This window comes from Doryrhamphus excisus, chromosome 4, assembly GCF_030265055.1.
Source record: "Doryrhamphus excisus isolate RoL2022-K1 chromosome 4, RoL_Dexc_1.0, whole genome shotgun sequence".
In the NCBI taxonomy this organism is placed as follows: domain Eukaryota; kingdom Metazoa; phylum Chordata; class Actinopteri; order Syngnathiformes; family Syngnathidae; genus Doryrhamphus; species Doryrhamphus excisus.
In genome coordinates this window covers 21,355,318-21,489,853 of record NC_080469.1, presented here as the reverse complement: position 1 = coordinate 21,489,853, position 134,536 = coordinate 21,355,318, and the positions used below count along the sequence as shown (strand labels likewise).

Sequence of the window (134,536 nt, the reverse complement as noted above, 5' to 3'; positions counted from 1 at the left end):
TGGAATTGACTATGGGATTATTTTGCTTGTCTTCAAAGCACTAAATAGATTCAGTCAATAATACATGTTGAGCGTGCTCAGAAGGTCCTCGCTGTCCCTGCGGCGCATTAAAATTCTGCAGCTCTTTTAGTTGTAATGCTCCTTGTCACTCTATTATCTGCCATTTCCTCCGCGGATTGAGATGTGCTTTAGCGGCAGTTTGAAAACTTCCATTTAGGAATAGACTCCAAAATATGGTGGTCTGTGGAATATTCTTTTTTTTATCCTTGTTGCTAGCATAAAAAAAAAAACACAAGTAAGCATTCGCATCACCATGACAACTCAAATATTTACATACGTTTGGGTTTGTTGGACTATGGAATGACAAAATGCGCTTGAGTATTGATGACGTTGACGATGATGACATCAGAGTGAGTGTTAATTGGTAGCATGCTCGTTTCCGAAATGTGAAACCTCATATGGAATAACTGATGACAAGTATACCGTATTTTCTGGAATATAAGTCACTCCGGAGTATAAGTCGCACAAGGCAAAAAATGAAAAAAACATACATAAGTCGCACTGGAGTATAAGTCGCATTTTTTGCGGGTAATTTATTTTCCAAACTACTTAACTAAAACAGACATCTTGGAAGGCAAGTTCTAACAATAAAATGAACTTATTGTGTGGAAATATGGGCTAATAACTATAAAAGCAATCTTCACTCGCTAAATGTACTGCAAAAAAAGGTCAGTAAGGGTAATTCATAATGCCGCCTACAGAGAACATACTAACTCCTTATTTCTAAAATCATAAATACTTAAACTTGCTGATTATAGTTCATCGTCAAACAGCTGAAATAATAAAAAAAATAAAATTTAAAAAATTAAATTTTAAATTTTAAATTTTAAATTTTAAATTTTAAATTTTAAATTTTAAATTTTAAATTTTAAATTTTAAATTTTAAATTTTAAATTTTAAATTATTTCAGCTGTTTGACGATGAACTATAATCAGCAAGTTTAAGTATTTATGATTTAATATTTAAAATTTTAAATTAATTTAAATTTAAAAATTTAAAATTTTAAATTTTAATTTTAAAATTTTAATTAATTTAAATTTTAATTAATTTAAATTTTTAATTAATTTAAAATTTAAAATTTAAAATTTAAAATTTAAAATTTAAAATTTAAAATTTAAAATTTAAAATTTAAAATTTAAAATTTAAAATTTAAAATTTAAAATTTAAAATTTAAAATTTAAAATTATACTATATTAGGAAAGCAGGAAGTGAACAAATATAACAGTTACTGATTGTAAAAGTACCAGATGGAGGGGTAGGATTTAATAAGCTTTGCTTCTTCCTACTCTTTTTGGACATGTGGAACTGTGAACTGATTATGTGATGCATTCAATTGTAATCTGATGCATGTTCAAATGAAATTAAACCATTACCATTACAAAAATGTCCCCCCCTGAAGCTGAAGTGCTGGCAATTTTGGTGTATTTTAATTAGGTATATGTCTTAGAATAGCTGACTATTTGATCAATCAATCATATGAAAATGTCATGTGATCAAGATTGCACCATTGTGACAATGAAATAAAACCATTACCATTACCATAAAAAATAGAGAACAGGCTGAATGCAAGATATGCTAACACAATTGTTATTCAGCAATATAAAAAATAAACATAACAGAAAAGGTGTCCAGTGTTTATGGAACATAAACAGTTTTTTCATTTATAAGTCGCTCTGGGGTTGCACGAACAGCCAACCTATGAAAAAAAGTACGACTTATAGTCCGGAAAATACGGTATATATTTTTAGCTTTTATAATGCTTTGTAGTGTTGGCCAAAATGGGGAACAGGCACAACACAGCAGCAACAGAACCAATGTTGTAATGGCTGTAAGGTGAAAACTGGTCAGCAAATAAGAGAGTTAATAGAGAGTACTGATGAGTTCACTGTAAACACTGCATTTTAAAGCGCATGTAGAGATAAAAAAAAAAAAAAAGGTTCCACGTTCCACTGAGGTCTCGCCCCAGCAGCATTGTTGTAGACTTCACACCCGCAATTACAGGACACTCAGCGGTTAATTGAATTAATTTGAACACAATTAATTTGAGCATTTACTGTAGGTTCACGAGGGTCTCGGGTGGTGCTGGAGCCTATCCCAGCTGTCTTCGGGCGAGAGGCGGGGTACACCCTGGACTGGTGGCCAGCCAATCACAGGGCACATATAGACAAACAACCATTCACACTCACATTCATACCTATGGACAATTTGGAGTCGCCAATTAACCTAGCATGTTTTTGGAATGTGGGAGGAAACTGGAGTACCCGGAGAAAACCCACGCATGCACGGGGAGAACATGCAAACTCCACACAGAGATGGCCGAGGGTGGAATTGAACCCTGGTCTCCTAGCTGTGAGGTCTGTGCACTAACCACTCAAACACTGTGCAGCCTATGTAGGTTTTTTGTTGTTTCAATTCAGCAATATGATTTATCAGACTGTATAAGGCAAACAGTTTGTATCTTTGCTGTATACTGCAGGGCCCCTACACAATACCCAGTTTTATCTGCAAATACAGCATCTCTTTATCCAGGCAACAATCGCATCTATGTCACTGAGCCTCTTCAGCATCCACATCGTGACTAAGGAAATCTTTTTGTTTATATGTCTTACAAGACTTTTCCACAGAGAATTTGTAAGAAGGAGCCTGCTCACACAAGATTGCGAGGCAAACCGAACCGATTCTGGCAAATTATGCGTGGCCTTGTCCGAGTCCTGAAACTTCCCCATGCATTCTTGCCAATCATTGTCACTTTTGCACATCAAATTTGTCCCTGAGCAACTGTCGCAGCTAGCGGTATCACCTCTTCCGTTGCCGTCTACAGCAGTAAGCTTCCTGGGAAATGTTGGATATAAAGTGACAGTTTTATGATACAGTACAGTATCGGTTTTTGGTGGATTTGGTTTTTGCTCAACAGTCTCGATTTTCCAAACAGCGCCTAAACAAACTAAGCATCCATACATTGAGTCAGTCTCTGAAGAATGCATAATCGGGACACTATAGACCAGGGGTCTCAAACTCAATTTACCTGGGGGCCACTGGAGCTAGGGTCTGGGCAAGGCTGGGCCGCATCAGATTTTTCCCCCCCAAAAATCGCATTTATTAAAAACAGAAAAATATACAAACTTTTTCAGTGCTTTGGTTCCGATTTTCTACAATAAAAGCTCTGATAAAACATTCCACTTTTCTCCAATATCTTAATTTTTATTTTTCTGCACAAAATAAGATGAAAAATAAATAAACAAATCAAGAATAAAGAAAATCAATCAGTAATAAATAAATATAATAATAATAATAAAACGGCAAATAATAAAAACGTAAGAAACCACATATAGTTGGTGGGTAGACAAATTATTTTTTTCAGATTAAAATGAACAAAGCATTATTAGAGCCCTGTAGACATGACAAAACACGACTATAGTCACATTTATACTCTTTTTATTTACAACATATTGCACAACTGCAATCTTGAGACACATGCTAACTCGCAAACTAGAGAGCTAGCGACCTAAACGGTAGCCTTCAAGTTATTTCCTTTGAACTTAAATAGCAAAAAAATTACCACTTCCACACGGATAGGGAGGATAACTATTAACAGTTATTTAACCTTTAACATGAACATTAATCAAACGTAATAATTTTTTCTGGGTACATGATACCATACAGCATCCATATCAAACTTGCGCGGGCCGCACTAACATTAAACTTTCAAATCAAGGCGGGGGCCTCAAACTAGTGTCCTGCGGGCCACATTTGGCACGCGGGCTGCGTGTTTGAGACCAAAACATCCAAAACTGTGTCATTTGACAATGGGTTCCGAGAATGTGCTTTAGTGTTTACTTGTCAGTCAGGTTCTGTCTTGCTGTTTGGTAATAAAACAAAATGAAACATCAACATTCCAAAGTGTACCCATTTGTATGCAAATGAAGCACATTTGGACAATATTTGTTGGAATATTTGTGCGTTTTGGGGTTGAGGTTGCAAAGAACCTTCAAACCTTGATAGCACATTCATAAAATCACAAGCTGATGCAATGTTACCGAAACAAACAAGCCTCAAACCTTTTGCACCTTTTCCTGTAACTTTTTGAAACAAGCTGCTGCAAAAATCAGGCATGTCGGACCACAAACACCCCCCCCCCCCCCCCCCCAAAAAAAAAATAAGCCTGTGAAATCCTACAGGGACTGGATATTCCACAAAAATCAATACACTAGCATGCAAAACTAGAAATATGCTTTGGGTTTAATTAGTGCATGCTATGAAAATGGTAATCCATATCCATAAAGATGAACGATGTGGTTAAATACAGTGTTTTGGAGCAGCATGTACAATATTTCATATTTGTATGAGTGTATAGCAGTAAAGACCGCCATTGCTAAAGTGCAAAATATGAGTTCACTTTTTGTAATCTTTTCAAAATACAAAACTGTGAAAAAAAACAAACTATATTGTCTCTGTATCATAATCACCATTTTACAGCAAGGCCAAATGATCAAACTTCCAGCTCCCACGTCTCGAGCTGACTGGCGGAAAGCTGGCAGAGCTCCAAGCTTTATTTAATGATGTGTAGCAAAGCCTGCTTTTGCACAAAGTGGTGGGTGTATGAATGACAGGTCTCGGAACCTGTTGCGATCTTTACAAGGACGTTCTATTTTATGTATATTTTGAAATTGTTAGACATGGGTGAAATGGAAGTTTTACGCTTGCAGGTGAGACATTATAGGTATAGTTATGATAAAATGAATCTTGGCTAAAGTTTGGTATTTTTATGGCCGGTGCACATTGGAGGAAATAGGGATACAAATATGTTTTTTATTGGAACTGTCATTGCATCCTATAAAATGATTTGAACCAGGGGTGTCACTCGGTTCTGAGGACACGGGGGGCTTAACCCCATGGAGATGCACAGGATATGAATTAATGTATTATACATTTTAAAAAATCCCAAAAAATAAAAAAAAATTTAAAAACAATCCAAAAAAATCCAAAAAAATCCAAAAAAATCCAAAAAAAAAAAAAAAAAATCCAAAAAACAAATAACAAAGAAGAACCGGGATATAACTTTCCCACTTTTGGACAGATTTAGTAGAGATACTCAATTGTATTATATATGTATTATATACTCTATTATATCGTTTTAGGCCACCATTACATTTACACAAGTACACACAATCTACACTACTAAACTAGTGGACAGTGATCAATTATATAATAATCATTATTATATTATTAATTAGCCTATTATTATCACTATCATCATTATTCTTCTTCTGATTATTACTACTACTACTACTAGTAGTAGTAGTACTACTACTACTAGTAGTAGTAGGCTAGTATTAGCCTGCTTATTGGCTTGCTTATTAGCCTGCTTTTGCCCTCTTATATGAAATTTGGCAGAGATAAAAAAAAGAAAATCAATTATTTTTTTTATTTAATAATATTTAATTGATTAATAATTTAATAATATTTATTAATTGATTAATAATTAATAATAAAAATTAATAATAATATAATAATATATTTATTTAAAAATATTAGTTAATAATTTTAGTTAATAATAATAATAATAATAATACATTTTATTTGTATAGCGCTTTTCAGAGTACTCAAAGACTTTACAGTGAAGAAAAAAATAGAATTGAGTAAAAAAAGATGCATTAAAATGCATTCAGAGCTAAAAAAAAAAAAAAAAAAAAAACAAGGCTAAAAGCGGGGCGGGGCATTTAGGGGCTTAAGAACATTTTGGGAGTTCTGAAGCCCCTCTAAAATAGGCCTAATGACGCCACTGATTTGAACGCCTTCTGTTTTGCTATAGGTATGGGGCCAAATGACTCCCTGTGAAGTTCATAATAATTCATTATTAGGAGTGTCAAGAATAACTAATTTATTTTTTAGCATAATTAACATATATGCATCATGTCAAGTCGAACCTCTCTGTTATGATGACGGACTAAGACACAACAGCGTCCCCACACGGAGGCACTCCATTGTTTTTGAGCAACCAAAGTGTGCGTTCAGGCGAAACGTGGAGGACGTATCAAACTCAGACCTAAAAGACACAAGAGACGGAACATCCGAATGTCCTGACGCCAGTTCACAAGCAGCTATCTACTCTGCTCCAAGACGCCGGCCACCTCGGGGCTGCTGCATGTCATCAATATTATTATAATATCGTACACTTTGCAATTCAAACCCTGCGTCAAAACAGCCACCAGGCGTGAGGAGGTGTCGCCATATGACCCCGAGCGAGAACAGAGACGCCGAGGCACATGTCAACTTTCCATTTCCACTTTAGACGCTTTACAAATTGCTCCCCGCCACCATCCGCCACCACCATTCTCCCGCCAGCATCCACTCGACAACAAGCACAGAGGGAATACTAATGCTAGTGCATCAAAGCAAAACAAATGAGAGAACGACGGGGAAAGAGAGGTAAGAGGCCAGAGAGGGAAACAAGCCGGAGAAATTGCAGAGACGAGGCGAAAGGGATACATTATCTCTCACTCAAACCATCATGGAATCATTCCCCCATAAGAAATAATGGAAAGGAAGCAGCGCTTTATAGGAGGAGGATTTGGAACGCAAAAATCTCAAATACACTCCTCAAAACTAGCAATAGTACAAATAAAATGAAAATATTATGATATACAAAAGTATATTTCTTAAAATTTACTACAATAATGTTATCAATTTCCAAACAAGAAAAAATGGGTGTTTGGTAGCTTATTTAATTATTTTAATAACGCTTCTCGTCATTACATGTTATCCTGTGGGACAACCCGGTCACACACTGCTGTGGTGCCACCCGGTCACTATCACACACTTCTGTGGGACAACCCGGTCACACACTGCTGTGAGACAACCTGGTCACACACTGCTGTGGGACAACCCAGTCACACACTGCTGTGGGACAACCTGGTCACACACTGCTGTGGGACAACCAACCTGGTCACACACTGCTGTGGGGCAACCCGGTCACACACTGCGGTGGGGCAACCCGGTCACACACTGCTGTGAGACAACCTGGTCACACACTGCTGTGGGACAACCCGGTCACACACTGCTGTGGGACAACCCGGTCACACACTGCTGTGGGACAACCTGGTCACACACTGCTGTGGGACAACCAACCTGGTCACACACTGCTGTGGGGCAACCCGGTCACACACTGCGGTGGGGCAACCCGGTCACACACTGCTGTGGGGCAACCCGGTCACACACTGCTGTGGGGCAACCCGGTCACACACTGCTGTGGGGCAACCCGGTCACACACTGCTGTGGGACAACCCGGTCACACACTGCTGTGGGGCAACTTGGTCACACACTGCTGTGGGAAAACCAACCTGGTCACACTCTGCTGTGGGAAAACCAACCTGGTCACACTCTGCTGTGGGGCAACCCGGTCACACACTGCTGTGGGGCAACCCTGTCACACACTGCTGTGGGACAACCTGGTCACACACTGCTGTGGGGCAACCTGGTCACACACTGCTGTGGGACAACCAACCTGGTCACACACTGCTGTGGGACAACCAACCTGGTCACACACTGCTGTGGGACAACCAACCTGGTCACACACTGCTGTGGGGCAACCCGGTCACACACTGCTGTGGGGCAACTTGGTCACACACTGCTGTGGGAAAACCAACCTGGTCACACTCTGCTGTGGGAAAACCAACCTGGTCACACTCTGCTGTGGGGCAACCCGGTCACACACTGCTGTGGGGCAACCCTGTCACACACTGCTGTGGGACAACCTGGTCACACACTGCTGTGGGGCAACCTGGTCACACACTGCTGTGGGACAACCAACCTGGTCACACACTGCTGTGGGACAACCAACCTGGTCACACACTGCTGTGGGACAACCAACCTGGTCACACACTGCTGTGGGGCAACCCGGTCACACACTGCTGTGGGACAACCCGGTCACACACTGCTGTGGGACAACCCGGTCAGACACTGCTGTGGGACAACCTGGTCACACACTGCTGCGGTATGATACTTCATATCACATCTTTTGAATGCCTTAAATTTTCATTTTGAAACGTGTCATATTACTTATGGGGAAAAATTGATTTGGTTAGCATCCGTTTTGGTTAGAGTCAGATCTCCTGGAACAAATGATGACACTAACCAAGGTTCCAATTGATTTCAATTACTATTCTGTTCAACATACATGTCACGATAAAATGAAAAAGGCATCATTTTTGGACAAAGTGTGTCCACAAATGTGCATGTATGAAGTGCATGTGCTGGCTTGATATGAATCCATGACAGACAACCCCCCCCCCCCCACACTCTTCCCAACAATGTTCTCCTATTGATTTTGGCAGAGCGGGACGATGCCCCCTTGGCCTTGCCAGCCATTCTTCCAATGTGAGCGTCTGCATATGACTGAGTTCGCTGATGCATATCTGTCAAGGGTGTATTTCCCTCGAGAGCCTTCAGTGAAAAAGACCTTTGGAGCAGAAGCAAGAAGGATGAATAATGCTGTCAAAAAGTAACATGTTTTAGCTTTGGCTGTTTTCTGACGGCGGAGGATGTTAATGAACGCCTCCCACAGCCTCACTTCTAATGAGACAAACAGGTACTTGCAAATAGGAATGCATTAGGGTAAAGTAATTAAAAGTGGGGAATGAAAACAGGCGTCTGCCTTATTTTTTCATGCTGAAAAAACATTGATTCAATTTGTCAATCCAGTATGATTAATCCTGCAAAATGTAAAACCTTCCAGACAGGCTACACAGCAAAAAATACATCAGTATACTGAACACTTTTAAATGACCCCAGGCTAAAAATATGCTGGATTTCAGGGTTAGCTCACTTGCTGCAAGCGTCCACCCGGGCCAGCATGTGTACTAGAGATGTCGGACGAGTTCCTGCTCAAATTCAGCCCCCCAGGCAGAAAAAAACATCACGTCAAAGAAATGTTGCCAATGCGGTCTATGACCGATGCCAATGAAAGTACTTTTTGTGACTTTTTACACTTTGACACAGTAACATTGTCCTTTATGCCCTGCATGTACTGTTAAAGGGGACCTATTATGCTCATTTTCCGGCCCTTTGTATTGTGTTGCTGACTCCTATAGAGCAGCTACACACAATAACTAGCATTGTTATCGTGTTTATCATAGTTTAACATACAGCCATATGTGTTGGATACCAAATCCAATCCGGAAAAAAGAGAGTGGTGGCAGTGTCATGGTCTGGCCACATGAGTGCTGCCAATACTGGGGGAGCTGTGGTTCATTTTGGGGGAACTTGAATTCCAACATATACGGTGACATTCTGAAGGGATGATTGTGTCAGGGGCCACATGAGGGATGTCGGCACTGTGGAGCTGCGGTTCATTGAGGAGAAACATGAACTCTAATCCCAACATTTTGAACAACCCCTTCCATGGTGGTGGTAGCATCATGCTCTGGGGCTGCACAAGTGCTGCCAATACTGGGGGAGCTGTGGTTCATTTTGGGAAACTTGAATTCCAACGTATACGGTGACATTATGAAGGTCCGCTCCCTTGCGGGATGATGGTGTAACGGTCAGGGGCCACATGAGGGCTGCCGGCACTGTGGAGCTGCGGTTCATTGAGGAGAAACATGAACTCCAATACCAACATTTTGAACATCCCCTTCCATGGTGGTGGTAGCATCATGGTCTGGGGCTGCACAAGTGTTGCCAATACTGGGGGAGCTGTGGTCCTTTTCGGGGGAACTTAACTTCCAACATATACGGTGACTTTCTGAAGGGCCGCTCCCTTGCAAGATAATGGCGTCATGGTCAGGGGCCACATGAGGGCTGCCGGCACTGTGGAGCTGTGGTTCATTGAGGAGAAACATGAACTCTAATACCAACATTTTGAACATCCCCTTCCATGGTGGTGGTAGCATCATGGTCTGGGGCTGCACAAGTGCTGCCAATACTGGGGGAGCTGTGGTTCATTTTGGGGGAACTTGAATTCCAACATATATGGTGACATTCTGAAGGGCCGCTCCCTTGCGCGATGAAGGCGTCACAGTCAGGGGCGACATGAGGGCTGCCAGCACTGTGGAGCTGCGGTTCATTGAGGAGAAACATGAATTTGCTTTCTATGGTGGTGGTAGCATCATGGTCTGGGGCCGCACAAGTGCTGCCAACACCGGGAAGCTGCAGTTAAATGACAAGAAACATTTGAAGATCCTCTTTCCTTTGTGGTGGTAGTGTCATGATCTGGGGCTGCATGAGTTCTGCCAACACCGGGGAGCTGCGGTTTATTGAGGGGAAACATGAATTCCCTTTCTATGGTGGTGGTGGCATCATGGTCTGGGGCCGCACAAGTGCTGCCAACACTGGGAAGCTGCAGTTAAATGACGAGAAACATTTGAAGATCCTCTTTCCTTTGTGGTGGTAGTGTCATGATCTGGGGCTGCATGAGTTCTGCCAAAACCGGGGAGCTGCGGTTTATTGACAGAAACGTGCATTTCAACATGTTCCGTGATACTTTAAAGATTCCTTCCTTGGTGATGGTAGTGTCATGGTTTGGGGCTGCATGAGTGCTGCAAACACGGGGAGATGCAGTTCATTAGGGGTAAGATTAATTTCCTGTAATGTAATGTACTGTAAAGCGGTGCATAGACATAACCAGTCATTTTAAATGGAATCATTCACATCTTGGAAGAAGCGAATCGCACACACACACACAGACAGAGACAAAGATATGTGAGCGTATAATGCATGTGCCGTATTTGAGTCGCCTGTGTTTTTGTGTTTCGGGGGTGATGCTTGGGTATGTACACAAAATTGTGAGTTTGTGTGCGCTTGCATGTGTGTGTTTGTGTGAGCAGATTGCAGAGGGCGGGAAGAGTGGGCTTGGGTGCACACTAACAGATGGCAAGAGAGAAGGCGGTGGTTTAACTCTGCTTTGCGCTCCTTCTTAAAGAGCAACCGGTCGAGAGATTGTTTGTGTGCGTGTGCGAATGCTCACTCTGTAATTCATTCCGCCAAACTTGAATATTGTTTGTGCAAGTACACATAAACACACATACACACACATACACACACGTACAAATGGTTGCTGCCTCAACCACAGGAGAAGGTAACGTTTCTATTTTTCTTTTTTATTCATTCATTTTCTACCTTATCCCCATGAGGGTTGCAGGGGGTGCTGGAGCCTATCCCAGAGGCGGGCCACCCTGGAATGGTGGCCAGCCAATCACAGGGCACATATAGACAAACAACCATTCACACTCACATTCATACCTATGGACAATTTGGAGTCGCTAAATAACCTAGCATGTTTTTGGAATGTGGGAGGAAACCGGAGTACCCGGAGAAAACCCACGCATGCACGGGGAGAACATGTAAACGCCACACAAGCCACGTATACATGGACCCAAATATTCCAATTCCATTCGGTTTATTTGCTCAAACGGAAAGAATGTAACCTTTGTATACACCTCATTCCGAACGAAAAGTGCCAATCCAAATGAATATACAATGGGATTCCCGGGGTGGAATATTCCTTTCCCCAATCCGATTGAGGTATCTTGTACCCGCTCAAACGGAAAGTTGTCAGACTGCGTTCTTCTTCGTGGTGTTTTTCTTCTTCTGTTGTTTATTGGCGGTTGGCAAGCAGCTTTCGTGTGCATTAGCGCCATCTGTGGAACAGAATCTAAACCCTTCTATACGCCATTCACAAGTCCAGTTTTATTAAAAAAGAAAATATATATCTATATAAAACATGTGCCTGATCTGTTCCTGGGTGCGTTCTTTCAGTGAATGCTGAGATATGACATATGTAACACGCGGCTCCAGACGTTCTTCGATTAAAAAAAAATGGAGGCGAGCAATCAGCACTGGACTGCTGCGGAAAGTTTGTTTTTGATTGGACTGGACGAAGGAAAAACTGTCAATACGGAGTTATTTTAACAAGTGGAAGAAAAACTTGGGGAAGTCGGTATCACGTGATGTTGATGTTTACGCTTTACTGCGAATGTCCCATTGACTATTCTGTTGGATTATAGCGGCGCATGTAGACAGGAGATTGGAATATTCCTTTCCATGTATACCAAGGAAAGGTCACTCGGAAAGAGAAAAACTCCTAAACATGGCTACAGAGATGGCCGAGGGTGGGATTGAACTTGGGTTTCTTAGCTGTGAGGTTTATTTTTCCAGTAATTCAGGGTGGTGAAGAGAAGGTGTCCAAATAAGATGGTGTGCTGAACAGAGACATTATCAAGTGTTAAAACAACGACAAAAGGGGGGTCCTTGGAGGCATCCGCACTAGATGCCCCAGTCTAGTCCTCCACAGAGGAACCTGATTTTGGCTGCTTGTATCCGCAATGTCGTTCATGACCATAAGTGAGAGTGGGAACTCAGATCGGTAAACCGGTAAACAGAGCTTTGCCGTTCAGATCAGCTCTCTATCCACCACGTCGGTCCAGTACAGTGACAGTACAGTGATCCGCCTGTCAATCTCATGCTGCAGCCTTCCTTCACTGGTGAACAAGAGATACTTGAACTCCTCCGCTCTAACCTGAAGGGTGCAACCGACCCCTCTCTGACTGAAAAATATGGCCTCTGATTTGGAGGTGCTGTGTCTCATCCCAGAAGAAGCACACTCAGCTGCAAAAACGTTGACAGTCCCAGCCTCTCCACAGTCGTCTGCAAATACCAGAGACCAGATCCGAAGGCTCCAAAACTGGACACCCTCAACGATTCTGTCAATAAAAGTTATGAACAGAATCAATGGCAGATGCCAAGATTTATTGGGAACAGGCTCGACTTATCGATGGATCCTGCTCCGGTTGGACAAGAACCGAATGGAACAAGGCCACCAACCCCCACAACAGGACACCCTGTCCAAGTCAAGTCCACAAAACCCATAGAGAACGTTTGGGCAAAACCACACTGCACCTCCAGTCAATGAGGTTCAACCAAAAGCTGCACTCTTCTAACCAACTAAACCTATTTAAGAAGAAAATGTAATAAAAAAAAAATTAAAATTATTTGCAAAAGAAATTGCAAATATTTAACAAAACATTAAATAAACATTTAGCTTTGCAAAATATTGCTTTAATTTTTCACTTTAAGGCCCACGGTGGAAAATATTTGGACAGCCCTGTACTAGACTATCAACAACACAAAGCGTCTTATTATATCTGTGTTAATGTCACATGGCTGCAAGGCTATTTCAATTAAAAAATTAAAAATTAAAAATTTCATCTCCTGGAGATTACTACCTCTAAGTCAAGATATAATATTAATAGAACCTGTAAACCTCACTGGAGATCATCCAGTATCACAATGCAGTGAAACAACAATAGAATATTCCATAAGCCTCATTGAACAGCACTACAAGGCCATGGAAGAGGGCGCAGTAAGGCTTTCTGCATAGTTTGTCCTCGGGGGGGGAGCGTTCACAACTGTCAGCGTGTGACCAGCTGCACAGTTTGACTGTCATTGCTCAAAGGCATGAACACACGCATACACAAACCCAGATTTAGTGACTTTTTTCGGCGAGAATTATGCACCGAGTAAGAAGGACTGGGAAGAACGGCGGCATGGTCAGTGAATGGTGACAGTCGCTGTCCTCGTGTCTCTCCAGAGAATGAAGCAGAGTTGACATACAGGACGCACTGGTGGCTCGCAGTCTGCCGGGGACAGAACACATGCTTTAAGACTTCTGGCAAATGTGCATTCTTGCATTTTGTATTCTTGTTTTGTGGTAGCAACCTAGCCTAATGCAGTATAAGTATGTAGTGAGTACCTTACATTGCAACTTCTAAAAACAATACTATGGAATGTCATTTGGACATACACAGACATACAGTCTTTCGTAGTATAGATGGACTGTCCACAAAAAAGGAGTCAAGTGAGTACACCTCACAGTAGTCACGTATACATGTATCCAAATATTCCAATTCCATTCAGGTTATTTGCTCAAACGGAAAAAAATCTAACCTTTGTATACACCTCATTCCGAAAGAAAAGTGCCAATCTGAATGAATATATAATGGGATTCCCAGGGGTGGAATATTCCTTTCCCCAATCCGATTGAGGTATCTTGTACCCGCTTAATCGGAAAGTTGTCAGGGTGCGATCTTTCAGCGCATGCTCAGCTGTGACGTAACACGCAGACGTCTCTCAGGTTTTGAAAATGGCGGCGAGCCATTAACCCTAACCCCCTAACACTAACCCCTACCCCCTAATCCTAACCCCTAACCCTAACCCCTAACTCCCTAAACCTAACGTTAACCCCTAAACCTAACCCTAACCCCAACCCCAACCCCAACCCCAACCCCCCTAACCCCTAACCCCCTAAACCTAACCCTAACCCCTAACCCCCCTAACCCTACCCCTAACCCCCTAACACTAACCCTAACCCCCTAACCCTAACCCCTCACCTCTAACCCTAACCCCCCTAACCCTAACCCTAACCCCCTAACCCTAACCCTTTCCAGCCAGAGATGAACTGAAAATCAATTGATAACTGTGCTGGTTAGTTCATTCATTCATTCATTCATTTTCTACTGCATTTCCTCACGAGGGTCGCGGGGGGTGCTGGAGCCTATCCCAGCTGTCTTTGGGCGAGTGGCTGGGTACACCCTGGTGGCCAACCAATCACAGGGCACATATAGACAAACAACCATTCACACTCACATTCATACCTATGGACAATTTAATTTAACCACTAAACCACCGTGCAGCTTAGAGGTCTCTAATCATGTTAAAAACTGTATTTAGAATCATGTAAACGTTTCTATGTTTTCAATGCTCTGAGTACAAAGTACAAAGTACTGAGTACAGTCGGGTCTGAAAGCAATTAACCATGATAAATGAGGGATGACTATATCTATATTTTTTCCAAATACCAAATTTGCCAGACTATAAGTCACACTTTTTTTCATAGGTTGGCTGTTCCTGCGACTTATACTCCAGAGCGACTTATAAATGAAAAACCTTTTCTGTTTATGTTTATTTTTGGTGTAGCTGAATAAGCATTGTGTTAGCATATATTACACCTATTCAGCCTGTTCTCTATTCTTTTATTGTTAGAACTTGCCTTCCAAGATGACGTAATGTCTGTTTTGGTCAAGTAGTTTGGAAAATAAATTACCCGCAAAAAATGCCACTTATACTCCAGTGCGACTTATGTATGTTTTTTTTTTCTACCTACCTTGTGCGACTTATACTCCGGAAAATACAGTAATTTAATTTTACAGTTTTGTTTCTTTTTTTTTTTTTTTTTTTTTTTTTACTAAGTAAGACATCTGACTTGCAAGTTATGTTGCCAGTTTGTATGTTAAAAGTTGAAATACTTACTTACAAAGCAACTGGCGGGCCGGATTCAAACACTTGGTGGGCTACATGTGGCCCCAGGGCCATAGTTTGCCCTGTCTTAAAACATCAAGTGATTGAATATCTAGCTCATCGCTTATTTCTCCACTGTTCCATGGGAAGAAATCTAGATGAGAACGCAAAAAGTGTATCTTGACATATTGCAGCCCGGGGCTTTGTTGGACTTCAGGAGGTTTGCCACCAGCTGCTTATAATGATCCGCCTTGTAGTTTCCAAGAAACTCTGATGCAAAAGTCAATTTCTGCTCCCGTTCATGACATTTCTCCTATTTTGACCCAATACCGGATCTTAGAAATGTCACTACTTTGGCTTTTCTCCCACAACCCCAGTTCCGAAATACTCAAAATTTTTGGAATATTTATTTTGTTTTGGTATTTTTTTCAAATGACTTTCTTTAATCCTTCTATTGTATTAAAATTACATAGTTTTTCCTCATGGTTTTCTCATTAGAATGACATTTTTTTCCTCTTAATATTTTGACTTTATTTAAAATACTATTATTGTTATTATAAAATAATAATAATAAAATAATAATATATATTATTATAAAATATTTAAAATTTCAGCTGCTTTTTTAAAATTTACCAACTATTTTAATTGATAATTATGACTTTATTTCAATAATATTTTAACTTTCCATTACCTCGTTTTCCAAAAATTACAACCTTTTGTTGTTTCTGAAATTGCGACTTACAAATGGCCCCCGGTCCGCACTTTAGACACCTTTGCATCACTCAGTCAATATTTTTGACTCGCCCAAAGACAGCTGGGATAGGCTCCAGCACCCCCCGCGACCCTCGTGAGGAAAAGCGGTAGAAAATGAATGAATGAATGTTGAGGTCAAGTCGCCGCATACTGCGGTTTTAAAGTACTACAGTCAGTATTTAATGCTGCCTACATTTTTTTCATCATTTGGAACACGTCCATGCATGTCATTGTTGGTCACGATGACTTGAGAGAAGCTGAGTACTTGCATTTCATTCAGGAATTAGTCATACTTGCAAATTTATCATCTTGTTAATACTCTGGCAGATTGTCAATAACCAAAGTGACTGCGTTCATATGCTCTGGCTAATGAGGTTTAATGACAGAATGCATATATGGAGCAGTAATTTAAATTAAAATCTTTTTTATTTAAATTATTATATTATTATTATATATTATTATTATATATTATTATTATTATATTATTTTATTATATATTATTATATTTTAATTAAATCTTTTTATTTTGAAGCGGCATAGCCTGTAGCCCACCGATTAGCCGTGCAAAATAAGCACCGGCTACGTGAGGTGGGCGTCGTGTTTGGGTGACATAATTGGGGTGACTACCCCGTGGGACAATACGGATGGCGTTGACTGACAGATTGCGACATGGCAAACGTAAGTTGGTTAATTATAATGGAAGGCTGATGAGCACGTGCCTGTCATTGACCAAGTCTTTAATTGGTTGATTTGACCGTGTTAGCATAAATCACTGTTATCTCACCGGCGCTATCATTCATCTGTGCATCATGGCTATTTTAGAGAAGCCTGCAACCAACGAGCATGAAAACAGCATCTTTTGCGGTTCTCCTCATTTGCACCTGGAAAACATCTTTTTTTTTTTTTAAACATAATGACGGAACGGGGGAAGAAAAGTTTGCTCACATAATGTGCCTTCATTACGCCGGCGAGGCTTTGCTGATGAGCTCAAATTCAGATGTCAGTAAACCCCTGAGCTGCAACAAGAGAACATCTTCATCACGCTGCTTGCTCTGGCTTTTACTTATTCACCAACTTGAAGGTCAGGCAGGGCCGACGCTAAACTTTTTAAATTATAGACGCACAGCAGGTGCTTTTCATAAAGGGCCCTGCCTGATGTTGTTAATGTTAATGTTCGTAACCAGTCGCTATCAGTAATTATATGCAAAACCATAAAAGCTATGAATTTAAAATGCATGAAACATTAATAAAAGTATGAGTCACAATTGGGGAAAAAAGTGAAAATCACTGTTTGTGTTCCACGGTCAATTAAAACGGCACAAATTGACAACCAAAACACTTTACTGTAAGCTGTTACATAAGTTATACAATAATCCCTTGTTTATCACATTGGAGCATAGAAAACCTATGTATGACCTTTTTTAAACATTATTAGAGTCCTCTAGACATGACATAACACCCCTATGGTCACCTTTGCACTTGTATGACCCGATACCGTACCGGAAATTCTGGTGTATAAGCCACACCCACTAAATTATGTGTCCACATCAAAAATGTATATAGTGTTGTGTTATAGCCACAAAGTACAACTGTATACAGTATCTCACCAAAGTAAGCATTTTTATTGTACAGTGGACCCTCTGTTAGCGTCTGCCCTGGTTAGCATGTTTTTGGTTAATGTTCAAAATTGATGTCCTGGTTACTGTACAGTTGGGAAAGATATTTTTGGCTTTTTTTGACTGGATTAATTGCATTTATATTATTTCTTCGAGGAAAATTGATTGGGTTCAGCATACGATTTGGTTAGAGACCGACCTTCTGTAATAAATTAATGTATTAATATAATACTAGTTATATTATACGCTTGAAAAAAACATACATAAGTCGCACTGGAGTATAAGTGGCATTTTTTGCGTGTAATTTATTTTCCAAACTACTTAACCAAAACAGACATTACGTCCTCTTGGAAGGCAAGTTCTAACAATAAAAGAATAGAGAACAGGCTGAATAGGTGTAAGATATGCTAACACAATGCTTATTCAGCTACACCAAAAATAAACATGAACAGAAAAGGTGTCCAGTGTTTATGGAACATAAACACTTTTTTCATTTATAAGTCGCTCTGGAGTATAAGTCGCAGGAACAGCCAACCTATGAAAAAAAAAGTGCGACTTATAGTCCGGAAAATACGGTAGTTAGATTACCCGTTACTGAAAAAAATTAATGTTGTGTATTTAACCGCCGTTATTCCCATCACTGGTCATGACCCTGAAGCATAACCGAACCTGAATGGTAGAGTTAGGCCATATTTTTTATATACCGCAATAGATTCTTTCAATGATAAGAAAATGACTTATAGTGGTATTGATAAGCGTAAAGAAGCTGAGTTGATGAATCAAATGCTGTCATTATGAAGGGAAGGGGCGTCCATGTAGGAAAGACAAAACATGAACAGAAAAGGTGTCCATTGTTTATCGAACATAAACAGTTTTTTTCATTTATAAGTCGCTCTGGAGTATAAGTCTCAGGAACAGCCAACCTATGAAAAAAAGTGTGACTTATAGTCCGGAAAATACGGTACATAGTTTGATGTGGTCTAATGTTTAAAGTGCTTCTGAAAAAAGGGACATGAGAACATACAGCTGATAGTATAACAACTTTACAGATGAAATTAGACAAATAATTCAAGGAAAATTATAAGCATAAAATAGTGTGTGTGTTAAATATATGTTCTTTTTGTTAACTCAATGCCGCCCACGGGCCAAAATATTTGCCCACCCCTGTTTTCGGGCAATGTAAACTTTTTAAAATTATAAATATTTAGTCTAATAATACAAAAAAAGATAAACAAATATGGTTTTGAAGTAAGTGGTTAGCGCGCAGACCTCACAGCTAGGAGACCAGGGTTCAATTCCACCCTGGACCATCTCTGTGTGGAGTTTGCATGTTCTCCCCGTGCATGCGTGGGTTTTCTCCGGGTACTCCGGTTTCCTCCCACATTCCAAAAACATGATAGGTTAATTGGCGACTCCAAATTGTCCATAGGTATGAATGTGAGTGTGAATGGTTGTTTGTCTATATGTGCCCTGTGATTGGCTGGCCACCAGTCCAGGGTGAACCCCGCCTCTCGCCCCGCGACCCCCTCGTTAGGAAAAGCGGTAGGTAGAGAGAGAGAGAGAGAGAGAGAGAAAGAGAGAAAGAAAGAGAGAAAGAGAGAAAGAGAGAGAGAGAAAGAGAGAAAGAGGAGAAAGAGAGAAAGAGAGAAAGAAAGAGAGAAAGAGAGAAAGAAAGAGAGAAAGAAAGTGAGAGAGAAAGAGAGAAACAGAGAGAGAGAAAGAGTGAGAGAAAGAAACAGAGAGAGAGAAAGAGAGAGAGAGAGAAAGAGAGAGAGAGAAAGAGAGAGAGAGAGAGAGAGAGAAAGAGAGAGAGAGAGAGAGAGAGAAAGAAAGAGAGAAAGAAAGAGAGAAAGAGAGAAAGAAAGAGAGAAAGAGAGAAAGAAAGAGAGAAAGAAAGAGAAAGAGAGAAAGAGATAAAGAAAGAAAGAGAGAGAAAGAGAGAAAGAGAGAGAGAGCGAGAGAAAGAGAGAAAGAGAGAAAGAAAGAAAGAAAAAGAAAGAAAGAAAAAGAAAGAAAGAAAGAAAGAAGGAAAGAAGGAAAGAAGGAAAGAAAGAAGGAAAGAAGGAAAGAAGGAAAGAAGGAAGGAAAGAAGGAAAGAAGGAAAGAAGGAAAGAAAGAAAGAAAGAAAGAAAGAAAGAAAGAAAGAAAGAAAGAAAGAAAGAAAGAAAGAAAGAAAGAAAGAAAGAAAGAAAGAAAGAAAGAAAGAAAGAAAGAAAGAAAGAAAGAAAGAAAGAAAGAAAGAAAGAAAGAAAGAAAGAAAGAAAGAAAGAATGAATGAATGACCGTTATCTATGGATTTTCAGTTCATCTCAGGCTAGATAAAGTTAGGACACCCAGAGAGTAAGTAGCGCCCATTTACGTATTCCTTCTGCAGCCAACACCATCACCTTGCTAAGCGTCGTATTCCTCTGATCCAATAAACAAACAATCTCTGATGTGTTGTTGCAGTTTGTACTCACAATCCTCACTTCCTTTGATTTGACTTATGCGTTATTAAGGCTAATTTACATGTGCAGGAGGGGCGCAGAAAACACACACACACACACACACACAGATGCACGATATTTAGCATGACATTGAGCATTCCCTTTGATCTCCCTGTTAGCGGGGAATCCGAGCTTGTTTACTCATCAGCGAGTGGGACAGGAAATACGATTATGCATGCGCAGTATCGCAGTTAGACATGCACAGATTAGCGAGCAGGTACAAAGGAATGTTAGTAGGCTACGCCGAAACAAACCGTGACGTGCTTTCACTGTCACTTCCACGGCAATCGTAACTCGGGTATAACCTGCGAGGTAACCCCCGTCGATGACAGTCATCAAAAGGACTTCAATTCCTGACATTCCTAACTATTTTCTGTGGAATTTTGTCTTAGATGTTGATTCCCATCTAGGCCACAAATATCTTGTCGGATGAAGCAGCGGTAAAATATCAACACCACCGACGAGGATGAATCCATCAAGCAGGGGTGGCGTCTCCTCAATCTCTGTTATCTACTTCCTTCCTACTTTTTTTTTTTTTTTTTTTTTTAAGATCACCCCCCCAAATAGACTTCTTGTGTTGCCCTGGAGACCATTCATCACCGTGACAACCACTGTGGTACACCATCTGCAGTTATTGCTCCAGTCTATTTTTATAAAGGAGAAAAAACATCACAAGTTACACTTGGGACATTATGGTGTTGGTTTGCTCACAAGCGCCCCCTTTGGTTGTGAAGTGTAATTCACTGTAGTAGATATACTGTATAGACAGGGATTTCACAGACAATTATACAATTATAACAACTCATTCCATCCTAGCACCAGTCCAGGGGGTACCCCGCCTCTCGCCCATAGACAACTAGGATAGGCTCCAGCATCCCCCGCGACCCTCGTGAGGAAAAAGCGGTAGAAAATGAATGAATGAATGAATTATACAATTATAACAACTCATTCCATCCTAGCACCAGTCCAGGGTGTACCCCGCCTCTCGCCCGAAGACAGCTGGGATAGGCTCCAGCACCCCCGCGACCGTCGTGAGGATAAGCGGTAGAAAATGAATGAATGAATGGACAACACATTCCATCCTAGCACCAGTCCAGGGGGTACCCTGCCTCTCGCCTGAAGACAGCTGGGATAGGCTCCAGCATCCCCCGCGACCCTCGTGAGGAAAAAGCGGTAGAAAATGAATGAATGAATGAATTATACAATTATAACAACTCATTCCATCCTAGCACCAGTCCAGGGTGTACCCCGCCTCTCGCCCGAAGACAGCTGGGATAGGCTCCAGCATGCCCCGCGACTCTTGTGAGGATAAGCAATAGAAAATGAATGAATGAATGAATTCCATCACAGCCATTTTTCTAAAGACAACCCCTTCAGCACCAGCCATCTTAGACAATGCACCAATTCTTCAAGGCACCCACAATATAATATTTATGGCTATATAAACATGGAAATTACCAAAAATATATATATATTAGAGTCTCGTCTTTCATCAGGAAAAAAGGTTTGTTTCTACCTTTTTTCCGTTTTTTAGTAATCAGCAATAGAAGGCGGGTAAGTTTCAGCAAAATATCAGTTGCCAACAAGAAAATGGAGAAAAACATATTTTCACATGAACGTTTTTTTTTTTTTGCGACAGCTCAAATTTCTAAACCACTATACCGACACAGGAAAAAAATAATTTATTCACAAATATTCTGGGATGAGGCTGCACGGTGGTCTAGTGGTTGGCGCGTAGACCTCACAGCTAGGACACTGAGGTTCAATTCCCCCCTCGGCCATCTCTGTGTGGAGTTTGCATGTTCTCCCCGTGCATGCGTGGGTTTTCTCCGGGTACTCCGGTTTCCTCCCACATTCCAAAAACATGCTAGGTTAATTGGCGACTCCAAATTGTCCATAGGTATGAATGTAAGCTGTTACATAAGTTATAGAATAATCCCTTTATATATAAAATAATCACATTGGAGCATAGAAAACCTATTTATGACCTTTTTTTAAACATTATTAGAGTCCTCTAGACATGAAATAACACCCCTATGGTCACCTTTGCACTTGTATGACCCGATACCGTACCGTAAATTCTGGTGTATAAGCCACACCCACTAAATTATGTGTCCACATCATAAAATAATATAGTGTAACACCATTGGAAATTGCAAGCAGTCATTACTCAATGAGTCCTGGGTTCGATGTTCTAACCACAAAGTACAACTGTATACAGTATCTCAACAAAGTAAGCATTTTTATTGTACAGTGGACCCTCTGTTAGCGTCTGCTCTGGTTAGCATGTTTTTGGTTAACGTTCAGAATTGACGTCCTGGTTACTGTACAGTTGGGAAAGATATTTTTGGCTTTTTTGACTGGATTAATTGCATTTATATTATTTATTCGAGGAAAATTGATTGGGTTTAGCATACGATTTGGTGAGTGTGAATGGTTGTTTGTCTGTATTCAAAAGAAAGAATGAATGAAACCACTCCAACTCTACAGTTACCACACCAGTCATCACAAGCTAACATGGATATAAAAAACATCAATGTTATGGTATTGTTTCAGTGAGAGAAAAAAGAAAAATATTCTTTAAAATACCTCAAATTAAATAATCACACTTGAGTCTTACTTCACTGATAAAGGATTGCTGTTTTGTGTTTGAATATGGTTTATTTTTATTTTTTTAAATTGTACCTATTCATGGCTTAAATTAAGAAAATTTTCAAGCAAATATAAAGCATTTTAAAAAAATGTGCTATGAAATGTGATACAATATTTGGTATTGTCGTTGTTAGCCGAGTGCTAGCAGCAGGTTATCAGTGTAGAGAGCAGCCGACAGCAGCTCCTGTGTGAATTTTCACTGCATGTGTGTTCTCTGCTGGTTAATTGAAACAATGTGAGTATCTCCTGAACCACAAACAGCGGCGATGGAGTAGTATTCTAATAATAATAATAATAATAATAATAAATTTTATTTATATTGCACTTTACATTACGGAAATCTCAAAGTGCTACAAGTTCTACACTGGTAGCAAATCGAACTTACCTCATTAATGTCTCAGCTTATTTGCTATTATTGTGTCTACTATATTGGGTAATACAAGTGTAAATGTGACTATAGGGGTGTTATTTCATGCCGCTTGGGCTCTATTAATGGTAAAATACTCTATGAAAATATTCCATTTATTGAATTTGCAAAAATTCACCCAGCCATGAACGATTCAGTTGTCTTATATTTATTCAAGGCCCCCGAATATAAAGTGGCATTGTTCAGTATGTCTTTGTATTGGCACAGTAAGCGGCCAGGGTCGAACCCTTGCATGCATGAAAACTGCTACTTATTACTGTCAGAGCATACAAGACTGCCCACCCATTATTTAGATGATTCATTTTAGGGAATCATTACGGGTTTGGTTACCATGGTAACAATAAGAACGACTCTCTCTCTCTCTCAAGTTGCATGTTTTAAATAAAACAGGAGCATCTCCAATGTGCAGACGGCACGCAGCTGAGATTGGCTGCTTCTGCTGCTGGCGGCGGCTTTTGTCCATGACGACACCTCCTCCGCAATCAGACACAGCGATGTAACCCCTAATCCCGACTGTAAACCACCGCGCGCTTTGCATTCGGTTTTTTACGGCGATGCCCTCATCGGCTTTGATCCGGGATTACCTGCTAATGAGTTTTCATCCACGAGTCACACTGAAGAAGACATGACAGTGTGTGTGTGTGTCTTTGCACACCTGCTACAGTTTTGTGCAATTGTGCACTTTTAAACGATATTTCAACCAATAATAAAAAAAAAAAAACTGTGAATGCTCGGCAAAAGGCAGCGGACGGTAATGACTGTGGCATTTTCAATTAGGGAGCTTCTTTTTCATCACAGTGTTTAATAAAGCAGTAAAGTAGACCAAAGTGATATAAAGTGCTCTCTGGAGCAACACAACTATTATGTTTCTGGGGAGTGTTCAACAAGCCTAAAAAAAAAAAAAAAAAAAACATTAACGAATGAATAATAATCCATTTCAATGCAATAAGTGGAACGGGTCCTTGAAATAAATAAATAAAAACAAACATAAAAAGGGAAGTGAAAGAAAGAAAATGTCACAATGGATGTCAGGGCCACCACAAGCCTGCAGATGAGCATGAATAAGTGGCTTTTATCACATCTATCGGAATGCAATGCAGGCGTAACAATGTTGTTACGTTATTATGAACTCACACAAAAGTCCTTCTGTGCGACTTCACCATAAACTCTCAGTTACATTGCAACAAAATGATTGGCATGGCCACAGACGAGCATGACGAATCAAAACACGGAGTCCTCGGAAAGAGCAAGATGAAAACACAAACGTCGAGTCAAGAACTAAGAAAAGCAGACAAAAAAAAACACAAGGTTGGTCTAAAAAGCCAATGGGCGAAAAACTTGTGGCGACAGCTGCCTCGCAATTTCTTTCATTTCAACTTTTCAGCAGTCTGAGACGCTCACAATCTGCCTCCTTCTCAAAAGCGCTTGTGAACGCAGCTCTATTAACGTTGGGAGCCCACAGGGATGAAGCGCAACTATATTTCTTTTCTATCTATCAAGCGTTTGCTCAATTTGTGACAAGATAGCCAAGACTGACCGACAGTGGGTGTTTGAGTTGCACCGGGTCAGTTCTAACAAGCAATGACGGACACCATTGCTCATGCACCAACATACAGTATGCAGCTAAAAATATCATTTCACAAGAAAACGGACAAAAACACACAAAAAAAGCTGTCATTTTACATTGTATTTAATGACCAGGACAGGATTATATATATTTGTATGTATTAACATCTCCTAATGGAGCTAAAAGATACCACACCAGTCCAAAAATCTACTTGTCTAACACCAATCTCCTTCAAGGCCGCACGGTGACCGAGTGGTAAGCATGTTGGCCACACAGTAAGGCGATCGCTGGTTTGGAATCTCCACTTGGGTGGTAATTGGCGACTCCAAATTGTCCATAGGTATACACATGGTGTTGTGCTATGGCATGTCCGAACATTGGCATAGTGGTATGGATACCACTAAAAGGTATCCTCCCATTCCGTGTGGAAGTGGTACATTAATTCATTCATTTTCTACCACTTATCCTCACGAGGGTGAGGTGGGTGCTGGAGGCTATCCCAGCTGTCTTCGGGCGAGAGGCGGGGTACACCCTGGACTGGTGGCCAGCCAATCACAGGGCACATATAGACAAACAACCATTCACACTCTCATTCATACCTATGGACAATTTGGAGTACATGGAGTAACCTAGCATGTTTTTGGAATGTGGGAGGAAACCGGAGTACCCGGAGAAAACCCACACATGCACGGGGAGACCATCAAACCGAGGGTGGGATTGAACTCAGGTCTCCTAGGTGTGAGGTCTGCGCGCTAACCACTCACCACCGTGTAGCCCCAGCAGTAGAACTATTTTTTTTTAACTAAAAAAAAAACTTTTTGTAAAAAAAAAATGTGTTAACAGCAGTAACTAATTAATTAATTACATTACATGACATTTTTTGACCTGAATACAAACAACAGTACATTTCCAACACCATATACGGTACGCATGTATCTCCAACTCACACCTCTCTAGTTCCTCTCTGTCCTTCTCATGTGTGTGAGTGTGGAAATAAATAAACAGGAAAATAAAGAAAAATATGAATTGGATGGGGCGGCACGGCGGTCTAGTGGTTAGCGTGCAGACCTCACAGCTAGGAGACCAGGGCTCAATTCCACCCTCGGCCATCTCTGTGTGGAGTTTGCATGTTCTCCCTGTGCATGCGTGGGTTTTCTCCGGGTACTTCGGTTTCCTCCCACATTCCAAAAACATGCTAGTTAATTGGCCACTCCAAATTGTCCATAGGTATGAATGTGAGTGTGAATGGTTGTTTGTCTAAATGTGCCCTGTGATTGGCTGGCGACCAGTCCAGGGTGTACCCCGCCTCTCGCCTGAAGACAGCTGGGATAGGCTCCAGCACCCCCCGCGACCCTTGTGAGGAAAAAGCGGTAGTAAATGAATGAATGAATTGGATGTTCTCGTCCACTGTGTTCTTTACTTTACACGGAAGCGCACAGCTGCAATTGGAGCGTCACCGTCTTCTGGGTCGCAGGAGTGAATATCCGAGAGCAGGGGTGTCAAACTCATTTTAGCTGAGGGGCCGCATGGAGGAAAATCTACTTCCAAGTGAGCTGAATTGGGAAAATCCCGATATATATTATATACCAGGATTTTAATAAAACCCTAATTATATAAAATAGGGTTGGGTGATATGGACCTTTGCCTATATCACCATATGACAATATGAAATGTATATTCATTTATATTACGCTACAAATCTTAAACCATATAATTAATTGCACTTGTATTTATTTGTAACAATCTGGCTAACTTTTCAAGGATTAAGGAAGATGTAGCCACCCATGCAATTCCAAAAAGCATAGTTGATATTGCTATTACATTTTTTCCCGATTGTGAAAATGTCATGTTACACGTATCGGTATCGGCTGATATCGGTTTTCATCAAAAAAAAAAGCCGATATCGGCCATCCCTAATAAAAATGTATTTGGTACTGAAAGAGTTAAACATGTTGTTAAGCTGCTACCAGCGTTCGATTCATCAACACAATTTAGCAGTCGCCGTACGTCTATTTTTAGACACAGCTACTACCACTCCCTAAATCCTGCCCCCAACTGTGTTTGACCTCAAAGTGCAAGAAGAGACGCAGGCGCTGCTCGTCAGGCGGCGGCCATGCCTGCGCTCTCACCAATAAGAATGGGGTGGAAAGGTGAGATACGGGTGCTGATTCCTGGAGGTCACATACACACCTGCACACACGTACGCCATCACCTTTATATGACGCCTATTGGTCGAAGTGTCAAGCCCGAGACACAACGGCGGAACGATGAACCGAATAGCTCTCCGACAGTGTCAATCAAACTGATAATTATGTATAGATTGCCCAAGCCTCTATTCTAAAAGTCCTTATGATGTCTTCCGTCTGCCCCCCCCCCCCCCCTTGCAAGCTTAAGTCGACTCATCGACTCATATCGACTTTAGGATTGTACCACTCTCGCTGATGAAACGTCTTTATCTGCGACGCCGATTGAATCGCCAACAGGCTGAGCACAAAGGCAACGCGAGTATGATGATAATGCCCTTCTAATCTTCCTAATAGGATGAGCCCCCCCCACACCCCCATCCTCTACCCTAAGCTTGTTGTCATTGTGACATACACTAAATCACTTTTCTGCTATCCAATCACATTTCACTGGAAAAAAAATATTCGGAAAAACAGGCGTGAGTTATTTTGATCATGCTATGGAGCCACGAGATTAGCGTTCTGGAATGTTTTGGTCAATAAGCGATGGGGGGGGGGGGGTCATTGTTTTTTAAGTCTCAAGTAGGTTGTAAGTTTTTAATCTCAAGTCAAGACAAGACAGGTCGAGTCAAGTCCAAATAATAGAATCTTTAAAGTGAGGAATTTATTCATTTCGGGTCGTTTCGTTACTCGAGGCTGAGGCATGGCAATATGGGGCCCACAGTGACAATATGGAGGAAATGGTGGCCTGCACTACAAACTACATCAACGTCTGTATTGATGTTGTTCTACCAGGAAGGACGACTCCATACGCTGCCTTGTTAACAATAAGCCCTGGATACCAAGTGGTATCCGTCTGACCCCGAAGAAGACCTTCAGAGACGGTGACACGGACAAGGAGATACATATCCACATATGATGAGGTCTTTATCCAAATACAGGCACTTGGAACCTTCTTTGGCTCCATTGTGGGTTATTTTGCATCCGGGATCAATACAAAAAGCAAAGAATTGTGGGTAAAGTGTGCTAGCTAGCCCAGGGCATTGTAATACCACAACAACATATCATATTGTGTGACAACCCAAATAGCACAATAGAACCCAGGCATAGATTGATGTAAACCGAAACATACACTAACCAAGGTTCCACTGTAATGTATGTATGATGTATTTTTGTAATTTGAATTCCAATGGAAGCATTTCTTTCCACTTATTCCTAATGTACAGACAATAGTACCTTGTTCCAAGATGTGTTTTTACCAAAATATTTAACACAAAATAAAAGACAAAACGGGCGGCACGGCGGTCGAGTGGTTAGCGCGCAGACCTCACAGCTAGGAGACCAGGGTTCAATTCCACCTTTGGCCATCTCTGTGTGCATGTTCTCCCCGTGCACTCCGGTTTCCTCCCCCATTCCAAAAACATGCTAGGTTAATTGGCGACTCCAAATTGTCCATAGGTATGAATGTGAGTGTGAATGGTTGTTTGTCTATATGTTCCCTGTGATTGGCTGGCGACCAGTCCACAGTGTACCCCGCCTCTCGCCCCAAGACAGCTGGGATAGGCTCCAGCACACCCTGCGACCTTCGTGAGGAAAAGCGGTAGAAAAATGAATTAATTTTAATTTTAATTTTAATTTATAGCACATCATGAAGTCCTGGAAGAAAAAACAAAAAGAAAAACAAAACCCCTCTCACCCCAAGACAGCTAGGATAGGCTCCACACCCCCACAACCCTCATGAGGAAAAAGCAGTAGAAAATGTTGAAAAATGTAGAAAATTATTTTTATTTTTATCTTTATCTTTATCTTTATCTTTATCTTTATCTTTATCTTTATTTTTATTTTTATTTTTATTTTTATTTTTATTTTTATTTTTATTTTTATTTTTATTTTTATTTTTATTTTTAGCACATCATGAAGTCCTGGAAGAATTGACAAAAATTAAAAACAAAACCCCGCCTCTCACTCCAAGACAGCTGGGATAGGCTCCAGCACCACCCACAACCCTTGTGAGGAAAAGCAGTAGAAAATGAATGAAAAATGAATGAATAAATGAATGAACCTGAAGTGCGTTGCTCACTAGCTAGCTTAAATTTTGCTGGATTTGTCCGAACAAAATTGTAAACGGTTGGTATTTAGACAAATAAATGGCACACTCAGGATCTAAACGGCCACTTTCTCGCCTGATTAAAAAAAAAAAACTCAATAAAATAATGTATTTAAAGAATTTAGAGCTAAAGTGAAATCAGCTTCAGCCTGGGTAGGAGCGCAATGCATTGTGGGTTATCATGTAGCACACTGTAGTGTAAATGCTTTGCATACTGTCTGATGGATTGGGTATGTAGTATGGAGTATGGATAGTATGGGCATGGAAGTACTATGTAGTAATTAGTAAGCGGTTTCCAACACATTATGGCATTGTGTTCAAGTCAATCAAAAGTAAACACGACGGTAAAAGTCACCTCAGTGCAACCTGACAATAAATCAAACATGAAGCTCTTTAAATAGGGAAATTAATTATTTACACGCTGAGCAAATTTCCTTGGATAAAAAAGAACGGACACACAAGATTCTGCTGAAAATGGCTGGCGTGGCAGTGAGGTTTTTTTTTTCCACTTGATGCTAATTTCCACTACACTCCATCATCACCAGCAGCAAGTGTTGCTAATACGCAACACTCTTCCTTCTCCCCAGCCTTACGTCCTCATGCTGAGAGTTTGAACAACATGAGCAACAAGGCATTGCCTAGCAACGACGACGATGGAGGGTGGTAGGAATACATTACCATTCTTGCCAGGCTGTGGAAAAAATGGCGTCACAACATGGCTGCACCTTTTGGACAGGAACACCTGCCATTTTCTAGTTCTTGCATTTCTGGTTATTGCTAACACAGACACAAAAACATAAGCGTAGCATCGTCAAAAACAAAGTCTGTCCAGCTGGACCTCACTAGGGTTGAAGGTGTGCTGGAGCCTATCCCAGCTGGCACACTGGGCTGGTCGAGAGCCAATCGCAGGGCACACGGACAATTTATAGTCTCCAATTAACCTTGCATGGATATTTTTGGAATGTGGGAGGAAGCCATGTATGCACGGGGAGAACATGCAAACTCCACGCAGACATGAACCCACCATCTCATGCTAACATGCTAATGATGTGTGGATTGCTACAACTCTGAACACTAACGAGGTTACCACGATGAAGTGTCCTGGTTGGTCCGCCTAAAGTAGGCTGATCCCAGAATGGACGTTACGCTAACCCAAAATGAGTACAGTAGACTAGTGAAATATCTAACGGTACAATAAATGTCATTGAGGTCAGGGCGGCATGGCGGTCAAGTGGTTAGCGCGCAGACCTCACGGCTAGGAGACCAGGGTTCAATTCCACCCTCGGCCATCTCTGTGTGGAGTTTGCATGTTCTCCCCGTGCATGCGTGGGTTTTCTCCGGGTACTCCGGTTTCCTCCCACATTCCAAAAACATGCTACGTTAATTGGTGACTCCAAATTGTCCATAGGTATGAATGTGAGTGTGAATGGTTGTTTGTCTATATGTGCCCTGTGATTGGCTGGCCACCAGTCCAGGGTGTACCCCGCCTCTCGCCCAAAGACACCTGGGATAGGCTCCAGCACCCCCGCGACCCTGGTGAGGAAAAAGCGGTATAAAATGAATGAATGAATATTATAATGTGTTAATGTAGTTCAAATATTAATTATTTTTTAAATTTTATGTATTTATTATTTATATTTGATTAATATTGCAATATTACAAAACAATATTTAATAAATTAAAAACCTTGTATTCTTTATACTACTGTTTAAAATTCACCAGACACATTAGGTGAAGGGAGCATGGCGAACGAGTAGTTAGCACACAGGCCTCACAGCTAGGAGACCCAAGTTCAATTCCACCCTCGGCCATCTCTGTGTGGATACTCTGAGTATTAAAGTATCAGTATCGCTGATACCAGCCTGAATTTTACTCTGTATCGACTCGGAAACAAACCGTGTACATCGAATTTTATAATCATTCGACAAATGGACAATTAGATTCTAAGGTGGATGTTTTCCTTGATGGCGGCAGTGTTTGTCAAACATTCATTCATTCATTTTCTACCGCTTTTCCTCACGAGGGTCGTGGGGGGTGCTGGAGCCTATCCCAGCTGTCTTTGGGCGAGTGGCCAGCCAATCACAGGGCACATATAGACAAACAACCATTCACACTCACATTCATACCTATGGACAATTTGGAGTCGCCAATTAATCTAGCATGTTTTTGGAATGTGGGTGGAAACCGAAGTACCCGGAGAAAACCCACGCATGCACGGGGAGAACATGTAAACTCCACACAGAGATAACCGAGGGTGGAATTGAACCCTGGTCTCCTAGCTGTGGGGTCTGTGCACTAACCACTCGACCGCCGTGCCGCATTTGTGAACCATTAATTTCAATTTCTACCGCTTTTCCTCACAAGGGTCGTGGGGGTTCTGGAGCCTATCCCAGTTGTCTTTGGGCGAGAGGCGGGGTACACCCTGGACTGGTGGCCAGCCAATCACAGGGCACATATAGACAAACAACCATTCACACTCACATTCATACCAATTAACCTAGCATGTTTGGAATGTGGGAGGAAACCGGAGTACCCAGAGAAAACCCACGCATGCACGGGGAGAACATGCAAACCGAGGGTGGAATTGAACCCTGGTCTCCTAGCTGTGGGGTCTGCGTGCTAAGCACTTGACCACCGTGCCGCGTTTGTGAACCAATCTTGCTCAAATTTGATCCGTTCCCTGAAGGTGTGTACCAAATTTGGTAGTGGTTCCAGAGGGTGTTTTGTCGAGCACATTCAGCTGTGTGAGAAATAACCCTTTGTGGTTGAATTACAGCGCCACCATGTGGTGTATTTGTCTGAAGCATAACAGCATTTAGCCAACTTTCACTTGTTTACGTGCAGCAATTGAAAAGTAGAAGAGTTTGGTTACACAAACAAAATCCTTAAATTGATCTCTTGGCATGTTCATGTAAGTCTAGCAGCATGTCATATTTCCACTAGCATCAGCGTCTTCTGCGCTTATAGCTGATGGTGTAGATTAGAATAATGCATGACGCCCGCGGCGGTATACAGCGCGGGTTTGGTGTCTGTACAAATCCATCAGGGCAGAAGCTGTGTTTGACTGCAGATGCGATTCATTAGCTGACAAATGACTTAGCACAACTTCAAGTGGCCGAAAACTTCCTCGCGAACGCATCGTTATAATGATGCTTTTGTAGTCACAAAATGGCCCGAATAAACAATCAGCAGTAAATTACGCACATTAAGCAAGTTGCAGTATTCCATAAAACGCCGCATAAAGTGGTTAAGACATGCCGGATGTATAGCACGGCATGAAGATATGTCGTTTCTACGGCAACCACCAGAAAAACACTCGCCACGCTTCTCGCAGGACCTCTGACATCCGCCATAAAAATATATGATAATGAGCCTAACGCGCACATATCACATCTTCCATCAAGTTTATGAGTGCAACATGTACTCGTTTACAAACTACAGTGTCAGCGCTAACAAAACAGAAAGCGGCCATAAAATGGTGTTCAGCGTTTAAAAAGGGATTTATTGTACCGACATTATGGAATAATGCAACCAAATTAACAACACTGAAAGGTAAAAAAAATTATCAAAAATACTGCAGCACCGTATACAATTATTTTGTGTGGAGAACTTCAGAGGCGGGACTAAGTTAGTAATAATCAGCAAGTCTCAAATAATTAAAGTTTTGAGTCATGTTTCAAGTACATCTGCGCAACAGAGCGATTATCGCGACACGTGAAAATTCGTGCATGTCATCGTGTACATATAGTCGAAAAAAGTTCGACTTTTCATCTATAGAGTTCGACTGACCGGCCAATGAGTGGAAAGAATGCTATCCAATAATCAGATTACAGTGGAGAAACATGGGAACTTAAAGTAAAGTAAAAAGTAAAGTAAAAAAAAATACAGCATCAGGTAAGTTTACCTTACTTTACGCCAGGGGTGGGCAAACTTTTTGACTGGCGGGCCGTATTGATTGATCAACATTGACGGGGGCCAGACTATATATTTTATATATAACAGTCCACCTGGTATTATTGTATCTTTAAAAGTGTCATGCAATCTACTATTATTATTTATTATTTTATATGTATATTTGAATATTTTATATTGAAATATTTAACATTTAAATATTATTTAAATATTTTATATTTAAATATTTTATATTAAATATTTTAGATGTATTTATTATTATTATTATTGTTATTATTATTATTATGTGCTTGTGTCCTTTTTTCAGGAGCATTTTGCAATCAAGAGACCACATTCATTAATTTTCTACCGCTTATCCTCACGAGATGGTATTATTGTACCTGTAAAAGTGTCATGCAATCTGCTATTATTATTTATTATTTTATATTTAAATATTTTATATTTAAATAGTATTTAAATATTATATCAGGGGTCTCAAAGTCAATTTACTGGAGCTCGGGTCTGGGTGAGACTGGGCCCACAAAACGCATTTATTAAAAACAATTTTTTTTTAAAAACTTTGCTTTGGTTCCAATTTTCTACAAGAAAAGCTCTGATAAAACATTCACTGTTCTCAAATATCTTACTTTTTATTTTTCTACACAAAATAAGCTGAAAAATAAATAAAAAATCAAGAATAAAGAAAATCAATCATTAATAAATAAATAAATATTATAATAATAATGAAACGGCAAATAATAAAAACTTAAGAAACCACATATAGTTGGTGGGTAGACAAATTATTTTTTTCAGATTAAAATGAACAAAGCATTATTAGAGCCCTGTAGACATGACAAAACACGACTATAGTCACATTTATACTCTTTTTATTTACAACATATTGCGCAACTGCAGGGTCTTGAGACACATGCTAACTCGCAAACTAGAGAGCTAGCGACCTAAACGGTAGCCTCCAAGCTATTTCCTTTAAACTTAAAAAGCCAAAAACTTACCACTTCCACACAGATAGGGAGGATAACTATTAACAGTTATTTAACCTTTAACATGAACATTAATCAAACGTAATAATTTTTTCTGGGTACATGATACCATACAGCATCCATATCAAACTTGCGCGGGCCGCACTAACATTAAACTTTCATATCAAGGCAGGGGCCTCAAACTAGTATCCTGCGGGCCATATTTGGCAGAAAAGTAAGATATTTGAGAACAGTGGAATGTTTTATCAGAGCTTTTCTTGTAGAAAATCGGAACCAAAGCAAAGTTTATTCATTTTTCTGTTTTTAATAAATGCATTTTTTTTTGTTTTTTTTTTGGAAAACCTGATGCGGCCCAGCCTTGCCCAGACCCTAGCTCCAGTGGCCCCCAGGTAAATTGAGTTTGAGACCCCTGGTGTATATATTGAGTATATATCTCACGTGACTTCGAAAAATGTAATGTGACAACTTTTGTTACAGAAATGTGTGTACATTGTTGCTGCTTCCCCATGACGCCTTTCCGAAGATATTGAGGTATTTAAGTAGTATTTTTGTTGTATTCAAATGAAATGTGTAACAAGGTATTAAAAGGATGTTGTTTTAGAGCATAGACATTTTGATTTTTATACTTTTCTGAAAGTAGTAGTCAACCACCTAATTCAAAATTCCAGAATTCCAGAATAATTTTATGCCAGGCAAATAGAGAAACTGATACTTATCAACTTGAAACTGAAACCAGGAAAATGAAACCAAATGGAGAGCATCCAAGCATAATCAAGAGTCAAATTTCATGTCGAGTCGCCCCCCCCCCCCGGGAGTTTATGCTCAAAAAGGTTGGCGACCACCGCTTTAATCGTGTATTCTTGCCCACGTTTCCGGTTCAGTGTAAGGTCCAGTTATTTAAAAGCGTATTTCCCTCCCTTCGCAAAACCCAGCCTCACTTTCATTCCGAGATTGCGGCGCTGTTAACGGCAAATGGTGTTTCACTCCTTACTTTGCAACTATAAACGTCAGCGATCTTGTGCTTGTGATTTGTTTTTACATGCCGTTGACATTTAATGGCTCCACAAAAACACTTGTGTTTTTACGCCAAGGGAATGTCAAAACATCTGAGCTTTCCACAGGTTTTATTGCCTACATTAAGTCAATGTGTTTTTTTTTGTTGTAGCTGTATATTTGTCAGAAAGGAAAATAATCACAGTCGCATAGCTTGTATGGGATCTAACGTTGTGATTTAGCAGAGACGTTAAAGCACACAAATAGTCATAACATGCCTCACTTCAGCTTCTAACATCACCCTTTGTGGTACTTGGTCGTCTGAATTAGGGGTGCCCAAACTTTTCCAGTAAAGCAACACATGTGGATGTGTTAAGAAGTTAAACGGACCTATGCTATTATGCTTTTTCCACTTTTCTGACCTATGAAAGTAGTTAGAATGTTGTATTCTCGTGTTAAACCATGCCAACGTTTCAGATAATGAGGTTTGCGCATTTGGAAGTGATCCCTGGAAAAACGTTTGGGATGGCTCAAAAAGCTGGCCTTCAAAAGGCGTGGTTAAACTGACCATTTGTGATGTCACAGAGGGGCGGAATTTTATCAATGAAACACATTTACACACACAGATGAGGTTTATTTGCCCACGATACCCACGGCCCAGGCCAGTATGCTGCAACTCAGGGGCAGGTAGAGAGCCCCCCACCCACGAGAAGAGACACCCCAGCCCCCAACCGAGAACACCCCCCAGCGCAGAGGGCCCTCACTTTATATGTAAACTCTGCCCTCCCCCGAGCTCTGCTAGGGGCAGATTCTGGAAGAACTATCGTGTGTTGCTGCTCAGAAGGAGTCCACACCTCAATACAAACGTGCCGAAAAATGAGCATAAATTTCAGCTGTGATATCGGTGAAATGCCCATATTCCTCCCATATTACGTGTTTATTCTCAACAGTTTTGCTTACTCAATTACAACTGGTGATTTTTCAATTACACATAGACTTTCTTTATTGTCATTGCACAATAACACAGCAGTGAAATTGCCAATGAAATGCCGTTGACTGGCTCCTGTGTAATAATAAATAATAATAAATGATAAATAATAAATAACAATAAATAATAACAATAAATAATAAATAATAATAATAAATAATAATAAATAATACGAATAAAAATAAATAAAAATAAAAATAAATAAAAATAAAAATAAAAATAAAAATAAAAATAAAAATAAAAATAAAAATAAAAATAAAAATAAAAATAAAAATAAAAATAAAAATAAAAATAAAAATAAAAATAAAAATAAAAATAAAAATAAAAATAAAAATAAAAATAAAAATAAAAATAAAAATAAAAATAAAAATAAAAATAATACATAATACATAATACATAATAAATAATAAATAATAAATAATAAATGGAGAATAAATAGATTACATCAAATATGAACAATGTACAGCGTAAACAGTAATTTGTACAAATAATTGACAAATTGACAATGGTTTCTGTTCTAAAGTGCATGGAACCTAATGTTAAAAATACAAATATAAGGTATACGCCATAATTGCAGTTTGTTAAATACAGTACAAAGCTCACAATTTGGTTTATTTAACACTTAGTGTACTGTGTGATTACCGACTGTTCCAAATGCATGTACCCCTGAAAAAATTGGATTTGTCAACACACGCTCGAAAGACGAAAAAAAACAAAACAACACATGACATGTCTCAGCTCGAAGGTCTTCTACTTCCTATGGGATCAATACCACGTCACCTTGAGAGCCACGCGGGAGCTGCTGACCCGCTAAGTCATAAAACGCTTCAAAGTGTGCATGGCTGAGGGGATCTTCGGGACATCTGAGTGGTGTTGATGTGTTCTTTCGCTCCTCTTTCCAAACCGATCGATGGAAAAGTGTGAAAGAAGCAAGCAGAACTGCGACGCGCAATGGGGTGTGGGTAATTCAGGGCAGCGGGGATGTACTTTTGGAGGTGCAAAATATCCAAACGCACAAAAGCACAACCTGGGAGAACACACCGTGAAGGACAATGAACACATGCAGGGTCAGAGAATAGCGATGATTTGGGAAGAGCAGCTTGGACTCGAGAAGAAGCAAGGTTATATTCCAGAAGTGAAGTTCAGCTAACTGTTTCAAAAGTAGAATACGGCACTGATACAATACAAATGTGGGTGCGGTCACTTCGAGACAGCGATTTGCAGTTATGACCAAATACAAATACAGTAAACCTCGGATATATCGGAAATTCGCTCACAACGGACGGATAAAAAAGAACCAATTTTTCTGTAATGCATTTCCAATAAAAATTCATTGCATATATCGGATTTTTTATAACGGATTTCGCCTATTTCGGACAAAATCTCCAGTCCCGTTCCAATGCATTTCCATTAAATTTCCCTCGCATATATCGGATGGCCGCATCGTGGCGCTCCGATTCGCCGAATCGTGACAGGCCGCTATACGACGTCATTTGCAGCGTTTGCAGCGTTGCCTGCGCGTCCAGGTACATTGGAAACATAGTCAAGGAAGTGCCTTTTTATAACGGATAAAATCCGATTCACGCATATACCGGATATAAATCCGATATATGCTTAAAACGGGCATTTTCCGGTATACGCATATAACGGATTTCGCTTATATCGGACAAAACCAGTGGGAACAATTGAATCCGATATATCCGAGGTTTACTGTATATACATTGACTCCGCAGGGATAAATAATAATAAATAATAATAAATATTTCAGCTGCTTAGATCTCCGAAGTACAACACATCAACTCTGACAAAACGTGTACATGTTACAAAAAAATAAACTACCACATGCAAATGAGCTAACCTCTGCTTTGAGACCTTTGAACTAAGTTTTTGTTCATTGTTTTTATTATTATCATTATTATTTTTATTTTTTGCCAAAATGGATATAAACAAAATAATGCAAAATTGTGCGCGCACACATCGGTGTCGCTCGCTACATTGCAAAAAAAAAAAAAATTAAACCATTCAAAACGGTTACATGAAAAATTAAGAACAACAACGTGGTTGATGGCGGCACGGCGGTCTAGTGGTTAGCGCGCAGACCTCATAGCTAGGAGACCAGGGTTCAATTCCACCCTCGCATGTTCTCCCCGTGCATGCGTGGGTTTTCTCCGGGTACTCCGGTTTCCTCCCACATTCCAAAAACATGCTAGGTTAATTGGCGACTCCAAATTGTCCATAGGTATGAATGTGAGTGTGAATGGTTGTTTGTCTATATGTGCCCTGTGATTGGCTGGCCACCAGTCCAAGGTATACCCCGCCTCTCGCCCGAAGACAGCTGGGATAGGCTCCAGCACCCCCCACGACCCTCGTGAGGAAAAGCGGTAGAAAATGAATGAATGAATGTTTGACAAACACTGCCGCCATCAAGGAAAACATCCACCTTAGAATCGAATTGTCCATTTGTCGAATGATTATAAAACTCGATGTACAAACGGTTTGTTTCCGAGTCGATACAGAGTAAAATTCAGGCTGGTATCAGCGATACTGATACTTTAATACTCAGAGTATCCACACAGAGATGGCCGAGTGTGGAATTGAACTTGGGTCTCCTAGCTGTGAGGCCTGTGTGCTAACTACTCGTTCGCCATGCTCCCTTCACCTAATGTGTCTGGTGAATTTTTAACAGTAGTATAAAGAATACAAGGTTTTTAATTTATTAAATATTGTTTTGTAATATTGTAATATTAATCAAATATAAATAATAAATACATACAATTTTAAAAAATTAATTAATAATTGAACTATATTAACACATTATACCCCCCGCGACCCTCGTGAGGAAAAGCGGTAGAAAATGAATGAATGAATGAATGAATACAAGCAGTTGATGTTTGCTAAATACAAGGATGAAGAGTCTTGAACCAGTCATGATGTGCTATATATATCACTATATTGACACTTACTATGGTACCCATTATGTCATTGGATGCTCATATCACCTCATACTTTGGTACGAGGTACATTATTTAAAAAAAACAAAAAAAAAACCTTAAAGTGTATTATGGAAAGCAGGAAGTGAACAAATGTAACAGTTACTGATTGTAAAAGTACCAGATGGAGGGGTAGGATTTAATAAGCTTTGCTTCTTCCTACTCCTTTTGGACATGTGGAACTGGGAACTGATTATGTGATGCATTCAATTGTAATCTGATGCATGTTCAAATGAAATTAAACCCTAAACCATAAAATTGTCCATAGGTATGAATGTGAGTGTGAATGGTTGTTTGTCTATATGTGCCCTGTGATTGGCTGGCCACCATTCCAGGGTGTACCCCGCGCCTCTCGCCCAAAGACAGCTGGGATAGGCTCCAGCACCCCCTGTGGACCTCGTGAGGAAAAGCGGTAGAAAATGAATGAATGAATGAATGAATGATTTAAAGCCACTTTGTAACCTGGTATCAGGTCAACAGTCTTCAAATGAATTGCCATCATATGACATCAAATCCTAATCACAGTTCAAAATGTACGTGAGAGACCCGTTGGTACAAGAGCTGTTCAAAATACCAGACCCCAAACACAAAAATCTCACTGATCAATAGATTTCCTGGCATCAAATCGACTGAAGTCAAACTTCAGACGAACACATTAGGACAGAAACTCAAAAGCGGAGAGAAGGCTTCAGAAATGTAAAAGACTGCCCGTTTAAAACCAAATTCAAATAAAAAAATTGTTGCATGCTGCAAACTGTGCTCTGATGTTGACTCGCGTGTGTAAAAATGAAGAGTAAATAAATAAAATACTTCTGCCATCATGTCTAATGAGTTTGGCTGTCAATAAAAATAAAAAAAATGATAAAACACGTCACGTCACAAGTTTGCTTCTGTTTCCATTACTTTCTGCACCTCATTTGGCAATGTACAAAATTTATCACAAGGCTAAAAAAGCCTGTGCTCTCTCTCCTTTGGACAGACTCATCCATTATGCAGACATCCATAATTTTGAGGAAAGCGAGAGAGCGAGAAAGAGAGAGAGAGAATAGCAGCAAATGAGACAGATCCCACCAAAGATATGCCATGAAATTTGCGGTAATTATATGGATTAATGAATCAAGGACAATCCCTAAAATGGAGATTAATTCATGCGACATAGCCATCATGTTGTGTATTTATCAATGTCAAGCCAGTGTTTTATTAATAGGCCGTCGCTGCTGCTGGGGTCCCTGTAGCTAATAAAAGGGATAATGCATGTAATTTACAAAGTAACAGATAATTTGGAGGAAGAAGTGACGGGGGCTTAATGGAGAAAGAGGGAAAGGTTGTTAGAAAGTAATCCTTGGTCTTAAGCCGGGATTTAATTAGAATCAGTCTTTGCCCAAGACTTAGCGTGTATGATTTATGAGGCTAATATGCTAATAGCGGACTGCGTGTCTAGCATGAAAGTGCTGTATTGTTAGCATATGGGGAATATCGACACAGGAAGTGAAGCAGAAACTTCACAGAATTAATTATTGTTTTTGAAAGGTCGCCTGTTATGGTATTGAGGTGGACCACTGAGAGACTGGTGTAGACCACCAGCGCCATCGCATTGTAGTCTGCATGGAGATCAATAGGTCCCGCATGAAGGAGAAATGACATTTAAAGTTCTAACAATAATACAGTATGTGTCCCTAAAGCCAAACATTATCTCCCTCACTTCATTTTGGAGAACACGGACGATTTCGTAACTCCAGGTAGGCTTTGCTACCTACACGTCTTAAAGTGCTCATGACACCAAAATATATCTTAAGCTAATGTATGACATTGAAAGGCATATTTCCTGTGTTAGACGTATGTCTGAATCTTGTCATGTTTACCTTGTTTATTTATTTATTTATTTTTGTCAGTTATTCCAGGACTTCATAAAAATAAAAATAAAAATAAAAATAAAAATAAAAATAAAAATAAAAATAAAAATAAAAATAAAAATAAAAATAAAAATAAAAATAAAAATAAAAATAAAAATAAAAATAAAAATAAAAATAAAAATAAAAATAAAAATAAACAAACAAGACAAACCATTCACACTCACATTCATACCTATGGACAATTTGGAGTCGCCAATTAACCTAGCATGTTTTTGGAATGTGGGAGGAAACCGGAGTACCCGGAGAAAACCACGGGGAGAACATGCAAACTCCACACAGAGATGGCCGACGGTGGAACTGAACCCTGGTCTCCTAGCTGTGAGGTCTGCGCGCTAACCACTCGACCGCCATGCAGCCAAAAATAAAAATAAAAATAAAAATAAAAATAAAAATAAAAATAAAAATAAAAATAAAAATAAAAATAAAAATAAAAATAAAAATAAAAATAAAAATAAAAATAAAAATAAAAATAAAAATAAAAATAAAAATAAAAATAAAAATAAAAATAAAAATAAAAATAAAAATAAAAATAAAAATATTTTAAAATGAAAATATTTTAAAATAAAAATGAAAATATTTTAAAATAAAATAAATGAAAATATTTTAAAATAAAATGAATAAAAAATATTTTTAAGTATCTCGGGGTCTTGTTCATGAGTGAGGGAAAGTGGGAGCGTGAGGTCGACAGACGGATCGGTCTCAGCCTCGGCAGTAATGCGCTCGCTGTACCGGACCGTTGTGGTGAAAAGAGAGCTGAGCCGGATGACAAAGCTCTCAATTTTCCGGTCGATCTACGTTCCCACCCTCACCTATGGTCATGAGCTTTGGGTCATGACCGAAAGAATAAGATGGCGGATATGAGCTTCCTCCGTAGGATAGCTGGACTCACCCTAAGAGCTCAGTCATCCAGGAGGGGCTCAGAGTAGAGCCGCTTCTCCTCCACATCGAGAGGAGTCAGTTGAGGTGGCTCGGGCATCTAGTCTGGATGCCTCCCGGACGCCTCCCTGGTGAGGTGTTCCGGGCATGCCCAGCCAAAAAAAGGCCCCGGGGAAGACCTAGGACACGCTGGAGGGATTATGTCTCACAGCTGGCCTTGGAACGCCTTGGTGTCCTCGCGGTGGAGCTGGAGTAGGTCGCCGGGGACCGGGAAGTCTGGGCTTCCCTACTAGTATAACTGCTGCCCCCGCGACCCGGACCCGGATAAGCGGAGGAAAATGGATGGATGGATGGACAATAAAGGGCATTCTTATTCTGATCTTCTGGGCATCCGCCTCTGCATCGTCAGCTGGCCTCTCAGGTTCACTAAAGACTGACTCGGCTTCAGTTGTGAGAAGGATTCCCAAATTCGGGCTCTCTTCAGCCACAACCATCCTGAGCAATGTCCCCGGTGGCTTCCAGCTGTTTGGGCTGCAGTCCAACCCCCCTGGAGGAAGTAGTGCACAGCGTTATACTGGGAACCCTTGGCTTTGGTGACTTCAATGGGGAAATTCACTTCTTCAATGAGGTCTGTGATGGTTATCAAGCTCCTGGTTGCTCCAAGTTTGAACCTTCAACTTGTGTCAAACGTAAAAATCAGCATGCAGCAAACGGAGGCTTGTTATTATGTGCTAATTCCCTGAGGTTCTGTGCAACTCCCACTATGCCACAATCCCGGATGTCCCTAGGGCTGACACATCCAAGTCTTTGGGGTGTTTGCCGTGATATTCACAGAGATGGCAATGCATGCAATTGGACCGCAGTTTTTCTTTTTCTCCCAGGCTACAGTAATAGTGCCAACGCAGTTACCATATTTCCTCATACAGTTATTTCCGACATTTACTCAATTGTAAAGAGTTCTGGAAGAGTAAGGCATGTACTTGTAAAATTAAATTAACTCAAGCCAAGCCATACTGTTGCTCATAACAAAATAAAAGCATTATTAAAGACAAATGGTCGGAACCTCGGCAGTCGGACAGAGGAAGTGTGGCTAAAATTACACTGGAAGTTTGTAGCTTCCCTGAACACATCATCATGGACTGAGCTCAGATGCGACTGGAACACTGAAGTCCAGAAAAGACGCAGTCGCCAAATAACGAAACCAGCGACGGGCAGTACATTTTCGTGTGTGGGGATTGTGTATGTGGCATGGGCCAGCACTCCTGATTCTGAAGGCCCTGGGTGTGCCAAGGTTAAAATTAGGACTTTTTCTCTCATTAGATTAGAATTATTTTTATCTTAATATTTTGACTTTATTCTTGTAAAATTACTGCTGATTTTTCTAGCTTATTTTTTGTTGTTTTCTTGTTAAAGTCTATTTTTAGACTGTGCCACGGGCCACAAATGGAAAAAGGGAATGAAAAGGGGAGGTTGCTATTTGGGGTAAGCAGCTTATTTGTTCCACACTGAGTGTCTTTGAGCGGAAGCCACAGTCAATTAGCATCATTCTGAAAAAAATACAATCAAAAACAATACCAAGATTTGTGTTGTGTGAATTCTAAATTATTAAAATTATTAAAGTTCTCAGATGTGACTGGAACACTGAAGTCCAGAAAAGACGCAGTCGCCAAATAACGAAACCAGCGACGGGCAGTACATTTTCGTCTGTGGGGATTGTGTATGTGGCATGGGCCAGCACTCCTGATTCTGAAGGCCCTGGGTGTGCCAAGGTTAAAATTAGGACTTTTTCTCTCATTAGAATACAATTATTTTCTCTTAATATTTTGACTTTATTCTTGTAAAATTACTGCTGATTTTTCTAGCTTACTTTTTGTTGTTTTCTTGTTAAAGTCTATTTTTAGACTGTGGAAGCCACAGTCAATTAGCATCATTCTGAAAAAAATACAATCAAAAACAATACCAAGATTTTTTTTTGTGTGAATTCAAAATTATTAAAATGAAAACCAAATAACGAAACCAGCGAATTTTCGTCTGTGGGGATTGAGTCAGCCACCCCTATTGCTAATAGTGTGTATGTGACATGGGCCATCACTCTTGATTCTGAAGGCCCTGGGTGTGCCAAGGTTAAAATTAGGACTTTTTCTCTCATTAGATTAGAATTATTTTCTCTTAATATTTTGACTTTATTCTTGTAAAATTACTGCTGATTTTTATTGCTTATTTTCTTGTTAAAGTCTATTTTTAGACCGTGCCACGGGCCACAAATGGCCACTGGGCCACTGATTTAAGTCGTCTGACTTCCCATTAAGGAAAAAGGGAGGTTGCTATTTGGGGTAAGCAGCTTGTTTTTTCCACACTGATTGTCTTTGAGTGGAAGTAGCATAATTCTGAAAAAATACAATCAAAAACATTACCAAGATTTGTGTTGTGTGAATTCTAAATTATTAAAATGTGCTTATATTTTGCCATTACAGTCGAGTTGAAGTGGTGTCTGTAATCCACATTACTGCCGCCTACACGAGTGGAGTGTTACAGCGTCTTCAGTGGAGGTCTAGCCGTACCATCATTGCTAATTACGGTAAATGACTTCCTACTGAAGGCTGCCCGATGTTGGGAGACGTGCAGTCAATATGCATGTAATGGCACTCAGTCTTTGTCCTTCATTAATCAAGCTAATGTAAGCAGTCAGGGTGGAGGATCACAAGAACATGTGTCAATTATCATCAAACAAGGCAAGTCGATTGTTAATGAAGTGCGGATACAATCATTGCTTGCAGCGCAGAAATGCACCGTGCACACATTTCGCAGAGTCATCGCGCAAAACAATCCAAAGTGTGATGAATAGAACTTTGACGCTTTATAGCTCTGCTGCTCTTCTCTAGCCAACAATATTTTATGGCAGCTGTCCGCAATCTATGAGGGCTTGTTCTTACAAGAGAGTTCGATTAAGAAAAGCAGCACTCGTAAAAGCTGCATTAGCAATTTCATTTGGACTTGTCGTCCTTTCATGAAAATACTCTCAAGAATGATAAATGTTTTACGAGAGGTCAATTTGACTTACAGGCCTCATGTGCAAATGAGTTTCCGAGCAGGAATGACATAAGGCATGCACAAATACAAACTCAGTGCGGCGTGACATGCCTGTCCTTGACTTTCTTCGTCTTAAGTTTCTGCAGGTACTTCCGCACAAAAGTCTTCAAATGTGACGACGCATTCAATGACATTTACTCCGAAATATACTAAATATTAGAGCTGGCTTCATGTGGTCAAATTTCTTTTGGGGGTTTAGGGACCCCCAAAACTGAGCGTTGGGTTATACTTTAGAATGAATCCCTATGTGAACTCCATTTGCATTAAAGTGGTCAACTTTATCTGGGGATACATAACAGTTGGTAATGGTAATGGTTTTATTTCATTTGAACATGCATCAGATTACAATTGAATGAATCACATAATCAGTTCACAGTTCCACATGTCCGAAAGGAGTAGGAAGAAGCAAAGATTATTAAATCCTACCCCTCCATCTGGTACTTTTACAATCAGTAACTGTTACATTTGTTCACTTTCTGCTTTCCATAACACACTTTAAGGTTTTTTTTTTTTTTTTTAATAATGTACCTCGTACCAAAGTACAAGGTGATATGACCATCCAATGACATAATGGGTACCATAGTAAGTGTCAATATAGTGATATATATAGCACATCATGACTGGTTCAAGACTCTTCATCCTTGTATTTAGCAAACATCAACTGCTTGTATTGTTTCTTGAATTGGCTCATCGTTGGTGCAATCTTGATCACATGACATTTTCATATGATTGATTGATCAAATAGTCGACTGTTCTAAGACATATACCTAATTAAAATACACCAAAATTGCCAGCACGTCAGCTTTTTGGGGGAGGGGATTTGTAATGATAATGGTTTAATTTCATTTAAACATGCATCATATTACAATTGAATGCATCCCATAATCAGTTCCCAGTTCCACATGTCCAAAAGGAGTAGGAAGAAGCAAAGTTTATTAAATCCTACCCCTCCATCTGGTACTTTTACAATCAGTAACTGTTACATTTGTTCACTTCCTGCTTTCCTAATATAGTTTTAATTTTTAATTTTTTTTTTTAATTAAAAAACCCACTTAAAACCCACTTTTATTCTCTGGATTTTAACTCTGAGTTAGTCGAATGGTCCTGTGTCCTTTAGTTCTTTCTTTTTATTTTAATTGCTTTTATTTTTTTCTATTTTTATTGCTTTGCTTCTTGTTGTTAATATTTGAATATCTATTATACTATTTTATTTCTTATTTGATCTTTTAGTTTTGGATTAAATTCAATTTGTGCCTTTATTTATTGTATTTTATTTTTACTTTTTATTTTACTAGTCTGTGCAACACTGTTTATAAAATGTGCTATATAAATAAAGTGGATTGGATAATTTTATGAGAAACATTTTCTTCGGCTACAAAAGACAGGGCTGCCACACAGTAGCTACGTCCTTACTGCAGCCATACCCCTAGGACATCTGAATATGAATGCATACTTGTAAATGAGAGTGATATTATAGAAACAATAATGTTGTAAATTGTGCACAAAAAATGTAAAAAAAAGTTAAAAAAAATGTAAAAGTTTAAAAAAATGTAAAAAAAATGTTTAAAAATGTAAAAAATGTAAAAAATGTAAAAAAAGTTAAAAAAAGTTAAAAAATGTTAAGAAATGTTAAAAAATGTTAAAAAATGTTAAAAAAATGTTAAAAAATGTTAAAAATGTTAAAAAATTTTAAAAAATATTAAATAAATTTTTAAAATGTTAAAAAAGTTGAAAATTTTAAAAAATGTTTGAAAAAATTCTAAAAATTGTTAAACAATGTTAAAAAAATGTTTTTAAAAAATGTTTAAAAATGTTTAAAAAAATAACTTAAAAAATGTTTTTAAAAATGTTAAAAAAAATAATTTTAAAAAATGTCAAAAAATGTTGAAAAATTAAATAAAACTTTATTTTAATTTTAAAAAATGTCAAAAAATGTTGAAAACTTAAATAAAAACATTTTTTTAATTTTAAAAAATGTTAAAAAGTCACACACTTTTTACAAAAATACTTCTGTCCAAAAATATACTGCTATAAGCCCGTCTCAAAAATACTGTATATGCTTAGTGGTTGTTTTGGAATCAAGTCTAATGCGATAATTCAACAACAAACTAATAAAGCTAAGGCATCAGAATATAGGGAGATCTTTAGCACTTCATTAGCACCATTACAGTAAAAAAAAATGACTTGCTTTATAGTGTGTGTGTGTGTGTGTGTGTGTGTGTGTACACAAGAACAAGACTATGAGGCAGATGCTGCGTTAAAAGCAGTAAACTCAAGCTGGACAGAGGACATTAGCCCCTGACACTGTACGAGATGTTAAATCTCCTTTAAGACTCGCCCTCTAATTTACATTGTTCATTACCAGTCACTAACGACTTTGACCTTCTCCGCCCTTAGGAAGTGTGAGGTAACTTGGCAAGGAGGAGAAAAAAGGGAAGACAGAGGGAAGAAGAAGGACAAGATGACAAAAAAATTAGATTTTTAAGGCCCTGGCATTCAGTGGAGTCATAAATCTGTGCTTTATGGTGAAATGATGGCAGATCATGCAAGTAAAGGTCGCCAGCCAATAATACATCAAGACCACCATCATTGGTAGTGCTGATGAATCCTGTACATTTTTTTTTTGTCTTCTAAATTTGCTTTGTTTATCTTTCGATCGCATCTTGTGTTGCTGCAGTTTAGTTTGACAAGTTGACTCAAAAAGACAACACACGTCCACAGGCTGGTTCACAGTCAATATGGCAGCACTGTGGTAGAAGTACAAGGTAGAAGTACAATTAAAGAAGGCAGGGATATGCTGTTCAAAGGGCTTCTTGTTCGTGGATCGAGACGGGAATGATTTCATAACAGGACAGGCGTATGACTCCCTTTCATCAGCAATGGCAGACCATCTCGTTTGTCATCTCATTTGTCTGAAAAATGCACAATTCTTGTCAGCTTTCATCTGTCCATCTTTTGTCAAAGTGTAAAGAAATCACATAAAGTGGTATTAAGTAGGGGATATAAAGTGTGTGGGGGGGGGGGGGGGTCCTTGTGCACGAAAGCAGCATTTCTCATCTCCGACATGGTGAAGAGGGTGGAGCTGGGTGGGATTGGATTCTAATGCAAATATTCATATACAGTACGTGGTGCTCCAATGGTTTAACGCTTCATGGGGCTTTTTTCTACAAACTTTAAAGGGATCCCATTATACTCATTTTGAGTTGGGGACTCCTATAGAGCAGCGACACAAATAACCCGCACAGTAAGCTTTCTAGATCTTCCAGAATCTGCACCTAAACTAGCTGTATTTCCAAACCAACATCAACTGTGATTGGTCCCACTGAGCATGTACACTGGCACACCCATATAAGGACGTCGGGCTCATTGTGACATCACAGAAAGCCAGTGTTTGAAAAAAAAAAACACTTGCTTCCAAAAGTGCAAACCTTATTATCTGAAACTTTGGCATCGATTAACACAAGAATACAACATTCTCACAACATTTATAGGATATAAATGCATATATATGCAAATACATATACATACATATACATACATGTACATATATACACACATATACACATACATACAAATACATATGCATACATATACACATACATACATATACACATACATACATATACACATACATACATATACACATACATACATATACACAAATACATACACGTATACACAAATACATACACGTATACACAAATACATACATGTACATATATACATACATATACACACATATACACATACATACATATACACATACATACATATACACAAATACATACATGTACATATATATACATACATGTACATACACATATACACAAATACATACATGTACATATATATACATACATGTACATATATATACAATGTATATGTATGTATATTATACATACATATACATATACGTATACACAAATACATATACGTATACACAAATACATACACGTACATGTACATACATACATGTACATACATACATGTACATACATACATGTACATACATACATGTACATACATACATGTACATACATACATGTACATACATACATGTACATACATGTACATACATACATGTACATACATGTACATGTACATACATACATGTACATACATGTACATATATATACACGTACATACACATACATGTACGTACATACATGTGCATACATACATACACATACATGTGCATACATACATACACATACATGTGCATACATACATACACATACATGTGCATACATGTACATACACATACATGTGCATACATGTACATACATGTGCATACATGTGCATACATGTGCATACATATATACATGTGCATACATGTACATACATATATACATGTGCATACATGTGCATACATATATACATGTGCATACATGTGCATACATATATACATGTGCATACATGTACATACATATATACATGTGCATACATGTACATACATATATACATGTGCATACATGTACATACATATATACATGTGCATACATGTACATACATATATACATGTGCATACATGTACATACAAATATACATGTGCATACATGTACATACATATATACATGTGCATACATACATACATACACATACATGTGCATACATACATACATACACATACATGTGCATACATACATACATACACATACATGTGCATACATACATACATACATACACATACATGTGCATACATACATACATACACATACATGTGCATACATACATACATACACATGCATGTACATATATACACATACATATATACATGCATATACACACATATACATATATAAATGTACATATATACATATATATAAAAATATACATACGTATATATATTATATTTTTTAAAACCATAATAGGTCCCATTTAATTTTTTTAGATTGAGGTAGAACGGTGATTTACAATACATCCAAGCTAATATGCAACAACAGGAAAAACAAAGGAAGTCTTATAATAATAATAATAATAATAATAATAATAATAATAATAATAATAATAATAATAATAATAATAATAATAATAATAATAATAATAATAATAATAATAATAATAATAATAATTTAAACAAAACAGAAGTAAAACAATGAAAGCATTCAAATAAAGGATTAAGAACTATTATAAAATGAAAACTTACTATTCACACTTACAGGGCTCCATTTTACGATCGATCATCGTTGCAACAGACAAACTTTTCAGACAAATATTATCTGAAATGATTGACGTATCAAAACCGATTTTCCAGCATGAAGAGCTGGTATCGGAATTATCAATATATTCTGTATCAATTCGCACATCACTAGTAACGGCATTACTAGTTCTAGTAATTACTAGATTTTTTTCACCGCTACTACTGTGGCTAAGGTTAGCTACTAACATTAGAAAAAAAAGCTACTAACATTAAATATAGAGCTCTATCATAATGACAGCATGACTGCAAATTGTCGAGCATGACCACGGACATGTTCAGGAACACTAAAAGCATGTTCTAACGACTTTGTTCAGGCTAAATGAAAATGTACAACTTTTGAGACTTATAATTGTGTATATCAGGTAGAAGTACAATTAAAGAAGGCAGGCAGACGTTCCAATGCTGTTCGAGCCCCCTAAAAAAAAACACTTCCTGTTTATAATTAGAGCTCAGATTTTTTCACCTGTTTTTGTGGTGTTTGTAGTTGTTTCATTGAATGCTTTTTTTTTTAACACATTAGTGTTAAAATATGAATAAAACAATCTTCCTATAAAGATGTCAGGATGACCCTGGAACAGGCTGATATATACGCGATTGAAGTGCTTTGAAATTAGACGTAGGAAGTGAAGAATGAGCAAAATGGGCAGCAAGGTCTGTTTTTGTGTAACAGTATACCGTAACAGTAAACGTGTTAACATGAATAGCAGCACGGGTCCTTATGTGTACTTAACAGGGCGAGAAGGGAATTGCTTCACATGGCCGTGAATGGTGATTATCCATTCAATGCGTCTCAAGCCCCCGCCCCCCTTACTTCGGTCCCGTACTCGCCACTCACACACACGCCTTATCGAGTATAACCAGACAAGCCGCTTGTTGACTCAACCTTGCCTCCATCGCATGTTGGAGAGAGAGAATTATCATTTTGATGGGAACGATGCGTCACGTTTTTGCTGTCGTCTCCAGCTGATAAAGACTTTAAAACAGTCAGACGCCATCTCTCCGGAGATCCAATTGGGCTGGAGAGATACGAATCAACTCAAAATATATTTATTTATATACTTGCCATTTCATCACAACGATTGGAATTATGGATTTGACTTTTTGAACTTAAGTGTGTCTTATTGGAAACTTGGTGGTTACGAGTCGTCGGCTTTCGCCGCAAACTCTGAACACAAAGTTAGAAACATTTGCATTACATTTTATATTTCTCAACACAGAGTGTCAACAATTAGCTAAACATGACAGAACAACCGACAACCGACAAACGACTTTTTATCCCTGATTACGGATCTTTTGATCCGCATACTGATTTTGGCTTGAGTACTTTATATTCCAGATACCATTCCTGACGAATTCCAATGATGCTTACTAGTGGGGATTCGAACCCGGGGTGCAGAACGCTAACCGCTACTACTGTGGCTAAGGTTAGCTACTAACATTAGGGAAAAAAAAGCTACTAACATTAAATATAGAGCCCTATCATAATGACAGCATGACTGCAAATTGTCGAGCATGACCACGGACATGTTCGGGAACACTAAAAGCATGTTCTAATGACTTTGTTCAGGCTAAATGTCAACAATTAGCTAAAAATGACACAACAAACAACCGCAAAGTACAGTAAGTGATCAAACCTTCGCCAACTCTGCAGTGCCTATGAAACGACACTATGTGGCGCTCTGCAGATACCCTTCAATTAACTTGTTTTGTTAGTTTATTTTGACTTTTTATCCCTGATTACGGATCTTTTGATCCGCATACTGATTTTGGCTTGAGTACTTTATATTCCAGATGAATACCAATGATGCTTACTAGTGGAGATTCGAACCCGGGGTGTTTGCTTCGAAGTCCGGAACGCTAACCGCTACTACTGTGGCTAAGGTTAGCTACTAACATTAGAAAAAAAAAATCTAACATTAAATATAGAGCCCTATCATAATGACAGCATGACCACAGACATGTTCGGGAACACTAAAAGCCTGTTCTAACGACTTTATTCAGGCTAAATGAAAATGTACGACTTTTGAGACAGTTCCCACTTATAATTGTGAGGGAAAAAAATTTGAGTTTTGTGTAAAAAAAAAAACTATAAATGTATGCTAGCTATTTTTTTGTTGTAAATATACAGTTGTTGTTCTCGCTCGATATCAGTCATCAAAACTTTCAGCGACAAGAAGATTTTTTTTTTTCTGGACTGTAGTTATTTTTCACCTCCTCAAAAAGTTCAATGACCGCAAATGAGAATGTGTTGACATTTTAAAAATATCCCGGAAAAAAAACTAATTGTGGGTCATTTCCTCTAATAATGCAGAAACAGAATGTCATCGATCGGACTCAAAAAAAACAAAAAAAAAACAGAGACAGCGTATTGATTTGGCTCGCTGCTGATGGGAAATGCCTACACTGTTGTACTTCTCCCTCCTTCTCTCCTCGTCTCCTCTGTCCTATAGCACCTTTTAGGTTTCAAATTATTGCCCGATTGTTTTTTTTTTTTTTTTTGACTGAACGTTATCCGAAGATGGAGCTGACTCATATCTCAACGCCTCAAGGCCTGCTGGCTCTTATAGGGTGATGCTCTTCTTAACATTGTTTTCTATATGACACCAACATAAAGGAGCCTTGCCCAAACTTTTCCCACAAAGTTGGAAGTATGCAGTCATTCCTGGTTTTCCGCTATAACGGAAATTCAATTAATAAATGGGGTGTTTTCGTAGTTTTCATACTCCGATTATTCTTTGTTTACAACACCTTGTCCAACTTTTATGCAACAAGGACTTGGGATAGCGGGCGGCATGGCAGTCTAGTGGTTAGCGCGCAGACCTCACAGCAAGGAGACAAGGGTTCAATTCCACCCTCGGCCATCTCTGTGTGGAGTACTCCGGTTTCCTCCCACATTCCAGAAAAACATGATAGGTTAATTGGCGACTCCAAATTGTCCATAGGTTATGAATGTGAGTGTGAATGGTTGTTTGTCTATATGTGCCCTGTGATTGGCCGGCCACCAGTCCAGTGTGACCCGCCTCTCGCCCAAAGACAGCTGGGATAGGCTCCAGCACCCCCCGTAACCCTCGTGAGGAAAAGCGGTAGAAAATGAATGAATAAATGAATGACTTGGGATATAGCCACTAGCTAGTGAGTTAGCTAGCTGGCAAGCTAACCAGCTAACCACCTCAAGACCAGAATGCTAACATTTTGCCTAATAAACCATAGTCAACCATGAAACAGCGCCCATATATTAACCCCCTTGTAACCCCAAAAGCCCAAATGGGACAAAAAAAGTTTCAAAATTTTTGCATGGAATTTTGTGCAAAAATTTGTCAATTTAAATTTTAGCTGGATGAAACTGAGCCACTGAGCTTTTAAAAGGTCTGGCAGCCATGTGACGTTTCCAATGGTTGTCCTGTTTGGAGTCCAAAAAAAGCTAACCAACTAAAGACCCTTGGGATGTAATATACTCCCATTATAAATGTATATTTTTCATTTGCAATAATCCTAATATTATTTTCTGAATTGTCCACAAAAAGCCACCACTTTTTCCTCACGAGGGTCGCGGGGGTGCTGGAGCCTATCCCACTGTCTTCGTGCGAGAGGCGGGGTACACCCTGGACTGGTGGCCAGCCAATCACAGGGCACATATAGACAAACAACCATTCACACTCACATTCATACCTATGGACAATTTGGAGTCGCCAATTAACCTAGCATGTTTTTGGAATGTGGGAGGAAACCGGAGTACCCGGAGAAAACCCACACATGCACGGGGAGAACATGCAAACTCCACACAGAGATGGCCGAGGGTGGAATCGAACCCTGGTCCTCCTTGCTGTGAGGTCTGTGATATAAGCAGATATTTGTAATTGTTGCAATTCTACTTTGAAAGTTTTGGGGGGGAAATTATGCCATTATTAAAAACATTATGTTGAACCTTGGTTAGCACCGCCCCAGTTAGCATACTTTCTTTTGATAAGTGGAAAATTTCCGCCACAATTTAGCATGCATAAAAACCCACATACATTTTTGTCGACAATGGAACAATATGAAACTGAAAAAACAGTCAAGATGCTAAAACCAATTCATTGTAGCTCAACAAATACTTAGCTATCTAAACAAAACAGCTTGTGCTATATGAGACAAAGCAAATTATTTGATTTTCTAATACAGCATATCATTACTTCCTTGTCGGGTTTAAAAAAAAATTAAAAAAATAATCAGCGGGCCGAAAAAATGGCTAAAGCAGCATTTAATATACGGTCCATAAGGGAAATCAGACATCCTGTCACTTTAAAACTTGAATTCAAATTTTTTGCAGCAGAACACGAGGATCTTTGACAGGCATTTTGGATCGTAGGTCTATAAAAAAAGAGCAAAGTTCTCCTGTGGTTGTCGGATCGTTGACCAGTAAGCTAAATTCTGACACCCAACAAGTGAAGGGATCGGTAGTCGTGTGATGTCCTCGGGAACATATTTTGTCTGACATGCTGCTTCCACCTAAGAGTGGGAGGTCACAGTACAAATCAATAATCCGGTTGTTCTCTGTCATCACCTTTACCCTGGAGTAACGTGTCTATATCCTGTTGGAAGGGGCCACGTCCGGGAGGACAATGCCCTGGGTTCATAGGGTATGAGGCGGCCTGCAGCATCCAGAGAAGTGGTAAAGGTCATGCTGTTGAACTTTTTTATCCAAGACAAAGTGGAAACAACTTGGTTATGGAGTACTATTATATTTCTACGCTGATACTATTTAGGCTATTTATAACATATGATAGAAATGCAATATAGTTTCCAATTTGTTTATTTTAGTGTCAAACAATCCATCATAGAAACATTATTAAGTGCAAAAATAAGCTAAACATTGGAAAGTATTTACTTTAACGTTAATTAGCACCACAGACGTGTAAAAAGAATCTCGTTGCAGTTTTCGTCAAAAACAGGGGGTGCTGGAGCCTATCCCAGCTGTCTTCGGGCGAGAGGCGGGGTACACCCTGGACTGGTGGCCAGCCAATCACAGGGCACATATAGACAAACAACCATTCACACTCACATTCATACCTATGGACAATTTGGAGTCGCCAATTAACCTAGCATGTTTTTGGAATGTGGGAGGAAACCGGAGTACCTGGAGAAAACCCACGCATGCACGGGGAGAACATGCAAACTCCACACAGAGATGGCCGAGGGTGGAATTGAACCCTGGTCTCCTCGCTGTAAGGTACGCGCGCTATCCACTGCAGCAGCCAAAAAAATAAAAATAAAAATAAAAATAAAAATAAAAATAAAAATAAAAATAAAAATAAAAATAAAAATAAAAATAAAAATAAAAATAAAAATAAAAATAAAAATAAAAATAAAAATAAAAATAAAAATAAAAATAAAAATACACCCTGGGTACACCCTGGACTGGTGGCCAGCCAATCACAGGGCACATATAGACAAACAACCATTCACACTCACATTCATACCTATGGACAATTTGGAGTCACCAATTAACCTAGCATGTTAGCCTAGCATACCTGGAGAAAACCCACACATGCACGGGGAGAACGTGCAAAACATGCAGGGTGGAATTGAACTCAGGTCTCCTAGCTGCGTGCTAACCACTCAACCACGCTGCAGCTCCCTTACCACAGGAAATCTTTTTTTAAATATGACTTTTTCCTCTTAATATTCTGACTTTATTCTCGTTAATTTCCAGATGCTTTTTTTTCTATTTCTGCTGTTTATTTTTTAAATGTTCCAACAATTTCAACTTTGATTATATTCCCATATTTTGACTTTATTCTCTTAATTCATAATATTAGGAGTAAAATTGGACCCTATACCCTTCAGCCATATCACATCAGTTGCAATTCATTTGTTCACTTCCTGTTTTCCAAATTTTCACATTATCTGCAAACTGTATTTGTATATAACTCTGGGTAAAACAGTTGATTTTGTTAATACTTGGGTTGCTTATATTGTTTATTTTTTAATGTTGTGTATTTTGTACTTTGTACTGCTTAACTGATGCTGTACTCTTGCTGCTGTGCAATGCAAATTTCCCCACTGAGGGACGAATAAAGGCATATCTTATCTTATCTTATAATTTTGGACCCTACCCTTCAGCCATATCGCATCAGTTGCAATTCATTTGTTCACTTCCTGTTTTCAAAATTTTCCAGAATTTTGCCGTTGATCTCAGACAAATGTGCTTGAAGGAATGTCAGCAAGGAGAACCAAAAGTGGTTCGGGAGTTCACTACCGACCAGACAGTGTTCATATCACTGAAGGTGTGCAGCTCCGGGGGGGGTTTTGTGCTCATATGAATACATTAGCATGAGCGCTTGTGCATGCACAGCAGTATATGTTTCCATGCTGGATTCTCCCTCCGCATGTCACACAGTGTCGTGATAAATGGGCTCTGTACCACTGAGACAAGCACAATACCCCACAGCCATAGATTTCCATAACTCCTCACTGCTTTGTGGCGGGGGAAGAAAAGATGTGGCATTTCTTGATAACAACGGGGGCCACCACCATTGGATATTATGGGATCAACTCTTGGCTCCATAAGGCGCACACATAAGATTTTTTAAGTTGGCCATTTGACATACAGCATTGACATTGAAGCGTTAAGACACCTGGCAACAACAACAAAAACACTGACACGATTTGTAGCAGTTACAGTATTACAGTTTATAGCAGCAGGGGTGTCCAAAGGGTAGCCCAGGGGCCATCGGCAGACCAAAACTGTTTGGACCGCGGCACATTCTAAAAAATGCAATTAAAAAATAAATAAATTGGAAAATCAGACATAATTTTATAAGAATAATGGAGAAATAATAAAAGAAAAACATTTAAATCAAATGAGAAATAAATAATATTGTAGCAGCAATGAGGAGAATTTGTCATAATGACCAACAAAAAGTTGCAATATTTGGGGAAAAGTTTTAATGTGATGAAACTAAAGTGAAAATTACTATGAGAATAAACATGCCAGGAAAAAAGTTGAAATAATTAGAAAATAAAATTTAAAAAGCAGTTTAGTTCTAGGAATATCGAACATTTCAACTCAACAACAGTGTGTTTCCTTATTGGTTATCTTGCTGTATTTGTTGTGCAATATACTTGGTAATACTGTAAATGATCATGTGGTCATAGAGAGCTACGTTTTACATTACACTTTCTCATGCAGTCCTAATCATTATTAAAAAGGTAAAAAACCTTTTTTGTGACAAATTGGCTCATGGTCTGGACTTTGGACACCACTGCTTGATGAACTTCAACTTTTCTGACGTATAAATGTAGTTCCAATGTTGTATTCTCGTGTTAAACCATGCCAAAGTTTCAGATAATGAGGTTTGCATATTTGGAAGTGAGCCCTGAAAAAAGTTTAGGATGGCTCAGAACACTCAAAAGGCGTGGTGAAACTGCCCCTTTGTGATGTCACAGAGGAGCAGATTTGCTTACATGAGTATCGCTGTAGGCGCGATACACTCCAAATCCAAGAAAATACAGCTGAATAGGTGTAGGTTCTGGAAGATCTAAAAAGTTTTATGTGTGGGTTATTGTGTGTAGCTGCTCTATAGAAGTCACCAACTCGATATAAATTACTATATTCGGTTTTCCAGATTTTACTATATTAGAAAAGCACGTTTTCTGATGCTATGCTAAACCAGAGCTTACAAATAGAACCGCGTGTTTGTGAAGAGTCAATAGAAACAGAAATGACTTCTCTTCCTCACACGTCTTTACATTGGCATAAATTGTTCTGCGCTGCCGTTGGAAGAAGTGTACTTTTTCATCTCGGGCGCTAACATTTCCATGTCAAAGATATTGGGTAAAAATCACAAATTTTCCTTCACATTATGAGTCACGAGTGTCACAATCAATAACCAGCAGCAGTCAACGTTGATTTCTTGCATTGGCACAATCAATAGGAAGTAGACAGCACATTAGATGCTGCACCAATTCATCCATAAATGCCAGAGTGAGCATTTATTCAAGCACAAAAACGTTCCTCCCCTATATTAATATTGAACAAGGTGATTAATCTGCATCTAATCCACCTTTAAAAAAAGGACACCCGATCAATAAGAGATGGATGGCGGGACAAGTTGGAATATTACTGCAGCTCTTAATGGAATTAACTCAGTACGTAGTAGTACAGTTGACTTTCATTTGAATTTCATGTTTTTGACTACATGAAATAAAATCATATTAAGACAAGCTGAATTAAACAAGAATGCCAATTAAATTCTGCTTGCCTCCTCTTTTTGTTTTTTTTTTTACTAAAAACCCTACAAAAGTATGAATGCTGACAGAAAATATCCACTGGAGTATTGTTCATTTCACTGTTAAAATGAACAAAGCATGATTAGAGCCCTGTAGATATGACAAAACACGACTATAGTCACATTTATATTTTTTTTATTTACAACATATTGCGCAACTGCAGGGTCTTGAGACACATGCTAACTCGCAAAACTAGAGAGCTAGCGACCTAAACGGTAGCCTTCAAGTTATTTCCTTTCAACTTAAATAGCCAAAAACTTACCACTTCCACACGGATAGGGAGGATAACTATTAACAGTTATTTAACCTTTAACATGAACATTAATCAAACGTAATAATTTTTTCTGGGTACATGTTACCATACAGCATCCATATCATAAAATTAAACTTTCATATCAAGGCGGGGGCCTCAAAGTAGTGTCATGCGGGCCACATTTGGCCCGCGGGCCGTGTGTTTGAGACCCCTGCTGTACAGTCTTTAGTGCCATGACAAAAATGCCAGCTACGCCAACCCCGTCAAGTATTTTTTGTATTATTTTGGTCAGGACTACGGTATTGAACTATGAGTGTTAAAGCAGCCTACATGTAAAAAAGAAAAGATTACTTTGTGGTTAAAAAAAAATAAAAATCACTAACAATTACTTGATGTCTTTGTCATAGGTAATTGCCTCCCTGCAGTCATCCACTAGATATATCCACTGGAGTATAGTACAAAAAAACTACCATTTGGGCAATTCCGACTGTCTAACATTTGGAGCGTTTCTTGAAATGCTGACTTTTCAGCTATTAAAGAGCAACATTTCATTTCCGATGTATTTAACTACACTTGTGAACGCACACCATGTGAGTCGAAGTGCTGAAACTGATGCAGAGTGAATTCTCTTCCTGTCTGTTTGTAGGCGAAAGTTGAGGAAAAACAAACACGCGGGTGTTACAGGCAGGACCAGACCTCGGGGAATCAGGACCAGTAACAAAGGTTCCATCCAGTAGGCTAGGGAGCGCTATGACAGATATTGTTTTTTTTTGGGGCCGATGCCGATACCGATTTTTCACCCTCAGCCGATGGCCGATTTTGCTTGGGCCGATAATTGTCGCCGATACTGCTTTTGATCCCTCAATTTACATGAAAAAATGACCATGATAATAAATATTACAGGTCTCATGTTTAAACAAATATTTATTGAAATGTAAACACTGAACACAGTAGGATTCAGCTTTCGTAAACACACATTTAAACGCCATTATCAGCGTACACACATACCATGACACAACACGAGTGCTTTTATTTATCTGTTGCGTTGGTATGTGATGTTTTTGGGCTTTCTTGTTGTCACACCGTGACTTAAACTGTTATGCCTAGCGATCACCCAATAAAATGTGATGGGCTTAGTAAAGTGTTAAAAGCAAGCTAACTCTATGATGTGATTCAACAGTGGGGTCGGGGTACCGCGACTACATGTGTTGCGGGGTCCTCTGCCGCTGGGGCAACAGAAAGCTGGCCCGGCAGATGCCTGACTGTAAATCATGCGGTGGAAAAATACATCGGCGAACCCATTGGCCGATACTGATACAAGGAAAAATATTGGCCCGATATATCGGCCGGCCGATGTATCTGTCGATTCTTACTATTTTTTTATTTTTATTTTTTTGTCCTTTATTTGGGCAAATATATGAAACATTACAGTGCATTTCTTACATTAATCAAAATATAACTTTACATTATTTACATTTGTATTCAACTATCTGATAACAAGCCCAAAAGTGCCAAAAATGCCTACCCCTTTTTGCAAGATATAATCATGTTCATGCCACTGTCTTGTTTTCCCCTGTTATTATTATTATTGTAATATTATTATTATCATTATCATTATTGTTATAATCTTTATCATTATTACCATTGTCATTATAATCATCTTAAATCGGCCGGCCAATGTATCGGTCGATTCTTACTTTTTTTTTTTTTTTTTGTCCTTTATTTGGGGAAATATATGAAACATTACAGTGTATTTCTTACATCAATCAAAATATAACTTTCCAATATTTACATTTGTATTCAACTATCTGATCACAAGCCCAAAAGGAGTAGGCTGAAGCAAAAGCTTATAAATGCCTACCCCTTTTTGCAAGATATAATCATGTTCATGCCACTGTCTCGTTTTCCCCTGTTATTATTATTATTGTAATATTATTATTATTGTATTATTATTATTAGTAGTAGTAGTAGTAGTAGTATTATTATTAGTATTATTATTATCATTATTATTATAATCTTTATCATTATTACCATCATCATTATAATCATCTTAAATATTACCATTTTCATCATTATAGTTAACAATTTTTTGATTTTTTTTTTATTTTTAATTATTTAATTTTACAGACTTCATTGCTTCTTGTAGAGTGCTGTATCATTTCATTTGTTATTTTCTGAAATCCGCAGTCGACCGAAAGGTGGCATTGAGTAGGGGGCAAAAAAAAAAAAAAAAAAATCTAAGCGTGTGATAAAGGTGAAACATTCAATTTACCACTTGATTGACTTTCCACCTGAAATAAAGACGTCATTACGTTTTTTTCCTCACATATTGTAGCAATATAATGCATGGAGAAGACCTCCAAAGCAGTAATAGAGATACTTCAGTATCGAGCAAGTGATTCAGTCCGCCATAGTAAAAGAACCTTCCTTATTGGTTCTCTTGCTGTGTTTGTTGCGCAATATACTTGGTAATACTGTAAATGACCATGTGGTCATAGAGAGCTACGTTTTACATTACACTTTCTCATGCAGTCCTAATCATTATTAAAAAGGTAAAAACCTTGTTTTTTTTGTGACAAATTGGCTCATGGTCTGGACTTTGGACACCACTGCTCGATAAACTCAAGTTATTTGCTTTTTCCACTTTTCTGACGTATAAATGTAGTTCCAATGTTGTATTCTCATGTTAAACCATGCCAAAGTTTCAGATAATGACGTTTGCGTAATTGGAAGTGAGAAGTTTAGAATGGATCAGAACACTCCGTTTTCAAAAGGCGTGGTGAAACTGCCCCTTTGTGATGTCACAGACGAGCAGATTTGCTTACATTACACTTCAAATCCAAGAAAATACAACTGGAATAGGTGCAGGTTCTGGAAGATCTAAAATGTTTTACAGTAAACCTCGGATATATCGGATTCAATTGTTCCCACTGGTTTTGTCCGATATAAGCGAAATCCGTTATATGCGTATACCGGAAAATGTCCGTTTTACGCATATATCGGATTTATATCCGGTATATGCGTAAATCGGATTTTATCCGTTATAAAAAGGCACTTCCTTGACTTATGTTTCCAATGTACCTGGACGCGCAGGTAACGCTGCAAATGACATCGTATAGCGGCCTGTCACGATTCGGCGAATCGGAGCGCCACGATGCGACCATCCGATATATGCGAGGGAAATTTAATGGAAATGCATTGGAACGGGACTGGAGATTTTGTCCGAAATAGGCAATAACGTTATAAAAAATCCGATATATGCAATGAATTTTTATTGGAAATGCATTACAGAAAAATCGGTTCTTTTTTATCTGAATTTCCGATATATCCGAGTCCGATATATCCGAGGTTTACTGTATGTGCGGGTTATTGTGTGTAGCTGCTCTAAAAGAACAGCGAGACTAGAATTATCGGTATTCATTCATCAGTAGCCCCCAAAGTGTTTCATCACTAAAACGTTGCTTGACCCGAACAGGAAGGAGAACATGGACGTCTTCCTGTCACCTGAAGGAGTGTCTCTAATAACATGAAGGACACGGTGTGTAAAAAAATGTCTTCTCTTCTTCTGCGCTTCAAGCATGCGAGTCCTCCCGTAGTTTAATTGCACTTCTAAGCTGATGTGATGGCCTCCTGCTCTATTACGTCGGAATTGTCTGCGTCGATGCGAGTCACTCCGGGAGAGAAATTCAATTACCTTCCGTTTCTCTCTACACAGTCACGGCCCTGACTGCTTCCCCGACTATGACTGATGTCTGAAGCAGCAGAGAAAAAACGGAGGAAGACGGAATACGGGTGGGAGTCATCAAAAAAAAGGGACACAATGGAGATGAAATAGTCGCATAAGAAAACACTGATTTTTGACATTCAGCATCCAAGCACTTTGTCCTTCACAGAACTCTAAGAGATGCTGGATGTCACAACCCAGAAACGAGATTATTGGAGGCTGTTTGCTTTTATTGGACATCAAATAACATCCCAAATAAATGGATCTTTGTAGCGGTATAGCCCCTCTCTAAAACAATCTCATCTTGTAGCTGTAAATCTCCGTCTTTATTGATCTTCTCGTAGCACTTTTTCCTAAAGTTGTCTTCTATAAAAGACAAACAAATACACGTGCAAAGCATTATAAAGATCAGGGATGTTGCAGATGGGTTTCCAAGAGTGAATACAATCATTCGAACCCTGGTGGGTGTAATGGGTCATCGTTTTTGCAGACTTTGGGTTAAGCTAAGGGTTCAACGTGGGACTGGCGTTGAACCCTTAGTATGTCACATATGCGTCTATGAGAACTTCCACCTGTTCACTCCAGATCAAATGTACTCTAATTTCCGGATTATACATCATTAGCCATGTTTACATGAGGAGTTTTTCTCTTTCCGAATGACCTTTCCGAAAGCAATGGTATACATGGAAAGGAATAGTCCAATCGCGTGTCTACATGTGCTGCTATAACCAACCAGAATAGTCAATGGGGCATTCCCAAGAAAGCGTAAACATCAACATCACGCGATACCGACTTCCTCGAGTTTTTCTTTCACTTGTTGGAAATTTTTATCATTTCATATTCCAGATACTCCTCAAAAAACATGTTTTTGATATCATGCCATTTATATTTTTAACTTACTTTTTATACATTTTAAGAAATTTTTGTTTTGGTGTTACTACCCAACCTTCCATAAGTGGGTCAAAAATGACCCGGTCAGGTTGTTTTCTTGAAATATCTTCGAAATGAAAATTTTTTATCATTTCATATTCCAGGTATTCCTCAAAAAACATGTTTTTGATATCGTGTCATTCATTTACTTATCTTTTATAAATTTTAAGAAATTTTAGTTTTTGTGTTACTACCCCAACCTTCCATAAGTGGGTCAAAAGTTGATGCTTTGATCCTCCTCAAACTCAATTTATTTGGGGGCCACTGGAGCTAGGGTTTGGTTTCGATTTTCTACAAAAAAAGCTCTGATAAAACATTCCACTGTTCTCAAATATCTTAATTTTTATTTTTCTACACAAAATAAGATAAAAAAATAAATAAAAAAATCAAGAATAAAGAAAATCAATCAATCAGTAATAAATAAATATAATAATAATAATAAAACGGCAAATAATAAAAACTTAAGAAACCACATATAGTTGGTGGGTAGACAAATTATTATTTCAGATTAAAATGAACAAAGCATTATTAGAGCCCTGTAGACATGACAAAACACGACTATAGTCACATTTATACTTTTTTATTTACAACATATTGCGCAACTACAGGGTCTTGAGACACATGCTAACTCGCAAACTAGAGAGCTAGCGACCTAAACGGTAGCCTTCAAGTTAAATTTCCTTTAAACTTAAATAGCCAAAAACTTACCACTTCCACACGGATAGGGAGGATAACTATTAACAGTTATTTAACCTTTAACATGAACATTAATCAAACGTAATAATTTTTTCTGGGTACATGATACCATACAGCATCCATATCATAACACTAAACTTTCATATCAAGGTGGGGGCCTCAAACTAGTGTCCTGCGGGCCACATTTGCCCCGCGGGCCGCGTGTTTGAGACCCCTGCTGTACAGTCTTTAGTGCCATGACAAAAATGCCAGCTACGCCAACCCTGTCAAGTATTTTTTGTATTATTTTGGTCAGGACCACGGTATTGAACCATGAGTGTTAAAGCAGCCTACATGTAATAAAGAAAAGATTACTTTGTGGTTAAAAAAAAATAAAAATCACTAACAATTACTTAATGTCTTTGTCATAGGTAATTGCCTCCCTGCAGTCAAGCTTGACTGGTTATTCAAAGAATATCCGCTCATTTCAACTACCTTTGACAGGAAATGCTTTGTATTAAGAAAAATGCAGTTTTTGTTCTCTTTTCATGCCTAAATTGCCATGGCAACCTAAAATCACCTACCTGAGCGTACAATATTGTACTGGTGGACCACCTGGGAGACCTTTAATGTTGTGTTAGTGCTAGCGTTATTTTTCAAGGGTTTCATTTCATACAATACTAGAAAGGTCCCCTGTTATGCAAAAGTGACTTTTTAATGATGTTCTAACGAGAATGTGGGCCCCTAAAATCTGTTTATGAACATTAAACGTCAGAAAAATGTATTATCTGCCTCTTTCTCTCTGTTCTTGCGGCCTGGGCATGTTCTAGAAATATAATTTAGCAGGAGAATTAAAAAAAAATAAAACAGCAAGAATAAAAATGGAAAATCTGTAATTTTACAAAAATAAAGTCAAAATATTAAGAGGAAAAAGTGCCAATTTAAAGTAATTTATTCATTCATTTTTAGTAGTATTGAAATATTTTAAAATTTAAAATATGGGAATAGGGTCAAAATATGGTAATAACATTATAAGGAAGGAAGAAAGTAGAAATAGTTGCAAAATTAAAAAAAACAGCAAAAATGGGGAAAAAATCTGTAATTTAACACTAATAAAGTCAAAGTTTTAGGGGAAAAATGTATTGTAACGAGAAAAAGTCATACTTTTAGGAAAATAAAATAAGGAAAAAACAGCATTTTCATTGCGTAGAATTGAAATATAAAATACAAAAAGAATGTTTTCCCTTAAGATATATTATGTTATATGATAATATTATGAGAAAGAAACAAATCAAATAAGTTGCAATTTTGAAAAAAGTCAAACTATGATACCAAAGTCATACTAAGAACACAAAATTGACAAGAAATTTGAAATAGTAATTTAACCAGAATAAAGAAAATAGTTGAATTCTAACAAGAATTTATTTATTACAAAAAAGAACGGAAACAATAAAAATGGAAAATCTGCAAATTTACAAAAATAAAGTCAAACTATTAAGAGGAAAAAGTATAATTTTAAAGTAATTTATTCATTCATTTTTAGTAGCATTGAAATATTTTAAAAAAGTTAAAAGATGGGAATGAGGTCAAAATATGGTAATAACATTATAAGATGAACATTTACAGGAAGAAAGTAGAAATAGTTGCAAAATAAAAAAAACAGCAAAAATGGGGAAAAATCTGTAATTTTACAATAATAAAGTCAAAATATTTAGGGAAAAATGTATTGTAACGAGAAAAAGTCATACTTTTAGGAAAAAACAGCATTTTCATTGCGTAGAATTGAAATATAAAATATAAAAAATATGAATTTCCTTAAGATATATTATGTTATATGATAATATTATGAGAAAGAAAAAAATCAAATAAGTTGCAATTTTGAAAAAAGTCAAACTATGATAACAAAGTCATACTAAGAACACAAAATTGACAAGAAATTTGAAATAGTAATTTAACCAGAATAAAGAAAATAGTTGAATTCTAACAAGAGTTTATTTATTAACAACAAAAAAACGGCAACAATAAAAATGGAAAATCTGCAATTTTACAAAAATAAAGTCAAACTATTAAGAGGAAAAAGTATAATTTTAAAGTAATTTATTAATTCATTTTTAGTAGCATTGAAATATTTTAAAAAAGTTAAAAGATGAGAATAAGGTCAAAATATGGTAATAACATTATAAGATGAACATTTACAGGAAGAAAGTAGAAATAGTTGCAAAATATAAAAAAACAGCAAAAATGGGGAAAAAATCTGTAATTTTACAATAATAAAGTCAAAATATTTAGGGAAAAATGTATTGTAACGAGAAAAAGTCATACTTTTAGGAAAAAACAGCATTTTCATTGCGTAGAATTGAAATATAAAATATAAAAAATATGAATTTCCTTAAGATATATTATGTTATATGATAATATTATGAGAAAGAAACAAATCAAATAAATTGCAATTTTTTAGAAAATTAAGCTAAGGAAACACAAAATTGACAAGAAATTTGAAATAGTAATTTAACCAGAATAAAGAAAATAGTTGATTTCTATTTATTATATTATTTTATTATTAAATTTTTTAAATATTTTTTTAAAATTTTCATATTATTTATTTATTATATTATTTAATGGCATTGATGTGAATTATTGAAGAAAAAATGTCATAGTATTACGAAAAAAGAATAATTTTTGGAACATAGTGCACATTGTTGTGTACAAGTGGCCCTGGCTGGATGAAGTTTGGACACCCATACTTTGAGATTGAGTTGGTTGGGTGGGACCATGTTAGAATCCGAGGGGGGGTGCGAGCAGGCGGAGTCATTAGCAGTCACATACACGCCAGTTGCAGCCACTGTGGCGGCCAAAACGGATGTTTCTTGAGACTTTTTCCTCCAATTTATTCTTTTTTATCGCTCTTTAGGGGTGAATTTAGATAATCAAAACGGCAGACTGCCAGCTCCTCGTCAAACGCTCGTCTTGGCTCAAGTCTCACGTTTTTGCATTGACATTTTTATTCAAAAGCATTCCCGCTAAGTGCTTTTTGTTGTATGGAGAAAAAAAAAAAAAAGAACCATCGCCCAGGCCCCATTTTCATCCTGCTGAGAGAGCGTAGTTATGGGAATCAAAGCTAGATCACAGTTGTCACAATAGCATTTTCCTGTTTATTGCCATATCATGCCCCCCCCACCCCCCCAGCCCGGCATGGACATCTCAATGGAAGATGGCAGTCGTCCAAACTATAATGCATCTTTTCAAAAAAGACACAGCCGCTTTATTCAGCTAAATAGAAAAGATGAGGCAGAGAGTTTGACATCAACTCTTATTATAAAAGAAGCCATTTGCTGTTGGTTTTCCGGGAGCACCGGAAGGTTATTATGGGGTCCAAAATAACATTTAGTGTGGACAAAGTGTCACTCATTCACTCATATTGTCGGTAAAGCACTTTCTAATGTGTAATGCAATCCATTCTGTGTGGAATTGTTCATTTATTCCATTTGGAAAGCAATGGAGTTTCCCTCTATTACCAGCAGAGGCGCTGTTGATTCACTCTCCACCTGTTTGCTGTCTAAGGAAGAAGTGAAGCAGTGTAGCTTCAGGAAGTAGCGACACGGACGAGTCAAGCGGAAGCACACACACATCCAAATGATCCATTCATTAATTGGTACAGTCTAAGTCACCTAATTATGTACACATAATCAAACAAAAATAATTAAAGCTGCAAGCGGCATCGAACGGACCCTCGCACATCCACACATGCCACTTGGTGTCACTGGTACAAAATCCGGTAATAGACCAATGCCTGGCTTCAAGGTGTTGCCTTCGTTATGTGTACCAGTAATTATAATCTAACTTTATTACAGTTTAGTGCCAAATTGTTTGATTGATTAGTTGATTAGTTGCCATGCCCCGCCCACATCTTATGGAACAGACTAAAATCCTTCGTAATATAACAGTCGCTGTCCGTTTAGTATCTTTGATTTTTATTTGGGTACTTTTGGTCAAAGTTTGGACTTCCGTGCATCCTGTCATGCATGTCTCCACCAAATTGGTGACGTTCTGGAAACTGGTGGCAAGGGGCTATTTTTTTGTATTTTATTAAGCAAGTTTATGTTAAGTTTCCTTATTTCTAAAATCACAAATACTTCAACTTGCTGATATAGTTCATCTTCAAACAGCTAAAATAATGCATAAGGCTAAAAATAACCAATTAGCTAAAAATGTCATCCAATACTTCTCTACAAGAGAGGAGAATATGATCTCAGGGAAGAACTACATTTGAAACACTTCTATGCTAGGACTACGTTAAAAAGCCATAGCATTTCAGTATGTGGAATCAAACTATGGAATGGATTGAGTAAGACCCTCAAACAATGCACAACGATGAGCCAATTCAAGAAACAATACAAGCAGTTGATGTTTGCTAAATACAAGGATGAAGAGTCTTGAACCAGTCATGATGTGCTATATATATCACTATATTGACACTTACTATGGTACACATTATGTCATTGGCTGCTCATATCACCTTGTACTTCGGTACGTGACAAAAATATATTTTTTTTATTGAAAAAAAATTAAAATAAATTAAAATTTTTGTAAAAAATAAAAAAAAAACATAAAAAAATTGAAAAAATGTAAAATAAATTTAAAAAAAAAACAAAACTTAAAACTATAATGGGAAAGCAGCGTTGCTCCTTCCTACTCCTTTTGGACATGCGGAACTGGGAACTGATTATGTGATGCATTCAATTGTAATTTGATGCATGTTCAAATAAAATTGCTAAATACAAGGATGAAGAGTCTTGAACCAGTCATGATGTGCTATATATATCACTATATTGACACTTACTATGGTACCCATTATGTCATTGGACGGTCATATCACCTCGTACTTCCGTACGTGACAAAAATAAAATTATTTTTTTATTATAAAAACTAATATAATATAATCATAATATAAAATAAAATAATATAATTATATAATATAAAAAGATATTTTTTAAATTTAAACAAATTTTAAGAAAATGAAAAAAAAAATTAAAATTAGAAATAAATTAAAAAAATTAAAACAAAAACTTAAAACTATATTAGGAAAACAGGAAGTGAACAAATGTAACAGTTACTCATTGTAAAAGTACCAGATGGAGGGGTAGGATTTAATAAGCTTTGCTTCTTCCTACTCCTTTTGGACATGTGAAACTGTGAACTGATTCACCCCCCCCCCCCAAAAAAAGCTGACGTGCTGGCAATTTTGGTGTATTTTAATTACGTATATGTCTTAGAATAGTCGACTATTTGATCAATCAATCATATGAAAATGTCATGTGATCAAGATTGCACCATTGTGACTACATGGGGGGTGCCCACGGCTGCTTGTGAGCATACATTTATACACAGAAAGTCTTTGTTTTTTTTATAAATATCCTATTTTGATACAAATCCAGCCTCATTTGTGTCATTTGTGTTCCTTGACACGACTGTGTTTGGGTCCTAAAAGTAGAATATTGGTAATATTGAAATGTATTCATGTAATGGTTGCTTCAACCTGAAGACAATCAGTCAACGGATGCAGAAACCGGTAATTTACCTCTTATATCACAGACTCAATGATGCATTATATGCAGATGGTCGGCCCCGCCCACGCGGTGCAGGCGCTACGAAAACACGATTGCGCGCTCGTCCCCGGTGCGGCCATGCGAGTATTGTGACCTGCGATAAGGTGCCAAGAACGTGTCTGCTTGGATTATTAAAGTCCAGTTGTGTCTCTATTGATTAGTCTACCCCCCTCGTGCCCTTGAGGGAGTCGGACTGTTTAGCGTCTGTGTCGGACACAGTCATAAACGCGGAGACAGGATGTCAATGAGCAATAAACACTTGTATAAAAATTATCTCTCCCCGGTGCTGTGCGGCTGTAATTTCATTCACATCACATAAATAGGGAGGTAATTTCTCCGTGTCAAAGTAGCACGCCTTCACGCGCCGCTAAAACATTCCACCCCTGGCTGGGAGCGCTCGCTTCCGTGAACCTCGTCCACTGATTAAGAGGAAACGGAGCGTATGCCGGGTATGATCTTGTACTCTTCCTTTTTGTTTTGCTTGATTTTGATACTTTACTCTTTAAGTGCAGAAGTCGCAAAAGTGCAACATTGAATTTAAGCAGGGCGGCACGGCGGTCTAGTGGTTAGCGCGCAGACCTCACAGCTAGATGACCAGTGTTCAATTCCACCCTCCGGGGTTTTCTCCGGGTACTCCGGTTTCCTCCCACATTCCAAAAACATGCTAGGTTAATTGGCCACTCCAAATTGTCCATAGGTATGAATGTGAGTGTGAATGGTTGTTTGTCTATATGTGGCCTGTGATTGGCTGGCGAACAGTCCGGGGTGTACCCCGCCTCTCGCCCAAAGACAGCTGGGATAGGCTCCAGCACCCCCCGCGACCCTCGCATCAGCTAAACATCTGTAACTTGAATCGGAGCAACATTTGCATGAATGCTAATATTCACAGTCATAATAGATACTTTACATCTGTGTAATGATAGTAGTACATAATCAATAATAAAATAGTGAGACATGAAGAAGAGTGGATCAGACATTTTGAGTTTTTTTTTTATTTACTATATGCCGTTATCTCTAACCATTTTAAAGCTACAACCTTTTGAAATAGTAACGTCAAAACTGAAAAAAATTCAGATGAAATGAAATATGAAATCAAATGAAATAATACAACAGCAGTTGTCATATCACACCTTATTTGACACTGAACTCCATAAATATCATAAACTTTTCCAACCATTCAGTCATTCATTTCATTCATTTTCTACTGCTTTTTTCCTCACAAGGGGTGCTGGAGCCTATCCCGGCGGGGTACACCCTGGACTGGTGGCCAGCCAATCACAGGGCACATATAGACAAACAACCATTCACACTCACATTCATACCTATGGACAATTTGGAGTCGCTAATTAACCTAGCATGTTTTTGTAGTAGTCGGCCAGAATTCAAGAAGAGATACTGTATGTGTTCAACTTTGGAGGTTCCACTCAAATGTATATTAATTTTAGACTGCATAACAATATGAGAGACCAGGGTTCAATTCCACCCTCGGCCATCTCTGTGTGGAGTTCGCATGTTCTCCGCGTGCATGCGTGGGTTTTCTCCGGGTACTCCGGTTTCCTCCCACATTCCAAAAACATGCTAGGTTAATTAGCGACTCCAAATTGTCCATAGGTATGAATGTGAGTGTGAATGGTTGTTTGTCTATATGTGCCCTGTGATTGGCTGGCGACCAGTCCAGGGTGTATCTCGCCTCTCGCCCAAAGACAGCTGGGATAGGCTCCAGCACCCCTGTGACCCTTGTGAGGAAAAGCGGTAGAAAATGAATGAATGAATGAATAACAATATGAGGTGCTTTAATGACTTAATAACAGGAAGGGGTCTACACTAGTATAAACAACAATAAAGCAAAGTAAGCTCACTGAGTCTGTTTATTTAATCAGTCACCCAAGTTATGGTAATACCATTATATGTGTTTCATCCCAGTACAAGGCTTTTTGGTTAACTAGCGCCCCAATGCTGCCAATTAAGGAAAAAAATGGACTCTCCCACCCCCACCTCAAGACGAACTGATAGGGTTGGAATGAGGAAGCTAATGCTTTATCTCTTATTCTGTTAGTAGGGGGAAGATTGTGTCCATAATGAGGGGAGTCTGACGATGGGCACATTAAGAGCGAAGACTGGTAATTAAAGGAACAGTTTGCCATTGTGCACAGGAGGTAAAATTCCATTAGGCTGGCACGGGCAAATGTGAACGCCGGCCATCACTATCATTAGAAAGAACTCCGTGTGTGTTTGTGTTGGCTGATGACTAAATTGCACTCAATGATTTTTGGCTGAATCCACGCTTGTGCTTCGGTACTTTTGCTCCAGCCTTCCCGACACATTTCCTTTTCCAAAGCGGACATTTCTGTATGCTTCGTTTTAACACTTCATATTCTGGCTCAAGCAAACCGAACCGCACCAGAGTTCACAGGCGGAGACCAAACCAATCTGAGTTTTGGGGCTGCATCTTTTGTCAATGCAGTGATGCATAGCCTGTGTACACTGTAAACCTGAATATTCAAAGTACTTAATAAATGAAATTATGCATACTCAAAGTTCTTTAAAAAGTTCTAATAACTTAATTATGTCAAGTTCATTTAACATGTTCCATTTTGAGTACTTTTAACTAATATGTTTTGATTAAATTGAACTATGGCTATATTAAGTAAGATTAACTTAAAAACATAGTTTACATACAGCTTAAGACACTGTAAATTTGAATGCTCAAAATAATTAATTGGTATAAGTATAGTTAACTTAAAATGTTCTTAAAAATTCTACTTATAAATGTTGATTGCCAGTTGCATTATATAATATAGAATAAATCCACACACACATGCACACCTTCTTCCTATGGAAAGAGTTGAAATGAGACCAAAAACTATAGAATGGAGAATGCATGGCGAAAAAGAAAACTATTTCTGTCTTCACCCCAAAATTAAAAAAAGTATACCTAATATCAACTCCAAATATTAAAGCTCTGATATACTCAAATGTTTGAGTTTATGAACTCGAAAAAAATGTGGCAACTGATTGACTCACTTTTTGTGTTTTGACTTCTGCTAACTTATTATTACAGTGCAGTGTGATGTAAAGAAAGAATAATAAAGTGTAAAAGTGACTATATGAGTGTTATGTCATGTCTTAAGGGCTCTAATAATGTTAAAATCTGAATTTAGAAAGTCAGAAACATTGTGTCTATGCCCTAACTTTGACAATATTCAATCCCACTTTGTGGAAATTCACTTATCACTGTCCGGTCTGGAACAAAATTAGTAGCGATAAACGAGGGATTGCTGTATTCATTCATTCATTTTCTACTGCTTATCCTCACAAGGGTCACGGGGGGTTGCTGGAGCCTATCCCAGCTGTCTTGGGGCGAGAGGCGGGGTACACCCTGGACTGGTGGCCAGCCAATCACAGGGCACATATAGACAAACAACCATTCACACTCACATTCATACCTATGGACAATTTGGAGTCGCCAATTAACCTAGCATGTTTTTGGAATGTGGGAGGAAACCGGAGTACCCGGAGAAAACCCATGCATGCACGGGGAGAACACAGAGATGGTCAAATAAAAAATAAAAAATAAAAAACAAAAAACAAAAAACAAAAAACAAAAAACAAAAAACAAAAAACAAAAAATAAAAAATAAAAAATAAAAAATGAAAAATGAAAAATAAAAAATAACTTAAACTATATTAGGAAAGCAGGAAGTGAACAAATGTAACAGTTACTGATTGTAAAAGTACCAGATGGATGGGGTAGGATTTAATAAGCTTTGCTTCTTCCTACTCCTTTTGGACATGTGGAACTGGGAACTGATTATGGGATGCATTCAATTGCAATCGGATGCATGTTCAAATGAAATTAAACCATTACCAAAAGTATCAGATGCTGTTCAGAATAAGTGCAAGTATATGTACATCAAAACAATAACCTATACAGTAACAAAATGTAGTATTGCACATATTGTACCTGTAAACCACATATATGTCAGCATGTCACATGACATGACATGCATGGAGCCCGTTTGTTTGAGCCGAAGCAAACATGACATAAAGTGTGAAGGATTCTTTCTGGTGGTTTTCAGTCAAGCTGATCTTTTGTTGCGACTTGCAAAGTCTTATATTTGCGGTAAGCGTTTCCTATTTTCAATCCTGCCCCCTCCATCTTTTTTTTTTTTGCCATTGCCTCACAACAATATCCCTCTATCGCATTTGTCGTTTGGAATTTCAAGCGTTGAGTCAAATATCTCCACTTTGTGTCAATCCCGGCCCCGTAGCACACAATCCTTGGAAGGACGAGTCTCGTTGGCGGACAGCTCTACATGTCGATAAGAAATAAGTTGTTTGGATCCACGCTCGGATGGATGGATGGCGGGATGGAGCGTCATGCCATAAATACACAACCTTATCACATAACTGGCATGTGTTATCAAGCATGTATTCATATATTGTACTGGTTTGAGTTGCTGCATACGGTACAGTTGTGAGACAGATATGGATATGTTGATGTATTTCCAATGCAAAGAGTGATGCCACTATATCCTGTCTCGGGCTCGGCTGCTCCTCACATTCGTGCTTTGGCCGTTTGTCATTTTGACAATGAAGAAAAACGTATATAGATAAGTCTCTCAAAAGTAGCCAGCATCCCTTCATGGCGCTTTTTCCAACATAAGGAGCCAAAGCACACCTCAAAGATGACAAGCGTCTTGCTGAGGAAGCATATGTCTCCTACAGAACCTGAACCCGATTCAGCACCAGTGAAAGCAAAGAAGGAAGGCAAGGAGTGCGAGGTGCCTGCCATCCACCAGTGATGCCATCATGGAGGATGAACACCTCTGGCTAATTTCATGCCAAAGAGCCGAGTCGTCCAGAGTTAATCCATTGTTGTCAGCAACATAGTACGAGTCTGAGTGACTAGAGAGGCGTCCTTGCCCACTGTGTTCTCTGTAGGCCTGTCATTCCAAGTCATCTTTAACTGAATGATGCCGCTGTGACTGCATCTGTCACCGCAAACCCGAGCCAGAAGATGATAAAAAAAATGCATTTTGGAAAAGAAAGAGAAAGAAATGGAGAGGTGTGATAAGAGGCGCTTAGGATGGAATGTGAACCGGTAAAAAGGAACAGTAAAAGTATTTTTAAAGGATGCTTGCTTATTTTTTACTACAAGACAGAGGCTTTATTTGGCATTGATTGGAGAAAGATGAAATATTACGTTCCAATATTTGGAACGTAACTTCCATCACTTGCCCAAGGAGGAGAATTCATAGCCATGGTCCCAAAAAAAGCAATAAAATATAGCTTTTATGTAACAACATGCCTCCATGGTAATGTCATTTACCCGTCAGTATTACAAGCTTTAAACTAATCAGACAAATATTAGCTTTGATGCCAGTTTGCGAGAGACAAACCTAAAGGATTATACTGCTAAAGCTCCAAAGTTTCAGTTTACTGATGTGAATCAACACAATCTGGATGAATGTGCCTCACAATATTTACCTTTCTGTATTCAGCAGATGCAGTTATATATATATATACACACACATATATATATATACACACACACATATATATATATATATATATACACACACACATATATATATATATATACACACACACACATATATATATATATATATATATATATATATATATATATATATATATACATACATATATAATATACAACTCTACCATTCAGGTTCCGTTATGCTTCAGGGTCATGGCCAGTGATGGGAATAACGGCGGTTAAATACACAACATTAATTTTTTTCAGTAACGGGTAATCTAACTAACGTATTTTCCGGACTATAAGTCACACTTTTTTTCATCGGGTTGGCTGTTCCTGCGACTTATACTCCAGAGCGACTTATAAATGAAAAAAAAGTGTTTATGTTCCATAAACACTGGACACCTTTTCTGTTCATGTTTATTTTTGGTGTAGCTGAATAAGCATTGTGTTAGCATATCTTACACCTATTCAGCCTGTTCTCTATTCTTTTATTAATGTTAGAACTTGCCTTCCAAGAGGACGTAATGTCTGTTTTGGTCAAGTAGTTTGGGCGAATAAATTACCCGTAAAAAATGCCACTTATACTCCATGTTTTTTTTCTACCTAATTATGTATTTCTGGCCTTGTGCGACTTATACTACAGAAAATATGGTATATTTACATACATACACGCATATACATACACACATGCACATACATACATACATACATACATACATGCACATACATACATACATACATACATATATACATGCACATACATACATACATACATGCACATACATGCGCATACATACATACATATATACATGCACATACATGCACATACATACGTATATACATGCACATACATGCATATACATGCATATACATGCATATACACACATATATACATGCACATACATGCATATACACACATATATACATGCACACATACATACATGCACACATACATACATGCATATACACACATATATACATACATATACACACATATATACATGCACACATACATACATGCATATACACACATATATACATACATAGACATACATATATACATACATATATACACACATATATACATACATATATACACACACATATACACACACATATATACATACATATATACACACATATATATACACATATCTATATACACATACACATACATATACAGGGTCAGGCAAAAATGATGACACATTTGTAGGTTAAATAAAAGGCAAATAAAGTAAATAAACAAAAAAGTGTTTTTATTTTTGAAAAGTACATATAATGCCATTCTGTTTCATTATGTTTTCACAATTAAATCAGTTCTGGCCGGTTGATTTTGGTTTCAATGCAGATCCAATAGCTCTGAAGATGGTAGCCCATACCAAGATGGTGTTTCCAGCTGGTACGGGATCATGTCTACCGAGATTGACGTGCAAACGGAACGCTCGTTGTGTTACAGTTTAGTTTGCTTTGATAAATGTTTCCACAACGAAAGCGCGATGCTCACCAGTCCAATTCATGGCAGCAACAGAAAAAGAAACTAAAAACAATTCGTAAGCATTATAAAGAAAAAGCAAAATGGCATTATATGTACTTTAGAAAATAAAAACATTTTGTTTCTTTACTTTATTTGCCTTTTATTTAACCTACAAATGTGTCACATCATTCTGCCTGACCCTGTTTGTGCAATTTTTGTTGTGGCTGTTTTTTAGGGCCATTGGGTTTGATTTCTAGTTTGTTGGTTTTATTAAGTTTCATTGCCGAATAGTAAAGTACACGCACTGTACGTGTACACATACTGGTCGTACGTATATCATGCTCCTGGAGTCTTTGGCGAACCATTCATGTACAAACTTGCAGTCGTCCACGTCCCTGGGTCTCTGAACTAGCGATCCTGTGGTTGGCCTGGTCGCACGCGGTCACGTGTCACCTCAGTGTCGTGAAAACGTCTCTGGAGGCAGCTAATAGTACTGGTAGCGACCCCCGTCCGCATTTTGGTGCATTCCTGCTATCAGCATGCCGATCGCCTGGTCTGGACTGGGAAACTACGCTTCGTCGTGGCATCATGAAACATTGAATGAATGATGTGTCCGTCTTTTATAGGCCATCCTATGGTACACAGCGCTCTACAGTAATACTCAATAGTCACTCTCTTTTGAGACATACCACCAAACTGCAGTGATTTTAAGGAGTGGTCCATTTCAGGGAGAAGTGTGTAATATCAGCAATTCTTGACTACTGTGCAATGAGGTGTGACATGGAAACTGCACTCAAAACACAAACTACAAATTAAACCCTGTGGCCCTTAAAAACAGCCGAAACTAAAATTGTCCTTCAGTATATTAAATATATATATTTGTGTGTCCATGAACAGGAACGTATACACAAAGAATGCATCCGCGCTAGCATCAGTCAATCATTAAATCAATCTTTTAAAAACTATACATTTAAAATGTTAAAATGCAAACAGTGCTTTTCATGTATGACCCCGTACAACAATAGAAAATGTGACGATCCATTGTGTGTTGCATAAAGGTAAGTTAAAAATGTGAATGGCATTATATCAAAAATATGATTTTTGAGGAGTACCTGGAATATGAAATGATTAAAAAAAATTTCATTACGAAGATATTTCAAGAAAACAACCTGACCGGGTCATTTTTGACCCACTTATGGAAGGTTGGGGTAGTAACACAAAAACTAAAATTTCTTAAAATGTATAAAATAAGTCAAAAATTTGAATGGCATGATATCAAAAACATGTTTTTTGAGGAGTACCTGGAATATGAAATTAAAAAAAAAATTTCATTACAAAGATATTTCAAGAAAACCTGACCAGGTCATTTTTGACCCACTTATGGAAGGTTGGGGTAGTAACACAAAAACTAAAATTTCTTAAAATGTATAAAAGATAAGTAAAAAATGTGAATGGCATGACATCAAAAACATGTTTTTTGAGGAATACCTGGAATATGAAATTATAAAAGAAAAATTCACTACGAAGATATTTCAAGAAAACAACCTGACCGGGTCATTTTTGACCCACTTATGGAAGGTTGGGGTAGTAACACAAAAACTAAAATTTCTTAAAATGTATAAAATAAGTAAAAAATTTGAATGGCATGATATCAAAAACATGTTTTTGGAGGAGTACCTGGAATATGAAATTAAAAAATAATTTAATTACGAAGATATTTCAAGAAAACAACCTGACCGGGTCATTTTTGACCCACTTATGGAAGGTTGGGGTAGTAACACAAAAACTAAAATTTCTTAAAATGTATAAAAGATAAGTAAAAAATGTGAATGGCATGATATCAAAAACATGTTTTCTGAGGAATACCTGGAATATGAAATGATACAAAATTTTCATTACGAAGATATTTCAGGAAAACAATCTGACCAGGTCATTTTTGACCCACTTATGGAAGGTTGGGGTAGTAACACAAAAACTAAAATTTCTTAAAATGTATAAAAGATAAGTACAAAATGGGAATGGCATGATATCAAAAACATGATTTTTGAGGAGGACCTGGAATATGAAATGATGAAAAATTTTCATTACAAAGATATTTCAAGAAAACAACCTGACCAAGTAATTTTTGACCCACTTATGGAAGGTTGGGGTAGTAACACAAAAACTAAAATTTCTTAAAATGTATAAAAGATAAGTAAAAAATGTGAATGGCATGACATCAAAAACATGTTTTTTGAGGAATACCTGGAATATGAAATTATAAAAAAAAATTCACTACGAAGATATTTCAAGAAAACAACCTGACCGGGTCATTTTTGACCCACTTATGGAAGGTTGGGGTAGTAACACAAAAACTAAAATTTCTTAAAATGTATAAAATAAGTAAAAAAATTTGAATGGCATGATATCAAAAACATGTTTTTGGAGGAGTACCTGGAATATGAAATTAAAAAATAATTTAATTACGAAGATATTTCAAGAAAACAACCTGACCGGGTCATTTTTGATCCACTTATGGAAGGTTGGGGTAGTAACACAAAAACTAACATTTCTTAAAATGTATAAAAGATAAGTTAAAAATGTGAATGGTATGATATCAAAAACATGTTTCTTGAGGAATACCTGGAATAGGAAATCATGAAAAATTTTCATTACGAAGATATTTCAAGAAAACAACCTGACCGGGTCATTTTTGACCCACTTATGGAAGGTTGGGGTAGAACACAAAAACTAAAATTTCTTAAAATGCATACAAGATAAGTAAAAAATGTGAATGGTATGACAATCAGAAACATGTTTTTTGGCCATACGGAGTTATTCCAACAAGAGGAAGAAAAACTCGGGGAAGTCGGTATCACATGATGTTGGTGTTTACGCTTTACTGCGAATGCCCCATTGACTATTCTGGTTGATTATAGTGGTGCATGTAGACATGCGATTGGAATATTCCTTTCCATGTATACCATTGCTTTCGGAAAGGTCATTCGGAAAAATTCCATTCGGAAAGAGAAAAAACTCATGTAAACGTGGCTATTGTCAAACTGTAATTTCAAAAGGAAAAATTACTGGTTTTACAAAGATGAAAAAAAGAAAATGAAACAAAAAAACCCTTAATCTCTTTAGCACACGTAACAAATCCTGAGAATAATAAGAAACACGTAGAACTGTCAATCACCGACCTATTGACCAAAGATGAAGACGATGGATGAATTAGTGAAAACGTGGAAAATTGGCGAGGCGCTCGTGTCAGTCGGCCTCTTTGAGTTCCTCATCTGAAAGGCTGTAAATGGAGCCCATTTCTCTGATAACGCCACTTAAAAAGACATAAGAGGTCAAAATCATTTCTACTGGCTCTTTTATCTTTTTTTGTTCTTGTTCTCTCTCAGCAATTTGGAAGCGTGAAACAAAGTCAAACGGAAGTTCAAGATTTAAAAGAATGAGGAATTGAATCAAGTCTCACAAATCGCATGAGGGGACTTGATGTTAAAGTGGAGGACTCGGTATTGTATCCGCTGATTAGACAACACACTCAGTTGTCAGAGTTGGGGGAAAAAGTTGGCGTCATCATGACAGTCTTAGAGTTTTGGACAACAGAGCTGACCAGATCGAACCGAAATTCTGAAGCAGCGATTACGTCCGAGGGAGTTTCTTCCGTTGCGGTTCTGTCCAAAGCATTTTCCAGTCTGAATCGGTTTTGTTGAGGCGATTATGTCAGAGGGAGATTTGTTTGATGCCGTTTTCTCTGTCGTCCGCATGCCGTTTCGTTTGAGGCCGTCGACTGTTCTCAGGCAGTTGGGTCTGAAGTGGTTTTGCTGGGGCCCGTTGTGCCCAAGGGAGTAACGACTTCCACCAAAGCAGTCTGGTCAGAAGCCGTTAAGTCTACAGATCGATCTTTCTTCTTTAGAGTTTCATCCAAATCGGTTTCATTTGAGTTTGCGATGTCCAAAGTCATTATTCCTGAGAGGCGCAGATCTCACAGCTGGGAGGACCAGGGTTCGATTCCACCCTCGGCCATCTCTGTGTGGAGTTTGCATGTTCTCCCCGTGCATGCGCGGGTTTTCTCCGGGCACTCCGGTTTCCTCCCACATTCCAAAAACATGCTAGGTTAATTGGCGACTCCCAATTGTCCATAGGTATGAATGTGAGTGTGAATGGTTGTTTGTCTATATGTGCCCTGTGATTGGCTGGCCACCAGTCCAGGGTGTACCCCGCCTCTCGCCCAAAGAAAAAGCGGTAGAAAATGAATGAATGAGTTTCCTGAGAGTTTATGAAACCGATTTTTTGTACGGTGGTGGTTTGTCAGAAGCGGTTTCATCTGACAGAATTTAGTCCTAAGCCTTTTCCTCGTAGAGAGATTCATTTGAAATAATGAGGGAGTTTTGTCTCAAGCTGTTTAATCTGAAGTCATTACATGTAAACACCGCTTTGACCAAAACAGGTTCATTTGAAGTAGTTCTGTCCCAAGGAGGTTTTGTCTGAAGCCGTATTGTGATAGTCCATTATGTTCCAGTGAGTTTTGTCTGGTGCCGATTTGTGTCCAAAACCGTTTTGTCCGAGCCAGTTTGGTTGGAGGGAGATTCATCTGAGACAGTTATGACCAAGCAAGCTTAGTCCAATGCTGTTTTCCCTAAAGCAGCTTAATCTGAAGCCAATATATTTTGTCCGACACCATGCAATTTGTGGACATTGTGTCTGAGAGACTTTCAGGTGACGTGTTGTATTACCCAAAGTCCACACGGTTTGTCACAAAACCCTTTTTTCCGATGGTCGATAGTATAATTCCATGGACTCGGACTGTTCTGCAACAGGTTCAATTCCAGATGAATGTGTTCCTGAGACTTGAAATGTCTATATGTCTCAAACTCAATTTACTTGGGGGCCACTGGAGCTAGGGTCTGGGTGAGGCTGGGCTCAGGTTTTCCAAAAAAAAAAAAAAAAACGCATTTATTAAAAACAAAAAAAAATGTAAAAACTTCGCTTTGGTTCCAATTTTCTACAAGAAAAGCTCTGATAAAACATTCCACTGTTCTCAAATATCTTACTTTTTATTTTTCTACACAAAATAAGATGAAAAATAAATAAACAAATCAAGAATAAAGAAAATCAATCAATCAGTAATAAATAAATAAATATATATAATAATAAAAATAAAACAGCAAATAATAAAAACTTGAATCACATATAGTTGGTGGGTAGACAAATTATTTTTTTCAGATTAAAATGAACAAAGCATTATTAGAGCCCTGTAGACATGACAAAACACGACTATAGTCACATTTATACTTTTTTATTTACAACATATTGCGCAACTGCAGGGTCTTGAGACACATGCTAACTCGCAAACTAGAGAGCTAGCGACCTAAACGGTAGCCTTCAAGTTATTTCCTTTAAACTTAAATAGCCAAAAACTTACCACTTCCACACGCATAGGGAGGATAACTATTAACAGTTATTTAACCTTTAACATGAACATTAATCAAACATAATAATTTTTCTGGGTACATGATACCATACAGCATCCATATCAAACTTGCGCGGGCCGCACTAACAAACTTTCATATCAAGGCAGGGGCCTCAAACTAGGGCCACGTGTTTGAGACCCCTGCTCTACAGAGTGGTTTTGGAGAGTGAAGCCAATCAAAACAATTATTCCTGATTGTTTACCGACAACACAACAGTAGGTATACCAAAAATGTTCATGTTTTTGTTGATTTATCCCTTTATGTCCATTCATAAGAACCTTAGGTGAGATTTGTTTGTTGTTGGGAGTCTGCAAGCATTTCCGGTTTGATATCCGTGAGCCTGAGAACATTGTTCCATCATCATCCCTCCCCACCTCCATCACCCCTGCTACTGTATACATCACAGTAATGTTAGTGGTGACACTCCCTTTCACGGGCGTTCATCTGGAACAGAATTACATAAGCCATTTACCACCAGGTCCACATGATGGATGACGGGGCCTGCGGACAGAGAATCCAGGCCTCATTGTGATGCCCCCCCATCTCCACTCCCCGGGAGAAAATGTCACAAGTATGACATACGAGGCTTCTTGAAAATCCAGAAATGTTTGAGATAGAGTAAGGTAGATCAAACATGAACCAAGAGACATTTTTGTTGTTTTGGGGGTTTGGTACCCCCAAAAGGTGGGATTATATTGTACAATGACTACTTTCTTGTACACTGAATATGACTTTTCATTTTGGTAAACTGTAGTTGAACTTAAGAGGGCTACGTGACCTGGGGAGGCCAACGTGACCTGATTGTTACACAAGATGTGTTTCTGCCAAAATACTCAAGCCCAGTCATGAGGCATGACCATATATGGACTGAATTCTGGAAATCCACGTCATTGCTATTGTTCATGAGGTCTATATAAGAGCTGTATTAAATAAACACAAGGACCCCTTTCCTACAACTGCAAAGGTGCTTCATGGTGCATTATTTGCCAACAATTTCACATGTTAGGAGACCAGGGTTCAATTCCACCCTCGGCCATCTCTGTGTGGAGTTTGCATGTTCTCCCTGTGCATGCGTGGGTTTTCTCCGGGTACTCCGGTTTCCTCCCACATTCCAAAAAAACATGCTAGGTTAATTGGCCACTCCAAATTGTCCATAGGTATGAATGTGAGTGTGAATGGTTGTTTGTCTATATGTGCCCTGTGATTGGCTGGCCACCAGTCCAGGTTGTACCCCGCCTCTCGCCTGAAGACAGCTGGGATAGGCTCCAGCACCCCTGTGACCCTCGTGAGGAAAAAGCGGTAGAAAATGAATGAATGAATTTCACATGTCAAAAGTGTGACAATGAGAGTTAATATTCCCCATACATGAAAACTGGCATGTCAATTCTACATATAGGGGCCAAAATTGGGGTAAGGAGTGCATGTTTTGACAAATGTTCATCCTTTTGAGGAATAGCGTTGGCATCTAAGAGTTATTCTAGTAATCCGCTTTATTAATTATATCTAAGTTATAACTCCTGCAGTTAAATTTTAATCAGTGAACGAGAAGAGCTTTGATGGAATAGACCTGGTGGGAACTTAGTTGGTCTCAAATCTTCTGACAACCAGTGTGAGGAGTGTCTCTCTCAGTGGAATTTTCATCTGCTTATTTCGATGGTCAAAACGACATGTCGGTTCCACAGTGTGCATGTAAGTGTGGAGACGTGACATCTCTCTGCAGATATGTCCATACAAATCAACTACTATTGGATCAGGGGTGTCTAAAGTTCTTCCAGAGAGGAGCACCACATGTAGATACAGTATGATAAAAAGTTAAATATTTTTTTTTAAAAAACTGCGTCTCTGCTGCAAAATAAACCACAATGGAGCCCAAAAATGTTCAAGTGCCAGCATTTTGATAAAGAAAGTGACAAACACTATTGAATTGAAAAAGTAACTCATGACAAAACAGGAAGGTGGTGTCCGTTTGCATCTTTAGTAACAACCAAGTGACATCCCTTTTGTTTCTCGTTTATATGCATTTCAGTCAGGGTGGGGTGTTCTGGAACAGATTCATGACGCCGACCGAGGTTCCACCGTATCGTGTGTGATGCCACATGACTTGACTCTTTCGGGTTGGTGGATGAACGATAGAAAAGCCTGACAAGTGATTTATAGCCGTAATCTTCCCCGACTGTTATAACACTTTATTTCGTTGATATGTCTATGTTGGTGTGTTTGTGATGTGGGGGCGTGGGGGGGTGGGGGGTGTTGACAGAAATATAGCATACCGACATACAGCAACCATCCCTTAATATAAGTGCAGCTCATTATCAATCAGCGGAACGATACTACCAAAATGAACGGTTTTATCTAAAAAGGAAGTTTTTCATCCTAACAGCAAGTTGACTCAGTAATACTCAACTACTTGGAACATAAATAATACAATATTGAAACGTACAGGGTGTTCATCCTGCAGGAAGATAGTACACAGAGTTATTAAATACCCCCAGGTTGCAAATGTGAGATGCAGCAAGATCCCACCTGCGGTGTGTTCAAGAACTTTAAAAAAAAAAAAAAATGGGCTGTGCTGGAAACCGCATACTAACTACTACATACTTCGATACCCATACTATCCACACTCCATACTGCATACCCAATCCATCAGACAGTATGCAAAGCGTTTACACTACAGCGTACTACATGATAACCCACAATCCATTGCGCTGATTTCACTTTAGCTCTAAACTCTTTAAACACATCACTTTATTGATTTTTTTTTTTTAATCAGGCGGAAAAGTGGCCGTTTAGATCCAGAGTGTGCCATTTATTTGTCCAAATACCAACTGTTTACAATTTCGTTCTGATGAATTCAGCAAAATTTAAGCTAACCGAAGTGAGCAACGCATTTTTGGTTATTTTCACAAAATAAAACACCCCCTTACTTTTCTCATACAAAAAAAAACATTTTACCCCTCCAAAAAATGTGATTTTTTTCGGGTCGATGCCGATACCAATTTTTTTCCATCACCCTTAGCCGATGGCCGATTATGGACTGCCAATTTTGCTTGGGTTGATTTGTGGCCGATACTGCTTTTGCTCCCTCAATTTACATGAAAAAATGACAATGATAACAAATATTACAGGTCTCAAGTTTAAACAAACATTTATTGAAATGTAAACACTGAACACACATTCAAGTAAAAAAAAAATGGATGCCTGTTTGTAAATCACGCCACGGAAAACGACATCCGCGAACCCACGTGCGTATCGGCCGAAACTGATTCAAGTAAAGAACACAAATATCGGCCCGATATATCGGTCGAACATTAATTGTCTCCCTCTGGAGGGCGTACCGACACGGCTCTCGAAATAAATCCTCTTTAACAATTGGCCAGTTACTGTATACCTCCATCATACCCAGACTCGGCGACGTTGATATGATAACTATGGCATGTCGCCGTTCACTGGACTAACAACACTGGCCTTTTTGCAGCCTTTATATAGGCCTCCAAAACCAATAGCATGATGCAAACACCTACCGAGTAATTCAATGTGTATTTGGGTCCACACCAGAACCGTGATAACATGACAACACATTAGCTCAATTATCCGAGTCAACCTTGTATCGAACAACCACCGACTAACAGAATTATGCATGTATTTCTACCTCAAAAGTTTCTGTTGACTGTCGGTATATTTTTAGAACGTGGCCACAGTTTTGACACCCCTGAGATATACATCAAAATGCCAGCAACACAGTATATTTTATTAAGACGCCATGATGGATGATTGCCTGAATCAGCTCTTATGAACTACTTCTCCGTCTTGACCTTTCCAGTTACTTTCTTTCCGTCTGTGATGCAGTTGCAATTGAAATGGGTACTTTGGCAGTCACAATATCTCAAACGAGCTGATTATCATCAGTAATTCTCAGCCTAGCGCTTACAGGCAAACAGTAATACAACTAAATGTTTGTTCAGGATGGGCAAGCTGTTCCATTTGCGTTCCAAATATCGGTACTTTTCTGGCCCGTTACCAATGTCACAGTAGTTCAGAAACCGGGAGCAAAAACAGCACAGCACAGCACTCCGGTCATGTAGAGCAGTGGTTTTCAACCTTTTTTGAGCCACGGCACGTTTTTTTTTACATTGGAAAAATCTTTAACCATTAACCAAAAATATTACACAATGTCACCACGACCTCACACGTGCATCAATAAGTCTATCGGAGGAACAAGGTAGGTGTTGCCACACGGACCAATATTACATTCCTCTGCTAGTCTTTACACCACAGACACTCGACAGTAGCCATGTTTTTACCTTTCCGAATGACATTTTGGGAAACAATGGTATACATGGAAAGGAATATTCCAATCTCTTGTCTACATGCACCGTGAAAATCAACCAGAATAGTCAATAGGGCATGCCCAGTAAAACGTAAACATCAACATCACGTGATACAGTTTTTCATCTGTCCAGTCTTGAAATTTAGTTTGAATCAAAAACAAACTTTGCTTAGTCCAGTGCCGATGGCTGGCCTCCATTTTTAAAAGTGAAGAACGTCTGGATCTGCGTGTTAACGTCATATCTGAGCATGCGCTGAAAGAACGCACCCGGGATAAATTTAAACAGGAAAAGATCAAATTCAATCTTGCTAATATTTAATAGTTAAACTCAGGACATGTTTTATATAGATATATATTTTCTTTTTTAATAAAACTGCACTTGTGAATGGCGTATAGAAGGGTTTAGATTCTGTTTCACAGATGGCGCTAATGCACACAAAAGCTGCTTGCCAACCGCCAATAAACAACAGAAGATGAAAAACACCACGAAGAAGAACGCACCCTGACAACTTCCCGTTTGAGCGGGTACAAGATACCTCAATCGGATTGGAATATAAAGGAATATTCCATCCCTGTTCAATTCTTTCCGTTTGAGCAAATAAACCAAATGCAATTGGAATATTTGGGTCCATGTATACTATTGATATAATGGCTATTGACATAATATTTGCAAATGATGATTATTCATTCATTCATTCATTTTCTACCGCTTATCCTCACAAGGGGGTGCTGGAGCCTATCCCAGCTGTCTTTGGGCGAGAGGCGGGGTACACCCTGGACTGGTGGCCAGCCAATCACAGGGCACATATAGACAAACAACCATTCACACTCACATTCATACCTATGGACAATTTGGAGTCGCCAATTAACCTAGCATGTTTTTGGAATGTGGGAGGAAACCGGAGTACCCGGAGAAATGCAACACAGACAGCTACAAAATAATTAAAAGTACTTGTTGGGGTGGAATTGAACCCTGGTCTCCAAGCTGTGAGGTCTGCGCGCTAACCACTAGACCGCCGTGCCGCCCCAAATGATGATTAATAAATGTTAATTATAAAAAGTGATATTGGATAATTCCTCACGGCACACCTGACGGTTTCTCAAGGTACACAAGTGTGCCGCGGCACAGTGGTTGAAAATCACTGATATAGAGGATCTTTGACTAATGCTCTCACTCTTGTGTGTTTTGTGTTAACAGTTTTGGTTTGCGGGAGCTAATTAATAGGATTCGTTTAGCATCCATTATAGTGAGATGAATGAAACCAACCAAGGATGGACTTTATTGTTTTTGTTCCTTTGATACACAGTTAAGAAATGCAGCTTTTGACAGCCGTGTAATCTTGTCATTTCTGGCTTTAAGGGTTTTTTTTGTGTGTGTGTGTACTGTGTGTGTGTGCGCGTGACAACACAACTGACCTTTCCGCCACCAGCTCTGTCCCTCGAGCAGACAGTGTGCAAAATGATGAATTGAAAAGGTGAGAAAACTATCTTTTAGGGTTCAGAATCCACGGAAGGAGAAAATTGGCAAAGACGTCTAAGGCCACGTGTGTCACGCCCTCCATTCATCATCACGGCGTGTGGATGGGTTGGCCGAAGCGTGTGTCGCCATTTGTATTTGTCCTATGGTACCGGGCTTTAATTATTAACCTAAATTCCGAACTATAAGCTGCTGCTTTGTCCTCCACAGTTAAAACAATGAATTATGGATAAATGGACTACAGTTGGGCGGCACGGCGGTCCAGGGACCAGGGTTCAATTCCACCCGGTTTCCACCGGTTTCCTCCCACATTCCAAAAACATGCTAGGTTAATTAGCGACTCCAAATTGTCCATAGGTATGAATGTGAGTGTGAATGGTTGTTTGTCTATATGTGTCCTGTGATTGGCTGGCAACCAGTCCAGGGTGTACCCCGCCTCATGCCCGAAGACAGCTGGGATAGGCTCCAGCACCCCCCGCGACCCTCGTGAGGAAAAGCGGTAGAAAATTAATGAATGAATGAATGGACTACAGTTGAGCGGCACGGCGGTCGAGTGGTTAGCGCGCAGACTTCACATATAGGAGACCAGTGTTCAATTCCACCCTCGGCCATCTCTGTGTGGAGTTTGTTCTCCCCGTGCATGCGTGGGTTTTCTCCGGGTACTCCGGTTTCCTCCCACATTCCAAAAACATGCTAGGTTAATTGGCGACTCCAAATTGTCCATAGGTATGAATGTGAGTGTGAATGGTTGTTTGTCTATATGTGCCCTGTGATTGGCTGGCCACCAGTCCGGGGTGTACCCAAGACAGCTGGGATAGGCTCCAGCACCCCCCGCGACCCTCGTGAGGAAAAAGCGGTAGAAAATGAATGAATGAATGGACTACAGTTCCAATGACGGAAAAACAGGAAGTAGTGATTTGAACAAGTGAAGTGGATTTGAAGTCTGATGCAGAAATGGCGACAAATGTGTTGATAGGCCACACAGATGGACAACTCACAAGATGTTGGACTGTGGAAAAGCATGCCAAGGTGGCAGTAAGTCAATATATTGTTTATATTTCTTCTAATAGTAGCCAGCCTAGTGCTGGGCTAATGTAGTGTTCATTCCGAACTGGCTTGGTTAGGACACGCTAGCTAGGCGGCTAACATGGTAATAATATACCGTATTTTCCGGACTATAAGTCACACTTTTTTTTTCATAGGTTGGCTGACACCAGAGCGACTTATAAATGTAAAAACTGGACATCTTTTCTGTTCATGTTTATTTTTGGTGTAGCTGAATAAGCATTGTGTTAGCATATCTTACACCTATTCAGCCTGTTCTCTATTCTTTTAATGTTAGAACTTGCCTTCTAAGAGGACGTAATGTCTGTTTTGGTCAAGTAGAAAATAAATTACCCGCAAAAAATGCCACTTACACTCCAGTGCGACTTATGTATGTTTATTTCTACCTAATTATGCATTTTTGGCCTTGTGCGACTTATCGTCCAGAAAATACAGTAATTCCAAAAGGTCGTTTTTGATTGCGGGGTACAAATCCTAAATTAATACAGGTTTTCATGGCAAATTGCTAGCTAAATCTTTGTAGCCGAGCTTGAGGTCTGTACTTTTTTTTTACTAGATCTATTCGTAGGTCTTCGTACCAGGGCTACATAAGCAACTTTTCATCTGCATAGAGCTGACAATGTCACATACTGTCAGTCAAAATACATAAGTAGCATAATCATCAGAATACAATACCTGTGACCGTTATTGTGTTATTGTTGTGAGTTGACTGCATTTGTTTCCTGGGACATATTCTGGTCGTGACAACCAAGATGGCGTCGGTTCAGAAAACTGACTGGAGGCGTGTCAAAATCAACCATTTCATTTCAGTTGTTAGTTGTTACTCTATAATCTATGACAGCGGCATGACAAAAATGTTTTATTATAAGAGTACAGTCTTTTTTTTTGGTGTCATGAGAACTTTAAGGATGTTTGATCAAAATGTCCAATTACTACAGCGTCTGCTTGGACCACGGCAGCTGTTGAACTCGAACGAGGGGGGAAAAAAATCCTGTCACTCAGCGCTACCGAGTGAAGCTGGGTGTAGGATACGGTAGGATTGCAAGGTTTATAGTGCGTCTTTCTGTGTAAATATCCTATGTTAAGGGAGGAACTTACAGTTGTCATTTCTGTTTGGGTTGTCTACTTGGAGGTGGAGTTTGTATCCGCAAGAAGAACAATAAATTGTCATAAATCATAAATCTGTAAACATCATAACACTAAGGAGTACATAATATTCACACTATGAACCTTCATAATTCTCTTTGACTATTGACATGTGATTTAGCGTGTTAGCACAAGGGAAGTGTTACTGCAATTGGAACTAATCAATAGATCTGGGCTGTCCACCCTGTGAATAGGTCAGAGGTCATATACGTGCGGAAGATGTCATCATCGCCACAGTTTTTATGATGCTACTTGCAGACACTGACCATGTCGTTTGAAGCAAGAGTTGAGGGTCAGAACTCTGCGTTAATCCAAAATGGTACATCCTGTGTCTTTTGCTAATACAAGTCCGTCCAAGATTTCCTGGATCCGATCTTGCAGCTAAATTTTCTGAGACAGTCCAGACATTTGGTGGACTTTTAACGGCGCCTTGAAGCCTTCTTCCCAACAATTACACCTCTCTCTTTGAAGTTCCTAATGATGCGACAAAAGGTTGTTTATGCGCCATCCATGACTGCAATATGCTTGCCTATGAAGGCCGTTTTTTGCAGGTATCCATGGTTAAGAGATTTGTATGTTAACTACAGAAACACTAACATGATGTCAGGTGGTCCTTTTGTAGCAGGGCTGAAATTCAGTGGAAATGTTTTGGGAGATTTAGTTAATTTTCATGACAGAGAATTGCGATTAAAAGCCATTTGTGTTATCACATCTTCATAACATTCAGGAGTATATGCAAATTGCCATCATAAAAACTGAGGCAGCAGACCTTGTGAAATTTAATGTGTCATTCTCATAGCGATTCGGCTTAACATCCTAAAAGTTACAGTGGGTGTTTTGTGGAGCTGAGTGACGAATTTCAAGTCACTCCACCTTACCTGGGGTCCATAACTGCACTACCAGGTGGTGCATTTGTAAAAAAAGAATAATTTAGCCAATTCTTTGTACCTTAATATCACCAAAATGAAGTAGCTTATTTCCCGTACCTGGTCAGTCGTGGTTCCAAGCTGGACTGCTCATTGGTTGAGTGGTATTATCCGACTGGAAAAGACAAAAATAAACACAGACGTCAGCCTAGAATGATGCTGCAGTATTCCATTATAGTCTCCACTTGGGTCCAGCAGTCCATTTCATGCTGCCCGCAGTCTCTCCTTGGATAAATCAGAGGCGGGCTGTCCACCCTCTGAACAGATGATATACGTGTGGAAGATGTCATCATCGCCACAGTTTTTTATGATGCTACTTGCAGACACTGACCATGTCGTTTGAGGCAGAGTTGAGCGTCAAAATCGTTACTAGTTAAGCGTTAATCCAAAATGGCACATCCTGTGTCTGTTGCTAATACAAGTCCGTCCCAGATTTCCTGGACAGAAGTGGCTCCTATGTGGCGGTCTTGACACCAGGCCAGTGTTGCAATATGCTTTGCAGGTATCCATGGTTAAGCGATTTGTATGTTAACTAGAGAAACACTAATATGATGTCAGATGGTCCTTTTGTGGCAGGGCTGAAATTCAGTGGAAATGTTTTGGGGGATTTAGTTAATTTTCATGACAAAAAATTGCGATTAATAGCCAGTCGTCTTATCACGTCTTCATCATCATCGCCACAGTTTTTATGATGCTACTTGCAGACACTGACCATGTCGTTTGAAGCATAGTTGAGGGTCAAAACTCTGTGTTAATCAAAAATGGCACATTTCCCATTGAAAGCATGCAGAAAAGCTGGTTAGTATGTCCGTATAAGTTCACATTAGTACCTTTTATGGTGCTTGAGTGAGTGTCGACAAAATGTGCTGTTTTCTTAGAATCTTGCTGGAGAAGTCATTATCCGTGCATGCATCTAAGCGGGTGTGTCGGTGCATCGGGTACACAGCATCATAAACACTCCACGACGCAAGTACCCTCAGCGGGTGGCTTGTTACAGAGTTGGTAATTAGCTTCAAGCTACTTTCTCTCGTTGCTGATATTCCAGCAAAATACAGGGAATGTTTTTTTTTTAAATAATTATTACCATGGTGGGATTATTTTTAAAGCCAACATTTGTCAACAGTGTTTGTGTGTTGGAACCGTGCGGTGAGATTCTTCCTATAGCAGCAGTTGCGCACAGCAAGCTGCTGAAAATCCCTCCACAGCCGAGCACCTGCAGCACAGCGAGCGGTCGGGATAAGGAGCGCAAACAACAACGCGGAAAGAACATAACGCAGTATCGCTTGCACTCACACATGCTGGCTTTTTTCCGGAACACCTGCACAGCTAAACCTTTGACTGGGGTCACCTTAGCTGCCCCTCACTGATATGGCACGTCTTGGTCAGCTACTCTCTACATCTTCCTTACAAAACTTTGTCAATGTGGTCAGCATGTTTGGATTTTAGAAACAGCTGACCAGGCTCATGTAGGCATGCATTGGTTTGCTCTCATATCCAATATCAGTCATGTGTTGCCGTTTTGCAGCTTCACATTTTTTCAAAAATAGCGAAATATTTGAATGAATAAATGATCTGTTTTTGTATACGGCTTTTTAGTTAAAAAATGCACAATTGTGGTCATTTTTGCCCAAATTAATCATTCATTCCGAGGGTCGCAGGGGGTGCTGGAGCCTATCCCAGCTGTCTTACACCCTGGACTGGTGGCCAGCCAATCACAGGGCACATATAGACAAACAACCATTCACACTCACATTCATACCTATGGACAATTTGGAGTCGCTAATTAACCTAGCATGTTTTTGGAATGTGGGAGGAAACCGGAGTACACAGAGATGGCAGAGAGAGTGGAATTGAACTCGGGTCTCCTAGCTGTGAGCCCTGTGTGCTAACCACTCATTCACCATGCACCCACACCTGAATCATATCATAATCAGAATCAATTAAGAATAAAAATGCAATCGAGAGGATGTATTCAAAGACGCTGTGATTGAGTAGTTTAAGTTGGATTAAGTAGTGTTCTACACCGGTCACTAGGTGGCAGTAATGTTCAGTGAGACACACAAGCAGACATGATGGCCGAAAAAATTAGGCTTTTTTTTTTTACAGCCTTGAATTATTTTGCTTTATTCACTTCCTGTCCGTCTACTTCTTTGCTCCCCGAGCACCAGAAAACAATTCTAGTAACACACAAACACGAGTGGTTAGCGCGCAGACCTCACAGCTAGGAGACCAGGGTTCAATTCCACCCTCGGCCATCTCTGTGTGGAGTTTGCATGTTCTCCCCGTGCATGCGTGGGTTTTCTCCGGGTACTCCGGTTTCCTCCCACATTCCAAAAACATGCTAGGTTAATTGGCGACTCCAAATTGTCCATAGGTATGAATGTGAGTGTGAATGGTTGTTTGTCTATATGTGCCCTGTGATTGGCTGGCCACCAGTCCAGGGTGTACCCCGCCTCTCGCCCAAAGACAGCTGGGATAGGCTCCTCGTGAGGAAAAAGCGATAGAAAATGAATTAATGAATGTCTAATTTTCTGGTATGTCTACTATATTGGGTAATCGGAGTGTAAAGGTGACTATAGGGGTGCTACATCTTGTGTAGAGGGCTCTAATAAAGTTGATAATAAATGTAATGATTTAATTTTATTTGAACATGCATCAAGTTACAATGGAATACATCACATTTCATTCACAGTTCAACATGTCCAAAATGATTCAGATGTTATTTGTTTTAATACATAAAGTGGAAGGTAACGTAACCCTACAGTGATATAATGGTGATTTTTCACAACTATAATAAATGATATAGTCACATAGCCATCAAAATGCTGAGTGAAGATAAACATTACATGGTTCATTCAAGACTATTTTGCAAACAACTGCTTGTATTTCTTGAATTCCCTCATCCTTGCCCATTAAGTTCCCTACTCAACCCTTCCATAATTTGATCTCACATTCCAAAATGCTGAGTTTTTAACGTTCTCATATAAAAGTGTCTCAAACGTGTTTAATAATCGGATTTAGAAGGTCGTAAACAGGTTTTCTATGCTCTAAGCATGAAATTATTGAATTTATGAATCTGGAAAATGTACTTTTCCATGGTCAGGTCTGGAACCGAGTCACTGCAGTAAAGGAGTAGTCATATGACTGTAGTGGTACAGTATTTAAAAAAAAAAAAAAACAAACATTGGATGAGTGTGTATGAGTAAATACACATTTCATAAATGTTACTTACTATACACACACTATACACAAACATGCACATACTGCATGCCAAATAAAAGTAAGAAGGTATAACTATGTAATACATAAATTGCCCATGTGGCCATTTGTATACATATATATACATATACTATATAAGTATATATGCACAAGACAGCAACAACAGAAGCAACATAGTAATAATAGTGCGCCATTTTCTTATATAACTTGGGAGAGGGTTGTTTTGTTTTGGTTTTGTTTTACCTCAAATCAGTCCCGGTATCAGTTCCAGTCTGTTTTTAGCGCATGTCGGAAAAGCAATTAAAGTGCACAGCTCTCCAAATCCATACAGTATGTCGTTTAATTTTTTTTTTGTTTTTTGTCTTGTGCAAGCGTTCCCTCTCGCTGCAGCTGGTGACATTTAAGAGGATGAGGCACAAAAGGCCATCACTAATTGTTGGCTTGGTGCACTTTTACTCCAATCGAGGCCTGTAATGATTTTCCCTGCTCCGACTGGTTGAGGACATCATTTGGGTGGGAAAAAGCAAAAAAAAAAAAAAAAAAAAGGACATAAGTCGTCTTTGTTAGACAGGGAGATGACGGGCAAAGTGGAGGAAAGTAGTGGATGCGGCACTTGAGAAAGTGAGACACCGAGCGAGAGGAAGATGACTGAGTGACAGCATGAGTCAGAAAAGGTGAGTTGGGGGGAATTTAATGACTCCATATAATATATGAGATGAGATATTTCCGGGAACAGGAAAATGTATCCACTTCATAACAGCGTAGAGTGGAGACGGCTTGATTCAGCCAAAAAGGCTGATTTCACACAATCGCACGTCTTTTCAACTTTTTGTCACTTCTGCAGGTGTCAGCAGCATATTTCTATGACTATGTATGAGTGGCACATTTTGCCGTTGCACACTCACTCACCGTTAAAGTCACACACAAACAGGGGAGAGGCAGGGAGTTGAGCACTGCTGGGCTCAGAGCTGCTGCTCTTTTCCATAAAAGTCACTTTTTTGTTTCTCTTTTTTACCAAACTCGGGGAGAATCAATGTAAGACACCGGAAAATGCAATCGCTTCGTTTCCAATGCATTAAGTGGAATAAAATGAAAAAATTCCACATGAGAGTAAATGGTCTACAGCAGGGGTCTCAAACACGCGGCCCGGTCAACAAAAAACATTAACATTTTTGGTATATCTGCTGTTGTGTTGTCGGTAAACAATCTGGAATAATTGTTTTGAATGGCTTCACTCTCCAAAACCACTCTGTAGAGCAGGGGTCTCAAACATGCGGCCCGCGGGCCAAATGTGGCCTGCAGGACACTAGTTTGAGGCCCCCGCCTTGATATGAAAGTTTAATATTAGTGTGGCCCGCGCAAGTTTGATATGGATGCTGTATGGTATCATGTACCCAGAAAAAATTATTACGTTTGATTAATGTTCATGTTAAAGGTTAAATAACTGTTAATAGTTATCCTCCCTATCCGTGTGGAAGTGGTAAGTTTTTGGCTTTAAGTTTAAAGGACCTAACCAATTATGCCTGATTTGATCTGGCCGCCTAAGCTAATTTAATAGATATGCGCTCTGATTTACAAGGGTCTGTTTATTGTGGGGGGGGCGATGTCCAAATGGGCGACAAGGCGCTTGGAAGGTTCTCTCGACAGCAATAATATTAGGCTTGTAACGGTACACGTGCGGTACGGCTACATGTATTGCGACAGTCGTCACCTCGCTGGCTGAATATCGGTCCCTCACTATTGTTTTTTTTTTTATTTTATAATTCCTAAATTATTAATTTCATGGTTTGGCCTATTTTGATAAACTGTTAATAACTGTTAATAGTTATCCTCCCTATCCGTGTGGAAGTGGTAAGTTTTTGGCTATTTAAGTTTAAAGGAAATAACTTGAAGGCTACCGTTTAGGTCGCTAGCTCTCTAGTTTGCGAGTTAGCATGTGTCTCAAGACCCTGCAGTTGCGCAATATGTTGTAAATAAAAAAAGTATAAATGTGACTATAGTCGTGTTTTGTCATGTCTACAGGGCTCTAATAATGCTTTGTTCATTTTAATCTGAAAAAAAAAATTGTTCTTAAGTTTTTATTTTTGCCGTTTTATTATTATTATTATTATATTTATTTATTTATTACTGATTGATTGATTTTCTTTATTCTTGATTTGTTTATTTATTTTTCATCTTATTTTGTGTAGAAAAATAAAAAGTAAGATATTTGAGAACAGTGGAATATTTTATCAAAGCTTTTCTTGTAGAAAATTGGAACCAAAGCAAAGTTTTTTTTATTTTTTGGTTTTTAATAAATGCATTTTTTTGGAGGGGGGAAATCCGATGCGGCCCAGTCTCACCCAGACCCGAGCTCCAGTGGCCCTCCAAGTAAATTGAGTTTGAGACCCCTGCTCTACGGGCTTCTTGTTACGCCACAAGTCCTGGTAACTCAACTGACATAATTCACGTATTCTCGGCGTGTGACACATGAATGCATCGTACATCTTTTTTTTCCCCGTGGAGGATAACGCTTTTGGCCACTTACTAGCTCGTTCTGCTTAGTGGCATTTAGTATTGAAGGACACTTTTATTGCCACCGTGTGTGCGTGCGCCGCTATCTTCCTCGCCTCAACTCCTTTGCTTCTCATTTTAAGTGTTACATTTGCATGTCCTCTCCTTCAGAGGGATGCTTGTTGACATCCTAAAGGTTTTTTTTTTTTTTTCCGTGTCATATGTGTGTATGCGTGTGCAAAACATGGATACTTAAATATCTGAGGAGTCCATCACTAATATTGTAAATAATAATAAAAGGAGTATCTTTTCCCTTTTATCCAAGGAGAGACTGCGGGCAGCATGAAATGGACTGCTGGAGCCAAGTGGAGACTATAATGGAATACTGCAGCATCTACAGCAACAGGTCAAGCTGACGTCTGTGTTTATTTTTGTCTTTTCCAGTCGGATAATACCACTCAACCAATGAGCAGTCCAGCTTGGAACCACGAGAAGTAAGCTACTTCATTTTGGTGATATTAATGTACAAAGAATTGGCAAAATTATATATTTTTTTACAAATGCACCACCATGGTGGTGCAGTTATGGACCCCCGTAAGGTGGAGTGACTTGAAATTTGTCACTCAGCTCCACAAAACACCCACTGTAACTTTTAGGATGTTAAGCCGAATCGCTATGAGAATGACACATTAAATTTCACAAGGTCTGCTGCCTCAGTTTTTATGATGGCAATTTGCATATACTCCTGAATGTTATGAAGATGTGATAAGACGAATGGCTATTAATAGCAATTCTCTGTCATGAAAATTAAATAATCCCCCAAAACATTTCCACTGAATTTCAGCCCTGCCACAAAAGGACCATCTGACATCATGTTAGTGTTTCTGTAGTTAACATACAAATCCCTTAACCATGGATACCTGCAAAAAACGGCCTTCAAAGGCAAGCATATTGCAGTCATGGATGGCGCATAAACAACCTTTTATCGCATCATTAGGAACTTCAAAGAGAGAGGTGTAATTGTTGGGAAGAAGGCTTCAAGATGCCATCAAAAGTCCACCAAGTGTCTGAACTGTCTCAGAAAATTTAGCTGCAAGATCGGGTGCAGCACTGGCCTGGTGTCAAGACGGCCGCATAGGAGCCACTTCTGTCCAGGAAATCTGGGATGGACTTGTATTAGCAAAAGACAAAGGGGTAAAACCATCTTCTTTCTCTGATGAGGCATCCATAAAAAAACTTGTCTGGAGGAAAGAGGTCAGTCCTGTGTCATGGCAACAGTAAAGCATCCTTAAAATTATGTATTATAATCACTGTGTTACGTAAGAAAACAACCATGGATAAAGAACGGTACAAAAACATCCTTCCAGACCTACTTCTCCCAACCATCCAAGAACACTTTGGTGAAGAACAACGCCTTTTCCAAAAGCAGAAGTGGTTAACAAAGATCTAAAACCACCGTAGCGAACTTTATGAAAACCAATATCCTTTGTGTCATTCTCAAAACATTACTTATTGTGTGGAAATATGGGCTAATAACTATAAAAGCAATCTTCACTCGCTAAATGTACTGCAAAAAAAGGTCAGTAAGGATAATTCATAATGCCGCCTACAGAGAACATACTAACTCCTTATTTCTAAAATCACAAATACTTCAACTTGCTGATATAGTTTATCTTCAAACAGCTAAAATAATGCATAAGGCTAAAAATAACCAATTAGCTAGAAATGTCATCCAATACTTCTCTACAAGAGAGGAGAATATGATCTCAGGGAAGAACTACATTTGAAACACTTATATGCTAGGACTACGTAAAAAAGCCATAGCATTTCAGTATGTGGAATCAAACTATGGAATGGATTGAGTAAGACCCTCAAACAATGCACAACGATGAGCCAATTCAAGAAACAATACAAGCAGTTGATGTTTGCTAAATACAAGGATGAAGAGTCTTGAACCAGTCATGATGTGCTATATATATCACTATATTGACACTTACTATGGTACCCATTATGGCATTGGATGGTCATATCTGTTCTGACATTTCCTTGTAGATGTGATGGATGTTCCATCATACCAAATATGGCTGATCTGCTTGCCATTAAATAATCACATGCTTGTTCCAGATGCTCGGTGCTTCTGCACGCTCGTTATATTCCATCCAGTGTTCAAGTTGTCACAAAGAGACAACTCTTTTAAAACAGCTGGAGGCACATGGACATTTAGCGTGGGTGCCCGCTCCTTTACTTTACGAGGAATAACTGTATTCTGCAAACGTAACATACGGTACATCAACAGCTCGAAAATCTCTGCTTCCCATGGTGCTCGGGCGGCCACTCGGCTTCAATGTGACCTATGCCATGCTCCAGCAATCCCAGGCTCCTGCTTCACGTGCTTGACCCTTTCCATATCTACCCCCTTGTGGTAATTACCATTAGCAGTCCTTGTAAACAGGTGGAAATCCACTCACAGTGCATCCCATTTGCAGATGAAAAGCCCGCTTAGAGGGTTTAATTAGGGCGCAGAGTATAATGAAGACGCAGGAAGGCGGTCGTGTCAAGGGCGCGATCAAGGGATGTGATTGGAAACTTGGGTGAAGGTGACGCACACATGTGATTAGATCATTACAAAAACAGCTAAAGTGCAATTAAATTCCATAAATTGGAATTAGATGGAATCAATATGATGATGTTAGACCATGACAGGAGGGGATGCTAACTTTTGGCTAACTTTACATAAACACAAACTGATATCAGATCAGTTCCAGACAGTGGAGGCCCTCCAGGAAGCCATCTTCACCACCCGGAGCAACATTAGCCACGTTTACATGAGGAGTTTTTCCTCTTTCCCAATGGAATCTTTCCGAATGACTTTTCCGAAAGCAATGGTATACATGGAAAGGAATATTCCAATCTCTTGTCTACATGAGCCGCTATAATCCAACAGAATAGTCAATGGGGCATTCGCTGTAAAACGTAAACATCAACATCACGTGATACCGACTTCCCAGAGTTTTTCTTCCACTTGTTGGAATAACAAATCAAGAATAAAGAAAATCAATCAATCAGTAATAAAATAAATGTAATAATAATAATAAAACGGCAAATAATAAAAACTTAAGAAACCACATATAGTTGGTGGGTAGACAAATTATTTTTTTCAGATTAAAATGAACAAAGCATTATTAGAGCCCTGTAGACATGACAAAACACGACTATAGTCACATTTATATTCTTTTATTTACAACATATTGCACAACTGCAGGGTCTTGAGACACATGCTAACTCGCAAACTAGAGAGCTAGCGACCTAAACGGTAGCCTTCAAGTTATTTCCTTTAAACTTAAATAGCCAAAAACCTACCACTTCCACACGGATAGGGAGGATAACTATTAACAGTTATTTAACCTTTAACATGAACATTAATCAAACCTAATAATTTTTTCTGGGTACATGATACCATACAGCATCCATATCAAACTTGCGCAGGCCGCACTAACATTAAACTTTCATATCAAGGCGGGGGCCTCAAGCTAGTGTCCTGCGGGCCACATTTGGCCCGCGGGCCGCATGTTTGAGCTGCTCTAGAACCTCCTAAAGATTCAACAGTGCAAATTGTAAATTCTTGCATGTTTCGTGTTCATCCTCATGAAAATGCCTTTTCTTTAAAAAAAAAAATCAGCCTTTACCTCTGGGATGCAGGCCTGCATGAAGGTGCACCAGTGACAGTAAGGCTACTAACACCCCCCCACATAATTAATTTAAATGCTGACTAACTGACAAAAACACAAGCCTAACAAGTGGTGGCTCCCGTTTGGATGTTCCACTGATTGGGTGCATGTTTCTTCCCCCCCCCCCCCAGTTTAATGACCAAAACCACGCTGTGCTCACTTAAGGAAAAAAAGAGCAATCTTTCTCTGAGTAAGGCTGATAAGTGACCCTGCTGTTAGGAGAAATTAAAGGTCAGAAAAGGAGTCCTGAGGGTTCTTTAACACCCACTTCCCCTCCCTTCTAGCTAGCATCCTTGGATTTGGTATGCATCCTTGATCATCTACCCTCCCATTACTCTGTTGCATAGGGTTTCGATTTGCATTTAAAATTTGCAGCGTGATAATACGCTGGCTGTCGAGGCATGCAACAGCAGCCCCCGGCCCCCCCTGTATGAGCTGCGCACACGCACACACACACACACACACACACACAGAGAGAGAGAGAGAGTACACAGGAAGAGCGAGATGCATCCCTCAGACTGTGAAGGCAACCCACAGAGCAGGAAGCGAGGATAAAGCGTCACACCACCCGCTGGTGAAAGAGAGAATGAGCAGGACAGATAATGCCTTCTTATCGCCCCCACCACCACCACCACCACCCACCCACACCCCCAGGCTCCCACACCCCCCCCCCCCCCCCCCAAATCACTGACATGCGACCATAACTCACACAAGGACACAATAGCACTGCAAAAATGGCCTTAAATGTTAACTACAAACGCATGCTTGCGGACCACGACAACGTATCCCACTGGGCGACATCCAGTAGCTGTAACTCCAGTGGTCCGCCCATCTAGTCTGATGATCTAAAAGCCCAAGTTGTCAGCTCATTAACAAAAAAATAATATTGGTTTTCCAGGGGTGCTTGGGGGCCATTTACGGTCCGTGACTTTTTTATTGGTCCTTGGCGCATTTAAAAAAAAAAAAAAAAGAAAGAAAAAAAAACTAAGAATAAAGGCAAAATTGTCAAAAGAAACAAGAGAAAATTGTTGAAATATTTAAAATGTGCATGTGCATGTTAAAAAAAAATCACAGAATAAAATTGCGATTATAGGTTGGGTAAAATATAAAATAAAAATATAATGAGAATAAAGACATAATATTACAAGGAAAAATGTACAAGAATAAGGCTGAAATATATTTTTAAAATAATTTAAAAGGAGAAAAAAATGTAATGTAAGGAGAACGTTGTCATAATATGTTTGTCATATTTGCATTTCAAAAAAGCCAATCACAGGGCACATATAGACAAACAACCATTCACACTCACATTCATACCTATGGACAATTTGGAGTCGCTAATTAACATAGCATGTTTTTGGAATGTGGGAGGAAACCGGAGTACCCGGAGAAAACCCACGCATGCACAGGGAACCCTGGTCTCCTAGCTGTGAGGTCTGCGCGCTAACCACTCGACCACCGTGCCGCCCCTATTATAATATATATTAATTTATAATATTATAAATATTGTAATATTGTATTTTAAAATGTATTAAATATAATTTTTTTTACCATGCCCCACTTTGGGTCCCGACCCACCAGTTGAGAACATCTTTAAAAGTCACTTTTGTACCTTCGTCAACCAATAGCTCGGCTTCTCACAGCTAGCATCGTGCTGTCCTAGTTGGGAGTGAATCAACAGCGCCTCCGCTGGTTGCAGTGCAGTAGTGCACCCCAATCCACTACTATAGAAATATGAATCATCAGTCAATTCTACACAAAGGATGGTTCACGTCTTTATTTGTTCTCTTTTCTTCTGCGCCACCTGATCAAATGTAACCTTGACATTTTAGGCGGTAAAGACACTGATTTTCCGAGAGACAAAAATAAAGTACGCCTTTCCTTTCCTTTCCAGCATCCCAGTTGGCCGAGAATAGAATTGGAAAACCAACAGCCCAACTGCTTGTTTGTGTGTTTATTGCTGCAACATTTGCATGTCAAAGAACGCCTTTTTTTTGTTTCGTTTCATCCTCAAACGGTCTAATTTCACTAATCTTCGCGCTTCATTCCATCTGCTGAGGAAGACGTGTGAAGAGAAAGAAGAGGAAGGAGGAGCCGCGGGAGGAACTTTATTTTTTTTTTTTATATTTTAGTTTCGCCGTGGAGCATGTGCAACGGCGACAAAAGCTTCTTTTAATACAATCTGTCATACGTCAGATCAGATGCTTTAAAAAAAAAACGAGGAGCAAATTACGCCATCTTGACAAGATTAATCACTGCTGATAATCTTGCAGCCCCCCGGTGGGAATGTGTCTGTATGCATCATGGCGGCCATTATTGTCATTATTATTATTATCATCAGTGCTTGTGGCTGCGGGGATGGAGGCCAAAGCTGCTGTGCTGTGTGTACACTTTGGTGTGTATCCCGTTAAAGAAAAGAATGACACTCATTGTGGACACCTCAGGCTATGTGGTGTGCGTCTCCCCATGCTCGGGCCGGCTAATTGGGGAGGGAATAATTGTAGCAGCCCCCCCCAGCTATTGACACAAGGTTAAAAGGCCCATTATGTTGACCAGTGGAATTTAGAGACGGAAACAAACACGAGTCCAGGGAGAAGAATGCAGACCAACAGACTCTTTAAACCGTCTACTGTTGGCTGGGGGGAGGTGGAAAAAAAACTTCTATCCCTGCGGGGGGGGGGGGGGGGGGGGGTGTCCACCATATCCATCACTTCCTGTCCACATGCCACTCAACTCCTGCCGAGGGAACATAATTAAAGCAACACACTTTCGCTCATTGTGTCTACAATAACTGTGACTGTAGGGGTGTTATTTTATGTCGAGGACTCTAATGATGTTTAATGTGTCTAATGGTGGCTTATAGCCTTATTTTTAGCTCTGAATGAATGTATGGATATTGTATTTTAATGCATCGTTTACTCTGTTTTTACTCAACTCTATTTTTTTTCTTCACTGTAAAGCAGGGGTCTCAAACACGCGACACTAGTTTGAGGCCCCCGCCTTGGCCCCACTGTCAATTTTTATAAATCGAATATTACCCATGAGTCAAAAAGTTTTCCCAACCATGGCATAGTCTCAACCATGGCGGGGTCTCAAACACGCGGCCCGCGGGCCAAATGTGGCCCGCAGGACACTACTTTGAGGCCCCCGCCTTGATATGAAAGTTTAATGTTAGTGCGGCCCGCGCAAGTTTGATATATGGATGCTGTATGGTATCATGTACCCAGAAAAAATTATTACGTTTGATTAATGTTCATGTTAAAGGTTAAATAACTGTTAATAGTTATCCTCCCTATCCGTGTGGAAGTGGTAAGTTTTTGGCTATTTAAGTTTAAATGAAATAACTTGAAGGCTACCGTTTAGGTCGTTAGCTCTCTAGTTTGCGAGTTAGCATGTGTCTCAAGACCCTGCAGTTGCGTAATATGTTGTAAATAAAGAGTATAGATGTGACTATAGTCGTGTTTTGTCATGTCTACAGGGCTCTAATAATGCTTTGTTCATTTTAATCTGAAAAAAATAATTTGTCTACCCACCAACTATATGTGGTTTCTTAAGTTTTAATTATTTGCCGTTTTATTATTATTATTATTATTATTATTAATATTATATTTATTTATTACTGATTGATTGATTTTCTTTATTCTTGATTTGTTTATTTATTTTTCATCTTATTTTGTGTAGAAAACTAAAAAATAAGATATTTGATTTCATTGAGTTTATTCATTTTTCTGTTTTTAATAAATGCGTTTTTTGGGGTTTTTTTTTTTTTTTTTGGAAAACCTGATGCGGCCCAGCCTCGCCCAGACCCGAGTTCCAGTGACCCCCAGGTAAATTGAGTTTGAGACCACTGCTGTAAAGCATCTTTGAGTACTCTGAAAAGTGCAAAACAAATAAAATGTATTATTATTATTATTAAACAAGTTTCTGTAATTACAAAAATATTCCATTTATAAATAAGGAATCCTACACGGGATTACTGTACATCCATCCATTTTCTATGCCACTTATCCTTCATGGGGGTGATAAACATTTATCCTTCGCGGGGGTATGCTGGAGCCTATCCCGGCTGATTTTAAACCCTGATAGACGAACAATGAGGGATTACTGAAAGTAACCCAAATTGCATGAAGGTGTTTTGGGCCACTTTGTGGAAGTCTGAATATTTTGGCGGGCGGCACGGCGGTCTAGTGGTTAGCGCGCAGACCTCACAGCTAGGAGACCAGTGTTCAATTCCACCCTCGGCCATCTCTGTGTGGAGTTTGCATGTTCTCCCTGTGCATGCGTGGGTTTTCTCCGGGTACTCCGGTTTCCTCCCACATTCCAAAAACATGCTAGGTTAATTGGCGACTCCAAATTGTCCATAGGTATGAATGTGAGTGTGAATGGTTGTTTGGCACTATATATATATACACACACACACACCTGTAATAGACCTACAAATATATCGGACAATGTGGTTTATGGTGGAAGTAACTGGAAAAACACTCCTGGGGGGTTTTGTTTGCCCTTCATATGCTCCAAGTGAATTAGGAGCGGCAAAAAAAAGAAAAAGTGCTGGTGTGGATATTGCATCCCGCCGACCTCATTGCTACATCTTTATCAAAAAAAAAAAAAAAGCGTAGCAAGAGTCAGTAAGTAAGATAGGTGCCGGCATCAGCACTTTAGTGAATCTCTGCACCGAGAATGAAAAGTATGCACAAAAAGATAAATGGAAGGACCTAAGAGGGGAAAAGGTCAAAGTAATATAAATTTGACATGTGGATAGGAGGAATGATTCCCCCCCCAGTGGGAATATTGGCATATCTCCATGTTATGCACTCATCAAGAGACGGGTGAGAGTCACTCATGTGCAGTAATTGTTTGTATTAGAGGAAAGCCGCCATTTTACTATGTAGGGGAGCATGTACTCGTCATCGGATTTACATGCGTTTACATGCAGTCAAATATCCCTATCATAACCGGACTAGCCATGTTAACACCAATAACCCTTTGAAAAAACCCAGATATGCTCATATTCCAGTTTTTAAAAAGCCCAATACTACCTATGGGGTACTCCTTTTCTAACCTGAATATTGGGTCATGTATATCGGGATAATCCCAGGGAAAGGAATATTGATTAGTCTTCTGCGCACGCTCCATTCAAAAGGAATCTTGAGTATAGAATTTAAAAACATGGCGGCACGCAAAACTGTTCATTGTACGTTTTGGTGGTGTTTTCGTATACAGGAAGAAGTTTTTGATCGGGATATCCCCATGTATTACCATGTCGTACCATGTAGTACCATGTATACAGGAATAGTCCTGTTTGATCAGGTATATAAACGTGTGAATCCTAATGTTTCAGAAATCGGAATATTGACCGCATGTAAACATAGCGATTGAGAGACGGACAGGAGGACTAGCTGCCTCATAATAATAGTCATGCATTTACTCAGTAAACAAATACAGTGTATACTATATATGCATTATATACATTGTCATGTCTTTGGGTCAAATACATTAATAATTCATAAGTTTCATAAGTTAGTTAAAATGAAAGTAGTAAATAGCTAAAAGTTTTAATAAATATTGTTAACAAAAAAACGCTAAGTTTAAAAATTTACAGAGTGAGAAATCTTCTCTAGAAAGTATCGTTTTGGGCAATGAGTGCTCTCTCATATAGAGAAAGTTGCTCTAAACCAGGGGTCTCAAACTCAATTTACCTATATATATAATATTAAAAAAAGAAATAAAAATAAAAATATTAATAAATATTAATAAATATTAATTATATTAAATATTAATAAATATATATAATGTAATAGTCTTCAATGCTTCTGCTATACCCTCCCCTTTTTCAGTGCTTTGGTTCTTTGCAAAAGCTCAGATAAAATATTAAATTATAATAAATTATAACAAATTATAATTTTTTAAATAAATTATTATTAAATTATTTAAATGTTTTATGTTAATTTTTATTTTTCGACACAAAATAAGATGGAAAAATAAATAAGCAAATCAAAAAACAAATGAAACAAGTGAAACAAATTAACAAATATTTTTTTATTTATTCTTAAATTATTAAATAAATGTTTAATGTTCATTTTTATTTTTTGACACAAAATAAGATGGAAAAATAAATAAGCAAATCAAAAAACAAATTAAACTTTCATATCAAGGCGGGGGCCTCAAACTTGCGTCCTGCGGGCCGCATTTGGCCCGCGGGCCGTGAGTTTGAGACCCCTGCTCTAAGCGCTTGTTTCCTGGGAAATTATCGTCTTTGTGAGTATATTGGTAGTAGTAAGTATAAAGTATAGATACTTACATAGATGCATCTGCTATTTCAAAACTTGTACTTGTTTGTCGAGTTCGCTAGCTTCATGCTACTGCTTAGTTTGCATTTGCAGTTGTTGTACGCGTGTTAGCTAACCGTTAGCTGATGTGCAGTATTGGAACTTCATTTTATTTTTTTCCTGTATGTTTCAGTTACCACTTATTTTTACAAGAAAGCTTCATAAAGCAAAGAAAAGCAAGCCTTGTATGTACATTTAGTTAATTTACCGTAACACAAATGAGCCAAATTGAGTCCTGACAACGGAGGCGCGTATTGAAGCGTTACATTCCTATCCGATGGACACATGTTAGATTTCTACATTTCGCTAACTTTTAAGCCACACTCCGAATGATATTGCTGGTTGTGCATACAAACACAGCTGGTGCCCAGATACCCGCTTCCGACATTCCGAAGCACAGGGAGACATAAATGAAAGAAGACGTTCCGCCGTCCTCGTCCCCCCCAGGCTCCGACCAGCAAGACAGCCTTCATGTTGTGTGTACATGCATGTTTGTCAGTCGGCTTCCATTCTAAAAGGTAAATTGTACAGTACGAGCCACCCTGCAGGACATGATAAACAGGAAGTTGCCTTTGTCGGAGTCTTTAACCTTCCAGCTCTCTCATGTCACATGGACGTGTGTCACAACCAAAGCCAGCGCTCACTCGAGGCTGCCACTTGAATAAAATAACTCTCAATCTCTTCTCTGCCCCCCCCAGTCCATCTAATTCATACCGAAACCTATTGAACGTTTTGCTCAGCAGTGTTTTAAACTCCATTTTAGGATGAACATATCACAAGTAAAAGTAACTGAACTGAGGGCGGCACGGCGGTCTAGTGGTTTGCGCGGAGACCTCACAGCTAGGAGACCAGGGTTCAATTCCACCCTGTGTGGAGTTTGCATGTTCTCCCCGTGCATGCGTGGGTTTTCTCCGGGTACTCCGGTTTCCTCCCACATTCCAAAAACACGCTAGGTTAATTGGCGACTCCAAATTGTCCATAGGTATGAATGTGAGTGTGAATGGTTGTTTGTCTATATGTGCCCCGTGATTGGCTGGCCACCAGTCCAGGGCGTACCCCACCTCTCGCCCGAAGACAGCTGGGATAGGCTCCAGCACCCCCCACGACCCTCGTGAAAAAAAAAAGCGGTAGAAAATGAATTAAAGTAATATTTTGAATAACAAATCAAAGTTGTGGCCTCACAGCTAGGAGACCAAGGTTCAATTCCACCCTCGGCCATCTCTGTGTGGAGTTTGCATGTTCTCCCTGTGCATGCGTGGGTTTTCTACGGGTACTCCGGTTTCCTCCCACATTCCAAAAACATGCTAACTGTAACTAACTTATAATAATAATTTGGGTAGCATGAGAAAGTGGAATCCTAGCTCCCTTTGACCATACAGCAACGCTTTGTGACCCTGTTCCTAATGACAATAAATGTTAAACTACCCCATACTCATCCATGCTGCATTACGGGCATCCAAACAGGAGTTCAGAACATGCAGAGATTCAACTTCTGTCACTAGTGCTGATTTCAAGTTAAGTGCAGCGGCTCGGGCAGACTAGCGCAGTGTTGACAGGGTTGTGATGTGGGGGGGTTGAAAGAGCGCGGGGTTGTCGGATTCCATTTAGTCAAGAGACGCCTCTTTTTCTGCGGGTTGTCCTTTCATTCACCGTCCTTTTGTCACAAGCCTGCGGGACAAGTTGCCACATTTTGCGTTGACGCTGGTGTAGCGTTTTGCACGTCGCCGCCGGCAAGTGCACGCCAGCATCAATGACCGGATTGGAACATCTCAGAGCCGGGGCCACATTAGCGGGTGGCAGCTAAGGGCAAGGACAGTGGATAAGGGTTAAATAAAAAGTGTCAGAGTGTGTGTTTAGTTCGAAGCCATCTGCTTTTCAGAGTCTTTTATGAGGCTTTACGCTTCTTCCAATAAAAAATATATATATATCTCCAAATATCTCAAAATGCAAACATGTTTGTCTTTAAAGTCACAACATTGGGCCTCCTGAGGATGAGGAGTGTTTATTTTGGGAACAACTTCTGCTTTATGGCCTACTTCCTACATGTACGTACAGTAATGATACATGTCATTTAGGATTGACTTTATTAGCATAGCAAGGATGCTGATGTAAACGTCCTAATTATAGCCGCCTTTAAGTGTGAAAGACGAAGCAGTGTTAATTGGCGAGAGGCTGTCATTTCCTAATTGGCTGCAACCTCCGTTTCCGTAGAATTATTGCTCGGGTTTGGTCCGCGGAATGGCGTGCCCGTAAAAAAACTGGATAGTGCTGTTATTAGAGACGGGACACTATAGACAGATTCCGGATAGGGAATGTGATGATTTATCAACATGACGCACACAATGATGAATGATGAACAACTCGTATCCATCGCATGTCTTCCCTTTTTCTAGTGATGTGTTCAGGCGCAATGCGTATTTGAGTGTTAGAGGAATTGCTTTTTGATTATTATTAAATTTATTCATTTTCTACCGCTTTTCCTTATGAGGGTCGCGGGGGGTGCTGGAGCCTATCCCAGCTGCCTTCGGGCGAGAGGCGGGGTACACCCTGGACTGGTGGCCAGCCAATCACAGGGCACATATAGACAAACAACCATTTACACTCACATTCATACCTATGGAAAATTAAGTCAATTAAGTCGACAATTAACCTAGCATGTTTTTGGAATGTGGGAGGAAACCGGAGTACCCGGAGAAAACCCACGCATGCACGGGGAGAACATGCAAACTCCACACAGAGATGGCCGAGGGTGGAATTGAACCCTGGTCTCCTAGCTGTGAGGTCTGCGCGCTAACCACTCGACCGCCGTGCCGCCCTATTATTAAATTACGGCTGCAAAAATACGTTGACAAAGCCAGCATTTTCGTAAAGAAAATTGTATAGGTAGGAACCTTTAATACAGGTTTGTAGGGGGAATGGTTTAACCCAGACACATACAGTAATCCCTCGTTTATTGTGGTCAATGGGTTCCATCCAGACCCAATTCCATTTCTGTGAAGTAGGATTCCTTATTTATAAATAAGGTGTTTACGACCCGTTTATGACCTAAATCTGATTGAACAAAATTAGAGCCCTCTGAACATGAAATAACACCCCTATAGTCACCTTTAGACTCCTATTACCCAATATAGTACACTTGATAACATAAAATATTCATAGATTTTGTACCGCTTATACTCACAAGGGTCGCGGGGTGCTGGAGCCTATCCCAGCTGTCTTCGGGCGGGAGGCGGGGTACGCCCTGGACTGGTGGCCAGCCAATCACAGGGCACATATAGAATGTTTTTGGAATGTTGGAGGAAGCCGAAGTGCAAACTCCACACAAAGATGGAGTTGAACTCGGGTCTCCTAGATATGAGGCCTGCGCGCTAACCACTTTACCACCGTGCAGGCATATAATAAGACGCAAAAATCCGGCGCCAGCAACTCCTATAGTGAGGGCGGGAGGCGGGGTACACCCTGGACTGGTGGCCAGCCAATCACAGGGCACATATAGCATGTTTTTGAAATGTTGGAGGAAGCCGGAGTGCAAACTCCACACAAAGATGGAGTTGAACTCAGGTCTCCTAGCTGCGAGGCCTGCGCGCTAACCACTTCACCGTGCAGCCATAAAATAAGACGCAAAAATCCGGCGCTAGCAACTCCTACAGTGATTTGTACAGATATTTAAAATACGTCTTATCGGGACCTCGCCAGTATTTCACTTAGCGGGAGGGGGCACTACGGAAAAAGCACTCAAGTCGGGAATGCGGGGTTGCCATGGCGATGATAAGTCATTATCTACAGACCAACACAAGCCGTTCTAATGCTGCTTTAACTGTGGTAGGACATCATACACAGGATCACAACACCCCCATATTACCCCTAAGAAGTTGTTTCCTCTTATCTGCTCTGTTTGGGGGGGTGGGGGCGTCTATGTATATATATTTATACATACATATATATATATATATAAATAATAATTGTGTGCACAAGAGGGTTTTGTTCTAAAGTTGGTTCTAAAAGATCTCATCAAAGAAAAAAAGTTTTGCAGAAGACTAATGGCGTTCTCCCAGAGGCAGGACGCTAAACAACAAGCATCAAGCATTTGGCCAAAGAGACTGCAACTTTTTTTTTTTTTTTTTTTCAATGCACATACACACGCATATGGATCAGAACAGCTTGTCTTTGCGACTAATACACCAATCTTCACGGAACATTAACTGCTCTAATTAAAACATGAAGCAATATGTTGTTTTGCTAGCAAGAGGGTTTTTATTGTGTGCGTGCGCGCTCCTTCCATCAACCCTAAGGGACGACACCTTGAGTCTGTTTCTCAGTCGCTTGCCTCCAGTCATTCGCATATGCTTGCTCCTCACTCATAACGTGACGAAGAAGATGGTGGACTTCCGGACGGCCAAAAACACCAAGTCGACCTTCCATGATAAACTTCCTTTGGAACTCTTATTTCAGGAGCACCAAATAGCAATAAAATCATTTAAATGTGAATTCTTTATTGTAAATGTTGTAGTATTTGTCATTTTTATCTTCATATATGATATGGTCCCTTATGAGAGTTATTATATCAACTTATGAGTGAAATGAATTCATAATGAGTAATTTTCTCCAAGGATGGGATGTAGGATTAAGATTTAGGATATTATATTTTTGTAGTTATAGCATGGAAAAACCTGTTTGACTTTCTAAATAAGATTTTTACCATTATTAGAGCCCTCTAGACATGAAATAACACCCCTATAGTCACCTTTACACTTCTGCTATTCTACTGCTTATATAGTAGTACATATAAGCAGAGTCAAAGTTTCAGATAATGAGGTTTGCGCAGACGCCCTTATATGGTTCACAGTTAGGAAGCACTTTGGGCATGTGACCAATCACATGTGGGCATGCCCGGAGGTGGGCCGTGGGTGGAATAAATGAAAACACACCATTTCGGCAGGAAGCACAAATGATGCCAATACAGCTGGAATAGGTGGAGATTCTGGAAGATCTATAAAGTTTTCTGTGCAGGTTATTGTGTGTAGCTGCTCTATGGGAGCCCACAACTCAATACAAAGGGTGGAAAAATGAGCACCATAGGTCTCCTTTAAACTATTTGTATTTTAGTTCATTTAGAATATTTATTTGCTTCAAAAAGTATTTTTGTACTAATAATAGGCAGTAGTCGACCTTCCATGATAAACTTCCTTTGGAACTTTTATTTCAGGAGCACCAAACACAGCTTTTTTTTTTAAGCGATAAAATCATTTAAATATGAATTCTTTATTGTAATAGTTATATAATTTGTCATTTCTATCTTCATATATGATATGGTCCCTCATGAGAGTTATTATATCAACTTATGAGTGAAATGAATTCATAATGAGAGTTTTGAATGAGCAGCAAGTATATTACAGTAATCCCTTGACTGTGATAAGTGAATTTTCTCCAAGGATAGGATTTAGGATTAAAATTTAGGATATTATATTTTTGTAGTTGTAGCATGGAAAAACCTGCTTGACTTTCTAAATAGGATTTTTACCATTATTGGAGCCCTCTAGACCTGAAATAACACCCCTATAGTCACCTTTACACTTCTGCTATTCTGCTATTCTATACTGCTTATAAAGTAGTACATATAAGCAGAGTCAAAGTTTCATATAATGAGGTTTGTGCAAACGCTCGGTTTGAAAAGGCATGGTAAAACCGTTCCTTTGTGATGTCACAGAGGGGCAGACGCCCATATATGGTTCACAGTTAGGAAGCACTTTGGGCGTGTGAGCAATCACATGTGGAGTGGGCATGCAAATGAAAGGAAATACAGCTGGAATAGGTGGAGATTCTGGAAGATCTATAAAGTTTCCTGTGCAGGTTATTGTGTGTAGCTGCTCTACGGGAGACCACAACTCAATACAAAGGGTGGAAAAATGAGCACCATAGGTCTCCTTTAAACTATTTGTATTTTAGTTCATTTAGAATATTTACTTACTTCCAAAAGTATTTTTGTACTAAAAGTAGGCAGTAGTCGACTACAAAATGGCAACCATTTATTAATGAAAACTGCGATAGTATGGGAGGAGCAATGTTCCGACGGCGATGGAGTGCGGGACGAGTATTGATAATTTCCTTTGCCGCTGCTTGCATCCATAAGCCTGTCATCCAATTGTATGGGAGGTGCCATAAACGCCCCCCCCACATCCATCGCTTATCTGCACATATGGCCAGATGGAGTTTAGCAAGTCTTACATTATGTTCACGGGTGCAGTCATCACATTGACAATATGGCTGTGAAACAACATTTAAATTGCCCACGCAGCACAACATGGACTCTCATTGGAATTGCCTGGAGAAGAGGGAGCGGAGGGAATGGAGGACAGAAGACCACCAACTGGTTCTATCAAGTATCTTAAACGTGTGGCGGTAGTTTGATTGAAAGGAGGACATTAGAAATGACGTCAAGGGGTGTTGAAACTTTCATTTAGTACATTGAAGATGCTGAAAGCAATCCAATGGAGGTCAAGATAAGCTAAGCTCTCCGGAATAAACAACAGCTTTGTAATCAGTGGCGTCATTTGGCCTATTTTAGGGGGGGCTAAAATGTTCTTAAGCCCCCTAAATAATTTCAGATATTTTATTGATTTTTAAAAAATTTATTTATTTATTTATTTTTTACCAAAAAAATAATCTGAAAAATGTTATATAATAGGCCAAAAGCAGGTTAATAAGCAAGCCAATAAGCAGGCTAATACTAGTAGTAGTAGTCGTAGTAGTAATCAGAAGAATAATAATGATGAAGAATAATAATGATAGTAATAATAGGCTAATTAATAAAATAATTATAATTATTATATAATTGATCAATTTAATCAACTTGATCAATAATAATGATATTTAAATTTTATGCTCATGAAATATTTTTCTTGTTAATATTATAATATATAATATATTGTTATTCAGATGTTTTCTTTATTTTACAACTTATATTTTTTATTTAATGTTATTAATTAATATCCCTAATATTTGGTCTTTTTTGTCATAACATTGTGACATTTTCCTCAAAGTAATTAAAAAAAATAATTTATTTGCCGTTTTGTTAATCATAATAATAATAATAATAATGATGATAGTAATAATAGGCTAATTAATAATATAATAATGCATATTATATAATTGATCAATTTGATCAAATTGATCAATAATAATAATAATAATAATGATATTTTAATTTTATTCTCATAAAATGTCTTTCTTGTTAATATTATAATATATAATATATCTTGTTATTCAGATGTTTTTTTTTATTTTACAACTTATATTTCTTATTAATGTTATTAATTAATATCCATATTATTTGGTCTTTGTTGTCATAACATTGTGACATTTTCCTCAAAGTAATAAAAAAATATGTAATAAATACATTATATAAATAAATAATTTATTTGCTGTTTTGTTAATAATCAGAAGAATAATATGATGATGATAGTAATAATAGGCTAATTAATAATATAATAATCTTATTATATAATTTATTAAATGATCAATAATAATAATAATGATATTTCAATTTTATTCTCATGAAATGTTTTTCTTGTTAATATTCTCATTTATAATATAATATCTTATGGGTTTTCTTTATTTTGCAACTTAGATTTTTTATTCATGTTATTAATTAATATCCATAATATTTGGTCTTTTTTGTCATAACATTGTGACATTTTCCTCAAAGTATTTAAAAAAATATATATGTAATAAATACATTCTATAAATAAATAATTTGCTGTTTTGTTAATAATCAGAATAATAATAATGGTGATAGTAATAATAGGCTAATAATATAATAATGATTATTATATAATTGATCACTTTGATCAAATTGATCAATAATAATAATAATAATGATATTTCAATTTTATTCTCATAAAATGTCTTTCTTGTTAATATTATAATATATAATATCTTGTTATTCAGATGTTTTTTATTTTACAACTTATATTTTTTATTAATGTTATTAATTAATATCTATAATATTTGGTCTTTTTTGTCATAACATTGTGACATTTTCCTAAAAGTAATTTTAAAAAAATGTAATAAATACATATATGAATAAATAATTTATTTGCTGTTTTGTTAATAATCAGAAGAATAATAATGATGATGATAGTAATAATAGGCTAATTAATAATATAATAATGCTTATTATATAATTTATCAAATTGATCAATAATGATATTTCAATTTTATTCTCATAAAATGTTTTTCTTGTTAATATGCTAATATATAATATAATGTCTTGTTATTCATAAGTTTTTTTTATTTTGCAACTTATATTTTTTATTAATGTTATTAATTGTGACATTTTCCTCAAAGTAATTCAAAAATATGTAATAAATACATTATATAAATAAATAATTTATTTGCTGTTTTGTTAATAATCAGAAGAATAATAATAATGATGATAGTAATAATAGGCTAATTAATAATATAATAATATTATTATATGATTGATCACTATCCACTGGTTTTGCAGTGTAGATTGTGTGTACTTGTGTAAATGTAATGGTGGCCTAAAACAATATAATAGAGTATATAATACATATATAATACAATTGAGTATCTCTACTAAATGTGTCCAAAAGTGGGAAAGTTATATCCCGGTTTTTGTTTCTTATTCGTTTTTGGGATTTTTTATGTCTTCTACATTCATTCATATCCTGTGGATCTCCAGGGGGCTAAGCACGGGGGGTGCTCAGAAGCTAGTGAGGCCCCTGTTTTGTAATGCCTGATAAAATATTTCATACATTACAAATTGATTTTATTTCTAGAATAGAAAGGCCATATGTGTATGACACTAATGAATGTCTCTTCGTATGGACGCCATTTTCTCGGGCTGATGAAAGTTGCCTCACGTCGGACGAGGAAGGCAGAGCTCCAAGTGGTCAAGGTGCCAAAAAAAAAAAAAGGGGCTGCTTCCCTGGTCAGATCATTAAACTGTTCCAGGTGCCACGGAACACCTGGTTGGAGGGGGAGTGGGGGGGGTGAACACTAGGTGGTCCCCATATTAGCTGATATTATTGCTAATGTGATGTTCCAGCTGGTTGGGGCAGGAGAAAGGGCACACATCCCACATCGGATCATTAATTCCTTCCCAGAGAGGAGCTGAGAGGAAGCCAGGCACACGGACAGGTCAGTTAAGCTTCTTTAAAAAGTATGACATTCGTATTTCAGGTCAACATTTGCAATAAGAGTTGTAATTATTAGCTTAGATCCCGACCCAGAACCTTCAGCGTCTCAAACACTTCACCATATTAACTGTTATTTATGCCTTTTGGAGTTTTTGAACAAATAAATGGTGCTAACCAAGGTTCCACATGCAGCTACTGCCACCTTGTTCATTTGAACAACCTACGTCAGGAGGTTGCTTACAGCCACAGATGTCAATGATGTCAGATGTCAATGAATGAATGGAAAGGAGGCCCCCGCGGGTCCTGACAGGAGACGACATTGGATGAATAAAAGGTGTTAATTGTAGCCTAGACAGTAATGGAGGAAAAAACAACACTAACGACATTCATACAACGATTAGAAGATTGAAAAATTGGATTTGACTTTTGCTTTCCTGCTGTCAAAAAAAAAAAAAAAAGCCGGAGAATCCAACTAGCAGCCATTAAGTCCATGAGTGACAGCAGACATGAGTGCTGTTGGAAAAAATATATCTATTGCAATAAAAACGCTTAAGAATCTGTCACAGTGATCAGTGGGGGGGGGTCAAGGAAAGTGGAAGTATGGCTGGCGATAAAAGATGGAAATGTGGAAAGAAAGTGAAAGATTTAACGGGGGGTGAAAAAGAAAGAGACATCAATCTTCAGGCACCCGCCCCCCCCCCCCCCCCCCCCCCCCCGTGGTCTGGGGGTACCTGTCCTCTTCCTGACATCAACAATACCGAGCCTTCTGGGTAGTAATCAATCAGTCACACTCTGACAAGCGGCTAGTGGAACTGAACTGTGGTTTGTGTGTGTGTGTGTTAGGGGGGCGAGAGTATTTAAGTGCATGAGTGACGTGTGTGTATAGCAGGGGTCTCAAACACGCGGCCCGCGGGCCAAATGTGGTCCGCAGGACGCTAGTTTAGGCCCCCGCCTTGATATGAAAGTTTAATGTTAGTGCGGCCCGCGCAAGTTTGATATGGATGCTGTATGGTATCATGTACCCAGAAAAAATTATTACGTTTGATTCATGTTCATGTTAAAGGTTAAATAACTGTTAATAGTTATCCTCCCTATCCGTGTGGAAGTGGTAAGTTTTTGGCTATTTAAGTTTAAAAGAAATAACTTGAAGGCTACCGTTTAGGTCGCTAGCTCTCTAGTTTGCGAGCTCAATTTACTTGGGGCCACTGGAGCTAGGGTCTGGGCAAGGCTGGGCCGCATCAGGTTTTCCCAAAAAAAAAAAAAAACAGAAAAATATACAAACTTTTTCAGTGCTTTGGTTGCGATTTTCTACAATAAAAGCTCTGATAAAACATTCCACTGTTGTCAAATATCTTAATTTTTATTTTTCTGCACAAAATAAGATGAAAAATAAGTAAACAAATCAAGAATAAAGAAAATCAATCAGTAATAAATAAATAATAATAAAACGACAAATAATAAAAACGTAAGAAACCACATATAGTTGGTGGGTAGACAAATTATTTTTTTTAGATTAAAATGAACAAAGCATTATTAGAGCCCTGTAGACATGACAAAACACGACTATAGTCACATTTATACTTTTTTTATTTACAACATATTGCGCAACTGCAGGGTCTTGAGACACATGCTAACTCGCAAACTAGAGAGCTAGCGACCTAAACGGTAGCCTTCAAGTTATTTCCTTTAAACTTAAATAGCCAAAAACTTACCACTTCCACACAGATAGGGAGGATAACTATTAACAGTTATTTAACCTATAACATGAACATTAATCAAACATAATAATTTTTTCTGGGTACATGATACCATACAGCATCCATATCAAACTTGCGCGGGCCGCACTAACATTAAACTTTCATATCAAGGCGGGGGCCTCAAACTAAGTGTCCTGCGGGCCACATTTGGCCCGCGGGCCGCGTGTTTGAGACCCCTGCTTTAAGTGTTTCAAACAGAGTGAGACGCCAAAAAAAAAACTTACCACTTCCACACTAAATGGGAGAAGAACCAGCCCCCCACTCGATCTCAGCCATGGCATGTTGGCTTGGCTGTGCCGGCTCGTTTCCTAGTGACCAGAATACTACAGCATATAACTTATCTTTCAATATTTTTTTATCAAAATAGGCCAAACCATGAAAATCAATCATTTAGGAATTATAAAAAAAACAATAGTGAGGGAGCGATATTCAACCAGCGAGGGGACGACTGTCGGAATACATGTAGCCGTACCGCACGTGTACCGTTACAAGCCTAATATTATTGCTGTCGAGAGAACCTTCCAAGCGCCTTATCGCCCATTTGGACATCACCCCCCACCCCCCAACAATAAACAGACCCTCGTAAATCAGAGCGCATATCTATTAAATTAGCTTAGGCGGCCAGATCAAATCAGGCATAATTGGTTAAATGCATTATGCTGATGAATTGTCTCCATGAGTAATAAGTAAAAGCTAGAGGCGGGATGGGGAGAACAGATATATGTTCTTTGTCTGTCTGAGCCCTTCCTAAAGAAGACATCTTCACAAACGACCCGACAAAATGGCGCTGGCATTACACTTCCTCGCTAATCATCTTCCTCAACTACTTTTCAAAATGAAGAACAAAGCTTCAAAACCGAACCATCTAATTCAGAAAACAACTTCCATGTAATTGGAAACAACTCGGACAATAAAGAAGTGATCACACACTAGCTGTGTGCCAACAGGCGCAAACTTTGCTGGTCTGCAGGGACTTGAGCAACAAACTATTAGTATCCTTCCTTCCAGCAGCCACAGTCATGGACTCCATGGATCCATTTCTACTCGTGCTCAGGGTCAAAAATGGACAGAAATCCAGAATTCGATGCCAAGGCTACATGGCCAATTTCATTGGAAACAACCTGTTATGTCCAGGTTACTAAAAATTAATCAAATTAATCAATTAATTGCATGTTAAATAACAACTGATTTGCTCATTTTGCCAGCCTCCATACATTGACATCGCATGCTAGCAAACAGGATTCACTCTGCATCGGTCACGTTACTTCGATAGCGGAATCGACAGCGTGAGTCAACTCTGTCCCAGTGGTGGGGGGGCTGCTAGCCAGTGAGCAACCGTAAACATGAACAAAGGCACGAAGAAAATTACGAATTCCACAGCCAAGTGTGGCGATATTTCGGTTTCAAAACGAAAAGTAGTGGTAACAAAAAAGGGGAATACGAGAAATTTCTGTCTAGTTTTTTCTGTCCAACCTGGGGGGGAGGTGACTGATTGTTACAGATTACAGGCTATTTTAAGATGTGTAGTGAAGCCTTTTTTACAGTTTTTCCTCGATTTTTTTAACATATTTTCTGAAAGGATGCATCATATTCTCAGAATTCTACACACAAATCCAAAAACTTGAAACTTTACAGCCAAAATGGTGTTTTGTCTCCAAATGACGCACACAAACCACTATATGAACAAACATTTATATGATTACATCATATGATTACATCATATTCATCATGATTCGGACCTTTTTGTGTTTTGTGTGACACTTCTTGCAAAATATTTTCGAATTTTTTTTGAGTTTTTTGTATTTTTTTGACTCAGAACACAAAATTAAACAGGAATTCGTTTAGATTACTGTAATGCCCTGCTCTCTGGTCTTCCCCCAAAAAAGTATTTTAAATCTCCAATTACAGTTTTTCTCGATTGTTTACACACAATTTGTTATGCCTGAGACCCAATGACCACAACATACAGTAAACCTCGGATATATCGGATTCAATTGTTCCCACTGGTTTTGTCCGATATAAGCGAAATTCGTTATATGCGTATACCGGAAAATGTCCGTTTTACGCATATATCGGATTTATATCCGGTATATTCGTAAATCGGATTTTATCCGTTATAAAAAGGCACTTCCTTGACTATGTTTCCAATGTACCTGGACGCGCAGGCAACGCTGCAAACGCTGCAAATGACGTCGTATAGCGGCCTGTCACGATTCGGCGAATCGGAGCGCCACGATGCGGCCATCCGATATATGCGAGGGAAATTTGATGGAAATGCATTGGAACGGGACTGGAGATTTTGTCCGAAATAGGCGAAATCCGTTATAAAAAATCCGATATATGCAATGAATTTTTATTGGAAATGCATTACAGAAAAATCGGTTCTTTTTTATCTGTCCGTTGTGAGCGAATTTCCGATATATCCGAGTCCGATATATCCGAGGTTTACTGTATGACCAATGCACCAACTCCATGAACCAAGTCTGCTAAACTAGAAGCACAATTCCTGCTTTACACTCGGAATGCAGATCTACAACACACTTTTTTCAAAACACTACACACAATTCTCTGAGTTTTGGCACAATTTTCATGAAGTAAACTTCTTGTTTTCACAAAGAACACAATGCAACTCAAAACAGTCAAATTAATATTCTTATTATTCACACTGACTCATCACATGGGTAAACACCTGGCACGCATTTTTACAATTAGCGGTCTAACAATGAGGGAGGCTGGGCAAAGGGTCAGAAATCCACAAACACACAATCCCCTTCTCCAGATGCGTGTAATTTTGTGTTCTGAGTCAAAAAAAACAAACAAAAAACAAACAACAATTCTAAAATATTTTGCAAAAAGTGTCACACTGAACACAAAAAGGCCCAAGTCATGATGAATATGATGTAATAACATAACATCAGTATTAAACTGGTTCATATAAATGTTTGTTCATATAGTGGCTTGTGTGACCAAACCCCATTTTGAGAAGAATGAAGACCGTTTCGGATGTAAAGTTTAATTTTGCAGGAGAATTGAGTTGTTTTCAGAAATGTGTGAGTGATTTTTGGATTTGTGTGTAGAGTTCTGAGAATATAAGCCATCCTTTCAGAAAATGTGTATAAACAATCGAGAAAAAACGGCATTACAGAACTCAGCCGCACGTGTGCTGACGAGGACCAGAAGGCGGGAGCACATTACACCAGTTTTAAAGTCGCTACATTAGCACCCCCGTCCGCTTCAGGATCGATTTTAAGATTCTCTTACTGGTTTTTCAATGTCTTAACGGGCCTTGCACCTTCTTATTTATCTGATCTGCTTTTACCATATGAACCCCTGCGGACCCTGCGGTCCTCCGGCACTGGCCTTTTTACAATACCAAAACCCAGAACTAAAACCCAGGGTGAGGCAGCATTTAGCCACTATGGCCCCCCGCCTGTGGAACAGCCTGCCGGAGAGCCTCAGGACTGCGGAGACTGTTGATATTTTTAAAAGAAGATTAAAGACGCACTTTTTTTGTCTTTAATGTAGAGACCTGAATTGTATGTAAACAACCGAGAAATACAGCAGTCCTCTGGTTCATCCAGCCAGGGGGCGTATCAGAGGGGGGGGTGTCATGTCCTCCTTCTTGTCTCAAATGCGTAGCAAAGGCGTGAGGGAGATGGTTTTACCGGACGCTTGGAATTCACTTTCTGTTGCGCTTCATCTCGTTTTGGATACTAACTGCACACCGGATTGGTTGCCAGTTCATTGCAGAGCGATTATGTCAACAACAAAAACAATAACGGCTAACGGGAAATTATATTAAAAGTATAAAGCAACCGAAGAAACAAAAGTGACAAATGAGCAGAAAGATTTACATGACGTCTCAGGCCAACAGCGTACATTTCCCATTAAAACAACAAACCTCACAAACGTGGATGTAGCGATCTGCGTGATAGATTGGGCTTTTACCCAGAGATCCTTTGGCAACGTACCAACGTATTTTCTTTAGTGAATAAAAGCTTTTAGCAGGAAATCAATTGGCGATGGAGTCCATACACAAGCCGCCAGTGTTCCGTTTGCATTTTCCGGCGTGGAACGTTTTTTGTTAACACAAATCTAGCCGGGCATGGAGAACATGGTTCCACCTTTTACAGTCCAATGGCGTGTCAGTTACACTGAGGGTGATGTACGAGTTGTCCGTGCTAACAAGTCAATAGCTCGTCTTGTTAGCCAAATAAACGTCGCAGGCTGCTTTACAAATGAGTGGGTGGAGGAGACCAGGAAGTCATTTTTCTTCGCTTTCACAGAGAAAAAATTGAAATGACGGCATCTTAAAAAAAGACAAGTCTTCCTTACTGCACCATCAATCATGAAGCACATGATTCCGCCATTAATACATGTCAAACATGGTAGAAAACTGCATCAAATAAATTTGAAGAACAAACACTTGATGGATTATGGTGAGGTTTTGTGGCTCACAGTGACTATGTGGGTGTTATTTTATGTTTAGAGGGCTCTAATGTTAAAAGATGGCCGCCATACACGGGTTTGAATGAATTAAGAGATGCAGTATTTAGCAGGAAAGTCGGTTTCTAATTTATTCTGAAACTCAGTGTGTAAATTGGATGAATCTGGTTGGCTTCAATAATTTAAGGGTTGTGTTCCATTACATCTCAGATCATTTTTGTTTAGATTTAGTTTTATTTAATTGTAATGACTTTTTTTTTATTGAATTATGTTTGAATTTTGAAATTGATTTTTTTAAACCCCGGGAATAGTCTTCTACTACTTCTTAATTTATTTCAGACATGCATACAAGTTACATTAATGTATCTCACATATACATACGTATACAGTAAACCTCGGATATATCGGAAATTCGCTCACAACGGACAGATAAAAAAGAACCGATTTTTCTGTAATGCATTTCCAATAAAAATTCATTGCATATATCGGATTTTTTATAACGGATTTCGCCTATTTCGGACAACATCTCCAGTCCCGTTCCAATGCATTTCCATTAAATTTCCCTCGCACAGGCCACTATACGACGTCATTTGCAGCGTTTGCAGCATTGCCTGCGCGTCCAGGTACATTGGAAACATAGTCAAGGAAGTGCCTTTTTATAACGGATAAAATCCGATTCACGCATATACCGGATATAAATCCGATATATACGTAAAACGGACATTTTTCGGTATACGCATATAACGGATTTCACTTATATCGGACAAAACCAGTGGGAACAATTGAATCCGATATATCCGAGGTTTACTGTAGTATGATTGAAGTTTGAAATTGAATTTTTTTTAACCCCGGGAATAGTCTTCTTCTTCTTCTTAATTTATTTCAGACATGTATACTATGTTACATTAATGTATCTCACATATACATATATAAACAAACAACCATTCACACTCACATTCATACCTATGGACAATTTGGAGTGGCCAATTAACCTAGCATGTTTTTGGAATGTGGGAGGAAACCGGAGTACCCACGGAGAAAACCCACGCATGCACGGGGAGAACATGCAAACTCCACACAGAGATGGCCGAAGGTGGAATTGAACCCTGGTCTCCTAGCTGTGAGGCCACAACTTGGATTTGTTATTCAAAATATTACTTTCATTCATTCATTCATTCATTTTGTACCGCTTTTTCCTCACGAGGGTCTTGGGGTGCTGGAGCCTATCCCAGCTGTCTTCGGGCGAGAGGCGGGGTACACCCTGGACTGGTGGCCAGCCAATCACAGGGCACATATAGACAAACAACCATTCACACTCACATTCATACCTATGGACAATTTGGAGTCGCCAATTAACCTAGCATGTTTTTGGAATGTGGGAGGAAACCGGAGTACCCGGAGATAACCCACGCATGCACGGGGAGAACATGCAAACTCCACACAGAGATCGCCGAGGGAAGAATTGAACTCGGGTCTCCTAGCTCTGAGGCCTGCATGGTAACCACTTGAGCGCCGTGCAGCCCGCCTATGTAGTTATTTTATATTTGACCAACAAACTGATGTATAACTTGAAGTGAACTGAAGTAAGAACATCAAAGTGACAAGCAGACATTTAAGTAGTCATTTTTGATCACAAAAAAAAATGCACTGAATCTCTTGTTGCATGGTCCGATAAAGTTGACAAGAACAGCATGCAGTGTAATTTGTCTGTCACCAAGAAAGAATGAATACATTTACAAAGAAAAGGTGAAGTGGGTGATTGACACGCATTATTTCCAGGCTTTCGCGGGTCAAATCTGGCCCCTGGGCCTCGAGTTTGACGGACTTATGTATTTCCTGAGCCGCTAGCTCTAACCCAGCATGCAGAACAACACTGCCCTCTACAGCCCACGCTCTAAAAAAAAAAAAAAAGCCAAACACCAAAATCGTTGGATATTATTTCATCCGATATCCCCACAGTGATCTTTTTTCCCAAACCATGTTGTTCCTATTCCATGTGTACCGACAGCGACTGTGTTCCATTTTTGTCTTGTTTTCTGGGGAGCTAAATAAATAATGGCGTTGTTGTTGCACACCCGCCATGTTGATAAGTGCACACAAACATTTCAGTTCCAAATGTGAAAGAGTTGACGCCGTTATATTTGTAAATAAATTATTTTCATGTTAAACAACCGTTTGCGTGTGTTATGTTGTGGCATGTTTGGGATCACTTGGAAATTTTGGGAGCCGGTCTGAGATATGGCTTTTTCTTGGCAATCCTGTCATGAAGTCCGGCATCCTGAAGTCGCCGCTTCACCGTTGATACTGACACTGGTGTTTGACGGGTACTATTTAGTGCAGCTGCCAGGTGACGACCCGTCTTAAACTACACATGTTTTTCTGTCCTTGTTAGACCCAGTTTGTGCTGCTCTCTGAAAGGAGTAGTTAATAGCATGGTAAGAGATTTTAGTTTTAGTTTAGATTTTTAGGTTTTCTAATCATCTATTAGTCTTATAAAATGATGAACTTGGATTAGCAGCCATACCAGGAGATTGATGCAGAGGACTGACAGTTGTTGATAGTAGGACTCTATGCAAAAATGTAATGGTTTTATTTCATTTGAACATGCATCAGATTACAATTGAATGCATCACATAATCAGTTCCCAGTTCCACGTGTCCAAAAGTAGGAAGAATCAAAGCTTATTAAATCCTACCCCTCCATCTGGTACTTTTACAATCGGTAACTGCTAAATTTGTTCACTTCCTGCTTTCCTAATATAGTTCCTAATAATTGTTTTATTTTTTGTCACATGGTCCCTAAACCCCCAAAAAGGAGCGTTGGGTTATACTTTACAATGAATCCCTCTGTGAACTCCATTTGCATTAAAGTGGTCAACTTTATCTGGGGATACATAACAGTTGGTAATGGTAATGGTTTTATTTCATTTGAACATGCATCAGATTACAATTGAATGCATCACATAATCAGTTCACAGTTCCACATGTCCAAAAGGAGTAGGAAGAAGCAAAGCTTATTAAATCCTACCCCTCCATCTGGTACTTTTACGATCAGTAACTGTTACATTTGTTCACTTCCTGCTTTCATAATATAGTTGAAGTTTTTTTTTATTTTATTTTTGTCACGTACCGAAGTACGAGGTGATATGACCATCCAATGACATAATGGGTACCATAGTAAGTGTCAATATAGTGATATATATAGCACATCATGACTGGTTCAAGACTCTTCATCCTTGTATTTAGCAAACATCAACTGCTTGTATTGTTTCTTGAATTGGCTCATCGTTGTGCATTGTTTGAGGGTCTTACTCAATCCATTCCATAGTTTGATTCCACATACTGAAATGCTATGGCTTTTTAACGTAGTCCTAGCATAGAAGTGTTTCAAATGTAGTTCTTCCCTGAGATCATATTTCTCCTCTCTTGTAGAGAAGTATTGGATGACATTTTTAGCTAATTGGTTATTTTTAGCCTTATGCATCATTTTAGCTGTTTGAAGATGAACTATATCAGCAAGTTGAAGTATTTGTGATTTTAGAAATAAGGAGTTAGTATTTCTCTGTAGGTGGCATTATGAATTATCCTTACTGACCTTTTTTTGCAGTACATTTAGTGAGTGAAGATTGCTTTTATAGTTATTAGCCCATATTTCCACACAATAAGTAAGATATGGTAGAACCAGAGAGCAATAAAGAGTGTGGAGTGATTTCTGATTGTATTTGTTCAATATTGAACGTCTATGGACTTTAGAAGTTCCAGTGTATTACGGTAATAATTGAACAAGGTCTGGAGGATTTGCATAGGAATTCAAATTTACAAACTCTTACAAAGAATGAATGCGCTAAAAAGCTTAGCAAGATCACGACTCACAAACTTAAGATACAATTCTTGGAATCAAAAACAAACACAAAAAATAAATAAATCTGTCATCCATTTCGTGCTTTTGAACCAATAGATATGTATACTTTTGTGTACCCATTTAATATTTAGCAGTGTGAAAAATGCATGTATTGGATCAATATGTTTTAATTCAGGGGCCCTCATTAAAGCTTGAATGACAAATAAATAAATAAAAACAAAAATTAAAAATCAACACAAGCATGCCACATCCGTGCAGACCAAGGACACTTTACATTCTAAATATTTTCCAAGACCGCCAAAGTCCAACTGTAATAAAACGCCATAACCCTAAGTCTGACATATATCCCACACATATAGATAAATGACATCCATGCCGATATTCTCTCCAGAAAAGGCGAGAAAGAACACCCCATCACGTCTCTCCAGTGGATTGTGTGATGTGAAACACGCTTGACCTTCAAAGCGTTGCCTCCGAGGCATAGGCCGCATCTGTCCATCAATCCCGCACGGCGGGACAAAGACATGGATTAACTTCACATTTCTTTTCAAGTACATGTTGCTCTTTGTGTCCGTGGGCACACCATTATTTGACCATCTACCCCCCCCACCACCTCACCCCCTGAAGTACGCTGAGCTTTATGGCCTGTAAGGCACAGAATCCTGGGTTAGGGCTTTTTTTTTTTTTTTTTTTAAAAATTCAATTTAATAAAAAAAGATATATATTTTTATAATTTTATTATAAGATATATTTATTTATTTTAATTAATTATTATATTTATTTTAATTATTATATTTATTTATATATTTATTATATTATATTTATCACATTTCTTTTCAAGTACATGTTGCTCTTTGTGTCTGTGGGCACACCATTATTTGACCATCTACCCTCCCACCCCCACCCCCCTGAAGTACGCTGAGCTTTAGGGCCTGTAAGGCACAGAATCCTGGGTTAGGGCTTTTTTTTTTAAAATAAAAAAAATAAATTTCAATTTAATAAAAAATATTTTTTATTAAATATTTTATTTATTTTATTTATTTTATTTATTTTATTTATTTTATTTATTTTATTTATTTTATTTATTTTATTTATTTTATATTTATTATAATATAATTTTATTATTTGTTATTTTTCAAAATTACTCTTGTTTCATATTGAAAAACACGTTCTTACCTTTTGTGTGTGAAAAGTGCTGATACTTTGTTGTAAAAGTCTGATCAACTCCTGGTGAGTTTGGGTATATAACCCTCTAACTCATTCAGCAGATTGCCTTCATTTTCTTCAAATGATACAGAAAAATACCTTTAGAATGCATTTGAATGGACAGACATCAATATTTATGTTATTTTATGTTTAAGTCTACTGCCGCAGATATCATTTTCCATGTTCCATATGACTCTCAATGAAATAGTTATATCACAAACTAATTAAATCATCTATTCACAGCCACAAGCTGACAAAATCTTCCTCTGACACCGCAATGCATTTCATCTCTTTTGGCATCTCTTCCTGACACTTGGCAACCTTCTCCACCCACACGCTGCAGCAAAAATTCAAGTCAAAGATCCTCTATATGACGGGAGGCACTGTGACCCCAGTGTTTACAAACCGCTGTCGTACATAAACTCTTTCAATAACCTTTTTGGGCAAGGTCCCAAAAAAAAAAAAAAAAAGGAAAGACAGGAATCAGGAGTTCTCTTGAGGACCGTCCGCAAAAATTCTAGTCAAAGATCCTCGACAGATCGTCCTCCAAAGATCCACAAGAACCTACTGCAAAAAAAAAAGTGTGAAAGATCCTGGATGTGATCTAGAGGTTCTTCAAAACAGAGTGGTCATGTGACATGACTGATTTTTAACAACCTACTTCAATGTTGTACATCGGAGAGGATCTTTGACAAATATTTTGGGTGTAGGCTCTTAGAAACAGCAGAGTGGTCCTGGGGGGAAAAAGACGATCTTTGACTACCACTTTTTGCAGTAGCTCCTTAGAAACAGAGTGGTTCATGTCATATAGAGGATCTTTGACTTGTGCCTTTGCAGTAGCTCCTTAAAAACAGAGCGGTTCATGTCATATAGAGGATCTTTGACTACCACTTTTTGCAGTAGCTCCTTAAAAACAGAGTGGTTCATGTCATATAGAGGATCTTTGATTCTTGTTTTTGAAGTAGCTTCTTAAAGAGAGTGGTTCATGTCATATACTATAGAGGATCTTTGACTCGTTTTTACGGTAGCTTCTTAAAGAGTGGTTCATGTCATATACTATAGAGGATCTTTGACTCGTTTTTACGGTAGCTTCTTAAAGAGTGGTTCATGTCATATAGAGGATGTTTGAGTTGTGTTTATGCAGTGGCTTCTTAAGAAGAAAGTAGTTCATGTCATTGCAGTAGCTTCTTAAAAACAAGAGTGGCTCTGTCATATAGAGGATCTCTGACTGGTGTCTTTGCAGTAGCTTCTTAAAAACAGAGTGGTCCATGTCATATAGAGGATCTTTGACTGGTGTCTCTGCAGTAACGTCTTAAAAACAGAGTGGTTCATGTCATATAGAGGATCTTTGACCGTGTCTTTACAGTAGCTCCTTAAAAACAGAGTGGTTCATGTCATATAGAGGATCTTTGACTGGTGTCTCTGCAGTAACGTCTTAAAAACAGAGTGGTTCATGTCATATAGAGGATCTTTGACTGGTGTCTTTGCAGTAGCTTCTTATAAACAAGAGTGGCTCTGTCATATAGAGGATCTTTGACTGGTGTCTTAAAAACCGTGGTTCATGTCATATAGAGGATCTTTGATTCTTGTTTATGCAGTGGCTTCTTAAAGACAGGGTGGCTCATGTCATTTAGAGGATCTTTGACTGGTGTCTTTGCAGTAGCATCTTAAAAACAGAGTGGTTCATGTCATATAGAGGATCTTTGATTCATGTTTATGCAGTAGCTCCTTAAAAACAGAGTGGTTCATGTCATATAGAGGATCTTTGACTGATGTTTTTGCAGGCGGTTCTTAAAAACTTAAAAATATAGAGATCATCCATCATGTCTGAGTGTCCAGTATATAGAGATATACATCAGGGATCTCCAACAGGTAGCTTGTGAGCCACTAGTAGCTTAAACGTTACCAGTCGTGTGTCTAGACATGTTTGGCTCTCATTGCAATGAACGTTGGCGTGTATGACCCCACTGCAAAGATCCTCCAAAAACAGGAGCCCAAGGCTTTGTACTGGCGTACTTAATGTCATTTCCCTGAAATTCCAATTAGGAAAACTAAGTGAAGTTTTGCGCTCCAGTGTAGGAAAATCACAGCCGGCTGATCAAGCCATCAGCCACTGAACACAAACAGTCCTGATTCACAGAGTTTCATCATCAATCATCATCATCACCATCTAATCTGTTTGTGTGCCGTTATGTCGCCATCTCGTACCTTTTACAGGAGAACTCCCCACAACCCTTTTCCACCCCACCCCCCCCTTGCATGATTCACTACTTTGCATGATTTGCCCCGATACAAGGACGCTGCCGTGTTTTTGACAACCAGACTCTGTAATGACGCAGAGGGGGGAAAAAAGGCTGAAATGAAATCAGACATCTATTCTTGAACACCCTGATGGCAGAAAGACTGGAGGAGGAAGAGGAGGAGGAAGAAAGGTGAGACAGGTAAATTCGATTGAAAAGGAGAGAGGAGCCCGGCAGCGGTGGAGGGGTGGAAAAGAAATAAATCAAAAGGGTGGAAAAGGAATGATATAGTATGGAAAGGCACGGAAAAATAAGAGGGCTGGGTGGGCGGCGGAGGCAGCGGGAGCTCTGCGGAGGAAATCAGTTGCTTTCTAATGGACGCTGATTGCATCTCTTCCTAAATGTCAAGTATATTTCCATTTAAAGTGCCTTGGCCCAGGCTTAAAACGCTGTGAAGAGAGGCGCAACCAGGCCTCACGTCAACAGACAGCTTGAAGACGGGCGGAAAAAAAAAAATCAACAAAAACAAGACAATTGATTGTTTCGGTGGGATTCCGTCATCGAGCTCATAACACGGTTACCATGACGGCTCCCATTAACGCCTCCATCCAGTTCCATAGGAGACGGCGGGGGCGTGGTCTACAAAAGCAGACACACTGCCGGCGTCTAATTGGCACCTTGTCAACAACATCGGCGTATTTCAACATCGACCTATGACCCCTGCTGTAATTCCATATGGTCTGCGGAACTGTTCGGAAAACAGCAGTGAGCTGTTCCGCTTTTTCCATCGTAATAAAAGCTTGGAGTATCGTAGATTATGGTACTTAGCAAAATTCATATTGTACAGTAAACCTCGGATATATCGGACTCGGATATATCGGAAATTCGCTCACAACGGACAGATAAAAAAGAACCAATTTTTCTGTAATGCATTTCCAATAAAAATTCATTGCATATATCGGATTTTTTATAACGGATTTCGCCTATTTCGGACAAAATCTCCAGTCCCGTTCCAATGCATTTCCATTAAATTTCCCTCGCATATATCGGATGGCCGCATCGTGGCGCTCCGATTCGCCGAATCGTGACAGGCCGCTATACGACGTCATTTGCAGCGTTTGCAGCGTTGCCTGCGCGTCCAGGTACATTGAAAACATAGTCAAGGAAGTGCCTTTTTATAACGGATAAAATCCGATTTACGCATATACCGGATATAAATCCGATATATGCGTAAAACGGACATTTTCCGGTATACGCATATAACGGATTTCGCTTATATCGGACAAAACCAGTGGGAACAATTGAATCCGATATATCCGAGGTTTACTGTACTGTTAGGATTCACTCACTCATACAAGTGTAAAAAGAAGCTAACCAGTTAAGGAGGGTTAAGCCAGTCAGTGTACATTCCATTATTCTATTGTTATTATTATTATTGTCAACATAGCCATATTGTACTGAGCAGCCAGGACGTGTCAACCAAGGAAATGTAATCAAATATGCCAAATTCAGCCAACATTCAACAGTTGTCAAGACAGGAAATGCACCTAAACCTCAACAAGACAACACCAGTCACTTCCTGGATATGTACATCCATCATTTCCTGCATAAAAAAAAAGTACCAGCCCAAGCTAGCGCCACATCAATAAAATTTACACGCATACTTCCTCGTTGTCCTCCTCCTCCATCATCTCAAACCCGCCTGCAAAAATCTGCTCGGAACCAATGAGGCGTACGCTCCCGCCGGGGGGGCCTCCGTAATGACTGCCAATCAGGATCAACGTAAAGAGCGGCAAGCAAAGAGCGGCAAGATGGATGAGGGAAGCCCCAGGCCCTGGCTGCAGTGGAGCAAATGTAGCTTAGGGATAGATCCAATATGTCACAATAAAGACACAGGTAGAAAAAACCTGGTGTGTGGGAAAAGCCGACATTCATGAAGTACACAGTAAATCATCTGGAAACAGGAAGGTGAAGAATATAGAAGACGAGTCTTCATCTTGTGGAACAATGACGGTATCAAAGCGTCCATAGGGGTTGAAATATCATAGCAACACTGAACAAAACGATAGCTAATAAAAAGGTGACAGGTTCTTCCAGTCAAGAGGGCTCCGGGGAGGGAGGGAAGCCACATTGTTGCCAGTAATAGCCTTGGAGTTTGAAGTTTATCTGCATAAATAGTTCAAGCTAACGATTTCATCAGCAGATATCGACTGTACTAGAATGGAATGGAGGTGCTCTCTATATCAGTGTTTTTAAACCTTTTTTGAGCCACGGCATGTTTTTTACGTTGGAAAAATTTTGCGGCACACCAATAACCAACATTATTTGCTTCTTTTAGCTTTTTACTTGATCCGCATCCAAATTTAAACAACAATGTTACAAAATGTCACCACTACCTCTCATGTGCATCACTAAGTCTATTAGAGGAACGAGGCAATCAGCTACGTGTTGCCACACGGACGAATATTGCATTGCTCTGCCAGTCTTTACACCAATGACACGCGACAATTACATAATTGCAGAAAATTATTAATACATGTTAATTAAAAAAGTGATATTGAATAATTCCTCACGGCACACTTGTGTGCCGCGGCACAGTTGTTGAAAAACACTGCTCTATACATACCAGTGGTGCGTTCCAGACAACTCGGAAATTCCAAACCCCAGAGAAGGTAAAAGTGCTTTACCACGTCGCTCGTGCTTTACCCGGAATTGCTACTAGCTAGCTCGGGACATATATCATTTACCTCCAGTTCATTAAAATAAAAAAGTACAACATTAAAAGCCGTTTCTACCACACAGGAGCGCTAAATATGATATTTCCTATACTTCCAAGTAACCTGTAACGTACCGTAAGTGATCGTCACATAAAAAAACACAACAGAAGTAAATTTACTTACAGTTTGTAGCTCCACGACGTCAACTTTTTTTTTACTCCATTACAGCCAGCTATCAGGTAGACGCCTCAATTAACTAGTTCCACTCAAATACTAAAACTTAGTTAAATGGGCTAGTTTATTTTTTTTAAATTAGCAATTCGTTAGGGACTACGTGGAATCTTGTCCGGTCTCATTTCCGGCCCGTTGTTGGGTCAATCAAACCCAAACAGAAACACCTGTGGTACTTTTCACCCATTGCGTCTGATACAGCTGTAATGACCTTAAATGGCCACACAGATTGACTGCCGTGTATTAGCCGTTGGAAGCCAGAGGGGCGCTGTTGTTCTCATCTCCCATTGAAGTAAGGTGGTTCTGCTTCCTTCCTTCCTAACTTCCTTCACGTCTAACAACTTTATTGTCTCTTTTGCATAATATAGTCAAGAGTCAAGACATTTATATTGTTCTCTGGGGGCAACTTGTTCATAAAAACGTCAACAACAACAATCTAAGCAAACTGTTACACATAACAGCCGCAATGGCAAGTGATAAAAATGCTTGATTGATAAAATGTAACTTACGATAGGACAAACAAGAACAAAAACATCCTTGGACAGAAGGTAATGGACCTCAAGGTTGATCCATGCACGGCGATGAATGCATTTAGGAATCATAATCGTCATTATCATACTGATGTCATAAATAATAGGAATAAACATGTAGAGGACAAACTCCGGGCATCGTACAGCCTTTATGAACTCATTGCCTTCTTCTTCTGTTATTACTATCGTCGACTTAGTTAATGGACCTAATTGGACATAATGTCATTTTATGTCCATCAGGTCTGTTGCTTGTCTCACCAAATACTGACACCTAGTGGCCAATGTAGAATACTACACTCACAATTACTATGCTTCTTCGTGTATTTTTATTTTAGCTTATTTAGACAGTTATTTTAGTAATTTTTTATGCTTGAAAATGCTTTATTTAAGCCAAGAATGAGGATAATTAGCTTAAATGTGCATACTTATTAAAATTATTACAAATAATAGCACATATTCAACCATAAAACAGTGATAATTTTTAATTACCAGTGGACAGTGATCAATTATATAATATGCATTATTATATTATTAATTAAGGGCGGCACGGCGGACGGGTGGTTAGCGCGCAGACCTCACAGCTAGGAGGACCAGGGCTCGATTCCACCCTCGGCCATCTCTGTGTGGAGTTTGCATGTTCTCCCCGTGCATGCGTGGGTTTTGAATGTGAGTGTGAATGGTTGTTTGTCTATATGCGCCCTGTGATTGGCTGGCGACCAGTCTGGGGTGTACCCCGCCTCTCGCCCAAAGACAGCTGGGATAGGCTCCAGCACTCCCGCGACCCTCGTGAGGAAAAAGCGGTAGAAAATGAATTAGCCTATTATTATTATTACTATCATCATTATTCTTCTTCTGATTATTACTAATACTAGTACTAGTAGTAGTAGACTAGTATTAGCCTGCTTTTGCCCTATTATATGAAATTTGGAAATTTTTGTAAAAAAAAAAATCTAATTATTTAGGGGGGCTTAGGAACATTTTAGGGGGGGCTGAAGCCCCCTAAAATAGGCCTAATGACGCCACTGGTTGACCACGATGATCAAATCCCAATGTAGTGAGTGACGACTGTACTTTTATACTAATTTAGAACAATATTTTCCAGGTTGCTGCTCCTGTATTAGATCATCCATTCTGATGAAGGAGAACGTGCATCAAAGGTGCCCACCAAATCCTCCATGAGTCATTTTGGCCAATGAATCGAATCATTTTCGGGCACATTGAATTAGGCATCATTATGTAACTTGTTAAGCATGACTGAAACCAATATGGCCTACGTCACCCATTAAGCATGAATAGGATCCAGTCATTGCTCGGGCAAAGAGAGGTTATCCATCTTGCACTTGGACACAGGGTCTGGGGGAACCCTTTTTCTCAGTTGTGACCCCTCCTCATTGAAATGAAGGCACACCGTCTGGCCTGCCCTTGTCAGCACTCGTTAACCCATGTATTGATTTTTCCCCCTCTACTGTACATCTCCTTTAATTAAAGACACCGGCTAATCTGGCTTCCCACCAGTTTGCAGCTGTCACATTGAGATGACGACGGCTAAATATAGAGCTTTTCATTTGCATGTATCGACGCAACGTGTTATAAGGTCAGCGGAGGATGGATTTAACTCAAGTTTGATCCTTGATGGGCTTTTCACTTGTGTGAGTGTGGCTGTTTTCTTTGTCTCCCACCTCCAAACGGG

General features: G+C 38.9%; 1 long non-coding RNA gene across 1 annotated transcript; it reads right to left on the bottom strand.

Moving 5' to 3' along the window:
* Window positions 1-13,145: 13,145 nt before the first annotated feature.
* LOC131128222 (uncharacterized) lies at window positions 13,146-132,571 on the bottom strand. Its single transcript, XR_009129605.1, has 3 exons — window positions 132,269-132,571; window positions 90,986-91,040; window positions 13,146-13,691 (listed from the first exon to the last, which is right to left on the bottom strand). It is a non-coding gene; the product is annotated as an uncharacterized LOC131128222 (long non-coding RNA).
* Window positions 132,572-134,536: the final 1,965 nt, after the last annotated feature.